A 144,179-nucleotide genomic window follows, 5' to 3' on the forward strand; every position below is an offset into this window, starting at 1 on the left:
TGTATCTGACAAAAGACTGATATCTTGCATATATAAAGAAATCCTACAACTCAATGACGATAGTATAGACAGCCCAATTATAAATTGGGCAAAAGATATGAAAAGACAGTTCTCTGAAGAGGAAATACAAATGGCCAAGAAACACATGAAAAAATGTTGAGCTTCACTAGCTATTAGACAGATGCAAATTAAGACCACAATGAGATACCATCTCACACCAATTAGAATGGCTGCCATTAAACAAACAGGAAACTACAAATGCTGGAGGGGATGTGGAGAAATTGGAACTCTTATTCATTGTTGGTGGGACTGTATAATGGTTCAGCCACTCTGGAAGTCAGTCTGGCAGTTCCTTAGAAAACTAGATATAGAGATATCCTTCGATCCAGCGATTGCACTTCTCAGTATATACCTGGAAGATTGGAAAGCAGTGACACGAACAGATATCTGCACGCCAATGTTCATAGCAGCATTATTCACAATTGCCAAGAGATGGAAACAACTGAAATGTCCTTCAACAGATGAGTGAATAAATAAAATGTGGTATATACACACAATGGAATACTACACAGTAAGAAGGAATGATGTTGTGAAACATATGACAACATGGATGAACCTTGAGGACATAATGCTGAGCGAAATAAGCCAGGCACAAAAAGAGAAATATTATATGCTTCCACTAATGTGAACTTTGAAAAATGTAAAACAAATGGTTTATAATGTAGAATGTAGAGGAACTAGCAATAGAGAGTAATTAAGGAAGGGGGAACAATAATCCAAGAAGAATAGATAAGTTATCATGGGTAAATTTAACGTTCTGGGAATGCCCAGGAATGACTATGATCTGTTAAATTTTGATGGGTGTAGTAGGAACAAGTTCACAGAAATGTTGCTATATTAGGTTACTTTCTTGTGGTAGAGTAGGAAAATGTTGGAAGTAAAGTAGTTATGTTAGGTTAGTTGTCTTTTTCTTACTCCATTGTTATGATCTGTTAGAAATGTTCTTTTATTCTATTTTTTCAAGTTTTTTATTTTTTATACAGTTGATTTAAAAAAAGAGAATTAAAGAAAAAACAAGGAAAATAAATGCAGAGCCCCCTTCAGGAGCTGGTAGAGAATGCAGGCATATTGACCTGCCCTACCTCGATGGTTGCTAACATGCCCACAGACATAGGGGACTTGTGGTTTAATGGATTGAGCCATCTACCATGGAATTTGCCCTTGGGAAGACTGTTGCTGCAAAGAAGAGGCTAGGCCTCCCTATAATTGTGCCTAAGAGCCTCCTCCTGAGTGCCTCTTTGTTGCTCAGATGTGGCCCTGTCTCTCTAGCTAAGCCAACTTGAAAGGTGAAATCACTGCCCTCCCCACTATGTGGGATCAGACACCCAGGGGAGTGAATCTCCCTGGCAACGTGGAATATGACTCCTGGGGAGTAATGTAGACCTGGCATCGTGGAATGGAGAATATCTTCTTGACCAAAAGGGGGATGTGAAAGGAAATGAAATAAGCTTCAGTGGCAGAGAGATTCCAAAAGGAGCCAAGAGGTCACTCTGATGGGCACTCTTATGCACAATATAGACAACCCTTTTTAGGTTCTAATGAATTGGGGTAGCTGGTGGTGGATACCTGAAACTATCAAACTACAACCCAGAACCCATGAATGTTGAAGACAATTGTGTAAAAATGTGGCTTATGAGGGGGGACAGTGGGATTGTGGGGCCATGGGGATCACACTACCCTTTGTCTAGTTTGTGGATGGATGAGTGGAAATGTGGGGAAGGAAACAACAAACAACAAGGGCACCCAGTGTTCTTTTTTAATTTAGTTCCTCTTTTTCACTTTAATTATTATTCTGGTTATTTTTGTGTGTGTGGTAATGAGGGTGTCAGGGATTGATTTTGGTGATGAATGTACAGCTATGTAATGGTACTGTGAACAATCAAATGTACGATTTGTTTTGTATGACTGCATGATATGTGAATATATCTCAATGAAATGAATATTAAAAAAAAAGGCTGTAACTGTGTAACCAAATAAACCCCCTTTATAAAAGCCTATCCATTTCTGTTGTTTTGCAAAAGGGCAGCATTAGCAACCTGGAACAGTGTGGTACATTTTTTACTGTTGAGGAAAACACATTTTTATAATTTATATGTGTATATATATATATATATATATATATATATATATATATTTATTTCAGTGCTGTTAATTATGTTCATAATGCTGTGCTACCTTCACCTCCATCCAACACCAAAATATTTCCATCTTTCAAAATAGGAGCTCTCTATATTTTAAGCCTTAACTTCCTATTCCTTATCCCCAACTTTTCCCCTGGTAACTTATTTTCTAGAATCTGAATCTATGAGTTTGATTATTCAAATTATTTCAAGCCATGAGACCATACAGTATTTTTCCTTTCCTGTCTGGCTTATTTCACTCAACAACATCTTCAAGGAATGTTCATCCGTGTTGTCACATGTATCAGGACTTCATTCCTTTTTTATGGCTGAATAATACTCCATTGTATGTATATACCATGTTTTGTTTATCCATTCATTGATTGATGGTTATTTAAGTTGCTTACATCTTTTGGGAATTGTGTATAATGCCACTATGAACATTGGTGTGCAAATATTTGTTTGAGTACCTGCTTTCATTTCTTTTGGGTATATACCTAGAAATGGGATTGCCAGGTCATACAGTATTTCTATAGCTAACTTTCTGAGGAATTGCAAAGCTGTATTTCCACAGGCAATCAATGGATGTTCTTATTTTTTTACATCTTTTCCTACACTTGTAATTTCAGTTTTTTTATAGTATCCATTCTAATGGCTGTGAAATTGTATCACATATGGTTTTGATTTGCATTTCCTTAATGATGTTGAGTGTCTTTTAATGCAATATCTGACCGTTTTATATTTTCTTTGGTGAGATCTCTATTCATGTCTTTTGACCATTTAAAAAATTGGTTTGTCTTTTTGTTGTTAAGTTGAAGGATTTCTTTATATATTCTGGATATTAAACCTTCATTGGATATATGTTTTCCAAATTTTTCCCCATTTTGTTGGTTGTTATTCTACTTTTAAGATAAAGTCCTTTAAGCTACAAGTGTTTTTAATATTGATGAGGTTCCATTTAGTTATTTTTTTCTTGTTGCTTGTGTTTGGGTGTAAAGTCTCAGAAACCATTGCCTAACACAAGGTCCTGAAAATTCTTCCCTACATTTTTTTCTAGGAGTTTGATTGTTCTGGCTTTGATATTTAGAACTATGATCCATTTTGAATTGACTTTTGTGTAAGGTGTGAAGTAGGTGTCTTTCTTTGGCAAATAGAGATCCATTTTTTTCCCAGCACCATCTGTTGAAGAACTTATTCTTTCCCAATTGTGTGGCCATTGTCCCTTGTTCAGAAAGCAGTAAGGAGGCTAATGTCATCAACATGATGTAAGAAACCCTAGGAAGGCGCCCAGACCTCCACTGGCAGCACAGGCAAAGGCCCCTAGGCTGCAGAAAAGGTGGTGGGGAGTAGCCAAGCCCAGGAGACCCAGCATGGGACCCTGGTCTGAGATGTGTTGCAGAGCTCCCTGGCACTGCTGTGGGAGAGCAGAGATTCCTGCCCACCAGCCCTGGATCTTGTGGAACTTGTAGAAAGGTTGTGCTGGTACCTGCAGGATGACCTGGTCAAGGTGGAGCCCTTGGTGGAGGCTCTGCTGGAGAGCTGAACCTGCCTGCACCTGGTGGACAGTGTGGACATTTTGCCAGTGTGCACATACATGCTGGCCTCGCAGGAGCAGCCCCAGGCTACTTGTAATCTCCTAGAGGCTCAGCTAGATTTGACTGTTGTTATTCCCATAAGTATGATACTGATGTGCATCAAAACACATAATAAGTATACTGGACTCTAGAAAATATATGTCTACAACTTTGGAATTTCTGACATGTAAAGAAGGGATTTCTAGTGGGAGAAGAAGCTCAGGAATCAGTGACCTTCAATGATGTAGCTATCAACTTTACCAAGGAAGAGTGGGCCATGCTGGACACAAACCAGAGAAAGATGTTCAGAGATGTTATGCTGAAGAATATCAATCATACAGTGTTCATGGGATATCAGGTCTGCATATCAGAAGTGCTTTCATAGTCAGATCAAGGAGAACTGTGGAGAGAAGGATTAAGGTTTCTCCAAGTACAGAGTCCAGGCAGGGAAAATGACCATAAAAAAGAAGAAATTATAACCATGCAACATACCTCTAAGAAGGGCACATCTACTAACCAGACAAAGATTCCTCACACTGAAGAGGATCCCCTTGAAAGTAATGATTTGGGAGAATATTTCACTCACTCCACAAAGACTGACATGGGAAAGAAACCCAATGTAAACAAACAATTTCAAAGAGTTCTCAATTATCATTCATTCATTGGTCAAAATAAGAAAATTCAAATTGGATGTAAGTCATATAACTGTCATCTATGTGGAAAAGTCTTCAGAAGTAGTTCTGGCCTTAGACAACTTGAGAAAATATACACTGGAGAAAAGCCATATGGCTACTATGTATGTGGGAAAGACTTCACTGGTAGTTCTACCCTCAGACAACATGAAAGAATTCACAATGTGGAGAAACTATATGCCTGCTACAGATGTGGGAAAGATTTCACAGATAGTAACCCCCTCAGACAATGTGAGAAAACTCATACTGAAGTAAAAGCATATGTCTGCCATGTATGTGGGAAAGACTTCACTGATCATTCTACACTCATACAGCATGAGAGAATTCACATGGGGGGGAACCATATGTCTGCAATTTGTGTGGGAAATCCTTCAGTCTTTGTGGTACTCTCAGGCAACATGAAAGAATTCACACTGGAGAGAAACCCAATATTTGCAGCATATGTGGGAAATCCTTCAGTCATTGTGATACCCTTAGGCGACATGAAAGAATTCACACTGGAGAGAAACCCAATATCTGCAGTGTATGTGGAAAATCCTTCATTCAATGTGGTACCCTTAGGCAACATGAAAGAATTCACAGTGGAGAGAAATCCAATATCTGCAGTATATGTGGGAAATCCTTCAGTCACTGTGGTACCCTTAGGTGACATGAAAGAATTCACACTGGAGAGAAACCCAATATCTGTAGTATATTTGGGAAATCCTTCAGTCATTGTGGTACCTTTAGGCAACATGAAAGAATTCACACTGGAGAGAAACCCAATATCTGCAGTATATGTGGGAAATCCTTCATTCAATGTGGTACCCTTAGGCAACATGAAAGAATTCACAGTGGAGAGAAATCCAATATCTGCAGTATATGTGGGAAATCCTTCAGTCATTGTGGTACCCTTAGGTGACATGAAAGAATTCACACTGGAGAGAAACCCAATATCTGCAGTATATGTGGGAAATCCTTCAGTCATTGTGGTACCCTTAGGTGACATGAAAGAATTCACACTGGAGAGAAACCCAATATCTGCAGTATATGTGGGAAATCCTTCAGTCAATGTGGTACCCTTAGGCGACATGAAAGAATTCACACTGGAAAGAAACCCAATGTCTGCAATATATGTGGGAAATCCTTCAGTCTTTGTGGCACCCTTAGGCAACATGAAAGAATTCATACTGGAGAGAAACCCAATATCTGCAGTATGTGGGAAATCCTTCAGTCATTGTGGTACCCTTAGGCAACATGAAAGAATTCACACTGGGGAGAAACCATATGTCTGCAATATATGTGGGAAATCCTTTAGTCTTTGTGGTACCCTTAGGCAACATGAAAGAATTCACACTGGAGAGAAACCCAGCATCTGCAATATATGTGGGAAATCCTTCAGTCATTGCAATAACCTTAGGCGACATGAGAGAAATCACACTGGGGAGAAACTATATGTCTGCTATCTCTGTGGGAAATCCTTCCATTTATGTGGTAAACTTAGGTTACATGAAAGAACTCACAGTGAGAAGAAACTGTACACCTGCCATGTATGTGGGAAATGCTTCACTGATAGTTTCAGATGACATAAAGTAATTTACACTGGGCAGAAAACATTTCTCCTGTCTAAATAGGAAAACTTTTAGATATTATTCTGCTATTCGGCATCAGAGAAGTCATTAAACATGCTTTGCTTATGGAGGAGTCTTCAGCCACAGCTCTAACATTTAAAATAAAAGAATTCACACAGGAGTTTAATAAATATCTCTCTATGTAATAAATGGGTAAATGCTTTTATTTACAGTCTATCTTTAAATAACATGATTTTACTATTTTAGGATGAGCTCAAAGTCTGTAATTACCTATAATAAATTTCAGCTTAGCTCCATTCTTTAGTATACAAGTATAGCTCAGAGTAGGAATAAGTCCTAAACCATAAAAATGGACAGAAATATCCTTAGTAGGAGGAGAATATTCTAGGAGAACAAGATATAATATTTGATGGAGTGGCTACTCAATGAAAAAATGTGAGAAATTCTTTACTTACAATGCAATGTGTAGAATACATGTGAAGTTTCACATTGTATAATACATTCTATGTATATATAAAATGAAGAAAAGTCTTCAGTGTTTTTAATTTACTCATCAATGTTAAATTTCTCATACTGAGGAAATGACAACACTAAAATCAAGATGAAAAAGTGTTCAGCTGGAATTCACACCAGCAATATCAGACTGGGAAAAATAACTATCAAGAATGATTTACAACACAATTTGGACATGAATTCAGAGTTTTCCTTTTGACATATTAATGAAAAATAAATTAAAATGTAGGATTGTGAGGTGATCTGGAAGCTGCTGAATGCAGACTTTTGTAATGAGTTGTAGGCAGGGAAATCAGAGTTCTTTTCAACAGATTAGCACATGCACATATTTATGAGGTAAAAACTGGCTGAAAATTCTAATTTTCAACTTCTATTTTTTCATACAACTCAAAACATAATTATGATGACTAGGTTAAATCAGAAAATATCTTTAAATGTTAACTGACAAATGTACAACCAAAGATGATCTGTCATAATTCTTATATATAGTTAACAATTATGTACAGAGCAATAATGAACAGAACATAAATAAACAGATAACTTGGGAGTCATTTCTGATGATACAGAAAAAAAAAGAAACCCTAGGAAATAGCTCCCTCAGGATCAACTAATAAAAGGCCAAACTCCTCTTGCTTGGGACTCTGGAGGACAAAAGAAACTGAAAAAGTCTCCACAAATGTTGAATCAAAAGAAAAGAAAAATAATCTCCATGAACAGGTAGAAGTTTTCATTCCCAGTACAACAAGTAAACCCCTCCCCCTCACTCTGTTCCATGCAAATTGGGAGTCACACAGAGGCAGCATGGCCCAGGTCACACATGCCACAAATAAAGTTTGTGGAGACATTCACAGAAGTACACAAGACCCCCATGTATATCCAGGCACAGGGACCCAATTTCACAGAGATCCAGGGAAGAAGGCAAGGGGCTGAGGAGTCCTGCATATAACAGGGCCCACAGGGAGAAAAAGGGAGTAAGACCATGGCAGAAATCTGGGCAAGAGGTGCACACAATCTAATCTTGGTCTGCTGGACCACCTAAATGTTAAATGGACCTTTGTGGATGGACCCCATTTTCAAGGTTAGCCCCATCTGGGTCCCTGGGGAAGGATACACTAATGGAGGAAACCAGGGGCAGAAAAGCCTCACAGAAAAAAGGGGGAAACTGAACTGCTCTAAGACAAGACAGGTCCTAGAACTGAAAAGTTTAAGAAAAGGGGGACACACATACACACATACACACACACACACACACACACACACACACACAGAGACAGAGATAGATAGATAGATAGATAGATAGAGAGAGAGAGAGAGAGAGAGAGAGAGAGAGAGAGAGAGAGAGAGAGAGAGAGAGAATTTAAACAGTTCATAGGAACTTCAGAGAAAATTTTTCACAAAAACAAGCAGAACAGATCAAGGTTCCCAGAGGAGGAACAGAAGAATGAAGTTTTCCTCTTGGAGGTGAAACAATAGCACAAAAAGTACTATCTTAAAAAGTGTATTGTATATCCAGGGCAAGAATCAAATGAAGAGCTGAGCAAATCTAAAAAGTTAGATATGGGCTGGACATCCATATGCAGAAGAATGAAAGAGAATTTTCTCACACCATATAAAAAATTACCTCACAATGGATCAATGACCTAAACATAAGAGCCAGGATTATAAAACTCCTAGAAAAAGATGTAGGGGAGCATCTTCAGGATCTTGTGTTAGGCAATGGTTTCTTAGACTTACACCCAAATCACAAGCAGCAAAAGTATGAATAGATAAATGGGATCTCATCAAAATTAAAAATTTTTGTGCAATAAAGGCTTTTATCATGAAAGTCTATGGTAAAATGTTTGGAAACTACATATACAGTAACTTATATATCCAGAATATATAAGGAAATCCTTCAACTCAGTAATAACAAGATAACCCAATTAAAATTTGGCAATAGAGTTGAATATACTTTTCTCCAATGAAGATATACAAATCCTTGTAAAGCACATGAAAAGATGATCAATATCACTAGCCATTAGGGAAATGCAAATAAAAACCAGAATGAGATACCATTTCACACCCACTACAGTGTCTACTATTTAAAAACAGAGATTCCCAAGTGTTAGAGGGGCTGTGGAGAAATAGGAAACATCACTCCTTGCTGTGGGAATATAAAATGGTGCAGTCACTGTTGAAGACTTTTTGGCAGTTCCTCAGAAATCTAAGTATAGTATTACCATATGATTCAACAATCCTTCTACTGGTATATACCTAAAAGAACTGAAACTTTAGACCCTATCTGATACCAACATTATTCACTTGCCCTTGATGGGTCTTTCCTTTGTAACTAAATTCATTTTCAAGCTTCCTGCTACAACAAATTTCCACTTTTTCCACTAGCTTATTGGCCTCTATATTGTTACCTGATTCCAAACTTCCTTAAGTGTAGGCCTGCTCCAGTTAGATCAGTAATGAGTATTTTATATTACCATATTGGATTGAATAAAAACTAAACATATTCATAGTGCTACCAGTAATTTACCATTCTTACCACTAACTCATCAAAGATATTGGGTGTTATTGATTTAAAAAATGCAATCAAACCAACAAAACTTTAAAAAATCAATTTTACATCTATAAAATAAAAGATGTATTTTTTAATGCAAAGCAAATTAGGGAGAAAGTGATTGTCTTTTTTGCATTCAGCCTTTGACTTGTTTTATGGCATTTTTTCTTATTTTTATGAATAATATCACTACATTATTTTAAACTTGTAATTTTGACCCCAATTTCTTCTAATAATAATTCAAGATGGCTTAAAATAAAATTACACAATATGAGTGCTATAATAAGTCTTAAAAGAAAGATTGCTAGTAATATAGAAAAAGGGATTAAGGATCATTAGAACTATTATGTTTCATGCTGAGCATCCTGCAGCCAAATGATAAAGAGAAACACATTGGATTATTATGCCATTTTTATTATTTGTAGTCTATTGTCAAACATATGTCTGTAACATATAGTCAAGAAAATTAGAGGTTCTGTTTTTTTTTTTGCTGTATGCTCAGCTGAAAATCCCCAAATGCACTACAGAAAATATTTTTATGCCTCTCCTGATCTATTTTCTCTTTATTTGCTTCTCAGGTTTTCCCCAATCTCAGAAAGTAATATGGATGCATACAACTGATTTGGAAATATTAGCAAATCATCATCCTCTTTTAATCACCAGTGGTATTTAGTAGAAAAAATGTGGGAACAGAAGGTTTATACTCAAGCAAAAATGTTCAGAAGCTAGTGAATAATCTTTTCTATTTTCTTTCTTAGTTATCCATGATGTATACATTCTACTTTTATAAGGTAGAAAATGAAGAATTTGTATGATGTTAAAATACAACTATTTTCACAATTTTTTTCCATTAGCCATTCCATGAAACATCATCTTAAAATTGCATTTTCTGTTATTTATAGCATTCTCTGTTTTTCAAAATGAAATTTCATCTGTTTTTCTATGAGTAAAGAAGCACTTTGCACTTTAAATTATGCAATGATAGTTGTCATTTGCTGAGTATTTACAATGCACCATTTCATTTAACACTCCAAGGCCATAATCTCCATGTATTTTAGAGTATGGAAGCTCATATTCTAAAAGATTTTCCCAAGGTCTCTAAGGTAAGAAGTTGCAGATCAGACATCTTAACACCACTCTTCCTGGATCCAAAGCACCTACTCTTTTTTTTTTTTTTTAATCATCATTTTATTGAGATATATTCACATACCACGCAGTCATACAAAACAAATCGTACTTTCGATTGTTTACAGTACCATTACATAGTTGTACATTCATCACCTAAATCAATCCCTGACACCTTCATTAGCACACACAGAAAAATAACAAGAATAATAATTAGAGTGAAAAAGAGCAATTGAAGTAAAAAAGAACACTGGGTACCTTTGTCTGTTTGTTTCCTTCCCCTATTTTTCTACTCATCCATCCATAAACTAGACAAAGTGGAGTGTGGTCCTTATGGCTTTCCCAATCCCATTGTCACCCCTCATAAGCTACATTTTTATACAACTGTCTTCGAGATTCATGGGTTCTGGGTTGTAGTTTGATAGTTTCAGGTATCCACCACCAGCTACCCCAATTCTTTAGAACCTAAAAAGGGTTGTCTAAAGTGTGCATAAGAGTGCCCACCAGAGTGACCTCTCGGCTCGTTTTGGAATCTCTCTGCCACTGAAGCTTATTTCATTTCCTTTCACATCCCCCTTTTGGTCAAGAAGATGTTCTCCGTCCCACGATGCCGGGTCTACATTCCTCCCTGGGAGTCATATTCTACGTTGCCAGGGAGATTCACTCCCCTGGGAAAAGCACCTACTCTTAACCACTGAGCTATGCCCACTCCTCTGGATATGGGGTGATGTTGGAGAGGGAAAATAGGAAACAATATCAATCTTTATGAGGGTGGAGGTGAAGATTGAAAAATGACATTTAAAATTATCATTTGTTTCATGGAAATTTTTGGCCAAAGTTCAAAATAAACTTTCAATCTCATTGTCAGGAAATATTAAATTAAATTAATGACTTCTCTTCATAGGATACCAAGTAAAACATTCAGAGCACTAAGAAAAAGCATTGGTCCTAAGGATTTTTGGCAACATCCATTAATTTCCTTTTCAAGATTACATAAAGTAATAATGAGAATGTTACTCACTCTGGCTTTTTAGACTTCCAATGATGAGGTCTCTCTTCTTGGCTGCTGATTTGTTTTGAGGGCCCCACTGAATCTTAGGAATGGTGAATGTACTGGTTTGAAAATGTTATATACCCCAGAAAGGGCTGTGTACATTTCTTTTGGCTTAAACAATGGGAATTTACTGGCTTGTGATTTTGAGGCTAGAACAATTCCAAAATCAAGGTGTTTGCAAGATAATGCTTTCTCCCCAAAGTCTGTAACATCCTGGTGTGGCTGCTGGCTGCTGGCTGGCTGGGGCTTCTTCGCTTGTGTCCTCACCCTGCATCACATAGTGATGTCCTCTCCTTTCTCTTCTGGGTTCCACTGACTACTGGCTTCTGGCTCATCCCTGTGGCTTTCTCTTACTATGTCTCCATGTCTTCTGTTCATAAAGGCCTCCAGTAATCCAGATTAAGACCCAGCCTCATTTCATTGGGCTACAACAGCTTAACTCAAAATAGTATCTTTAAGAGATCCTATTTGCAAGGGTTTCACACCTACAGGAATGTGGGTTAAGATTATGAGCATGTCTAAATTGGGGTACATAATTCAATCTACCATGAGGGCTTCAGTGGAATATGCAGAGTTCAGATTCCCAGTAAGAGATGCCCTTAGTGAACTTCTGGTGAATACTCTCCCTCACTGTGCCGGTTTGAGTGTATTGTGTCCCCCAAATGCCATTATCTTTGTGGTTTTGTGTGGGGCAGGCGTTTTGGTGATGGTTGGATTTGCTTGGAATGTGCCCCACCCAGCTGTGGGCAATGATTCTGATGAGATGTTCTCATGGAGGCGTGGCCCCGCCCATTCAGGGTGGGCCCTTATCCGTGGAGCTATATAAATGAGCTGACTCGGGGGGGAAGAAAGAGAGCACAGCTGGGAGTGATGTTTTGAAGAGAAGCAAGCTTGCTAGAAAGGAACTTCCTGGGAGAAAGCCGTTTTGAGGCCGGAGCTTTGGAGCAGACGCCAGCTGCCTTCCCAGCTAGCAGAGGTTTTCCGGACACCACTGGCCGTCCTCCGGTGAAGGTACCCGATTGCTGAGGTGTTACCTTGGATGCTTTGTGGCCTTAAGACTGTAACTGTGTAGTGAAATAAAACCCCGTTTTATAAAAGCCAGTCCATCTCTGGTGTTTTGCATTCTGCAGCATTAGCAAACTAGGATACTCACCTTCTTTGCATGGTTTCCCCTATAAAAAAGAATGCAACACCCAGCCCTCCAAGGGGAGGAGGACAAGACACATCATTGATAAGTGGCAAAGGAATCAAAGAAAATTTGCACAAACAATTTCTGAGCAAATAGATGTTCACAGAGCTTCTCACATTCAGCATTAGCAAGATGAAATAAAGTGGCAGGGCAAACATGCAACCATATTACAGCTAAACAAATAGGTATGTAGGTAGAGAGATAGAGAAGGAAGGTTGGTAGAAACAAAGGAACACAGGAAACTAACTAAATAAATAAAAGGCAACAGATCCCCAAATTCTGGGAATCTAAGAAGGAGCTTTGCCGAGGGCCGGCCTCAGCAATGGTCAGGGTCCTGATAGGGGGGCTGGAGTCGGCGAAGAAAGAAGACAGACACCTTGTCGTGTCTGGGTATGAAGATGAAATCTCCGACCAAGCAGAGCATCAGAGCTTTATTTTTATAATTTTCTACAACATACACACTAGCATTTAGGCATACAATACTAGAATAGTTTGGCTAAATTTCAGACATTATTTATTCTTACACAATGATCAATGGGCTAGCAGGGATAGACTCCCTGAAGCGTAGCAAGACACAGTGTTTTTGGCACAGGCATAACAGTTCCTGTTATTTGGTACCAAGCAATCTATAACTATTTTTTGTGTTCATGTTTTTGAATCTGTTAATCATTACCTTTTTGTTTCTTCTAGCTAACTCTTTCAAAGCTTGGGAAGGGGGATTACTGCCTAGTTGACAGGTGGCCAGTGGGAGTGAGCAGAAAGGGTGACCTATTGTCTTCTAAGAAAGGAGCAGGCATTTTCACTACGCTGACGCTAATGCAGGGTAAGCTGCTGGCTCATTAATGTAGCTAGGTGTGGGAGCATTTCACCACCACAGAGCCCAAAAGACACCAAATGGGAAAAAGAGGCAGTAAGAATATAAGAAACAGCAGCAAGAAGCAAATTCCTTTTAGGCAGGAGTCATAGGTGCCACTCGGTGCGCCGCTTTGCGGAACGGTCACCGCGACATGTACTGAAGGCCCAGGGACCGTGCCACTAGGCCGACTGCCAGGTGCTGAGTTGGCTGCCCACAGAGCTTCCTTATATGTACTATAAGTTATTAAAGACGTTAGTATGAACATAAATTTAATAAAACAAGAAATAATGGATGAGATGATAAAACAACAGAATGAGAGGGAAAGGGAGATTGAAGAGGTAAGAAATTTGTTTACCATTGCATTTTGATAAATCATAGACAGGAAAGAATGGAATACTTAGGGCTGAAAATAGGCCAGGAGAAATATCTGAGATAGTCTCAATAAATGCAGAAGGGAAAAGATGAACAGGATAGAAAATGATAGGCACAGAAGACAGACAAGATAAACCCACACACTAGACAATTGTGTCCCCAAGATGCAGAAAAATAGAGTTAGAATACAGGAAAATTTTCTTGAAATGAAGGTAAAAGGGAATATTATGATCAAAAGGGTATGCATTGTACCAGGAAAAAATAATAGAGAAACAATGATATCTAACATTGAGCTTTACATTTAATGAAATTTTTCAGTCATGCCGTTAAATAAAGCAAGCCATCTATGAAGTGGGCAGCAGGAGAGGAGTCAAGATTTTCCTCCACATTTTCCACAGCTACATCAGGGTTGCCAGATTTAGCAAATGAAAATACAGGATACCCAGTTGTATTAGTTAGGGTTCTCTAGGGAAACAGAATCTACAAGAGATATCTAAAAATACAAGATTTTATAAAAGGTCTCACCCAACTGTGGGTATGCATGAGTCCAAATTCTGTAGGCCAGGCAGCAAATTGGTAATCTGATGAAGGTGTTCAATGAACTCCTCAGGAAATGCTTTGTTGGCTAGCTGAAGAAGTGAGGGTCCTCTATCTTTCTCCCATGAAAGTCTTCAACTGATTGGATTAAATCCAGCTGATTGAATTCTCTCATTGTGTAAGACACACCCTTCATTGATGTAATCAGTCACAGTTGCAGCAAATTGACTGATGATTTAATAAACCAGCCCTCTGGTTTATTAACCAGCCACAAGTGTCCTTGCAGTAACAGTTAGGCCAGTGATTGCTTGACCAGACACCTGGACACCATCATCTGGCCAAGTTGACACATGAACCTGACCATCACACCAGTTGAATTTGAACTTCAGATGTGATATTTGGGACATATTTATAGTAAAAACTTAATAGTTGTTTAACTGAAATTCAATTGTAACTGGGCATCCTGCATTTTATCTGGCATCCCCAATACACATCTAAAGTCAGAAAGCAAGGCAACATATCTGCAAGGTTCTGAGAAAAAGAAAATGGGACTCAGGAGTATTATACATTTTCTAATGTCTAGTAGACATTAGAAAAAGGTAGACATTAAATAATCAGGGAATATCATTTCACATGGTGGCTTACAGCAGCTCCAGGCTTATACTCTACCAGCTTGGCAACCTCCCAAAGAAGGCACTCTTTCCTTAACAAAGTTAAGCAAAACCACCTGGTCCAATTATCATTTTTTTTTAATTAAATTCAGTTTTATTGAAATACATTCACACACCATACAATCATCCATGATACACAATCCACTGTCCAGAGTATGATAACATAGTTATGCGTTCATCACCACAGTCTATCTCTGAACATTTTCCTTACATCAGAAAGAACCAGAACAAGAATAAAAAATAAAAGTGAAAAAAACACCCAAATCATCCCCCCATCCCACCCCATTTGTCCTTTAGTTTTTATCCCCATTCCTCCACTCATCCATACACTAGATAAAGGGGGTGTGATCCACAAGGTCTTCACAATCACACTGTCACCCCTTGTAATCTACATTATTATATACTTGTCTTCAGGAGTCCAGACTGCTGGGTTGGAGTTTGGTAGTTTGAGGTATTTACTTCTAGCTATTCCAATGCATTAAAGCCTAAAAGGTGTTATCTATATAGTGCATAAAAATGTCCACCAGAGTGACCTCTCGACTCCATTTGGAATCTCTCAGCCACTGAAACTGTTTCGTCTCATTTTGCATCCCCCTTTTGGTCAAGAAGATACTCTCAGTCCCACGATGCCGGGTCCACATTCATCCCCAGGAGTCATACTCTGCGTTGCCAGGGAGATTTACACCCCTGGGAGTCGGGTCCCACGTAGGGGGGAGGGCAGCGAGTTCACCTGTCGAGATGGCTCAGTTAGAGAGAGAGAGGGCCACATCTGAGCAACAAAGAGGTACTCAGGGGGAGACTCTTAGGCATGGAGCAGGTCATTTTAAAAAGAATTGTCAGCACATTTTCCCAACTCTGTGTGGCCACAATATAAATTAAGTAAAGGCTGAGAGTGGCCAGAAGATGGGACCCCTGACCTTCAGGTAATTATGCAATTAAAAATGTATCATGAGAACAAAAGATTATGAAACTTAGTAAAATAACAGGTGAGCTGCTACTGCAGTCACCTGGCCATTATGTGCAGTACAGCTAGCTGTAGGAGATTCTCTCAAGGGAGACAGAGAAATCCGCAAGGTAAAGGTAAAATTATGATAAGAGAGATACGTGGATTTCCACCTGTGCTTCAGTGGCGGGCCTTCCAGAGAAATTAGATAAGAGAAATAATGACACACAGTGCTGGCCTGTCAGTTTTTAGAATTAGGAAGTCAGAAAAAAGGACCGGAACCAAAGTTAAAACTATCTTATCTTAGAAGGATTGGGATCCAGAAGCCTGAAATCCCCCAGAGGACATCAAGAAGTAACTAATATAATTTAAAAATTGACAAAAGTGCAAATTGTCTGATTGGCACAAAGTCCCTTTAACAACCTTGTTTGTTTGGCCAGTAAATAAAACTATGGTTATGAGAGAATACTCTGCCAGGTAATGAATTAAATTGGGAAAACTTCTCCTAGTAACCAAGAAGCAAAGGCTTTAGCCCATATCCTCCTACTATGTCCCCCACCTGCTGAGGAGGCTGCTTCATGAAGCTTAAAAAGGTGGGCAAAGAGGAGCAGCCATGGGGTTGCAAATGGTAAAAACATTAGGAATCCCCCTCAAATGCTCCAATTTAATAACTGTTTTACGAGATTTTGTGAGGCTTATCCCTGGCTTCACCCTCGTTGAGTGTCCTATAGCAGTGGACATACACACGAAGCCAATATGCCTCTAAAGAATTTAACAAAACTGTGAAGACAAAATACTTTCAGGAATTTCAAAATTCATTTAAAATTAAATCATTGTGGTTTTTTGGGGTGAACAATGCAATACCTGTATGTCCATTAATCCTTGTCAAAAGATTGTATGGTACTGTTTCAAAATGCATTGACTAAAGTGTTTTAAATATTTAGCATTATTCTGACAAGTTTGATTAATGGTAATTGTATGTAAGATGTATGCTTGAAAAGAGATTCCAGAATCATTTTGGTAACTTTTAAGATAAAATATTTTTTAAATGTGTTTTTCTTAAAAGGAAAAAGAAAGTAATTTGGTTCAGGAAAGTTTATATTTTTATTTTTATTTTTTTTAATCTTCATTTTATTGAGATATATTCACATACCACGCAGTCATACAAAACAAATCGTACTTTCGATTGTTTACAGTTCCATTACATAGTGGTACATTCATCACCCAAATCAATCCCTGACACCTTCATTAGCACACACACAAAAATAACAAGAATAATAATTAGAGTGAAAAAGAGCAATTGAAGTAAAAAAGAACACTGGGTACCTTTGTCTGTTTGTTTCCTTCCCCTATTTTTCTACTCATCCATCCATAAACTAGACAAAGTGGAGTGTGGTCCTTATGGCTTTCCCAATCCCATTGTCACCCCTCATAAGCTACATTTTTATACAACTGTCTTCGAGATTCATGGGTTCTGGGTTGTAGTTTGATAGTTTCAGGTATCCACCACCAGCTACCCCAATTCTTTAGAACCTAAAAAGGGTTGTCTAAAGTGTGCGTAAGAGTGCCCACGAGAGTGACCTCTCGGCTCGTTTTGGAATCTCTCTGCCACTGAAGCTTATTTCATTTCCTTTCACATCCCCCTTTTGGTCAAGAAGATGTACTCCGTCCCATGATGCCAGGTCTACATTCCTCCCCGGGAGTCGTATTCCACGTTGCCAGGGAGATTCACTCCCCTGGGTGTCTGATCCCACGTAGCGGGGAGGGCAGTGATTTCACCTTTCAAGTTGGCTTAGCTAGAGAGAGAGGGCCACATCTGAGCAACAAAGAGGCATTCAGGAGGAGGCTCTTAGGCACAACCATAGGGAGGCCTAGCCTCCCTTTGCAGCAACCATCTTCCCAAGGGTAAAACCTGTGGTAGAGGGCTCAACGCATCAAACCACCAGTCCCCTATGTCTGTGGTCATGTTAGCAACCATGGAGGTGGGGTAGGCGAATACCCCTGCACTCTCCACAGGCTCCTCAAGGGGGCACTACATCTTTTTTTTTTCCTTGTTTTTCTTTTTTTTTTCTTTTTTTTTTTTTGACATTCCCTTCTTTTTTAAATCAACTGTATGAAAAAAAAGTTAAAAAGAAAACAAACATACAATAAAAGAACATTTCAAAGAGACCATAACAAGGGAGTAAGAAAAAGACGACTAACCTAAGATAACTGCTTAACTTCCAACATGTTCCTACTTTACCCCAAGAAAGTTACCTAATATAGCAACATTTCCGTGAACTTGCTCCTACTATGTCCATCAGAAATTAACAGACCATAGTCATCCCTGGGCATACCCAGAACGTTAAATAGCTTATCTGTTCTTCTTGGATTATTGTTCCCCCTTCCTTAATTGCTCTCTATTGCTAGTTCCCCTACATTCTACATTATAAACCATTTGTTTTACATTTTTCAAAGTTCACATTAGTGGTAGCATATAATATTTCTCTTTTTGTGCCTGGCTTATTTCGCTCAGCATTATGTCTTCAAGGTTCATCCATGTTGTCATATGTTTCACGAGATCGTTCCTTCTTACTGCCGCGTAGTATTCCATCGTGTGTATATACCACATTTTATTTATCCACTCATCTGTTGAAGGACATTTGGGTTGTTTCCATCTCTTGGCAATTGTGAATAATGCTGCTATGAACACTGGCGTGCAGATATCTGTTCGTGTCACTGCTTTCCGATCTTCCGGGTATATACCGAGAAGTGCAATCGCTGGATCGAAGGATATCTCTATATCTAGTTTTCTAAGGAACTGCCAGACTGACTTCCAGAGTGGCTGAACCATTATACAGTCCCACCAACAATGAATAAGAGTTCCAATTTCTCCACATCCCCTCTAGCATTTGTAGTTTCCTGTTTGTTTAATGGCAGCCATTCTAACCGGTGTTAGATGGTATCTCATTGTGGTTTTAATTTGCATCTCTCTAATAGCTAGTGAAGCTGAACATTTTTTCATGTGTTTCTTGGACATCTGTATTTCCTCTTCAGAGAACTGTCTTTTCATATCTTTTGCCCATTTTATAATTGGGCTGTCTGTACTATTGTCATTGAGTTGTAGGATTTCTTTGTATATGCAAGATATCAGTCTTTTGTCAGATACATGGTTTCCAAAATTTTTTTCCCATTGAGTTGGCTGCCTCTTTACCTTTTTGAGAAATTCCTTTGAGGTGCAGAAACTTCTAAGCTTGAGGAGTTCCCATTTATCTATTTTCTCTTTTGTTGCTTGTGCTTTGGGTGTAAAGTCTAGGAAGTGGCCGCCTAATACAAGGTCTTGAAGATGTTTTCCTACATTATCTTCTAGGAGTTTTAAGGTACTTTCTTTTATATTGAGATCTTTGGTCCATTTTGAGTTAATTTTTGTGTAGGGGGTGAGGTAGGGGTCCTCTTTCATTCTTTTGGATATGGATATCCAACTCTCCCAGCCCCATTTGTTGAAAAGACCATTATGGTTCAGTTCAGTGACTTTGGGGGCCTTATCAAAGATCAGTCAGCCATAGATCTGAGGGTCTATCTCTGAATTCTCAATTCGATTCCATTGATCTATATGTCTATCTTTGTGCCAGTACCATGCTGTTTTGGCAACTGTGGCTTTATAATAAGCTTCAAAGTGAGGGAGTGTAAGTCCTCCCACTTCATTTTTCTTTTTTAGAGTGTCTTCAGCAATTCGAGGCATCTTCCCTTTCCAAATAAATTTGATAACTAGCTTTTCCAAGTCTGCAAAGTAGGTTGTTGGAATTTTGATTGGGATTGCATTGAATCTGTAGATGAGTTTGGGTAGAATTGACATCTTAATGACATTTAGCCTTCCTATCCATGAACATGGAATATTTTTCCATCTTTTAAGGTCCCCTTCTATTTCTTTTAGTAGAGTTATGTAGTTTTCTTTGTATAGGTCTTTTACATCTTTGGTTAAGTTTATTCCTAGGTACTTGATTTTTTTAGCTGCTATTGAAAATGGTATCTTTTTCTTGAGTGTCTCTTCAGTTTGTTCATTTCTAGCATATAGAAACATTACTGACTTATGTGCATTAATCTTGTATCCCGCTACTTTGCTAAATTTGTTTATTAGCTCTAGTAGCTGTATCGTCGATTTCTCAGGGTTTTCTAGATATAAGATCATATCATCTGCAAACAATGACAGTTTTACTTCTTTTCCAATGTGGATGCCTTTTATTTCTTTGTCTTGCCGGATTGCCCTGGCTAGCACTTGCAGCACAATGTTGAATAACATTGGTGACAGCGGGCATCCTTGTCTTGTTCCTGATCTTAGAGGGAAGGCTTTCAGTCTCTCACCATTGAGTACTATGCTGGCTGTGGGTTTTTCATATATGCTCTTTATCATGTTGAGGAAGTTTCCTTCAATTCCTACCTTTTGAAGTGTTTTTATCAAAAAGGGATGTTGGATTTTGTCAAATGCTTTTTCAGCATCTATTGAGATGATCAATTGATTTTTCCCTTTTGACTTGTTAATGTGTTGTAATACATTGATTGATTTTCTTATGTTGAACCATCCTTGCATGCCTGGAATCAACCCCACTTGGTCATGGTGTATGATTTTTTTAATGTGTCTTTGGATTCGATTTGCAAGTATTTTGTTGAGGATTTTTGCATCTATATTCATTAGGGAGATTGGCCGGTAGTTTTTCTTTTTTGCAGCATCTTTGCCTGGTTTTGGTATTAGATTGATGTTAGCTTCATAAAATGAGTTAGGTAGTGTTCCCTTTTTTTCAGTGTTTTGAAAGAGTTTGAGTAAGATTGGTGTCAGTTCTTTCTGGAAAGTTTGGTAGAATTCCCCTGTGAAGCCATCTGGCCCTGGGCATTTATTTGTGGGAAGATTTTTTTTTTTTTTTTTTTTAAATCATCATTTTATTGAGATATATTCACATACCACGCAGTCATACAAAACAAATTGTACTTTCGATTGTTTACAGTACCATTACATAGTTGTACATTCATCACCTAAATCAATCCCTGACACCTTCATTAGCACACACACAAAAATAACAAGAATAATAATTAGAGTGAAAAAGAGCAATTGAAGTAAAAAAAGAACACTGGGTACCTTTGTCTGTCTGTTTCCCTCCCCTACTTTTCTACACATCCATCCATAAACTAGACAAAGTGGTGTTTGGTCCTTATGGCTTTCCCAATCCCATTGTCACCCCTCATAAGCTACATTTTTTTACAACTGTCTTCGAGATTCATGGGTTCTGGGTTGTAGTTTGATAGTTTCAGGTATCCACCACCAGCTACCCCAATTCTTTAGAACCTAAAAAGGGTTGTCTAAAGTGTGCATAAGAGTGCCCACCAGAGTGACCTCTCGGCTCCTTTTGGAATCTCTCTGCCACTGAAGCTTATTTCATTTCCTTTCACATCCCCCTTTTGGTCAAGAAGATGTTCTCCGTCCCACGGTGCCAGGTCTACATTCCTCCCTGGGAGTCATATTCCACGTTGCCAGGGAGATTCACTTCCCTGGGTGTCTGATCTGTGGGAAGATTTTTGATGACTGATTGGATCTCTTTGCTTGTGATGGGTTGGTTGAGGTCTTCTATTTCTTCTCTGGTCAGTCTAGGTTGTTCATATGTTTCCAGGAAATTGTCCATTTCCTCTACATTATCCAGTTTGTTGCCATACAGTTGTTCATAGTATCCTCTTATAATTTTTTTTAATTTCTTCAGGATCTGCAGTTATGTCACCTTTTTCATTCATTATTTTGTTTATATGGGTCTTCTCTCTTTTTGATTTTGTCAGTCTAGCTAGGGGCTTGTCAATCTTGTTGATCTTCTCAAAGAACCAACTTTGGTGATATTTATCCTCTCTATTGTTTTTTTGTTCTCTATGTCATTTATTTCTGCTTTAATCCTTGTTATTTCTTTTCTTGTACTTGGTTTAGGATTGGTTTGCTGTTCGTTTTCTAGCTTCTTCAGTTGATCCATTAGTTCTTTGATTTTGGCTCTTTCTTCCTTTTTAATATATGCGTTTAGTGCTATAAATTTCCCCCTTAGCACTGCTTTTTTTTTAATCATTATTTTATTGAGATATATTCACATACCACGCAGTCATACAAAACAAATCGTACTTTCGATTGTTTACAGTACCATTACATAGTTGTACATTCATCACCTAAATCAATCCCTGACACCTTCATTAGCACATACACAAAAATAACAAGAATAATAATTAGAGTGAAAAAGAGCAATTGAAGTAAAAAAGAACACTGGGTACCTTTGTCTGTTTGTTTCCTTCCCCTATTTTTCTACTCATCTATCCATAAACTAGACAAAGTGGAGTGTGGTCCTTATGGCTTTCCCAATCCCATTGTCATCCCTCATAAGCTACATTTTCATACAACTGTCTTCGAGATTCATGGGTTCTGGGTTGTAGTTTGATAGTTTCAGGTATCCACCACCAGCTACCCCAATTCTTTAGAACGTAGAAAGGGTTGTATAAAGTGTGCATAAGAGTGCCCTCCAGAGTGACCTCTCGTCTCGTTTTGGAATCTCTCTGCCACTGAAACTTATTTCATTTCCTTTCACATCCCCCTTTTGGTCAAGAAGATGTTCTCCGTCCCACGATGCCGGGTCTACATTCCTACCCGGGAGTCATATTCTATGCTGCCAGGTAGAGTCACTCCCCTGGGTGTCTGATCCCACGTAGGGGGGAGGGCAGTGATTTCACCTTTCAAGTTGGCTTAGCCAGAGAGAGAGGGCCACATCTGAGCAACAAAGAGGCATTCAGGAGGAGACTCTTAGGCACAAATATAGGGAGGCCTAGCCTCTCCTTTGCAGCAACCGTCTTCCCAAGGGTAAAACTTATGGTAGAGGGCTCAACCCATCAAACCACCAGTCCCCTATGTCTGTGGTCATGTTAGCAACCATGGAGGTGGGTTAGGCGAATACCCCTGCACTCTCCACAGGCTCCTCAAGGGGGCACTACATCTTTTTTTTTTCCTTGTTTTTCTTTTTTTTTTCTTTTTTTTTTTTGACATTCCCTTCTTTTTTAAATCAACTGTATGAAAAAAAAGTTAAAAAGAAAACAAACATACAATAAAAGAACATTTCAAAGAGACCATAACAAGGGAGTAAGAAAAAGACAACTAACCTAAGATAACTGCTTAACTTCCAACATGTTCCTACTTTACCCCAAGAAAGTTACCTAATATAGCAACATTTCTGTGAACTTGTTCCTACTATATTCATCAGAATTTAACAGACCATAGTCATTTCTGGGCATCCCCAGAACGTTAAATAGCTTATCTGTTCTTCTTGGATTATTGTTCCCCCTTCCTTAATTGCTCTCTACTACTAGTTCCCCTACATTCTACATTATAAACCATTTGTTTTACATTTTTCAAAGTTCACATTAGTGGTAGCATATAATATTTCTCTTTTTGTGCCTGGCTTATTTCGCTCAGCATTATGTCTTCAAGGTTCATCCATGTTGTCATATGTTTCACGAGATCGTTCCTTCTTACTGCCGCGTAGTATTCCATCGTGTGTATATACCACATTTTATTTATCCACTCATCTGTTGAAGGACATTTGGGTTGTTTCCATCTCTTGGCAATTGCGAATAATGCTGCTATGAACATTGGCGTGCAGATATCTGTTCGTGTCACTGCTTTCCGATCTTCCGGGTATATACCGAGAAGTGCAATCGCTGGATCGAATGGTAGCTCTATATCTAGTTTTCTAAGGAACTGCCAGACTGACTTCCAGAGTGGCTGAACCATTATACAGTCCCACCAAAAATGAATAAGAGTTCCAATTTCTCCACATCCCCTCCAGCATTTGTAGTTTCCTGTTTGTTTAATGGCAGCCATTCTAACCGGTGTTAGATGGTATCTCATTGTGGTTTTAATTTGCATCTCTCTAATAGCTAGTGAAGCTGAACATTTTTTCATGTGTTTCTTGACCATTTGTATTTCCTCTTCAGAGAACTGTCTTTTCATATCTTTTGCCCATTTTATAATTGGGCTGTCTGTACTATTGTCATTGAGTTGTAGGATTTCTTTGTATATGCAAGATACCAGTCTTTTGTCAGATACATGGTTTCCAAAAATTTTTTCCCATTGAGTTGGCTGCCTCTTTACCTTTTTGAGAAATTCCTTTGAGGTGCAGAAACTTCTAAGCTTGAGGAGTTCCCATTTATCTATTTTCTCTTTTGTTGCTTGTGCTTTGGGTGTAAAGTCTAGGAAGTGGCCGCCTAATACAAGGTCTTGAAGATGTTTTCCTACATTATCTTCTAGGAGTTTTATGGTACTTTCTTTTATATTGAGATCTTTGGTCCATTTTGAGTTAATTTTTGTGTAGGGGGTGAGGTAGGGGTCCTCTTTCATTCTTTTGGATATGGATATCCAACTCTCCCAGCCCCATTTGTTGAAAAGACCATTATGGCTCAGTTCAGTGACTTTGGGGGCCTTATCAAAGATCAGTCAGCCATAGATCTGAGGGTCTATCTCTGAATTCTCAATTCGATTCCATTGATCTATATGTCTATCTTTGTGCCAGTACCATGCTGTTTTGGCAACTGTGGCTTTATAATAAGCTTCAAAGTCAGGGAGTGTAAGTCCTCCCACTTGGTTTTTCTTTTTTAGAGTGTCTTTAGCAATTCGAGGCATCTTCCCTTTCCAAATAAATTTGATAACTAGCTTTTCCAAGTCTGCAAAGTAGGTTGTTGGAATTTTGATTGGGATTGCATTGAATCTGTAGATGAGTTTGGGTAGAATTGACATCTTAATGACATTTAGCCTTCCTATCCATGAACATGGAATATTTTTCCATCTTTTAAGGTCCCCTTCTATTTCTTTTAGTAGAGTTATGTAGTTTTCTTTGTATAGGTCTTTTACATCTTTGGTTAAGTTTATTCCTAGGTACTTGATTTTTTTTAGTTGCTATTGAAAATGGTATCTTTTTCTTGAGTGTCTCTTCAGTTTGTTCATTTCTAGCATATAGAAACATTACTGACTTATGTGCATTAACCTTGTATCCCGCTACTTTGCTAAATTTGTTTATTAGCTCTAGTAGCTGTATCGTCGATTTCTCAGGGTTTTCTAGATATAAGATCATATCATCTGCAAACAATGACAGTTTTACTTCTTCTTTTCCAATTTGGATGCCTTTTATTTCTTTGTCTTGCCGGATTGCCCTGGCTAGCACTTGCAGCACAATGTTGAATAACAGTGGTGACAGCGGGCATCCTTGTCTTGTTCCTGATCTTAGAGGGAAGGCTTTCAGTCTCTCACCATTGAGTACTATGCTGGCTGTGGGTTTTTCATATATGCTCTTTATCATGTTGAGGAAGTTTCCTTCAATTCCTACCTTTTGAAGTGTTTTTATCAAAAAGGGATGTTGGATTTTGTCAAATGCTTTTTCAGCATCTATTGAGATGATCAATTGATTTTTCCCTTTTGACTTGTTAATGTGTTGTAATACATTGATTGATTTTCTTATGTTGAACCATCCTTGCATGCCTGGAATCAACCCCACTTGGTCATGGTGTATGATTTTTTTAATGTGTCTTTGGATTCGATTTGCAAGTATTTTGTTGAGGATTTTTCCATCTATATTCATTAGGGAGATTGGCCGGTAGTTTTCCTTTTTTGCAGCATCTTTGCCTGGTTTTGGTATTAGATTGATGTTAGCTTCATAAAATGAGTTAGGTAGTGTTCCCTTTTTTTCAATGTTTTGAAAGAGTTTGAGTAAGATTGGTGTCAGTTCTTTCTGGAAAGTTTGGTAGAATTCCCCTGTGAAGCCATCTGGCCCTGGGCATTTATTTGTGGGAAGATTTTTGATGACTGATTGGATCTCTTTGCTTGTGATGGGTTGGTTGAGGTCTTCTATTTCTTCTCTGGTCAGTCTAGGTTGTTCATATGTTTCCAGGAAATTGTCCATTTCCTCTACATTATCCAGTTTGTTGCCATACAGTTGTTCATAGTATCCTCTTATAATTTTTTTAATTTCTTCAGGATCTGCAGTTATGTCACCTTTTTCATTCATTATTTTGTTTATATGGGTCTTCTCTCTTTTTGATTTTGTCAGTCTAGCTAGGGGCTTGTCAATCTTGTTGATCTTCTCAAAGAACCAACTTTTGGTGATATTTATCCTCTCTATTGTTTTTTTGTTCTCTATGTCATTTATTTCTGCTTTAATCCTTGTTATTTCTTTTCTTGTACTTGGTTTAGGATTGGTTTTCTGTTCATTTTCTAGCTTCTTCAGTTGATCCATTAGTTCTTTGATTTTGGCTCTTTCTTTCTTTTTAATATATGCGTTTAGTGCTATAAATTTCCCCTTTAGCACTGCTTTTGCTGCATCCCATAGGTTTTGGTATGCTGTGTTCTCATTTCCATTCGTCTCTATATATTTAGCAATTTCTCTTGCTATTTCTTCTTTAACCCACTGATTGTTTAGGAGTGTGTTGTTTAACCTCCAGGTATTTGTGAATTTTCTAAGTCTCTGATGGTTATTGACTTCTAATTGTATTCCATTGTGGTCAGAGAATGTGCTTTGAATAATTTCAATCTTTTTAAATTTATTGAGGCTTGTTTTATGTCCCAGCATATGATCTATTCTGGAGAAAGTTCCATGAGCACTAGAAAAGTATGTGTATCCTGGTGATTTGGGATGTAATGTCCTGTATATGTCTGTTAAGTCTAATTCATTTATCAGATTGTTTAGGTTTTCAATTTCCTTATTGGTCTTCTGTCTGGTTGATCTATCTATAGGACAGAGTGATGTGTTGAAGTCTCCCACAATTATTGTGGAAACATCAATTGCTTCCTTTAGTTTTGCCAGTGTTTCTCTCATGTATTTTGTGGCACCTTGATTGGGTGCATAGACATTTACGATTGTTATTTCTTCTTGCTGAATTGCCCCTTTTATTAGTATGTAGTGGCCTTCTTTGTCTCTCAAAACATCCCTGCATTTGAAGTCTATTTTATCTGAGATTAATATTGCTACACCTGCTTTCTTTTGGCTGTAGCTTGCATGAAATATTTTTTTCCATCCTTTCAGTTTCAGTTTCTTTGTGTCCCTGAGTCTAAGATGAGTCTCTTGTATGCAACATATTGATGGTTCATTTTTTTTGATCCATTCTGCGAATCTATATCTTTTAATTGGGGAGTTTAATCCATTTACATTCAACGTTATAACCGTGAAAGCGTTTCTTGAATCAGCCATCTTATCCTTTGGTTTATGTTTGTCATATTTTTCCCCTCTGTCTATTAATATCCTTTATTGTACCAATACCGAATCTCTTTAGTACTGAACCTTTCTCCAAGTCTCTCTGTCCTGTCTTTGTTTCTCTGTCTGTAGGGCTCCCTTTAGTATCTCCAGTAGGGCAGGTCTCTTGTTAGCAAATTCTCTCAGCATTTGTTTGTCTGTGAAAAATTTAAGCTCTCCCTCAAATTTGAAGGAGAGCTTTGCTGGATAAAGTATTCTTGGCTGGAAATTTTTCTCACTCAGAATTTTAAATATATCGTGCCACTGCCTTCTTGCCTCCATGGTGGCTGCTGAGTAGTCACTACTTAGTCTTATGCTGTTTCCTTTGTATGTGGTGAATTGCTTTTCTCTTGCTGCTTTCAGAACTTGCTCCTACTCTTCTGTGTTTGACAGTGTGTTCAGTATATGTCTCGGAGTGGGTTTATTTGGATTAATTCTATTTGGGGTTCGCTGAGCATTTATGATTTGTGTATTTATGTTGTTTAGAAGATTTGGGAAGTTTTCCCCAACAATTTCTTTGAATACTCTTCCTAGACCTTTACCCTTTTCTTCCCCTTCTGGGACACCAATGAGTCTTATATTTGGACGTTTCATATTATCTATCATATCCCTGAGGTCCATTTCGATTTTTTCAATTTTTTCCCCATTCTTTCTTTTATGCTTTCATTTTCCATTCTGTCATCTTCGAGGTCTCTGATTCGTTGTTCAAGTTCCTCTAGTCTTGTACTATGAGTGTCCAGAATCTTTTTAATTTGGTCAACAGTTTCTTTAATTTCCATAAGATCATCCATTTTTTTATTTAGTCTTGCAATGTCTTCTTTATGCTCTTCTAGGGTCTTCTTGATTTCCTTTGTCTCCCGTACTATGGTCTCATTGTTCATCTTTAGTTCTTTGAGTAGCTGCTCTACGTGCTGTGTCTCTTCTGATCTTTTGATTTGGGTGCTTGGGCTTGGGTTATCCATATCGTCTGGTTTTTTCATATGCTTTATAATTTTCTGTTGTTTTTGGCCTCGTGGCATTTGCTGAACTTGATAGGGTTCTTTTAGGATTTGTAGACCAATTGATGTCCTTATCTCTAATTTATCAGATCTACAGCTTCGTGGAGTACACTTTCTCTAACTAACCAGCAGGTGGCGTCCACGAGCCACCTGTTCTCCACAAGCCAGTTCTCCCCTGCTTAGCCTTTTTGGTGAGTGGGGGAGTGAGTCTTGTGGGGTCCAATTGGTGTACCAAGCTTGCGTGTGTAGTTGGTGTTGCCTGCCCTGTATATTGGGCGTGTTTCTGGGCAGTCAGTGGGGGGGGGGTGGCTCTAACAATCAAATCTCCCTGGTGATCCTAGAGTTTTAAAGCTGCTGCAATAGTCTAATCCTTCAGTTCAGTCCTGCCACAGTTTGTCTCTGCCACTGACCTACAAGTCCTTGGTATTGGCGTATGGCACCTGAGACTTGCAAGTGTCCCCCTCTTCCAGGCCGTGCACCCTGGGTCCTCTGTTGAGGGATGACTGTGCTATGTCACAGGTGAGTGCCGTCCCCCCAGGGCAGTTCTGGGCTGCTGGGCTGTGTAGGGAGGCTCCCAGTCTGCTGAAATGTTGGCTGAATGGGGCTTTGTTAATTCACACTGCTCTACCTTCCCAACTCTAGGACAGTCAGCTGAGGTTGAAGGGAAGGCTAATGTCCATGCCCAGTTTTGTGGTGTGTGCCTGTTATTTGAAGCACTTCCGTCACACTGGGTTGTCTGGGGCAGCTCTGGGCTATGGGGCTGGCAATGGGCAGGAGTGTTTCCTGTCCACCAGGATGATGGCTGTGAGCGGACACCCCCCTTTTCTTGGGAAGTTGTGGTGTTTAGTGAATTTTCTCAGCCACTGGATTATTGCGTTTTGTCTCAGAGCTCTCTTAGTTTTGCTCTTTCCTTGACCCGCCCAAATTGCAAGTCTTTGAAGCTTTCTGTATTGGGCTTCTTAGAGTAATTGTTTTAGAAAAAGAAAAAAGGATTAAAAAAAAAAAAAAAAGGGCCCTCCTCGGAGATCTAATGGGTTATTGAAATGCTAAGAGACAAAGCAACCAGGGCCATTAAGGAAAGTCCACAGGGCAGAGAGATCAGCTTTTCTTCGGGATTTGCATATGCGCCTCAGGGCCTGAGCCTCTGCCCTTCCCCTTTCTATGTTCACCAGAACTCCAAAAATCCTCCGCTTTTATTTTGGAGTTTTTCGTGTTGTTTTTTTTCTATGCCTGTCTCCTCTCTGCTGGGCTGGCTGCTCTCAGATTCTCTGGTGTCTGGTCTCAGTCTATCTATGATTGGAGTTTGGATCAGTAGAATGAGTTTCCGATAAGGGCTGCCACTGCAGTTCTCCCTTCTCCTTCCCGGAGCTGACAGCCCCTCCTCCCACGGGACTGAGCCTGGCAGGGAGGGGCGTGGGTCCCCTGGCCGCAAAAACTCACAGATTTCACTGATCTCAGCAGTTCCAGGTTTCCATGAGTGTTGTATGAAGTATGCCCAAAGTCAGATTGCTCTGTGGTGTCCAGTCCACGCAGTTCCTGGCTTTCTACCTACTTTCCTGGAGGAGTAACTAAAACATACAGCTCACCAGTCTGCCATCTTGCCCCGCCCCCCTATCATTTGTTTTTATTGGTGTGGTTTGAGTCATGAGCATTTCCCTGGATCAGTTATTGTCACTAAGGGAATGGACTACTACTTCAATGTGCTAGGCTAGGTCACAGAGTCATGGGTAGGGTCAGCCCCACATAAATCACCAAGGAATGGTTTCCTCCAAAAAAATTCTGAGTGCTGTTACCAAAAGAAGGGGAATAGACTTTAGGCAGACCAAAATAGCAACAATCTTGTGTACTACATTGTAAACTTCTTGAGAACAACAACTCTGTGTTACCCTTCTTTTTTTAAAATATATATATATTTACATATTTATTGTGAAATATAACATATACAGAAAAGTGATAACATTCAAAGTATGATTTAACAAATAGCTAGAGAGCAAATTTCAATGAATATTATGGGTTACAGTGCCACAATTTCAGTTATTTCCTTATTGTGAATTATAACATATATACTGAAAGGTGAAAACTTTCAAAGTACAATTTAGCAAGAAGGTATAGAACAAATTTCAAAGAATGTTATGGGTTACAGTTGCACAATTTCAGTTATTTCCTTATTGTGAGATACAACATGTATACATTAATGTGATAACTTTCAAAGCACAATTTAACAAGTAGCTATATAGCAAATTTCAAAACATATTATATGTTACAGTTCCACCATGTCAGTTATTTCTTTCCAGCTATTCTAGTACCCTAGAGACTAAAAAATTACTTATATAAAGGTTCAGTATTCATAATCCTTTGTTAAATCCTATCTTGTCAATTGCTACCCCTCTCTCTTGTTTGATCACTTAATCTTAAGGGATATCTTGGAAGTGATCAACCTAATTGCTCATATTGAAAAGGGGTGTTGAGTTTAGGGGAAGGGGGATGCATCTGGTTGATGTTCTTGGAGAGGCTGTTGCCTCTGGGTTTTGGGACTTATCTGGCATAAGAACACTCTGGGGATTTTAAGTTTCTGAAAAGTTAACTTAGTGAGTGAAATTTTATAGAGTCTGTGCTGGTTTGAATCTGTTATGCCACCCACAAAAGCCATCTTCTTTAATGCAATTTTGTGGGGCAGACATATTAGTCCTTTGATTAGGGTTGGGTGTTTGATTAGGTTGTTTCCATGGAGATATGACCCACCTAACCATAAGTGAGACCTTTTGACTAAATCATTTCCATGGAGGTGTTATCACACCTATTGTGGGTGGTTCTTAATTAGATCACTGGAGTCCTTTAAGAGAAGCTGAGAGAGACATTTAGGAGAGAAGCTAAGATATGTAATCTAGAAATTGTGCCAGGGAGAAGCTGAGAGCTGACACAGACCCAGACACTTGGAGTTGCTGGGAGATGCAGACAGAAGGACATTTGGAGATGAAACCCAGAGTTTGCCCCAGAGAAGCTAAGAGAGGACCCCCAGGTGCTTAGAGAGAAGCACCCTGGGAGAACAAGCAAAGAGGCACAGAGGCTGAGAGAGAGAAGTTAAGAGAGACAGAAGCACAGAGAGATTTTGGAGTAAGCCATTTTGAAACCAGAATCTGGGAGCAATGGAGCAGCAGACACCAGACTTGTGCCTTCACAGCTCACAGAGTTATTCTGGATACCACTTGCCTTTATACAGTGAAGGTATCCTCTTGTTGATGCCTTAGTTTGGACATTTTCATGGCCTTAGAACTGTAAAACCTAATAAGTCCTCTTTATAAAAGCCTATCCATTTCTGGTATTTTGCAAAATGTCAGCTTTAGCAAATTGTAATAGAGTGTCAGATAGGATCCTAGGTATTCTTTAGCATTTCCAGGACTACTGTTGGTTAGGGCTTGTCATACTGTGGGCATTTGGAATATCTAGCTGGAACTTGCATAAGAGCAAACTCCAGGATAGACTCTCAACTCTATTTGAAATCTCTTAGTCACTGAAACCATATTTCTTTTTCCCTTTTGGGTCAAAAAGGCATCCTCAATCCCTCAATACCACAGACAGGTTCATCCCTGGGAGTCATGTCCCATATTGCCAGGGAGATTCACTCCCCTGGAAGTCATGTCCCACATAGGTTGGAGGGTAATGAATTTATTTGCAGAGTTGGGCTTAGAAAGAGAATGGCCACATCTGAGGAACAAAAGAGATTCTCTGGAGGTGATTCTTAGGCATAATTATAGGTATGCTTTGCCATAACAGCCATAAGTTTCAATGGAGCAAGCCTTAAGATTGAGGGCTTGACTTATTAAATAGTTGGCTCCTAATTTAACATAACATATATTGTGTCCAAGATAAACAGTATCTCATATTATCTTCACTTAGTTGTACAATCATCATCACTCTCAATTTTAAACAAATATCAGAACTGAAAACATCCCAAAGCTCTTATCAGCCCCCTAGTTATTTATCCCTAGTATTAGGTGGTGCTGGTAAGGTATTACTGTTAAATATAATCTATAATATCCATTCCATTGTTAACTCTTTGTACCAATGTCATACTTTAGAAGTAAAGCAAAGATACACACCTTTAAACAAGACTTTTCAGTCATATTCACCTTCCATGAGGCACCATCACTTATAATCCCATTAATGAAATATCATCACCTCTGTCCATTCCCATACCTTTAAGTTCACCCTCATTAACATGTCTGTAAATATTATGTAATATTCCCCATTCACTAGCATCTGACTATCTCTGTTTCCCCTATATTCAACATTATAAGACACTGATTGTACTTTCTCAGAGTTCATTAGTGACAGCATAATTAAATCACTGGAGCCATATAAATGAGCTGACAAACAAAAGGAACTCAGAGAAGCTGTGAGTTACATTTTGGAGAGCAGCTAAGAGTGACATTTTGGAGCTGCAGCTGTGGCAAAATTTGAAGATGGCCATTGATAGCAGACTTATGCTAGCCCAGAGTTTGCTCCAGAGAAGCCAAGAGAGGACAAAATGTCCCCAAGAGCAACATTTTGAAGAATGCACAGGAGCTGAGAGAGAAGCTGGAACATAACCTGGGATCAGCAGATGACAGCCACATGCCTTCCCAGCTAACAGATGTTTTCTGGAGACCATTGGCCATACTTCAGTGAAGGTATCCTATTGTTGATTCCTTACCCTGGACACTTTGCAGCCTTAAGACTGTAAGTTTGTATCCAAATATTCTAGTTTGCTAATGCTGCCAGAATGCAAATCACCAGAAATGGATTGGCTTTTATAAAATGGGGTTTATTTGGTTACACAGTTACAGTCTTAAGGCCATAAAGTCTCCAAGGTAATGCATTAACAATCAGGTACCTTCACTGGAGGATGGCCAATGGTGTCCAGAAAACCTCTGTCAGATGGGAAGGCATGTGGCTGCTGTCTGCTCTGGAGTTCTGCTTTCAAAACGGGTTTCTCCCAGGACATTCCTCTCTAGGTTTCAGCTTCTCTCCAAAAATGTCACTCTCAGTTGCACTTGGGGCGTTTGTCTTCTCTTAGCTTCTCTGGAGCAAAAATCTGCTTTCAAAGGCTGTCTTCAAAATGTCTCTGTAAACTGAAGTTCCTCTCTCAGCTCCTGTGCGTTCAAAGTGTCCCTCTTGGCTGCAGCAAGCTCATTCCTTCTGTCTGAGCTCATATAGTGCTCCAATGAACTAATCTAGGCCCACACTGAATGGGTGGGGCCACACCTCCATGGAAATTATTCAATCAGGGTTGACACCTACAGTTGGGTGGGTCACAATTCCATGGAAACACTCAAAGAATTACAATCTAATCAACACTAATACATCTACCCACACAAGATTGCATCAAAGGTAATGGCATTTTGGGGAACATAATACATCCAAACCAGCACATTCCACCCCTTGCACCCCAAAATGACATGATCTTTCCATATACAAAATACATTCATCTCATCACAATATCACAGAAACTTAAATCATTTCAGTAACAATAGTTAAGTATAAGATCTCATTAAATCAGTTACAGGCATGGTTTGTCCTAAGGCATAATTCCTCTCTAGCTGTCGACCTGTGAAATTTAGAACAAGTTATGTACTTCCAACATACAAAGGAGGGACAGTCACAGGGTAAACATTTCCATTGCCATAAGGAAAACTGAAAAGAAAACAGCATTAACAGGACCAAAACAGTTCCTAAAACTCACAGGGCAAACTCCATTAGATTTCAAAGTCTGAGAGTCATTTACAGAGCAAAGTTGCATTCTTGGGGCTTGAGAGAGCAGGAGTGTAACCGTTCCTAAGGGCCTTTGTGGTAGCCCTTTCTTCTCCAAATGCTGGGGTGAGTGCTCTAACCTATCCACACACTGGGGAGACTGCCTTCTCACCCCCACCATCTTCAAACATCAGGGTGCCTCCTGGAACCTGCCTCTCTAGGGCAAAGACTCTCCCTTCTCTGAAGAGTGGGGTGGGGGCCAGGCTCTCCCCAATACCCTGGGAATGTGCTCCAGCCTCTCTGAGGCCTGGAGTGGCAGCACTCTTCCTGAGCATCAAGGTGGAAGGCCCACCTGATGCCTCCGGGGCAAACTCACCCTTCCCATGTGCATAGGCTTCTTTGCTCTCCCTGCCAGAGACCTCCTGACTTCAGACCTCAATCTCTCTGGCTCTGTCCCTGAAGCAATTTTTCCTTCAATTTATTCCTTCTCTGTCCCCTCTAGTCCAGATCAGCAGTGGTTCTGTCTATACAGATCTTGCAAAAAGTTTTGTAAGCTTGGCATGTAGTTTATAGGGGTCAAAACCATCAGACAATAGTACTTTCCACAAATCCTTTCTGGTTAACTCCATCTCCAATCCTTGCTTGTACTGAAATGATGGTCGGGTTCTGTGATTATATCCTCACCTGGGGTCTCACTTTTTGGAAGCCTGGAATTTTCCAAATTATCAGTTTGTGGTTACTTTGTATCCAAGAGTTCATTTCTCAGCTTATCTCTGTCTTGTCACATGTTACTATAAGCTGCAAGAAGCCAGGCTGCATCCTCCATAAGTAGTCTAGAGATCTCCTCTGCTAAGTATCCCAGCTCATCACTTTCAAGTTCTGCCTTCCATCCAACAACAGGACACAATTTTGCCAAAATCTCTGCCACTTTAAAACAAGGATCACCTTCATTCCTTCACTGAAGGAAAGCCAATGATGTCTGGAAAACCTCTGTTAGCTGGGAAGATATGTGGCTGGTGTCTGCTGATCCCAGGTTGTGTTCCAGCTCCTCTCTCAGCTCCTGTGGATTCTTCAAAATTTTGCTTTTGGGGTGGCTTGTCCACTCTTAACTTCTCTGGAGCAAAGTGTCAGCAAAAGTCTGCTTTCAAAGGCTGTCTCCAAAATGTCTCTCTAAGCTGGAGCACTGAGCTCCTTCTGTCTGAGCTCTTATAAGTCTCCATTAAACTAATCAAGACTCATGCTGATTGGGTGGGGCCACACCTCCATGGAAATAATCTAATCAAAGGTATTTCCCACAGTTGGGTGGGTCACATATCCATGAAAACAACCTAATCCAAAGATTCCAACCTAATCAACACTAATATGTCTGCCTCCATATGATTGCGTTAAAGAATATGGCTTTTGGTGGGATATAATATATCCAAACTAGCATTGCACAAAAGTTGTGCAAAAAATATCTGAACCTCACCTGTGCAGTGGGTTTTGATAGTTTGCTTTCCCATCCTGAATCCTCTATATCAATATTGGGATATTTCTTCATAAAAAGTCCATGCCTTTTCCCCATTCTAAATCATCCAATCCTGAAGACTGAGAACTGGTATATATTTTTCCATAATGAGCAGTGGACTTCAAATTATCAGTACTAACATTTCATCATTGGCCAAGAGGGTCCAATATCTTGGCAATATGATGATCAAATACTGTAAGAATTTTAGTAGACTTTTTCCAATGTGGACATAGAGGACTATATTTCTGTACCCTCTTCTTGTAAATTAGCCAAAAAATAGTTTCCAACCAGGAGTGCAGGAGGATGATGCAGCTGGTGTACTTTCCTCTCTAAGTTCCTGTAGTAGATAAATTTTCTTCTCTAGACAAATTAGTATCATCTACATCTGAAAAAGGCAAATTAGAATCTATACCAAAAATTAACTTATAAAGTGTTTGTTGTGTCCACGAGGACAGTATATTATTGATGGAAAGCTGAACAAAAGGGATAAGTGGATATCACTTTCAAGGCCATCCATACAACAGTTTAGTTAAGACTCATTTTATTTCACCATTTTTCCTTTCCAACTTTCCACAACTTTTAGGGTGATAAGGAGTACTAAATTACAACTGTATACCTCTGTCCTTGGTCCACTGTAGCAAGGTGGCAGAAGTGAAGGCTGACCCTTGATCAGAATGCAGCACTTTAAGAATTGTAGTACATGATAAAAAGTTGATAGCTTTAACAGTTGCATTAGCACTTTGGGCCTTGGTTGGGAATAACCAATAATATCCCAATCCAGCATCAGCAACAAGAATTATTCATGACCATGAGATGAAGCTAAAGGACTGATACAATCTGTGTAAAACTTTATAAAAATTTATCAGGAATTTTTTGGAGGAGTAGTTGTTTGGGAGGAATAATTAGTTACCTGAAATTCCTCACAATTTGCTATGACAGATCTGACTCTTTTAATCATATTAGGCCACCAGTATTTATTTTTAGTTTAATTAAGGTGGCTTCCCATCCTCCATGAATTGTTCCAAATGTATTGAGGGTCTGCTGGGACAATTTTCCCTCTTTCCATAAATGAAGGAATAATCCTTTTCCCTTCATCTCATTCAGTAATAACATTACCAAATATATATGTGTGTGTGTATATATATATATATATATATATATATATATATATATATAATCTCAGGATACCCTTTAGGGTTAGGGCTCTTTGAGTCCAAGACTTGTTCCAGTCCCTTGTCCTTGTCCAGTCTTGGTAGTTTTGTAGACATTCCTACCATATGACTGCTTTGTACAGCCTACTAGTCTGCTAAAAGATTAACTTTAGTATAATAATTAACTTTAGTATACTAGTCTGCTAAAAGATTAACTTTAGTATAAATAGAAGTACCTTGTTTCTGGTGCCCTGACTTGTGTACCATGTAGATACTGGGCTTATTTTGCCTACAATTAGCAATAACTTTCCATTTACTTACATGTTGCAGTGTTTTTTTTTTTCTTAGTATCAACAAACCCATTGGATATCCAAATAGCCAATTCTTCATTAAAGCTTTTAACTAAATACATGTTCTCTGTAAGTGTTCTAGTTTGCTAATGCTGCCATTGAGCAAAATACCAGAAATGGATTGGCTTTTATAAAAGGGGGTTATTTGGTTACAAATTTAGTCTTAAGGCCATAAAGTGTCCAAGGTAAGTCAACAATCAGGTACCTTCACTGGAGGATGGCCAATGGTGTCCGGAAAACCTGTTAGCTGGGAAGGCATCTCTCCAAAGTTCTGGTTTAAAAATGACTCTCTCCCAGGACATTCCTCTCTAGGCTGCAGTTCCTCAAAAATGTCACTCTTAATTGCTCTTGGCATGTTTTTCCACTCTTAGCTTCTCTGGAGCAAAAGTCTGCTTTCAACGACCATCTTCACAGTATCTCTCATCTGCTGCTCCTCTCTCAGCTGCTGTGCATTCTTTGAAGTGTCCCTCTTGGCTGTAGCAAGCTCATTCCTTCTGTCTGAGCTTATATAGGGCTCTAGTAAACTAACCAAGGCCCATACTGAATGGGTGGGACCACACCTCCATGGAAATTATCCAATTAGAGTCATCACCCACAGTTGGGTGGGTCACAACTCCATGGAAACACTCAAAGAATTACAATCTAATCAAGTGATACATCTGCCCACACAATATTACATCAAAGATAATGGCATTTTGGGGGACACAATACATTCAAACCAGAACAATAACCATTAAAATTAGCCCTTTGCCCAGCATAGGTTCTTTGGCAGCAAATTCTAGGGCATTTGTTACAGCATATTGCCCAGTATGATCTCCTAAGGGAAATTTCAATTATTTAATAATGGAGAAATTAGGGTCAAATTTACCTTTCACTTTTCCTGTATCTTCTGAGGATTAGGATTTTTAATAGCCGATCCATCAATATACTATAGTGCTGTATATGATGTTAAATCATATTTTGGGAGTACCTGTATTTTACCATCTAGCACAGGCTGCACATGCAAGTTTCAGGGCCACAACAACACACAGACAAGTGGAGAACATCCGCACCTCCTGGGGCCTTTGGCAAGGAAAAATTCTCTAAGAGCACACTCACCCACTGGCTGTACTTCCCTCAGCCTTTTACTGACTCACTTCAGAGAATACAGGGTTAAAATGCAGCTTGCACTCTTTATTTGCTCACACATGCTGCACTTCTTTGAAAAGTCAGAGTTACTGTGTTCTCCTCTGGAGAAAAGTTTCCTTGGATCCTGCAGATGACCTTGCCTCTTGGGAACAGCAACTCTCCCAGTGGTGCTGGTTAGCTCAGACCCCTCAGTGTCCAGCCAGTGATTAGTCTAGGCCACTCTGACAATTGCTTCCTCCTCCACTACAAGGTGAAGGGGGGCCGTTCAGCAGCCACTGCTCGCACTTGCTCAAGTTCAACAAACAGTATGAGCAAAATTTAAAAAACCCAATATAGTTTGTAATTGCTTTGAGGTTTTGGGAGATAAGATATTTAGAAGTTTTTCTGTAAAATCTGAAGTTAAGCCATGACCTTCCATGGTGATATTGGAACCAAGAACTTTATCTCCTTCTTTTGCTATCTCTGACTTTTTTAAGGAAAGAATATACCCACTCTTCAATAAGATTTTAAGCACTTGTTTCTAGTGTAACTACATGTTCTTCTGATACATTGGAAAAATATATATCATCCACATAAACTTCTACACCTGGTATTTCTTTTAATATATCCACTACATTGGCAGTAAATAATGCTGGACTATTAATGAAAACTTGAGACAACCTTGTCCACACTAATTGTTTTCCTTCCCATGTAAATGCTGTTAATCAGTAACTTTCTTTTGCAATGGGATGTGACCAGACTCCATTTGATAAATCCAGTATAGTTTTATATCATTTTCTCTCCATTTGTGTTACTATCCCTATTGAGCATCCGTTTTGAACTGCTATTAAGGGAATAACTTTATGAACTTCTTTAAAAGAGGATAGATGGGGGTATTCAAAGAACTATTCTGATGGAGTAATACTCATTGTTTTATTAAATCATTTATCACAGTCTGTATTATAAGTTTTGCTTTGTAATTTGCGTGATATTGCTTCTGTGGCTGTGTTGCAACACTTCCTGTTGCAATATGATGAGGAGGAATTTTTCTATAACCAACCTGATTTCCCCACTTTTGCCATAAGGAATCATATTTATGTAAAAGTAACCTTGTTTATCCTTGCCTTGTTCAGAGAGGTTAGAACTCTTAATAAGATCATTTTTGTTTTCCTCAGGTGGTAATTTAATAGTAAATTCTACTTCATAATTTTTTAATTTAATCCAAGGCACAACCTTAGAAGCTATTAGAGCATAATCTAATTCTATGGGGATGACTTGCCCTACAACCTTATGTCCATCCACTTTAAAGGTTAAATAGTACACAGGCATTTTTTGTTTACCATGAATAGTTTGTATTTCCTCATAGTCTGCTGTATCATCAGTTAAAAATTCTTTTGGAAAACAAAAACCTCTGCCATTTAGTCATAACGTCCTTTAAATATTTTGCTGCTGTGTTGGACCTGCGTTCCATTGCGAGATGAAGTAGGAGAGGGAGGTGAATGTACTTGTTGCACTAAGTGCACAGTCCTATTATTTCCTCCTGAACTTTTGGTTTGTAGATTACTTTGGGCTCCTCTGTCTTTTGACTGGTCTCATTGTAGTTGTTGCTCTTAATGTTCTCATTGTTTATAGGGATTTGGAGATCTTCCCTGTGGTCTATCAAACCATCAAGGATGATTCATATTTGGTCTCAGATTATAGCATCTCAGTTGTCTGGGAGGATCTTCTCTATGATTCTGAAGTTGTAGTTGTTTCAGGCCTTGAAATACTTCTTGGTTCTCTTGTCCTCTATTACCTCCAAAGTCCCCTCTACTTCTAGAAATAGGGGGTACTCATGTGGAGATTGTGGAGGATGTTGGGACACATGAGAGGATATGAAATCTTCTCTATTCCAATTCCCTGTTGTTGTTGTCTTCCTCCATTGCCTCCCTGTTGATTAGAACATTGTTGAGACCCTGGTGGATGTTGCATTGGTTGTCCAAGAATGTTAAGTCCAAGGGTTTGATACACTTCAGTGACAATTCCAGCAAAAGCACTTGCTTTAGCATTATAATCTGGAAGTGTATCTAATTGGGCTTGAATTGCAACTACTGCTGCTTGCTCTGGAAGCAATGGTTGAACTATGCCATTAATTAACAAACAATATTTGCATAGGTACATTGTTAACAGGCATTACACCTTCTATAGCTTGTATGCTTCATCCAAGCCATAATGCTATGGCCAATGGGTCATTAGGTATAGCTCCTATGACAGCTCAAAGTTGATTCCTAGGCAAGGCTAATGCTCTGGGTTGAGGTTGTATAATAATAACCTGTGGCTGAAGGGGAGGATTATTGTGGCCAAAGTGCCCCCGTAGCATGCCACTGTTGAAATCTACATATTATTTCTCTCAAAAGTGCTACTTTGTGTTGTATCTGCTGGTTATATAATAGTGCTAATTCAGCCATTGTTGTTAGGAAATGATGTCTTAAATTATCCCCTAGCAAGCAATGACCAGTATATTATGGTCCATGTCTGTATACTCCAGTTAGAAATGATACATCCCTTCATTTAGCCATTAATTGTGCATAAGAAACATCCAGTAAGATATCTGTAGCTAAATCAATAGGTCCAGGTGTAAAGTTTGGTTGTGGTAATGGCAGTGTTCCTTTTTCTCCAGATTTTTGGAAGGACTTGAGTAGGAATGATGCCAGTTCTTTTTCAAAACTTTGGTAAAATTCCCCTGTGAAGCCATCTGGCCCTGGGCTTTTATTTGTAGGAAGCATTTTGATGACTGATTGGATCTCTTTACTTGTGATTGGTTTGTTGAGGTTTTCTAATTCTTTTTGGGTCAGTCTATGCTGCTCATGTGTTTCCAGGAAATTATTGATTTCAATAAATTGTCTAGTTTGTTGGTGTACCATTGCTCATAGTATCCTCTTATGATATTTTTAATTTCTTCATGATCTATAGTCATGTCCGCCCTCTTATTTCTATTTTGTTTATTTGAGTCTTCTCTCTTTTTGACTTTGTCAGTCTAGCTAGGGGTTTGCAAATATTGTTGATCTTCTCAAAGAACTAACTTTTGGTTTTATTTATTCTCCCTATTGTTTTTTTTTGTTCTCCATAGCACTTATTTCTGTTTAATTCTTTTTATTTCTTTTCTTCTACTTGCTTTAGGGTTAGTTTGCTGATTATTGTCTACCTTATTCAGTTGTTTAGTTAAGTCTGATTTTAGCTCTTTCTTCCTTTTTAATATATGCATTTAGAGCTGTAAATTTCCCTATCAGCACTGCCTTTGCTGCAACCCATAGGTTTTGATATATTGTGTTCTCATTTCCACTCATTTCTAGATATTTACCAATTTCTCTTTCAATTTCTTCTTTGACCCACTGATTATTTTGGAATGCAATGTTTAACATCCACATATTTGTGAATGCTCTTGTTCTTTGTTGGTTATTGATTTCTATGGTTAGAGAATGCACTTTGAATAATTTCAGTCTGTTTAAATTTATTGAGGCTTGTTTTGTGACCCAGCATATGATCAATCCTGAAGAATGTTCCATGAGCACTAAAGAAGAATGTATATCCTGGTAATTTGGGATGTGATGCTCTATATATGTCTGTTAAGTCTAATTAATTTATCACATTGTTTGGCTTCTGTTTCCTTATTGATCCTCTGTCTAGTTGTTCTAGCTAAAGAAGAGTGTGGCATATTAATGTCTCCCACCATTATTGGAGAAACATCTATTGCTCCCTTCTGTTTCTTCAGTGTTTGTCTTATGTACTTTGGAGAAACTTGATTGGGTGCAGAAATATTTATGTTTGTTATTTCTTTCTGGTGAATTGTCCCTTTTATTAATATATATTGCATTTCATTGTCTCTCATGACATCTTCACATTTTGTCTTTTTTGTCTGATATTAGTATTGCTACCCTGACTTTCATTATGCTGCAGCTTGCCTGAAATATATTTTCTATTTTATCACTTCCAATTTTTGTATTGCTGTGTCAAAGTTGAGTTTCTTATAAATAACATATTGATGGAACATACATTTAAATTCCTTCTGTCAGTATGTATCTTTTAATTGGGAGGTTTAATCCATTAACATTCAATGTTATTTCTGTGAAGGCAGTTCTTTTACCAACCATCTTATCCTTTGGTTTTTATTTGTTGAAATTCCCAACTCCCTTTCATTTTATCTTTTAAGTCACCCCTACTAAGACACTTCAGTTCTGTGCTCTTCTGTGGACTTCTCTTCTTTACTTTTTCACAGGTAGTAGAACTGCCTCTAATATTTCTGGCAGGGCATGTCTCTTGTTAAGAAATTCTTTAGTCATTTGTCTGTGGAAATTTTAATCTCTCCCAGAATTTTGAAGGAGAATTTTGCTGAATAAAGAATTCTCAGCTGGCAATTTTTCTCTTTCAGATAATTACATATGTCATAACACTGCTTTCTCACCTCCATGGCACATGTTATGTAGTCAGTACTTAATCTGATGTGGTTTCTCTTGTATGTGATGAATTTCTTCTCTCTTGCTGCTTTCAGGACTCTATCCTTCTCTTTAGCATTTGAAAATCTGATTAGTACATGTCTCAGAGTCAGTCTATTTGGATTTATTCTAACTAGGTTTATTTGGGCTTCTTTGATTTGCATATATATGTCATCTATAAGGGTTGGGGAATTTTCCCCAACTATTTCCTCAAATAATCATCCTAGTCTTTTACTTTTCTCTTCTCCTTTTTTGACACCCATCATTCTTATAATTCTGCATTTCATGTTATCCATCACTTCCTAGATCCATTTCAAATTTTTCTATTATTTTCACCATTTGTTCTTTCATGCAGTTGCATTCACTTGGTTGGTCCTCTAGTTCACTTATTCTTTCTTCTTCCTCTTCAAATTTGCTGTTTGTCTCTAGTACATTTTAAAATTCAGTTTTATTGAGATATAGTCACATATGATTCAATCATCCATGGTGTGTAATCAACTGTTCATGGTACCATCATATAGTTGTGCATTTAGAACCCCAATCTATTTTTGAACATTTTCCTTATACCAGAAAGAATCAGAATAACAATAAAAAATAAAAATAAAAAAGAACACCCAAATATTCCTCTTCATCCCACCCTTTTTTTAATTTAATTTTTGTCCCCATTTATCTACTCATTCATCCATACATTGGATAAAGGGAGTGTGATCCACAAGGTATTCACAATCACATTGTCACCCTTGTAATCTACATTGTTATACAATCATCTTCAAGAGTCAAGGCTACTGGGTTGGAATTTGGTAGTTTCAGGTATTTACTTCTAGCTATTCCAATACATTAAAACCTAAATATTGTAATCTATGTAACACATAAGAATTTCCAAAAGAGTGAACCCCCAACTCCATTTGAAATTTCTTAGCCAGTGAAGATTTATTTCATTTTGTATTGCATTCCACTTTTGGTCAAGATGTTCCAATCCCACAATGCCAGGTCCAGATTCATCCCTGGGAGTCATATCCTGTATTGCCAGGGAGATTCTCACTCCTGGGAGTCAGGTCCCATGTATGGGGCAGGACAGTGGGATCACCTGCCAAGGTGGCTTAGTTAGAGAGAGAGGGCCACAACAGAGCAACAAAGAGGCAATCAGGGGGAGACTCATAGGCACAATTATAAGCAGATTTAGCCTCTACTTTGCAGTAACAAGCTTTATAGGGGCAAGCACCAAGACAGAGGGTTCAGCATGTCAGGCATTCAGGTCCCAGTGATTGTGAGAACATCAGCAACAATCCAGGTGAGGAAGACCAACACCTCTGAATCCTCCTCCAGCTCCTTAGGAGGGGCCCAAATATATATTTTTATTGTCTGCCCAAATTATTTTGGTATGTGTTGCTATTTCAATCTAACCTATACAGACCTCCCATATCTCACTTCCTATTCAAAGTTCCACGTAATTGTGGTGTTTGAGCCAACTGACTGTAGAAGTTATACTGTTTAGAAAATATAGATCCTACACCAAATAAACATTTCTTCCCTTGGTCTCACATGGAAGTTGAAGTTTTAACCCACAGTCAGTTTCTGCCTTTACCCTTTGACCTGGTTTGCCCTAGCCTTAAACAGCTCTGCTTCATTCATATCTCTAATTGAAGTCTGGGATCTTTTTCAGCTTTCTTTTTTTAAACAGTTGCTGTATGCATTAATACTGATATTCATATCTGCCTAGCTCTAGCTCTGAGTTTCAGGTGTCACACAGATACCCAATGTTCCAGAGACCCATCAGGTAATACACCAAGGGATCAACATTTCAGAGTTTGGAGATAGTCATTACAATTCAGGAATAGATTTGACTAGCTTACAGTCTAGTGACCATTACAGTAATCATTTCCCTGTTAGGTTGTGCTCTAATTTCAATTCTGAGTTTACACATGTAGTTAGTCCATATTGGTGAGGCATTATAGTGTTTGCTTTTGTTTCTGGGGTACTTCACTCAAAATGCTGTCTACAGGATCCATTCACCTCCTTGTGTGTCTCACAAATTCACTCCTTTTTGAGTTGTTCAATAGTCCATTGCATGCCTACACCACAGTTCACCATTCCGTTCCTCAGTGTATCTCCACCCACTGCAAATCATGAATACTGCCTCCATATACACCCATGTGCAAATGTCCATTCATGCCTCTGCTCTGAGAGCTTCCATGTACATACCCCATGATGAGGTTGCAGGACCTTATGACCCCCACATACTTAGCTTCTTGTGGAACCACCACAGTGACCTCCAGAAAGGCTACACCATTCTGCCTCTTCACCAACAGTAAATAGGTACAATACTCTCTCCATGATTTCTCCAGCACTTTTACCCCATTTATATTTTTCCTAAAATTTCATAGAGATATTTTCACATAACATACAATTATCCACAGTGTACAATCAGTTGTTCACAACATTATCATATAGTTGTACATTTATCACCACAGTCAGAAGTTGAACATATTGATTACTATGAAAAAATTTTTTGGGTGAATAATAAAAAAGATAATAATAATAAGAAAAATGATGTGTCATACAGTACATTAGTAAGGACAGAAAACAATACCACTATGAAGAATTCCATATCCCTCCCTTATATCCCACTATCATACACATTTAAGTTTGGTATATTGCCTTTGTTACATTTAATGGAAGCATATTACAATGTTACTGTTGAGCATAGACTCCAGCTTGCTTTGATTTTTTTTTATGAAATACCATCCCATTTTTAACACTTTGCATGGTTGACATTCATTTGTTCCCCCACATGTGAGAACATTTTATATTTGTACATTTATTAACAGTCATTGGCCACTCCAGTTGCTGCCATGTTATACAGTCCCAGTCTTCATCATGTGTCTTTATCTCTGGTATCATATATTCCCCTATCCCACCTTTTTCAGCCTTACTCACAGACATCTTTGCTCAGTGTACTTACAATATTGTGCCACCATCACACAGTATTATGCTACCTATTTCTGGATCTATGCAATCAATCCTGCTGAACATTCTGTAGTCCTTTAGATTCAAATGCCTGATCTCTACCCCTTTTCTATCTCCTGGTAGCCTGTGTTATCAGCTTTTAACTCGCAAAGTTTGCTCACTAATGTTAGTTCATATTAATGAGACCATACAGTATTTGTCCTTTTGTTTCTGGCTAACATCACTCAACATAATGTCCTCAAGGTTCATCCATGTCATTACATGTTCCACATCTTTGTTCTGTCTTACAGCTGCATAATATTCCATCATGTGTATATATCACAGTTTTTTTTATCCACTAGTCCATTGATGGATATTTGGGTTGCTTCCATATCTTGGCAATAGTGAATAATGTCACAATAAACATTGGTTTAGAAATGTCCATTTGTGTCTTAACTTTTAGTTCTTTTGAGTATGTACCTACCACTGGAATAGCTGGGTCATATGGCAGATCTATAGTTAGCTTCTTGAGGAACCACTGTCTTCCAGAGTGGTTGCCCCATTCTACATTCCCACCAGCAATGAGAAAGTGTGCCTCTTTCTCCACATCTGCTCCAGCACTTGTAATTTTCTGTTTTTTGGTTAATGGTCATTCTGGTAGGTGTGAAATGATATCTCATTGTGGTTTGGTTTGCATTTCCCCAATAGCCAGTGAAGCTGAGCATTTTTTCATATGTTTTTGAGCCATTTGTATTTCCTCTTCAGAAAAGTGTGTGTCCATATCTTTTGCCCATTTTTCAGTTGGGTTGTTTGTCTTTCTGTTGTTGATTTGTAGGATTGCTTTCTATTTTCAGGGTATTAAACCCTTATCTGATATGTGGTTTCCAAAAATTGTCTCCCATTGTGTAGGCTGCCTTTTTAATTTTTTAGCAAACTCCTTTGATGTACAAACGTGTTTGATTTGGAGGAGATCCCATTTGTCTATTTGTTCTTTGGTTGCTTGTACTTTGGGTTTAAGGTCTAGGAAACCACCCCCTATCACAAGATCTTTAAGATACTGCCCTATGTTTTCTTTTAAGAGTCTCATTGTCTTAGTGCTTATGTTTAGGTCTTCGATTCATTTGGAGTTAATTTTTATGTCAGGTGTGAGGTAGTACTCCTCTTTCATTTTTCTGGAAATGGATATCCAGTTCTCCAAACACCATTCATTGAAGAGGCTGCTCTGTCCTGGTTGCTTTGGCTTGACTGCCTTATCAAAAATCAATTGTCCATAGATGCCAGAGTCTATTTCTGAACACTCCATTCAATTCCATTGTTTGGTATCTCAGTCCTTATGCCAGTACCATGCTGTTTTGAGAACTATAGCTTAGTAATATGCTACAAAGTCAGGTAGTGTGAGGTCTCCCACTTCATTCCTCTTTCTCTAGATATTTTTGGCTCTTAGGGGCACATTGCCTTTCCAAATAAATTTGATTAATTTGGTTATTGGTTTTTCTATTTCTGCAAAGTAAGTTGTTGGGATTTTAATTGATATTGCATTGAATTTATGAATCAGTTTAGATGGAGTTGGCATCTTATTTATATTTACTCTTCCAATCCATGAATACAGTATGTTATTCCATTTTTTAAATTTCCTATTTGATTTCTTTTAGCAGTTTCTTGTAGTTTACTTTGTATAGGTCTTTTGTGGCCTTGGTTAAGTTTATTCCTAAATACTGGATTCTTTTTGTTGTTATTGTAAATGGAATTTGTTTTATTTCTTCCTCTTGTTTGCACATTACTTGTGTATAAGAACACTACAGATTTTTGCATGTTGATCTTCTAGCCTGCCACTTTGCTGTGTTCATTGATTACCTCTAATAGCTTTGGTCTAGATTTTTCTGGATTTTCTACGTATAGAATCATGTCATCTGCAAATAGTGAAACTTTTAATTCTTCTGCTCCAATTTGGATGACTTTTGTTTCTTTTTCTTTCCTAATTGCTCTAGCTAGAACTTCCAGCACAATGTTGAATAACAATGGTGACAGTGGGCATCCCTGTCTTGTTCCTGATGTTATATGGAAAGCTTTCAATCTCTCTGCATTGAGTAAGATATTTGCTGTGGGTTTTTCATATATTGCCTTTATCATATTGAGAAAGTCCCCTTCTATTCCTCTCCTTTGAAGTATTTTCATCAAGAAAGGATGTTGGATTTTGTCAAATGCCTTTTCTGCATCTATCAAGATGATCATGTGGCTCTTTTACTTTGACTGATTGATGTGGTGCATTACATTAATTGATTTTCTTGTATTGAACCGGCCTTGCATACCTGGAATAAACTCCACTTGGTCATGCTGTATAATTCTTTTAATATGCTGCTAGACTCTATTTGCAATTATTTTGTTGAGGACTTTTGCATCTATATTCATTAAAGAGATTGGTCTATAATTTTCCTTTTTGTAGAATCTTGGTCTGATTTTGGTATTAGAGTGATGTTGGCTTCATAGAATGAGTTGGGTAGCTTTCCTTCCTCTTCAAATTTTTTGAAGAGTTTGAGCAGGATTGGTATTAATTCCTTTTTCAATGTTTAGTAGAATTCACATGTGAAGACATCTTGCCTGGGCTTTTCTTTTTTGGGAGACTTTTAATGACTGACTCAATCTCTTTGCTTGTGATTGGTTTGTTGGGGTCATCTTATTTCTTCTTGGGTCAATGTTGATTGTTTATGCTTTTCTAGAAGTTGTCCATTTCATGTAAGTTTTCCAGTTTATTAGCATATAGTTGCTCATAGTATCTTCTCATTATCTCTTTTATTTCTGCAGGGTCAGTAGTTATGTTTCCTTTCCCATTTCTGATTGCATTTATTTGTATCCACTCTCTTTTTTGTTGTTAGCCTAGCTAGGTGCCCGTCAATTTTGTTGATTTTTTTGAAGAACCAGCTTCTGGTTTTGTTGATTCTCTCTATTGTTTTCATGTTCTCAGTTTCACTTATTTCTGCTCTAATCCTTGTTATTTCTTTCCTTCTGTTTGCTTTGAGGTTTATTTGCTGTTCTTTCTCTAGTTCCTCCAGGTGGACAGATAATTCCTCAGTTTTTCCTCTCTCTACTCTTTTAATACAGGCATTTAGGGCAATAAATTTCCCTCTGAGCACTGCCTTTGCTGCATCCCATATGTTTTGATAAGTTGTGTTTTCATTGTCATTTGCCTCGAGGTATTTACTACTTTCTCTTGTAATTTCTTCCTTTATCACTGGTTTTCTAAGCGTGTGCTGTTTAGTCTTCATATATTTGTGAATTTTACCATCTTTTGCCTGTTATTTATTTCCAACTTCTTTCCATTATGATTAGAGCTATTGTTTTCTATAATATCAATATTTTTCAATTTGTTGAGACTTGCTTTGTGATCCAGCATTTGTTCTATCCTAGAGTATGTTCCATGAGTACTTGAGAAAAACATGTATCCTGCTGTTGTGGGATGTAGTGTTCTATAAGTGTATGTAAAGTCTAGTTCATGTATCATACAATTCAACATCTCTGTTTCCTTGTGTATCTTCTGTCTCGATGTTCTACCCATTGATGAGAGTGGTGTACTGAAGTCTCCAACTATTATGGTGGATTTATCTACTTCTCTTTCAGTTTTCTCAGTTTTTTTCTCATGAATTTTGGGGCAGTCTGGCTTGATGAATAAATATTTATGATATGTTTTCTTGATGATTAGACCCTTTAATTAATATAAAGTTTCCTTCTTTGTGTATTTTAATTGCTTTACTTTTTTAAATTCAATTTTTTTGAGATATATTCACATACAGTGCAGTCATACAAAGCATGCAATCAGTTGTTCATGGAACCATTATGTAGTTGTGCATTCATCACCAAATTTACTTTTTGAACCTTTTCATTACTACACACACAAAAGTAATAAGAAAAAAAATTAAAGTGAAAAAGAACAATTAAAGTAAAAAAGAATACTGGGTGCCTTTTTTTTGCCCCCGTTTTTCTATTCATCCATGCATACACTGGAAAAAGGGAATGTGATCCACATGGCTTTCCCAATCACACTGTCACCCCTCATAAAATACATTGTTATACATTGTAGTTTGATAGTTTCAGGTATTTACTGCTAGCTATTCTAATTCACTAGACCCTAAAAAGGGCTATCTATATTGTGCATAAGAGTGCCCACCCGAGTGACCTCTTGGCTCCTTTTGGAATTTCTCAGCCACTGAAAATTATTTCATTTCATTTCACATCACCCTTTTGGTAAAGATGTTCTCCTTCCTGTGATGCTCTGTTCAGATTCCTCTCTGAGTGTCATATTCCATGTTGCCAGGGATATTTACACCACTGGGTGTCAGATACCACATGGGGGGAGGGCAGTGCTTTCAACTGCCAAGTTGGCTTAGCTAGAGAGAGAGGGCCACATCTGAGCAACAAAGAGGCATTCAGGAGGAGACCCTTAGGCAGAATTATAAGCAGGCCTAGACTTTCCTTTGCAGTAACAACCTTCTCAAGGGCAATCCCAGTGATAGAGGGCTCAACCCATCAAACTGCTAGTCCCCAAAGTCTGTGAACACATTAGCAACCAGTGAAGTGGGGAAGCCCAACACCCCTGCATTCTCCACCAGCTCCTCAGGGGGCTCTGCATATTTTTTTCATTGTTTCTTTTTTAAATTAACTGTTAAATATAAAAAATTAAAAAAAAAACTTACAGTAAAAAAACATTTTGAACAAATCACAAGGGAGCAAGTAAAAGACTACTAACTTAATATAAATACTTTGCTTCCAACATGTTCCTATGTTATCCTAAGAAAGTAACCTAATATAGTAAAATTTTTGTAAGCAACTTCCTACCATACCCACCAGAAATTAACAAACTTTATTTATTCCTGGGCATTCTCAGAATGTTAAATTTACCCAAGTTATCTTATTTGTTCCTATTGCATTATTGTTCCCCCTTCACTAATTGCTCTCTATCTCTAGGTCCCTTACAATCTACATTATAAACCATTTATTTTACATTTTTCAATGTTCATATTAGTGGTAGCATATAATGTTTCTCTTTTTGTGCCTGGCTTATTTTGCTCAGCATTATGTCTTCAAGGTTCAACCATGTTGTCATATGTTTCACGACATCATTCCTTCTTACTGCCGTGTAGTATTCCATTGTGTGTATATACCACATTTTATTTATCCACTCATCTGTTGAAGGACATTTGGGTTGTTTCCATCTCTTGTGAATTGTGAATCATGCTGCTATGAACATTGGCATGCAGATATCTGTTCATGTCACTGCTTTCAGATCTTCCAGACATATACAGAGAAGTGCAATTGCTGGATTGAAGGGTAACTCTATATCTAGTTTTCTAAGGAACTGCCAGACTGACTTCCAGAGTGGCTGAACCATTATGCAGTCCCACCAACAATGAATAAGTGTTCCAATTTCTCCACATCCTCTCCAGCATTTGAAGTTTTCTGTTTGTTTAGTGAGAGCCATTCTAATTGTTGTGAGATGGTATCTCATTGTGGTCTTAATTTGTACCTCTCTAATGGCAAGTTAAGCTGAACATGTTTTCATGTATTACTTGGCCATTTGTATCTCCTCTTCAGAGAACTGTCTCTTCATATCTTTTGCCCATTTTATAATCAGACTGTCTGTACTATTGTCATCGAGTTGTAGGATTTCTTTATGTATGCAAGATATCAGTCTTTTGTCAGATACATGGTTTCCAAAAATTTTTCCCGTTGGGTTGGCTGCCTCTTCACCTTTTTGACAAATTTCTTTGATATGCAGATACTTCTAAGTTTGAGGAGTTCCCATTTATCTATTTTTTCCTTTGTTGCTTGTGCTTTGGGTGTAAGGTCTAGGGAGACACCTCCTAACACAAGGTATTGAATATATCTCCCTACATTATCTTCCAGGAATTTTATGGTACTATCTTTTATATTGAAGACTTTGATCCACTTTGAGTTAATTTTTGTGTAGGGTGTGAGGTAGGGGTCCTCTTTCATTCTTTTAGATATGGATATACAACACTCCAGCCCCATTGTTGAATAGCCTGTTATGTCCCTGTTCAGTGTCTTTGGGGGCCTTATCAAAGATCAGTCAGCCATAGATCTGGGGAATTATTTCTGAATTCTCAATTCAATTCCAGTGATCAATATACCCATCCTTGTCCCAGTACCATGCTGTTTTGACTAATGTGTCTTTATAATAAGATTCAACTTCAGGGAGTGTAAGTCCTCTCACTTAGTTTCTTTTCTTAGAGTGTTTTTAGCAATTTGAGGCATCTTCCCTTTACAAATAAATTTGATAAATAGCTTTTCCAAATCTGCAAATAGGTTGTTGGAATTTTGGTTGGAATAGCATTGAATCTGTAGATGAGTTTGGGTAGAACTGACATTTTAATGACATTTATCCTTCCTATCCATGAACATGGAATATTTTTCTATCTTTTAAGATCTCTTTCTATTTCTTTTAGTAGAGTTATGTAGTTTTCTTTGTATAGGTATTTTACATCTTTGGTTAAGTTTATTCCTAGGTATTTGATTTTTTTAGTTGCTATTGAAAATTGTATCTTTTGCTTGAGAGTCTCTTCACTTCATCCATTTCTGGCATATAGAAATATTTCTGACTTATGTACATTAACCTTGTATCCCACTACTTTGCTAAATTTGTTTATTAGCTCTAGTAGCTGTATGGTTGATTTCTCAGGGTTTTCCATATATAAGATCATATCATCTGCAAATAATGAGTTTTACTTCTTTCTTTCCAAATTGGATGCCTTTTATTTCTTTTTCTAGCTGGATTGCCCTGGCTAGCCCTTTTGGCACAATGTTGAATAACAGTGGTGACAGTGGGCACCATTTGTCTCATTCCTGATCTTAGAGGGAAGGCTTTCAGTCTCTCACCATTGAGTACTATGTGGGCTGTGGTTTTTCCACATATGCTCTTTATCATATTGAGGAGGTTTCTTTCAATTCCTAACTTTTGAAGTGTTTTTATCAAAAAGGGATGTTGACTTTTCTTGAATGCTTTTTCAGCATTTATTGTGATGATCATTTGATTTTTCTCTTTTGATTTGTTAATGTGTTGTAGTATATTGATTGATTTTCTTATGTTGAACCATCCTTGCATGCCTGTAATGAACCACACTTGGTCACGGTGTATTATTTTTTTAATGTGTCTTTGGATTCAATTTGCAAGTATTTTGTTGATAATTTTTGCATCTATATTCATTAGGGAGATTGGATTGTTTTTTTTCCTTTTTTGTAGCATCTTTGCCTGGTTTTGGTATTAGATTGATGTTAGCTTCATACCAAATGTTAGGTAGTGTTCCATTTTCTTCAATGTTTTGAAAGAGGTTAAGTAAGATTGGTGTTAGTTCTTTTTGGAAAGTTTGGTAGAATTCCCCTGTGAAGACATCTGGCCCTGGGCATTTATTAGTGGGAAGTTTCTGATGACTGATTGGATCTCTTTGCTTGTGATTGGTTGTTTGAGGTCTTATATTTCTTCTCTGGTCAGTCCAGGTTGTTCATATCTTTCCAGGAAATTGTCTATTTCCTCTACATTATCCAGTTTGTTGGTATACAGTTGTTCATAGTATCCTCTGATTTTTTTTAAATTTCTTTGGGATCTGCAGTAATGTCACATTTTGTTTATATGGGACTTCTTTTTATTTTGTCAGTCTAGGTAGGGGCTTGTCAATCTTGTTGATCTTCTCAAAGAACCAACTTTTGGTGTTATTTATTCTCTCTACTATTTTTTTTTTTTTGCTCTCTATTTCATTTATTTCTGCTTTAATCCTTGTTATTTCTTTTCTTCTACTTGGTTTAGGAATAGTTTGCTGTTCATTTTCTAGATCTTCTGTTTCCTCCATTGGTTCCTTGATTTTAGCTCTTTCTTCCTTTTTGATGCATGTATTTAGTGCTATAAATTTCCCCCTCAGTACCACTTTTGCTGCATCCCATAGGTTTTGATATGCTGGTGTTCTCATTTTCATTCATCTCTATATATTTAGCAATTTCTCTTGCTATGTCTTCTTTAAACCACTCATTGTTTAGGAGTGAGTTGTTTAACCTCCAGATATTTGTGAATTTTCTAAATCTCCGATCATTTTTTATTCTAAGTGTATTCTATTGTGGTCAGAGAATGTGCTTTGAATAATTTCAATATTTTTTAATTTATTGAGTCTTGTTTTATCTTCCAGCATATGATCTATCCTGGAGAAAGTTCCATGAGCACTAGAGAAGAATGTGTATCCTGGTGATTTGGGATGTAATGTTCTATATATGCCTGCTAAATCAAATTCATTTATCAGAATATTTAGGTTTTCAATTTCCTTACTGCTCTTCTGTCTTGTTCATCTATCTATAGGAGAGAATGATGTGTTTTATTCTCCCACAAGTATTCTGGAAACATCAATTGCTTCCTTTAGTTTTTCCAGTGTTTGTCTCATGTATATTGTGGCACCTTGATTGAGTGGAAAAACATTTATGATTGTTATTTCTTCTTGCTGAATTGCCCCTTTTAATAGTATGGAGTGGCCTTCTTTGTCTCTTATAACATCCTTTCATTTAAAGTCTCTTTTATCTGAGATTAATATTGCTACTCCTGCTTTCTTTTGGCTGTAGCTTACATGAATTTTTCTCCATCCTTTCACTTTCAAGTTCTTTGTGTCCCTTTGTCTAAGATGAGTTTCTTGTATGCAACATATTGATGGTTCATTTTTTTTTGATCCATTCTGCCAATCTGTATCTTTTAATTGGGGAGTTTATTCCATTTACATTCAACATTATTACTGTGAATGTATTTCTTGTATCAGCCATCCTATCATTTATTTTATGTTTTTCAGATATAACTTTCCCACGCTGACTTCAGGTTCTTTAACATACCTTTGCCAGTTTGAATGTATTATGTCCCCCCAAACACCATTGTCTTTGATGTAATCTTGTGTGTGCAGACCTATCAGCGTTGATTAGATTGTAATTCTTTGAGTGTTTCCATGGAGATGTGCCCCACCCAAATGTGGGTGATGACTCTGATTGGGTAATTTCCATGGAGGTGTTGGCCTGCCCATTCAGAGTAGGTCTGAATTAAATTACTGGAGCACTATATAAATCAGACAGAAGGAGGAAGCTGCTACATCCAAGAGGGACACTTTGAAGAAAGCACAGGAGCTGCAGATGAGAGTTTGAAGATGGCTGGCTGTTGAAAGCAGACTCTTGCTCCCAAGAAGCTGGGAGAGGACAAATACCCCAAGTGCAACTAAGAGTGACATTTTTGAGGATCTGCAGCCTAGAGAGGAACATCCTGGGAGAAAGCCATTTTGAAACCAAAACTTTGGAGCAGATGCCAGCCATGTGCCTTCCTAGCTAACAGAGGTTTTCTGGACACCATTGGCCATCTTTCAGTGAAGTTATCTGATTGCTGATGTGTTACCTTGGATGCTTTATAGCCTTAAGACTGTAACTGTGTCACCAAATAAACCCCATTTTATAAAAGCCAATCCGTCTCTGGTGTTTTGCATTCCAGAAGCATTAGCAAACTAGAACAGATTTTGGTATGAGAAAAGTGGGGTGCTGCTGTGTTTGCAAATACCAAACGTGTTGGAAGGGCTTTTTAAATGGATAAGGGGAAGATTCTGGAAGAATTATGAGGAGTTTGATAGAAAAGGCCTACACTGCTTTTATTTTTTTTTTTTTTATTTTATTTTTTTTTTTTTTAAATATTAAAAATTTTTATTAGAATTGTCACATGTGACTGTGGGGATAGGCAAGTTCAAATTCCACAGGGTAGGCTGCAAGCTGGCAATTCTGATGAAGGCTTTCAATGAATTCCCCAGGAGAAGTTGGCTTGCTGAAGTAGAGATGGAAATTCTCTCTTCTGACTGCCAAAATAATTGCTTCTCCTTTTAAAGACTTCAACTGATTGGATCAGACTTCTCTCATTGTTGAAGGCAATCTCTTCAGTTGATTGTAGATGTAATCAACCATAGATGTAATTAACTTACTGATGATTTAACTCCACAAAAGATCCTCACAGTAACAATCAGGCCAGTGCTTGCTTGACCAAATAACTGAACACCAAAACCTGGCCAAGTTGACACATGAACATAACCATCACAACTTCCTTAATCCCATAACCTCTTAACTGATCCTTTTTCTTCCATTCCTACAGTCCATTTTCCATTCAACAGCTACCATGATCTTTCAAAAACATAAATCAGGTCATATTAATTCCTACCTTTAATGGCCCACCTACACTGCTTTTAAGGTACTGTTTGTGGAAATATGCACTCTAAAGATACTTCTGATGAGGCCTTGAGCAGACATGATGAATGTGATGTTGCAAACTGGAAGAAAGGCGATCCTTGTTTTAAAGTGGCAGAGAATTTGGCAAAATTGAGTCCTGGTGTTGGATGGAAGGCAGAATTTGAAAGCGACAACCTGGAATATTTAGCTGATGAGATCTCCAAGCAAAATAAACAAGAAGTAGCCTGGCTTTTATTTGCAGCTTATAGTAAAATGCGAGAGGACAGACAAGGAAATTGAAGGAAAAATTTCTTCAAAGACAGAGCCATGACGGTTGAGGTGTGGAGTCAAGAGGACTTGGGCTGGGAGAGCAGAGTGACCCAGACACATGGAAAGGGTGAGTTTGCCCCAGAGGTCAAGGGTGGGTCTTCCACCTCGATGCTCCAGAAGAGTTTTGCTACCCCAGGACCCAAAGAGGGTGGAGCACATTCCCAGGGAATTGGGGAGAGCCTGGCTGCCACCCCACTGTTCTGAAGGGGTTGAGTGTGTGTCCTGGAGATGGAAGAGAATCCAGGTGCTGCCCCAATGTTTGAGGAGGTTGGAGCTGAGAAAGTGGTCTCCCCAGTGTGTGGATATGTTGGAGAACTCACCCCAGCATTTGGAGAGGAAAGGGCTGCTGCAAAGCCTCTTAGGAAGGGTTAGACTCCCACTCTCTCAAGCCCCAAGGATGCAATGTTGTTTTGTTAATGACTCTCAGATTTTGAAATCTAATGGAGTTTTCCTGCAGGTTTTAGGAACTGTTTTGGTCCCTCAAACCCTGTTTTCCTTCCAGTTTCTCCTTATGGCAATGGGAATGTTTATCCTACGAATGTCCCTTCTTTGTATATTAGAAGCACATAACTTGTTCTAAGTTCACAGATCCACAGCTAAGGGAGAATTATGCCTTAGGACTGACCATGCCTATAATTTATTTGATGGGATCTTGTAATTAACTGTTGTTACTGAAATGGTTTAAGTTTCTGTGATATTGCTGTGGGATGAATGTATTTTGTATATGGAAAGATAATGTCATTTTGGGGTCCAGGGGGTGGAATGTGCCTGTTTGAATGTATTGTCTCCCAAATGCCATTATCTTTGATGTAATCTTGTGTGGGCAGACCTAGAAGTGTTAATTAAATTGTAATTCTTTGAGTGTTTCCATGGAGATGTGTTCCACCCAACTGTGGGTGATGACTCTGATTGGTTAATTTCCTTGGAGGTGTTGGCCTGCCCATTCAGGGTGGGTCTAAATTAAATTACTGGAGCACTATATAAATCAGACAGAAGGAGAAAGCTGCTACATCCAAGAGGGACACTTTGAAGAAAGCACAGGAGCAGCTGATGAGAGAGAGTTTGAAGATGGCTGGCTGTTGAAAGCAGACTCTTGCTCCCAAGAAGCTGGGAGAGGACAAATACCCCAAGTGCAACTAAGAGTGACATTTTTGAGGATCTGTAGCCTAGAGTGGAATGTCCTGGGAGAAAGACATTTTGAAACCAAGACTTTGGAGCAGATGCCAGCCACGTGACTTCCCAGCTAACGGAGGTTTTCTGGACACCATTGGCCATCCTCCAGTGAAGGTACCCGATTACTGATGTGTTACCTTGGACATTTTATGGCCTTAAGACTGTAACTGTGTAACCAAATAAACCCCATTTTATAAAAGCCAATCCATCTCTGGTGTTTTGCATTCCAGCACCATTAGCAAACTGGAACAATACCCATACTGAATTTCTTTAGTACTGAACCTTTCTCCATATCTTTCTTTCCTTTCTTTGTTTCTCTGTCTGTAAGGCTCCCTTTAGTATCTCCAGTTGGGCAGGTCTCTTGTTAGCAAATTCTCTCAGCATATGTTTGTCTGTGAAAAATTTAAGCTCTCCCTCAAATTTGAAGGAGAGCTTTGCTGGATAAAGTATTCTTGGTTGGCAATGTTTCTCTCTCAGAGCTTGAAAATATATCATGTCACTGCCTTCTTGCCTCCACAGTGGCCACTGAGTAGTCATTACTTAGTCTTATGCTGTTCCATTGGTAAGTGGTGAATTGCTTTTCCCTTGCTGCTTTCAGAACTTGCTCCTTCTCTTCAGTATTTGAGAATCTGATCAGAATATGTCTCAGTAGGTTTATTTGGATTTATTTTATTTGGAGTTCACTGGGCATTTTTGATTTGTGTATTTATGTTGTTTAGAAGGTTTGGGAAGTTTTCCCCAACAATTTCTTGAAATACTCTTCCTAGACCTTTACCCTTCTCTTCTCCCTTGGAAAACAAAAGACTCTTATATTTGGGCATTTTATATTATCTGTCATGCCCCTGAGGTCCATTTCAATTTTTTCTATTTTTTCCCCATTTTTTCTTTTGTTATTTCATTTTCTGTTCTCTCATCCTTTAGGTCACTGATTCACTGTTCAGCTGCCTCTAATCTTGTACTATGAGTATCCAGGATCTTTTTAATTTGACAGCTTCTTTTTTTTCCATAAGATCATCCATTTTTTTATTTACTTTTGCAATTTATTCTCTAAGTTCTTCTAGGTTCTTCTTCATGTCCTTTATCTCCTGTGCCATGCTCTTGTTGTTTGCCTTTGTTCTTTGATTAATTGTTCCAGGTACTGTGTCTCCTCTGATCTTTTGATTTGTTTGTTTGGATTTGGGCTATCCATGTCATCTGGTTTTCACATATGCTTTACAATTTTCTGTTGTTTTTGGCCTCTTGGCATTTGCTTAACTTGATAGGGTTCTTTTAGGATATGTAGGATTATTCAAACACTGATCTCTAATTTTTCAGATTTACAGCTTGGTGGCATACAGTTTCTCTAACTAACCAGTATGGCATCTGTGAGCCACCTATTCCCCTCAAGCCAGTTCTCCCCAAATTTGTTTTTGTGGTGAGTGGGGGTCTGAAACTTTTGGGAGTCCCATTGGTGCACTAAGTTTGCATGTGTAGTTGGTTCTGCCCAACCTGAATGTGGGGCATGTGTCTGAGCTGTTAGGGAGGGTGGGCAGCTTTAATAAACAAACCTCCCATATGTTCCTAGAGATTTAAAGCTGTTGCAAGAGTCTAAACCTTCAGTTCAGTCTCACCACAGTTTGTCTTTTCCACTGACCCATAGGTCCTTAGTATTGGTGTATGGTCCCTGGGACTTCCAAGTTGGTCCCTATTTCAGGCCTTGCCCTCCAGGAACCTCTGCTGAGGAAAGGCAGCTATGTCACAATTTAGTGCCACACTCCAAGGGAATTTCTGTCCCACAGGGCCCTTTAGGGGTGTTCCCAGCCTGCTGAAAGAATGGCTGTATGGGGCATGTTAATTTCCTTCTTTTTGCACTTCTCTACCTTCCCAGCTCCAGGACAATTAGCTGTGGGTGCATGAAAAGCTATTGTACATTCCAGATATCAGAGCATGTGTGCATGTTGCTGGAAACTCTTCCTGTCACACTGGGTTTTTTTGGTGCAGTTTTACTTTTGAAGTCTATTTTGTCTGATATTAATATAGCTATTCCAGTTTTTTCTGGTTGCTGTTTGCATGAAATATCTTTTTCCAACCTTTTACTTTCAGCCTATTTTTGTCCTTGTGTCTAAGTTGAGTTTCTTATAGACAGCATGTAGATGGGTCCTGTTTTTTAATCCATTCTGCCAGTCTGTGTCTTTTTATTGGGGAGTTTATTCCATTAACATTTAGTGTTATCACTGTAAGGGCAGTACTTTCTTCTATCATTTTGTCTTTTGGATTTTATATGTCTTGTCTTATATTTTCCTCTCTCTCTTTTTACCCTTCCTGATAATCTTCATTAATACACTCTTCTCCAAACCTCTTTATCCTGTCTTTTCCTATCAGCCTGTAGCATTCCCATTACTATTTCTTGTAGCACCAGTCTCATTCATGAACTCTCACAGTGTCTATTTGTCTGGAAATATTTTAATCTCTCCCTCATTTTTGAAGGACTGTTTTGCCAGATATAGAATTCTTGGTTGGCATTTCTTCTTTTTCAGTATCTTAAATATATCATACCACTGTCTTCTCACCTCCATGGTTTCTGCAGAAAAATCTGTATATAATCTTTCAAACTTCCCTTGTATGTGATGGATTGCTTTTCTCTTGCTGCTTTCAGAATTCTCTCTTTGTCATTGATGTTGGATAATCTGATCAGTAAATGTCTTGGAGTGGGTCTACTGGGGTCTATTTTGTTTGGGGTGGACTGTACTTCTTGAATCTCTAATTTTCTGTCTTTTGTAAGAGGTGGTAAATTTTCAGTGATTATTTCTTCTATTATTCTTTCTGCCCCTTTTCCCCTCTCTTCTCCCTCTGGGACACCCATAACATGTATATTTGTGCATTTCATTCTGTCACTCAGCTACCTAAGACCCTGCTCATATTTTTCCATTCTTTTCACCATCTGTTCTTTTGTATGTGTGAATTCAGATGTCTGGTCTTCCAATTCACTGATCCTTTCTTTTGCCTGTTCAATTCTACTGTTGTATCCCTCCATTGTCTTTTTTTTTTTTTTTTATCATCATTTTATTGAGATATATTCACATACCACGCAGTCATACAAAACAAATTGTACTTTCGATTGTTTACAGTACCATTACATAGTTGTACATTCATCACCTAAATCAATCCCTGACACCTTCATTAGCACACACACAAAAATAACAAGAATAATAATTAGAGTGAAAAAGAGCAATTGAAGTAAAAAAGAACACTAGGTACCTTTGTCTGTTTGTTTGCTTCCCCTACTTTTCTACACATCCATCCATAAACTAGACAAAGTGGAGTTTGGTCCTTATGGCATTCCCAATCCCACTGTCACCCCTCATAAGCTACATTTTTATACAACTGTCTTCGAGATTCATGGGTTCTGGGTTGTAGTTTAATAGTTTCAGGTATCCACCACCAGCTACCCCAATTCTTTAGAACCTAAAAAAGGTTGTCTAAAGTGTGCGTAAGAGTGCCCACCAGAGTGATCTCTCGGCTCGTTTTGGAATCTCTCTGCCACTGAAGCTTATTTCATTTCCTTTCACATCCCCCTTTTGGTCAAGAAGATGTTCTCCATCCCACGATGCCGGGTCTACATTCCTCCCCGGGAGTCATATTCCACGTTGCCAGGGAGATTCACTTCCCTGGGTGTCTGATCCCACGTAGAGGGGAGGGCAGTGATTTCACCTTTCAAGTTGGCTTAGCCAGAGAGAGAGGGCCACATCTGAGCAACAAAGAGGCATTCAGGAGGAGACTCTTAGGCACAAATACAGGGAGGCCTAGCCTCTCCTTTGCAGCAACCGTCTTCCCAAGGGTAAAACTTATGGTAGAGGGCTCAACCCATCAAACCACCAGTCCCCTATGTCTGTGGTCATGTTAGCAACCATGGAGGTGGGGTAGGCGAATACCCCTGCATTCTCCACAGGCTCCTCAAGGGGGCACTACATCTTTTTTTTTTTTTTTTCCTTGTTTGTCTTTTTTTTTTTTTTAACTTTCCCTTCTTTTTTCAAATCAACTGTATGAAAAAAAAGTTAAAAAGAAAACAAACATACAATAAAAGAACATTTCAAAGAGACCATAGCAAGGGAGTAAGAAAAAGACAACTAACCTAAGATAACTGCTTAACTTCCAACATGTTCCTACTTTACCCCAAGAAAGTTACATAATATAGCAACATTTCAGTGAACTTGTTCCTACTACATCCATCAGAAATTAACAGACCATAGTCATTTCTGGGCATCCCCAGAACGTTAAATAGCTTATCTGTTCTTCTTGGATTATTGTTCCCCCTTCCTTAATTGCTCTCTACTACTAGTTCCCCTACATTCTACATTATAAACCATTTGTTTTACATTTTTCAAAGTTCACATTAGTGGTAGCATATAATATTTCTCTTTTTGTGCCTGGCTTATTTCGCTCAGCATTATGTCTTCAAGGTTCATCCATGTTGTCATATGTTTCACCAGATCGTTCCTTCTTACTGCCGCGTAGTATACCATCGTGTGTATATACCACATTTTATTTATCCACTCATCTGTTGAAGGACATTTGGGTTGTTTCCATCTCTTGGCAATTGTGAATAATGCTGCTATGAACATTGGCGTGCAGATATCTGTTCGTGTCACTGCTTTCCGATCTTCCGGGTATATACCGAGAAGTGCAATCGCTGGATCGAATGGTAGCTCTATATCTAGTTTTCTAAGGAACTGCCAGACTGACTTCCAGAGTGGCTGAACCATTATACAGTCCCACCAACAATGAATAAGAGTTCCAATTTCTCCACATCCCCTCCAGCATTTGTAGTTTCCTGTTTGTTTAAGGGCAGCCATTCTAACCGGTGTTAGATGGTATCTCATTGTGGTCTTAATTTGCATCTCTCTAATAGCTAGTGAAGCTGAACATTTTTTCATGTGTTTCTTGGCCATTTGTATTTCCTCTTCAGAGAACTGTCTTTCATATCTTTTGCCCATTTTATAATTGGGCTGTCTGTACTATTGTCATTGAGTTGTAGGATTTCTTTGTATATGCAAGATATCAGTCTTTTGTCAGATACATGGTTTCCAAAAATTTTTTCCCATTGAGTTGGCTGCCTCTTTACCTTTTTGAGAAATTCCTTTGAGGTGCAGAAACTTCTAAGCTTGAGGAGTTCCCATTTATCTATTTTCTCTTTTGTTGCTTGTGCTTTGGGTGTAAAGTCTAGGAAGTGGCCTCCTAATACAAGGTCTTGAAGATGTTTTCCTACATTATCTTCTAGGAGTTTTATGGTACTTTCTTTTATATTGAGATCTTTGGTCCATTTTGAGTTAATTTTTGTGTAGGGGGTGAGGTAGGGGTCCTCTTTCATTCTTTTGGATATGGATATCCAACTCTCCCAGCCCCATTTGTTGAAAAGACCATTATGGCTCAGTTCGGTGACTTTGGGGGCCTTATCAAAGATCAGTCGGCCATAGATCTGAGGGTCTATCTCTGAATTCTCAATTCGATTCCATTGATCTATATGTCTATCTTTGTGCCAGTACCATGCTGTTTTGGCAACTGTGGCTTTATAATAAGCTTCAAAGTCAGGGAGTGTAAGTCCTCCCACTTCGTTTTTCTTTTTTAGAGTGTCTTTAGCAATTCGAGGCATCTTCCCTTTCCAAATAAATTTGATAACTAGCTTTTCCAAGTCTGCAAAGTAGGTTGTTGGAATTTTGATTGGGATTGCATTGAATCTGTAGATGAGTTTGGGTAGAATTGACATCTTAATGACATTTAGCCTTCCTATCCATGAACATGGAATATTTTTCCATCTTTTAAGGTCCCCTTCTATTTCTTTTAGTAGAGTTATGTAGTTTTCTTTGTATAGGTCTTTTACATCTTTGGTTAAGTTTATTCCTAGGTACTTGATTTTTTTAGTTGCTATCGAAAATGGTATCTTTTTCTTGAGTGTCTCTTCAATTTGTTCATTTCTAGCATATAGAAACATTACTGACTTATGTGCATTAATCTTGTATCCCGCTACTTTGCTAAATTTGTTTATTAGCTCTAGTAGGTGTATCGTTGATTTCTCAGGGTTTTCTAGATATAAGATCATATCATCTGCAAACAATGACAGTTTTACTTCTTCTTTTCCAATTTGGATGCCTTTTATTTCTTTGTCTTGCCGGATTGCCCTGGCTAGCACTTCCAGCACAATGTTGAATAACAGTGGTGACAGCGGGCATCCTTGTCTTGTTCCTGATCTTAGAGGGAAGGCTTTCAGTCTCTCACCATTGAGTACTATGCTGGCTGTGGGTTTTTCATATATGCTCTTTATCATGTTGAGGAAGTTTCCTTCAATTCCTACCTTTTGAAGTGTTTTTATCAAAAAGGGATGTTGGATTTTGTCAAATGCTTTTTCAGCATCTATTGAGATGATCAATTGATTTTTCCCTTTCGAGTTTTTAATGTGTTGTAATACATTGATTGTTTTTCTTATGTTGAACCATCCTTGCATGCCTGGAATGAACCCCACTTGGTCATGGTGTATGATTTTTTTAATGTGTCTTTGGATTCGATTTGCAAGTATTTTGTTGAGGATTTTTGCATCTATATTCATTAGGGAGATTGGCCGGTAGTTTTCCTTTTTTGTAGCATCTTTGCCTGGTTTTGGTATTAGATTGATGTTAGCTTCATAAAATGAGTTAGGTAGTGTTCCCTTTTTTTCAATGTTTTGAAAGAGTTTGAGTAAGATTGGTGTCAGTTCTTTCTGGAAAGTTTGGTAGAATTCCCCTGTGAAGCCATCTGGCCCTGGGCATTTATTTGTGGGAAGATTTTTGATGACTGATTGGATCTCTTTGCTTGTGATGGGTTGGTTGAGGTCTTCTATTTCTTCTCTGGTCAGTCTAGGTTGTTCATATGTTTCCAGGAAATTGTCCATTTCTTCTACATTATCCAGTTTGTTGCCATACAGTTGTTCATAATATCCTCTTATAATTTTTTTAATTTCTTCAGGATCTGCAGTTATGTCACCTTTTTCATTCATTATTTTGTTTATATGGGTCTTCTCTCTTTTTGATTTTGTCAGTCTAGCTAGGGGCTTGTCAATCTTGTTGATCTTCTCAAAGAACCAACTTTTGGTGATATTTATCCTTTCTATTGTTTTTTTTGTTCTCTATGTCATTTATTTCTGCTTTAATCCTTGTTATTTCTTTTCTTGTACTTGGTTTAGGATTGGTTTGCTGTTCATTTTCTAGCTTCTTCAGTTGATCCATTAGTTCTTTGATTTTGGCTCTTTCTTCCTTTTTAATATATGCGTTTAGTGCTATAAATTTCCCCCTTAGCACTGCTTTTGCTGCATCCCATAGGTTTTGGTATGTTGTGTTCTCATTTTCATTCGTCTCTATATATTTAGCAATTTCTCTTGCTATTTCTTCTTTAACCCACTGATTGTTTAGGAGTGTGTTGTTTAACCTCCAGGTATTTGTGAATTTTCTAAGTCTCTGATGGTTATTGACTTCTAATTGTATTCCATTGTGGTCAGAGGATGTGCTTTGAATAATTTCAATCTTTTTAAATTTATTGAGGCTTGTTTTATGTCCCAGCATATGATCTATTCTGGAGAAAGTTCCGTGAGCACTAGAAAAGTATGTGTATCCTGGTGATTTGGGATGTAATGTCCTGTATATGTCTGTTAAATCTAATTCATTTATCAGATTGTTTAGGTTTTCAATTTCCTTATTGGTCTTCTGTCTGGTTGATCTATCTATAGGAGAGAGTGATGTGTTGAAGTCTCCCACAATTATTGTGGAAACATCAATTGCTTCCTTTAGTTTTGCCAATGTTTCTCTCATGTATTTTGTGGCACCTTGATTGGGTGCATAGACATTTACGATTGTTATTTCTTCTTGCTGAATTGCCCCTTTTATTAGTATGTAGTGGCCTTCTTTGTCTCTCAAAACATCCCTGCATTTGAAGTCTATTTTATCTGAGATTAATATTGCTACACCTGCTTTCTTTTGGCTGTAGCTTGCATGAAATATTTTTTTCCATCCTTTCACTTTCAGTTTCTTTGTGTCCCTGTGTCTAAGATGAGTCTCTTGTATGCAACATATTGATGGTTCATTTTTTTTGATCCATTCTGCGAATCTATATCTTTTAATTGGGGAGTTTAATCCATTTACATTCAACGTTAAAACCGTGAAGGCATTTCTTGAATCGGCCATCTTATCCTTTGGATTATGTTTGCCATATTTTTCCCTCTCTCTATTAATATCCTTTATTGTACCCATACCGAATCTCTTTAGTACTGAACCTTTCTCCAAGTCTCTCTGTCCTGTCTTTGTTTCTCTGTCTGTAGGGCTCCCTTTAGTATCTCCAGTAGGGCAGGTCTCTTGTTAGCAAATTCTCTCAGCATTTCTTTGTCTGTGAAAAATTTAAGCTCTCCCTCAAATTTGAAGGAGAGCTTTGCTGGATAAAGTATTCTTGGCTGGAAATTCCTCTCACTCAGAATTTTAAATATATCGTGCCACTGTTTTCTCGCCTCCATGGTGGCTGCTGAGTAGTCACTACTTAGTCTTATGCTGTTTCCTTTGTATGTGGTGAATTGCTTTTCTCTTGCTGCTTTCAGAACTTGCTCCTTCTCTTCTATGTTTGACAGTGTGATCAGTATATGTCTCGGAGTGGGTTTTTTTGGATTTATTCTATTTGGAGTTCGCTGAGCATTTATGATTTGTGTATTTATGTTGTTTAGAAGATTTGGGAAGTTTTCCCCAACAATTTCTTTGAATACTCTTCCTAGACCTTTACCCTTTTCTTCCCCTTCTGGGACACCAATGAGTCTTATATTCGGACGTTTCATATTATCTATCATATCCGTGAGGTCCATTTCGAGTTTTTCAATTTTTTTCCCCATTCTTTCTTTTATGCTTTCATTTTCCATTCTGTCATCTTCCAGGTCACTGATTCGTTGTTCAACTTCCTCTAGTCTTGTACTATGAGTGTCCAGAATCTTTTTAATTTGGTCAACAGTTTCTTTAATTTCCATAAGATCATCCATTTTTTTATTTAGTCTTGCAATGTCTTCTTTATGCTCTTCTAGGGTCTTCTTGATTTCCTTCATATCCCGTACTATGGTCTCATTGTTCATCTTTAGTTCTTTGAGTAGCTGCTCTAGGTGTGTCTCTTCTGGTCTTTTGATTTGGGTGCTTGGGCTTGGGTTATCCATATCGTCTGGTTTTTTCATATGCTTTATAATTTTCTGTTGTTTTTGGCCTCGTGGCATTTGCTGAACTTGATAGGGTTCTTTTAGGGTTTGTAGACCAGTTGAAGTCCTTATCTCTAATTTATCAGATCTACAGCTTCGTGGAGTACACTTTCTCTAACTAACCAGCAGGTGGCGTCCACGAGCCACCTGTTCTCCACAAGCCAGATCTCCCCTGCTTAGCCTTTTTGGTGAGTGGGGGAGTGAGTCTTGTGGGGCCCAATTGGTGTACCAAGCTTGCGTGTGTAGTTGGTGTTGCCTGCCCTGTATGTGGGGCGTGTTTCTGGGCAGTCGGGGAGGGGGGGTGGCCCTAACAATCAAATCTCCCTGGTGATCCTAGAGTTTTAAAGCTACTGCAATAGTCTAATCCTTCAGTTCAGTCCTGCCACAGTTTGTCTCTGCTACTGACCCACAAGTCTTTGGTATTGGCGTATGGCTCCTGAGACTTGCAAGTGGGCCCCTCTTCCAGGCTGTGCACCCCGGGTCCTCTGTTGAGGGATGACTGTGCTATGTCACAGGTGAGTGCCGTCCCCCCAGGGCAGTTCTGGGCTGCTGGGCTGTGTTGGGAGGCTCCCAGTCTGCTCAAATGATGGCTGAATGGGGCTCTGTTAATTCACACTGCTCCCCCTTCCCAGCTCTGGGACATTCAGCTGAGGTTGCAGGGAAGGCTAATGTCCACGCCCAGTTTTGTGGTGTGTGCCTGTTATTTGAAGCACTTCCGTCACACTGGGTTGTCTGGGGCAGCTCTGGGCTATGGGGCTGGCGATGGGCAGGAGTGTTTCCTGTCCACCAGGATGGTGGCTGTGAGCGGACACCCCCCTTTTCTTGGGAAGTTGTGTTGTTTAGTGAATTTTCTCAGCCACTGGATTATTGCCTTTTGTCTCAGAGCTCTCTTAGTTCTGCTCTTGACTTGACGTGCCCAAATTGCAATTCTTTGAAGCTTTCTGTATTGAGCTTCTTAGAGTAATTGTTTTAGAAAAAGCAAAAAGGATTTAAAAAAAAAAAAAAATGGCCCTCCTCAGAGATCTAATGGGTTATTGAAATGCTAATAGACAAAGCAACCAGGGCCATTAAGGAAAGGTGCACAGGGCAGAGAGATCAGCCTTGCTTCGGGATTTGCATATGCGCCTCAAGGCCTGATCTCCGCCCTTCCCCTTTCTGTGTTCACCAGAACTCCAAAAATCCTCTGCTTTTATTTTGGAGTTTTTCGTGTTGTTTTTTTTCTCTGCCTGTCTCCTCTCTGCTGGGCTGGCTGCTCTCAGAGTCTCTGGTGTCTGGTCTCAGTCTATCTATGGTTGGAGTTTGAATCAGTAGAATGAGTTTCCGTTAAGAGCAGCCACTGCAATTCTCCCTTCTCCTTCCTGGAGCTGACAGCCCCTCCTCCCCCGGGACTGAGCCTGGCAGGGAGGGGCGCGGGTCCCCTGGCCGCAAAAACTTACAGATTTTGCTGATCTCAGCAGTTCCACATTTTCATGAGTGTTGTATGAAGTATGCCCAAAGACAGATTGCTCTGTGGTGTCCAGTCCACGCAGTTCCTGGCTTTTTACCTACTTTCCTGGAGGAGTAACTAAAACATACAGCTCACCAGTCTGCCATCTTGCCCCGCCTCCCTCCATTGTCTTTTTCATCTCCTCCAATATTCCCTTCATTCCCATAAGTTCTGCCATTTGCTTTTTCAAGTTTATGAATTCTTCCTTATGGTCCTCCAGTGTCCTCCTTATATCCTTCATCTCTTTTGCTATGTCTTCCTGCAGCTCATTGACTTGATTTTTGAATTGATTTAGCTTTCTTTGAATATCTTCAATTAGTTCGCTCTTCAGTTCATTGATTTGATTTAGCAATAATTGCTTCAACTCCTGTGTCTCTGTTGAACTATCAGTTTTTTCCTTTGGCTGGTCCATATTTTCGTGTTTCCTAGTATGGCTCATTATCTTAAGCTGTCTAGGCATCTGACTTTCTTGATTAGTTTATTCTGGAGCTTGTTTTCACTCTTTTACCTAGGGTTTTCTTGTTGGTTGTCTTTGTTTTCTAGCCCTTGGTGTTCAGTTCTGCCTATTCTAGACCTTTAACTTAGATTCTGTTCTGTTGATCAGATTTTTTCGCCTCTTGTTTTTTGTTTCTTGCCCTGCCTCTATGTGAACTTCCTGTTTGATGGTCTCCTCAGATATGGTCAACCCCAGTCAGGTTTTCCTAGTCCAGAAGGGCCCAGGTCTCAGGAGGAGGGTATGGACTTTCCCTGAGGATGAAATCCTCCTGTGACACCTTTAGATTCAATGCTTCTCCTATGCTGTCCAGCAGGTGTTGTTTCCCATCCTACAGTTTCCCCACCAGTGTAAGGAAGTGTGGAGCCTTTAGTTCTCCTGGTGACCTTGACCCTGTCAGGAGTGTGGCTGACAGAAGCTGGTTTCTGAATTCCAACCCATGTTTTCTGAGTTCCCAGTAGGAGGGCTGCCACTGGAGCTTGGCCACTCCCCAAGTTTCTTGGGTAGCTATGATGTTTAGCAAACTTGCTCTACCACTAGACTTATTGCTTTGTCTCTCAGAGCTATCTTAGCTCTGCTCTTGCTTGGGCCCAAATTGCAAGTCTTTGAGGCTTTCTGTAATGGACTTCTTAGAATAATTGTTTTAGAAAAAGGGAAAAAGACAAAAAAAGAAGAAAAGAATAGCCCAGTATGAATGGTTTACAGTTCTTGCAGATCTAATGGGCTATTGAAATGCTAAGAGACATGGAGTTGAGGGCCGTTAAGGAACAATCAAGAAAGCAGAGAATCCTGCTCTTCAGACAAAGGTCTTCACCCTCTGGATTTGCATATGTGTCTGATTCTGTTTGAGCCCTGCACTTCTCCATATTATATTCACCCGGACTCCAAAAATCTCTATTTTTATTTTTGGGTTGTTTTTGCTGTTTTTGCTAGCCATATCTCCTCTCCACTGGGCTGACTGCTCCCAGATTCTCCAGTGTCTGGTCTCAGTCTATCTATGTTTGGAGTTTTTGATCAGCAGTCTGAGTTCTCAATCAGAGCTGCACCTGTAGTTCTCCCTCCTGGTTCCCAGCACTGATGGCCCCTCCTCCCATGGTACTGTGCCTGGCAGGGAGGGCCATGGGTCCCCTGGCTGGGAGAACTTGCAGATTTCACTGATCTCAGCTGTTCCATGCATTCATCAATGTTGTATGAAGTAGGCCCAAAGTCAAATTGCTCTGTGGTGTCTGGTCCACATAGTTCCTGACTTTCTACCAATTGCCCTGGAGGAGTAACTAAAACCCACACTTCACCTCTAGTACATTTTTAATTTGATCAATACCAACTTTTATTTCCATAAGATCTGCTATTTTTTGTTTACTCTTTCAAATTCTTCTTTATGTACTTCTAGGTTCTTGATGCCCTTTATGTCCTTAGCCAACTCATTGAAGTGGTTTTGAACATCTGTATGTACTTCTTTGATTAATTACTCCAAGTTCTGTGTCTCCTCTGGCTTTTTAATTTGATCATTTGGCTTGTCCATATCTTTTTGTTTCTTCATGTGCTTTATGATATTCTGTTGGCTTTGGGACATTTGCTTATCTTGATAAGGTTATTTTGGGAAATGCAGGGATATTTGAACATGTGTATAGCATTTTGCAGAGCCACAGCTTGCTGGAGTGCACATTCCCTGTCTTCCCAGAAGATGGTACTCTTGTACCCCCTCTCACCCTCAAGCCAGCTTTCCCCTGACTTAACATGTTTGTTGGGTGGGATCCAATTAGTGTGGAAATCCAACCAGTGCCATGGTTTGCCATGTGCACTGGGGACTTCCAGCCCTACTGTTGTGTTGCAGGCCCTGAACATTTTGGCAGGGAGTCTGCTTAAGTGCACCATGAGTCTGGTGTTTTCTGGGCCTCTGAGTGCATTACTCTTGAGCTGTAGGGCTGTGTGTCTCACCCTCCAACCCAGACATGCTCTGCTTCCACCTGACATGTGCCTGTTAGATTCTGGGATAAGGCAGTGTCCTCTGGTGCTTCCATGTTGCCCCTTCTCCTATCACCACCTCTCAACCATGCACACCAGAGCTTCTATGGAGGGAAAGTAAATGTGGTCAGCATTGGTCCACTGCCTCCCAGGTTCCCTCCCAGGAGCTCTTGGCTGCATGCCTGTGCAGGATTTTCTCCCCAGGTAATTGCTGAGATGGATGCACAGGAGTAGATAGCTCCTCACTCCCCTACTCCATGGCCATCTTGCCACTTCCAGGCCCTGATAGTTGTCCCAGATGAATAAACTCACCCCATCCTTTGACATGGAGTTTCTCCAGTTTTTCATCCATGTGCTCCCACATATTATAGAAGTCCTGAAAATGCTAACGTGGGCATTCTCTGGCCCTCCTCTAGTTACTGTCACAGTGGAGAAATTTACTTTACCTCACTTATTCTGCCACCTTCCCCACCATGTTGTTTTAATCCACTCCTGTGGGTAGAGACTTATTGTGGGTGGGACCATTTGATTAGGTTGTTTCAATTGAGATGTGACCAACCCAATTCAAGGTGGGTCTTAATCCTTTTAATGGAGATTTTATGAACATAAAGACAGAAAAAGCCCAGAGATCTCAGAAATAAAGCCCTGGAGAAGCTAAGAGAGGACTCACAGGAGACAAAGTGGAAGCCATTGAACCAGAAGCTGAAAACAATGAAATTCAGGAGTGATGGACCAGCAGACACCAGCTACGAATGTTTCCATGTGGCAGAGGTGTCTTAGATGCTGGCAGTCTTTCTTCAGAGTCCAGATATCATCTTGTTGATGCCTTGAGTTGGACATTTTCATAACCTAAGAACTGTAATTTGAAAACTAATGAAACACCATTGTAAAAGTCAATCCTTTTTTGGTGTACTGCATTCTGGTAGCTTTAGCAAGCAAAAAGAGTGGACAAAAACAATTTGTTCACAGTCAAGTGCTGGTTCTTTAATATGATCTGGCCAATACTTTTCTCTTTTGTGTTGATCTGCCTTCATTTAGTATACCCAACAATATTGAATAACAGTGAATTAAAGCTCTCTATATTGGAAGGAGAGTTGGGCCTTCTCTATTAACATATTTGGAAAGCATGTGTGAGAATTTTCATCTTGTAAAATGTGAAAACAAAGAGCTTCACACAATTCATTCTAGTCCCCCATTTGAACTTTTTTAAACTCAATTGTATTGAGACATATTCACATACCATACAATCATCCAGTGTACAATCAACTGTTCACAGTACCATCATACAGTTGTGCATTCATCACCCCAATCTATTTTTTGAACATTCTCCTTGTACCAGGAAAAGGAAAAATAAGAATAAAAAATACAAGTAAAGAGGAACACTCAAAACACACCCCCACCCTATTTTTCATTTAGTTTTCTCTCCCCATTTTTCTACTCATCCATTCATATATTGGATAAAGGGAGTGTGAGCCATAAGGCTTTCACAATCAGACTGTTACATCACAAGCTACATTGCTATACAATCATCTTCAAGATTCAAGTCTACTGGGTTGCAGTTTGATAGATTCAGGCATTTACATCTAAAAATTACAATGCATTAAAACCTAAAAAGGGCTATTCATATAGTGCATATGAATGCCCACCAGAGTGACCTATCAACTCCATTTGGAATCTCTCAGCCACTGAAAATTTATTTTGTTTCATTTTGCATTCCCTGTTTGGTCAAGAAGATGTCCTCAGTCCCACAAAGTCAGGTCCAGATTCGTCCCGGGGAGTCCTATCCCACGTTTCCAGGAAGATTTACAACCCTGGGAGTCAAATCCCACATAGTGGGGAAGGCAGTGAGTTGACCTGCTGAGTTGGCTTAGCTAGAGAGAGAGGGCCACATCTGACAAACAAATAGGTACTCAGGGGAGACAGATAAAATTTTAAGCAGGTTTATCCTTTCCTTTGCAGTGCTGAACTTCATAAGGGCAAGACCCATGATAGAGAGCTTGGCACACCCAACTGTGAGTCCTTGATATTTGCAAGAACATCAGCAACAACCCAGTGAGGAAACCCAATACCTCTGCATTTCCCCCAGCTCCTCATGGAGGCCCTGCATATATATTTTATTCTCTGCCCAAATTACTTTGGGATGTGTCACTATTTCACACTAAACTATGTAAACTTAACAGGTCTCACTTCCTATTTAAAGTTTCATGTAGTTATGTTATTTGAATGAACTGTGCAAGTTAAATTGTTTAGGAAATATAGATCTTGCACCAACTAAACACCTCTTCCCATGGCCTCACAAAGAATTTGAAGTTTTAAAACACAGTCAGTATTGTCCTTTACCCTTTGGCCTGATTTCCCTTAGTCCTAACCATATCTGCTTCATTCATGTCTCTAGTTAAAGTATGGATTCTTTTTCAGCTTTTTTTGACAGTTGCTATATGTGCAAACACCGATATTCATATCTGCCAAGTTCTAGCTCTGAGTTTCAGGTGTCACACAGACACCCAAAGTTCCAGGGATTGATCAAGTTATACACAAAGGGATCAGCATATCAGAATCTGGAGATAGTCATTACAATTCAGGAATAGATATGACTGCTGTAAGAGCTTACACTCTAGAGATCACTACAATAAGCATTTCCTTGATAAGGTGTGCTCTAAGGTTCAATTCTGAGTTTACACATTGTAGTTTTTCCATATTGGTGAGGCATTATATTGTTTGCCTTGTTTCTGGCATAGTTCACTGAAAATACTGTCTACAGTTTCCATTCACCTCACTGTGTGTCTCATAGCTTCACTCCTTCTTGAGTAGCTCAATATTTCCTTGTATGCACACACAGCAGTTCACCATAATGTTCCTCAGTCAATGTACCCAAAGGCCACTTCCACACTTTGCAAATCATGTATACTCCCTCCCAAAAGAGCAGTGTGCAAATGTCCACTCATGTCCTGGCTCTCAGATCCTCCAAGTAAGTATCCCCTAATGATGTTGCAGGAACTTATTGCCCCCACATACTTAGCTTCCTGTAGACCATCCCACTGTCCTCCAGAAAGGCTGTACCACTCTGCTCCTAACCAACAGTAAATATGGACATCCCTTTCTCTATGTTTTCTCCAAAACTTTTATTCCTGTTTTTATTTTTCCATACAATTGCATAGAGCTATATTCACATACCATATAATTATCCCTAGTATACAATCAGTTTTTCATGGTATCATACAGTTGTGCATTTATCACAATAATTAGCACTTGAACATATTGATTACTATGAATATTGATTATTATGAATAATAAAAAAGATAATAAAAAGAAAAATAATGTATCTTACAATAGAATATATTAGTAGGGTCAGAAAACAACACCACTATAAAGAATCCCATGTCCCTCCTTATATCCCCCCCATGCTCATTTAGCTTTGATATATTGCCTTTTTTAATTCAATGGAAGCATGACACAATGTTACTATTGACCATAGTCTCCAATGTGCTTTGATTATATAACTTCCCCACTGCCATCCCATTTCCAACACTCTTCCTGGTTGACATTCATTTGTTCTCCTACATGCAAGACCAGTTTTTTTTTATTTTGAAATAAATTCAAAGTTACATGAATAGTTGCAAAAACAATACTAGCCCCATACACAGAATTCCATCATACCCTGACCCCCTCCCCCGATAGCTCAATCCACCAACTTTAACATGCTGTCACATCACTATTTCTTTCCCTCCCTATCTATCATCCATCATATATTTCTCTGTCTTCTGAATATATGAGGGTTAGCTGCACACATCCTTGAACATACACTATAATTCACGTAGGTACTTCCCATGAACAAGAACATTCTTCTATGTAATTCCATTAAACACAGCTAAGAAGTATAAGAGATTCAACAATGATACAATGCTTACATTCTATATTTCCTTTTCCTTATGTCTCAACTGTGTCCCTTCGAGCCACCTGTCCTCCACCCTCCAATCCCATCCAAGTTCATCCTTAGCATTCAATTGTCATCTAGTTAGACTGACTTTTTTTTTTTCTTTTTCAATTGTGGAAACATATATACAGCCTAAATCTTCCCATTCCACCCCTTTCCTAGCCTTCCATTAGTGGGATTAATCACATTTAGAATGATGTTATGCTCTTTCCCACCATCCATTACTAGAAATTTCCCTTCACCTCAAACAGCAACCCTACACTCCTTTCTTAACTTCCCATTGCCCCTTCCCCCATTTCTCTTAACCCAAACTCTACTTTTCATCTCTATGGTTATATTCTCTGATAATTTCTTTGTGTTTACTGTGGGGCTTAAAATTAACCTCTTAAATCCCTATCAATCTTGCTTTTCTTTGATACCACCTTCACTTCAATAGGGCACATGAATTATGTTCCTATACTCCTTCATTCCCCCACCTTTATATAGTTGTCTAAAATTGCATATTTTACATTGAGTTCAAAACCATTGATTTGTCCTTAGAGTTTGTGTATTTTTTATCATATAGGAAGTAAATAGTGGAGTTATAGTTCAAAAATTATTGACTTCTATTTGTATTCCATTGTGTTTGGAGAATGTTCGTTGAGTATATTCAATTTTTTTTTTTTAATTTCTTGAGGCTTGTTTTATGTCCCAGTTTATGGTCCCTTCTGTGGAAAGATCTGTGATCACTAGAGAAAAAATGAGGGTCCTGGTGATTTGGGATGTAAGGTACTATATATGTCTGTTAAAATTCTCTATGTCTCTTTCTCTTTTCTTTGCCTCTCTGTTGGTAGGGCTTCCTTTAGAATCTGAAGTAGGGCAGGTCTTTTATTGGCAAAAACTCTCTGCATTTGTTTGTCTGTGAAAAATTTAAGCTCTCCCTCAAATTTGAAGGAGAGTTTTGCTGGATAAAGTATTCTTGGCTGGAAATTTTTCTCTCTCAGAATTTTAACTATGTCATGCCACTGCCTTCTCACCTCCATAGTGGCCACTGAGTAGTCACTACTTAGTCTTATATTGTTTCCTTTGTATGTGGTTAATTGCTTTTCTCTTGCTGCTTTCAGAACTTGCTCCTTCTCTTCAGTATTTGAGAGTCTGATCAGAATATGTCCTGGGCTGGGTTTATTTGGATTTATTCTATTTGGAGTTTGCTGGGCATTTATGCTTTGTGTGTTTATATTGTGTAGAAGGTTGGGGAAGTTTTCCCCAACAATTTCTTTGAATACTCTTTCTAGACCTTTACCCTTCTCTTCCCCTTCTGGGACACCAATGAGTCTTAAGTTTGGACGTTTTATTTTATCTATTATATCCCTCAGATCCATTGCGATTTTTTCAATTTTTTTCTCCATTTTTTCTTTTGTTCTTTCATTTTCTGTTCTGTGGATTTCTAGGACACTGAGATGTTGTTCAGCTTCCTCTAGTCTTGTATTGTGAATATCCAGAATCTTTTTAATTTGGCCAACAGTTTCTTTTATTTCCATAAGATCTTCTATTTTTTTATTTACTCTTGCAATGTCTTCTTTATGCTCTTCTATGGTCTTTTTTATGGTGCTTATATCCTGGGCCATGGTCCTCTTGATGTCCTTTAAATCCTTTGCCATGTTTTCGTTCTTTGATTGTAGTTCTTTAAATTTGTGAGGTATAACATTTCTTCCAAAATCTTGATTTGTGTGTTTGGAGCTGGATTCTCCATATTGTCTGGTTTTATAATATGCATTAAGATTTTCTGTTGTTTTTGGCCTCTTGGCATTTGTTTTGCTTGATAGGGTTCTTTCAAGTTGTATCAAAAAAAAAAGGGATATCGATCTAATTTTTCAAAGACACAGTTTGGTGACGTACACTTTCTCTAAGTAACCAGCAGATGGTGTCTGTGAGCCACCTATATCCCTCCAGTCAGTTCTCAACCTTTTTTCCCATGTAGTGAGGGGAAATGATTCTTGTGTGTTCAGTTGGAGAGCTCAGCCTGGGCGTGCCGCTGGAGTTGCCTGCCCTGAATGTGGGGCACACGCACGGGTGGCCAGTGAGGAAGGGCAGCTCTCTCTTGGTGTCCCATAAACCACTGGAATTGGCATAGCACCCCTGGGTTCTCTGAGCGGATCCCCCCTCCCAGCCGTGATCCTCCCTCAGCTGAGGGGGATGCCGTGCTATGTCATCAGTGTGCGCCGTCCCTCTAGGGAAGCCCTGGGCCGCTTGGCTGTGCCGCAGGGCTCTCAGCTTGTTTCAGAATGCAGAATGTGTGAGGCTGTGTTTATTGTAATGCCTTGTGGGCTGAGAGCAGCTGAGGTTTTCTCCACAGAGAGAGAGTGAGAAACAGAATATTTCCCCCAATTCTCCCAAGGTCAGTTGTCACCAAAAGCCTCTGTCTGCTTGTTGAGGATTCGCTGTCTGTATTGAGCAGTTATTATTAAAACCTCACTTGAAGCTGGGCTGAGAAAGTGCACAGCGTGACTTCCGTGAGGGAGGGGCTCCCAGCTCTAGGTTCTCAGCTCTCAGTGTGGGTCCACAATTTTACTTACAGATTTTATGCTGTGATCTCGGGCATTCCTCCCAATTCATGTCGGTGGATGTTGAGTGTACTGTCACGTTTGTCTCCCCGCTACCATTCCAGGTTATTTACTGGTTTTTTGTTCATTTATGAATTGTTCCGGGGGAGACTAAGTCTTCCACTTCTTTCTATGCTGCCATCTTCCCAGAATCCAAGACCAGTTTTATATTTGTACATTAACTCACAATCACTGAACACTCCAGTTTTTGCTAAATTAAACAGTCCCAGTCTTTATCTTCTATCTTTACCTCAGGTGTCATGCATGCTTCCAGCCTACCACTTTCAGCTTTACTCATGGACATCTTTGTTCAGTGTAGATACAATATTCTGCTACCATCACACAGTATTATGCTACTTATTTCTGGGTCTTTTCAACTAAGACTGCTGAACATTCTGTAGACCTTCAGCATCAAATGCCTGATTTCTACCCTCTTCTATCTCCCAGTTGTTTGTGTTACCAGCTTTTAGCTCTCAAAGTTTGCTTATTAACATTAGTTCATATTACTAGGACCATAGAGTATTTGTCCTTTTTTTTCTGGCTAACTTCACTAAACATAATGTACTCAAGTTTCATCCACGTTGTGATGCTTCATGTCTCTGTTTTGCCTTACAGCTGCATAATATTCTATCATGTGTATGTACCACAGTTTGTTTACCTTTCTTCCATTGATGGATATTTGGGCTGTTTCTATCTCTTGGCTATTGTGAATAATGCTGTGATAAACCTTGGTTTACAAATGTCTTAATTTCAGTTCCTCTGAGTATATATCTGGCAATGGAATAGCTAGGTCATATGGAAAATCTATACTTAGCCCCCTGAGGAACTGCCACACTGTCTTCCAGAGTGGTTGCACCATTCTACATTCCCACCAACAGTGAATGTGTGCCTCTTTCTCCACATCCTCTCCAGCACTTTTAATTTTATGTTCTTTGGATAATGGCCATTCTGGTAGGTGTGAGATGATATCTCATTGTGGTTTTGATTTGCATTTCCCTAATAGCCAATGAAGTTAGCATTTTTTTCATGTTTTTGAGCCATTTGTATTTCCTTTTAAGGAAAATGTCTGTCTATTTCTTTTGCCGATTTTTTGATTGGGTTGTTTGTCTTTCTGTTGCTGGATTGTAGGATGGCTTTATTTAAACCCTTATCTGATATGTGGGTGGTTTCCAAATATTGTCTCCCAGTATGTAGGCTGCTTTTTTTTTACTCTTCTGACAAAGACTTTTGATGTACAAAAGTGTTTAATTTTGAGGAGATCCCATTTTTCTATTTGTTCTTTGGTTGCTAACACTTTGGGTCCAAAGTCTAGGAAACCACCTCCTATAACAAGAACTTTAAGAAATTTTCCTACATTTTCTTCTAAGAGTCTTATGGTCTTAGCACTAATGTTTAGGTCTTTGATCCACTTTGAGTTTATTTTTCTATAAAGTGTGAGATAGGGGTACTCTTACATTCTTTTGGAAATGCATATCCAGTTCTCCAAAAACCATTTGTTGAAGAAGCTGCTCTGTCCCGTTTGCTTTGGCTTGACTGCCTTTTCAAAGAAAAAGTGTCCATAGATGCAAGAGTCTATTTCTGAACACTCAATTTGATTCCATTGGTTGGTATATCTATTTTTATGCCAGTACCATGCTGTTTCGAGTACTGTAGCTTTGTAATATGCTTCAAAGTCAGATAGTGTGGGACCTCCCAATTTGTTCCTTTTTGTCAAAATATTTTTGACTCTTCGGGGCACCCTGCCTTTCCAAATAAACTTGGTTATTGCTTTTCTATTTCTGCAAAAAAGTTGTCAGGATTTTAATTGGTATTGCATTGACCCTATAAATCACTTTAGGTAGAATTGACATTTTAATTATATTTAGTCTTCCAGTCCTTGAATTTGGTATGTTCTTCCTTTTTTTTACATCTTGTTTGATTTATTTTGGCAGTTTCCTGTAGTTTTATCTGTATAGGTCTTTTGTGGCCTCCATTAAGTTTATTCCTAAATACTTGAATTTTTTGGTTGCTATTGTAAATTTGTAAATGGATTTTTTAAAAATTTCTTCCTCTTGTTGATTTTCTCAAAAAACCAACTTCTGGTTTTCTTGATTCTCTCTATTGTCCTGTTCTCAGTTTCATTTATTACTGCTCTAATCTTCATTATTTCTTTCCTTCTGGTTAATTTGCTGTTCGTTCTGTAGTTCTTCCAGGTGGACAGTTAATTCCTCAATTTTTGCTCTCTTTTCTTTAAATATAGGCACTTAGGGCAATAAATTTCCCTCTCAGCACTGCCTTTGCTGCATCCCATATGTTTTCATATGTCATGTTTTCATTTTCATTTGCCTCAAGGTATTTATTTATTTCTCTTGTTATTCCTTCCTTTACCCACTGGTTTTCTAAGAATGTGTTGTTTAGTCTCCATATATTTGAGAATTTTACAACCTTCTGCATGTTATTTATTTCAAACTTCAGTTATGATCTGAGAAAATGTTTTTCATAATATCAATAATTTTAAATTTGTTGGGACTTGCTTTGTGACCCAACATGTGGTCTATCCTAGGGAATGTTCAATGAGCACTTGAGAAATATATGTACCCTGCTGTGGTGGGATGTAGTGTTCTATATACGTCTGTCAAGTCTAGTTCATTTGTTGTAGAATTCAACATCTCCATTTCTTGTTGATCTTCTGTCAAGATGTCCTACCCATTGATGAGAGCAGTGTATTGACATCTGCAATTATTATTGCAGAGTTATCTACTTCTCCTTTCAGTGTTCTCAGTGTCTGCCTCATGAATTTTGGGGCACTCTGGCTTGGTGCATAAATATTTATGATTACTATGTTTTCTTGGTAAATTGCTCCTTTTATTTATATACAGTGTCCTACTTTGATTCTTTTAATGGTTTTACTTGTGAAGTCTAATTTGTCTGATATTAATATATTTACTCCTGCTTTTTTTTTTGCTTGCTGCTTGCATGAAATATCTTTTTCCATCCTTTCACTTTCAGCCTATTTTTTCCCTTGTGTCTAAAGTGATTTTCTCATAGACAGCATATAGATGGGTCCTGTTTTTTAATCCATTCTGCCAGTTGGTGTCCTTTTATTGAGAGTTTAATCCACTAATATTTAGTGTCATTACTGTAAGGGCAGTACTTTCTTCTACCATTTTCTCTTTTCAATTTTCTATCATGTCTTATTTTTTTACCTCTCTCTCCTTTTACCTTTCCTGATATTCTTCATTTCTACACTCTGCTCCAAATCTGTCTCCTGTCTTTTCCTATCAGCCTGTAGCACACCCTTTAGTATTTCTTGTAGCACCAGTCTCTTATTTGCAAACTCTCCTAGCGTCTGTTTGTCTGAAAATGTTTTAATTTCTCCTACATTATTGAAGGAAAGTTTTCCTGGATATAGATTTCTTGGTTGACAGTTGTTCTTTTAGTATACTAAATGTATCATACCACTGTCTTCTCACCTCTATGGCTTCTGTGGTGAAATCTGTACATAGTCTTATCGAGCTTCCCTTTTACGTGATGGTTTGCTTTTCTCCTGCTGATTTCAGAATTCTTTGTCTGACATTGGACAATCGGATCAGTAAGTGTCTTTGAGTAAGTTTATTGGGATCTATTCTGTTTGGGATATGCTGTACTTCTCAAATCTGTAATTTCTGCTTTCATGAGAGTTTGGAATTTTTCAGTAAATATGTCTTCTATTATTCTTTCTGCCACTTTTCCCATTTTCTCCCTCTGGAACACCCATAACATGTATTTTCATGTGCTTCATGTTGTCACTCAACTCCCTAATATCCTGCTCATGTTTTTCCATTCTTTTCAACATCTGTTCTTTTATGTGTATAAATTCAAATGTCTGGTCTTCCAATTCAGTGATCCTTTCTTCTGCCTGTTCAAATCTACTGTTGTATCCCTCCATTGTCTTTTTCATCTCCTCCATTATGCCCTTTGTTCCCATAAGTTTTGCCATTTGTTTTTTCAAGTTTACAAATTCTTCTTTATTGTCATCCAGTGCCTTCCTTATATCCTTCATCTCTTTTGCTATATTTTCCCTCAGTTCATTGACTTGATTTTTGAATTGATTTAGGAGATCTTTTGAGTATCTTTAATTAGTTCTTTCTTCAGTTCATTGAATTGATTTATCATTAGCTGCCTCAACTACTGTATCTTGGTTGAACTATTAATTTGTTCTTTTGGCTGGTCCATATTTTCATGTTTCCTAGTATTGCTGGTTCTCTTGAGGTGTCTGGGAATCTGACTTTCTTGATTAGTTTATTCTGGAGCTCATTTTCACTCTTTTACCTAGGGATTTCTTGTTGGTTGGCTTTGTTCTCCAACCTTTGGTGTTCAGTTGAGCTTATTCTAGGCCTCTAACTTAGGTTCTATTTAGTTATTGGAGTTTTCCCCTCTTGTTTTCTGTTTATTGCCCTGCCTTTATGTATCCTTTCTGTGTGAGGGTCTCCTCAGATACTGTCAACCCCAGTCAGGTTTCACAATCCAGAGATGCCCAGGTCTCAGGAGGACTCTATGGAATTTCCTTGAGAATGAGAACCTCGTGTGAGGCATTTAGACTCTGTACTTTTCCTATGCTGTCCAGCAGGTGGTGCCTGCCAGCCTGCAGGTCCCCCACCAGTGGAAGTAGGTATGGAGCCATTTGTTCTCCAGGTGACCCTGACCCTTTTGGGGGCATGGCTGCCTGAAGCTGGTTTCTGAATTCCTGCCCCTGGGTCTGAGTTCCCCAAAGGAAGGCTGCCACTGGAGCTGGGCCATGCCCCCCTTTTATGGTCTTTAGTGAATTCCCTCTGCCCCTAGCCTTTTTGCTTTTTCTCTCAGAGTTATCTTAGCTCTACTCTTGCCTGAGCCCAAATTGCAAGTCTTTGAGCTTTCTGTAATGTGATATTTAGAACAGTTATTTAAAAAAAGAGAGAAAATATTAAAAAAAGAAAAAAGAAAAAAAAGGACCCAGTATAGACTTTTTAAAGACAAGCCCTTTAATTCAGTCCTTGCACTTCTGTTGGACTATTGAAATGCAAAAAGACCAGGAGTTGGAGAGCAATTGAAGAACATCAAGAAACTAGAAAAACTGGATTTTCAGAGAAGGGCCCTATCCCCCTGGGTTTGCATATGTGCCTGATTCTGTTTGAGCCCAGCCATTCTCCATATTATGTTCACCTCCAATTCCAAAAGTCTCTGTTTCAATTTTTTTTGCTCTTTTTGCTAGCCCTATCTCCTCTCTGCCAGGCTGACTGCTCCCAGATTCTCCAGTGTCTGGTCTCAGTTTTTCTATGGTTGAAGTTTTTGCTCAGCAGTCTGAGTTTGATAATCAGTTCTGCAACTGAAGTTCTCCCCCCTGGTTCCCAGCACTGATGGCCCCTCCTTCCTTGGCTTTGTGCCTGGCAGGGAGGGACATGGTCCCCCTGGCTGTAAGAACTCAAAGATTTCATTGATCTCAGCTGCTCCACATATTTATGTTGTGTGATGTGTGTCCAAACTCAGATTCCTCTGTGATGTCCATTCCACACAGCTGCCTCGAAGGAGTAACTATCTACCAGCTGCCCCAAAGGGGTAACTAAAACCCACACCTCACCACTCTGTCATCTTGGCCCTTGTTTTATCTTATACAGATTTTTATGACAGTAGAAATACTTGAACTTGCTTTTCCTTGTCTCCTAAGTGTCAGTTTTCCATATCCATATACTTATAAATGGAAGAAGTATTGCAACAAGGAAAGTTTCCCAAAAAATCCCCACTGTGCTTCTGTCAGATTCTCTAAATATCTTTGGTACACAACTCACTGATTGAATTTGGATTTAGAAGTGATATTATATTTATTTTGAAATTACTGGTGATAATAAACATGCAACTACTATGTTTTGCAAAATAGGCATGATTTAAGAAAAGATTGAGTAGTTTTTTATTTTTATCACAACTACACCTCTTATAACTCCCAAATATTTCCTCATTCTTACAGAGAAATACAATGAGAACTGAACTTGAATTTTGCTAAACTATGTAGGGAAAACAGTTCTTTGAAATGGACTTTGGTACTATACAAAGATGTGTATTTGAAGAATGGAAATGGTAAATATTATGTTCATCATATATGAAATTGAAATTCATAATTCTAGGCTTTAGTAAGCTACTTAGTGGTATAAATATTTTTATAAATTTTTTATATTTATAATTCTTACTGGATTGCAACTTAATTCCTTGATAAAAGATTACCTGACTTCATCTAACAGTAATGACTGCAATCTGTCATTTAAGCTATCATTTATTAGTGTCCATTACTGCCTTGAAACTGTGGTTTACATGCATTTCCTTTTTTATTCCTTACAACAATCTCATTATATGAGTATTGCTGTTATTGTTATTTTATAGATGGGGTAACTGTGGCTTCCAGAGGTTAGCTAACTTCTCCAAAATCATACAGCTAGTAAATAGCAGAATTAATATTTTAATATAAATATCTCTGCCTCTAAATGTTTTCCTCTTAAACACTATGCCAGAAAAAATACTTAACTTCTCAGGCTATACCATCTTTGGGGGAAAAGCCAGGGATAGTGATACTTATTCATCCTCCTATCCCAACTTATTGCTATAAAGAGCAAAATTCCTACCCAAGTCGCCTTCTACTGCTGTGGGCACAAGTGATTCCTAGCCTTACTCAATGGCAATTGGAGAGTTCCTGCTGCCCAGAATAAGGTTTCCATGAATAAGAATGGAAGTGAATTCAGCAACAAAATTATCAAAACATTTATGAAGCATCTACTATATGCCAGAAATGAGAATAATTGTTTATGATTATTGTAATAAAAGAGATGTAAACAAAGAGATTGACATTCTTTGAAAGGACTAGTTTCTTCTACCTGTAGAATTTAGGGTGAGGCTCCACAGAAGAGGTCATATTTGGGTGGAGCCTCAAATTTTGAAAAGGAGAAAAGAGAAGGCATGTGTTCTGGTTTGCTAAAGCTGTCAGAATGCAGTATACCAGAAATGGATTGACTTTTACAGTGGGGGCTTATTTGTACACAAATTTACAGTTCTAAAGCCATTAAAATGTTTGAGTTAAGGCACCAATATTATGATACCTTCTCTGAAGATAGGCCAATGACATCTTTTGTTCCTCTGTTACATGGGAAGGCATATGGCTGGAGTCTGCTGGGCCTCTCCTGGTGTTAGCTTCTGGTTTCCATCCCTTTCACCAAAATGTCTCTGGGTGTTTTCTTTCTAAGCATCTCTGGGTCTCTCTTCAAAATGCCTCTGCCTTTTATCCTTTCATAGAGGATGCCAGTAACCTAAGACACAACTTGAATTGGCAGGGTCATATCTCCATGGAAATAATCTAATTAAAAGATTCCATCCACAATTGGGTGGGTAAGATCTGCATGGAAACACCCTAATCAAAAGATCCCACCAACAATAAGTCTGTACCCACAAGATTGGATTAAAAGAATATGGCTTTTGTGGGGTACATAATAGATTCAAACCAGCACAGCATGCTTGTCAGAAGGACCAAGATGAGTAAATATGTGCAGGTAGGAAGTCAGATCATAACTTTGGAAAACGGTGAGTAGTTTGATATGGCTGGACTGTAAGGTTTATGTGTTGTGGAAGGGGAGTTGCAGAATATCAAAATATGGTAGCTTGTGGTCAGATAATGACAATTTTCTGTGCAATGGTAAGGCATTTGTTCAATGCCCTGGGAGCACCACAGAGTCTTTGGATATTTTGCAGAAAAGGAATGGATAGATCAGATTTGTATTTAAGAAGTGAAATTATTCTATGTTGGGGTATAAGATGGATTGGAGAAGGCAGAAATGTATGTAAAAACCATCTGTATCGAGTCCAAGAAAGAGCTGCTGAGAGCCTGAAACAAGATGGTAACAGTGGGGAGGAAGCAAAAGAAATACAGACATTTTGTAGGTGCATTCAACAAGATTTGATAACTTATTTGACATGGGTGGTAAAGGAGATGGGGAAATCAAAGGTGAGTTTAAGCATTATAACCCAAATGACTGAGAGGTACAGGGAGACTTGAATAAATCCTGAATTACAAGGCAAGGATTCACTTTTATTACAATCTTATGAACCTTCTGTCAAATATTCATAATATTGAAGGCAGGGAAAGATGGTGGCATACAGAGGTATGGGATTTAGTTTGTCCCCTAGGGCAGCTAGTAAATAGCCAGGAACTTTATGGAACTGTTTGGGGGACTTTTTTGACCAGAGGCACATGGTACACCAGCATGGAATGATGGGAAGGGCCAAGATTAATAAATCAGAACACAGAACTGTAAGTAAATTCCTCCATGCTGTGGAGGCTGGTGACCTATCTTCTCTGGCACAGCAGGCTGACACTGGTCTTTCCCCAGTGGTAAACAGAAGCTCTCTCTAATAGGAACAATGGAAAGAAAGTTCATCTGCACTCTTATTGCAGACTTGATTAACAAATTCTGGTGGCTGACTACTAGCTCTGAGCACAGATAAAGCTACAACTCAAATAAGAAACCCAGAAATCTATATTAGCCCATCTCCCAGTGTTGAGGGGACAGGGCTGACAAGAAAGAATAAAAAACAAAGAACCCTCACAAAAACAGAGGTTTCTGGAAGTTTCTGAGCTCAGAATACTGGAAAATGGCTGTACACCAAGAAAAGGGGCACATGGAGGTGGCTCTTGATAGGCAATCACAGGGGTGTTTGTTGGGTTTTGGCATTTGGAACAGATTTTCTTTCTTTTCTTTCTTTCTTTCTTTCTTTCTTTCTTTCTTTCTTTCTTTCTTTCTTTCTTTCTTTCTTTCTCTCTCTCTCTCTCTCTCTCTCTCTCTCTCTCTCTCTCTCTCTCTCTCTCTCTCCCCCATAAAAGAAAGCAGAAAGCAGCAGTCATTCTCAGTTTTCAGCCCTGCCCCAGGCAATTGTGGAGCTAAGGAATGAATGAGGGAAAAGTAATCCAGTGAAGGACACAGTCTTCTAAAGGGAATATCTTCCCCAAGATAAGGGGGTTAGGTCCTGACACAAGTGATGGCTCTCACTCAAAGAATTTAGAACAAGGGGGCTGGGATATCAGCAGCAGTTTCTACCAATGAAAAGTTGAGTCCTGCTTGTCTCAAATATGCTCCTCATAAGAGAGGAGGAGAGCTCACTGAGAGTCCTATAATATTTTTAGACTGCAGGGAATGGGGGCTGCATAGTGCCCCCCACACAAAAAATGAGGGGGGAAGAGCCAGCATAGACAGAAACTGTTATTTAGAGAATTCATGTCTCAGGAGCTAGAAATCAGAAACAGAAAAGCCCACTTTAAGACTTAGCCTCTGTTTCAATCACCCTCCTGACAGACACAGAATCTGCTGAGAATTAAAAGCAAGTATCATTTTATGCCTTTGGGGGGCAGCAGGCTGACAAGTGCCATCTGCTGGACAGGACAGGAAAAGCCCAGAATTAAGTCTTCACAGGAAAGACTGGAACACTGTAGGCATCTCATGCCCAGGGAACCTTTATACTAATTACACCCCCTTCATGAGTACAGGGCATGCCTTCTCTGAGAAAATCTGACTGGGGTCAATTCTACTTTGGGAGATCATCCACTAAAAGACACATCTCTGGGTAAATGGTTCTAGAGGTAATTAAAGAAATGTTAAAAACATAGAGGCAAAAAACCAAACCAAACCAAACCAAACAGCAGATCAACTGAGGAGGAATTTGGAAGCGAAAACTTTTTCTTGGGGGTGAAAAACCTGCAAACACAAAAGGGCAATCACAAAAAATTCTTATGGGTGAGCAAGAATCAGAAAAATAAGAGCAGAAAAATTCTGATCAGTTAAACAGAAGCTCTGCTAGAGGTCTACAATAACTTGAAACAAAGATCAAAGAACAGTTAGGGAACAATGACAAACAACAAGAAACTCCTAGGCAAAAGAGAGAAAACTGCCTTCAAAATAAACTAATCAAGAGAATCAGATACCTAGACCCTAGTACAAAATCATGAGTCATATCAGGATTCACAAAGATATGACCCAGTGAAAGGAACAAACTAACACTTCAAATGAACCACAGGTGTTGAAAACACTAATTAAAGATGTTCCATCAAATCTTCTAAATCAAATCAATGAGATGAAGGAAAATATGGCAAAGAGATGATGATATAAAGAAGACACTGGGAGAAAGTAAATAAGAATTCAAAGGCTTTTGAAAACAAATGGCAGAAGAGATGAAAAAGAAAATGGAGACTTACAACAGCAGATTTGAAGAGGCAGAAGAAATGATTAGTGAACTTGAGTACAGGACATCTGAAATCCTATACACAAAAGAGTTGATAGGAAAAAGAATGAAAAGAATTGAGCAGGGTCACAGGGAATTGAACAATAAAATGAAGCACATGAGCATACATGTCATGAGTGCTCCAGAAGGATAAGAGAAGGGAAAGAGGCAGAAAAAATAATAGAGGAAATAGTCACTGAAAATTTCCCAACACTATGAAAGACATAAAATTACATTTCCAAGAAACACAGAAAGCCCCAAACAGAATAGATCCAAACAGAACTACTTCAAGACACTTATAAATCAAATGTCAAATGCTAAAGACAAAGAGAGAATTCTGAAAGCAATGAGAGAAAAGTGATTCATTGCATACAAGGAAAGCTCTATAAGACTAAATGTCAATTTCTCAGCAGAAACCAAGGAGGCAACAGGGCAGTTATGACACATTTAAGATACAAAAGAGAAAAACTGGCAACCAAGAATACTAAAAGAACCATATCAAGTTAAGCAAATGTCAAGAGGTCAAAAACAACAGAAAATTTTAAAGCATATAAAAAACCAGATGATATGGATAACCCAAGCCCAAGCACCCAAATCAAAAGATCAGAGGAGACACAGTATTCAGAGCAATTAATCAAAGACTTAAAGATGAACAATGAGACCATGGTACAGGATATAAAGGACATGAAGAAGAGCATGGCACAGGATATAAAGGACATGAAGAAGACCCTAGAAGAGCATAAAGAAGAAATTGCAAGAGTAAATAAAAAAATAATAGATGATCTAATGGAAATTAAAGAAATTGTTGACCAAATTAAAAAGATTCTGGATACTCATAGTACAACACTGGAGGAAGTTGAACAATGAATCAGTGACCTGGAAGATGACAGAATGGACAATGAAAGAGCAAATAAAGAATGGGGAAAAAATTGAAAAAATCAAAATAGACCTCAGAGATATGATAGACAATATGAAGCATCCAAATATAAGAGTCATTGGTGTTTCAGAAGTGGAAGAGAAGGGTAAAGGTCTAGGAAGACTATTCAAAGAAATTGTTGGGGAAAACTTCACAAATCTCCCAAGCACCATAAATACACAAATCATAAATGCCCAGCAAACTCCAAATACAATAAATCCAAATAAACCCACTCAGAGACATATTCTGATCACACTGTCAAACACTGAAGAGAAGGAGCAAGTTCTGAAATCAGCAAGAGAAAAGCAATTCACCACATACAAAGGAAACAGCATAAGACTCAGTAGTGACTACTCAGCAGCCACCATGGAGGCAAGAAGGCAGTGGCATGACATATTTAAAATTCTGAGTGAGAAAAATTTCCAACCAAGAATTCTTTATCCAGAAAAGCTCTCCTTCAAATTTGAGGGAGAGCTTAAATTTTTCAAAAACAAATGTTGAGAGAATTTGCTAACAAGAGACCTGCCCTACTTCAGATACTAAAGGTAACCCTACTGACAGACAGACAAAGAAAGGAGAGAGAGATATGGAGAAAGGTTCAGTACTAAAGAGATTCAGTATGGGTATGTTAAAGGACATTAATAGAGAGAGGGAAAAATATATATGACAAACATAAATCAAAGCATAAGGTGGCTGATTCAAGAAATGCCTTCAAAATAATAATATTGAAATTAAATGGATTAAACTCCCAAATTAAAAGATATAGACTAGCAGAATGGATCAAAGAAATGAACCATCAATATGTTGCGTACAAGAGACTCATCTTAGACACAAGGACACAAAGAAATTGAAAGTGAAAGGATGGAAGAAATTTTTCATGCAAGCTACAGCCAAAAGAAAGCAGGAGTAGCAAAATTAATTTCAAATAAAATAGACTTTAAAAGCAAGGATGATAGGAGAGACAAAGAAGGTCACTACATGCTAATAAAAGGGGCAATTCAGCAAGAAGATATAACAATCATAAATGTTTATGCACCCAACCTAGGTGCTACAAAATGCATGAGAGAAACATCAGCAAAACTAAAGGAAGAAATTGATGTTTCCACAATAATTGTGGGAGGCTTCAACACATCACTGTCTCCTATAGTTAGATCAACAAGACCAATAAGGAAATTGAAAGCCTAAGCAATCTGATAAATGAATTGGATTTAACAGACATATATAGAACATTACATCCCAAATCACCAGGATACACATTCTTCTCTAGTGGTCATGGAACTTTTTCCAGAATAGATCATATGCTGAGACATAAAACAAGCCTCAATAAATTTTTAAAAAAAATTGAAATTATTGAAAGCACATTCTCTAATCACAATTCAATACAATTAGAAGTCAATAACCATCAGCAACTTTGGAAATTCACAAACACGTGGAGGTTAAACAACTCACTCCTAAACAATCAGTGGGTTAAAAAAGAAATAGCAAGAGAAATTGCTAAATATATAGAGATGAATGAAAATGAGAACACAACATACCAAAACCTATGGGATGCAGCAAAAGCGGTACTGAGGGGGAAATTTATAGCACTAAATGCATATATTAAAAAGGAAGAAAGAGCCAAAATCAAAGAACTAATGGATCAACTGAAAAAGCTAGAAAATGAACAGCAAACCAATCCTAAACCAAGTAGAAGAAAAGAAATAACAAGGATTAAAGCCAAAATAAATGACATAGAGAACAAAAAAACAATAGAGAGGATAAATAACACCAAAAGTTGGTTCTTTGAGAAGATCAACAAGATTGACAAGCCCCTAGCTAGACTGACAAAATCAAAAAGAGAGAAGACCCATATAAACAAAATAATGAATGAGAAAGGTGACATTACTGCAGATCCCAAAGAAATTAAAAAAATTATAAGAGGATACTATGAACAACTGTATGGCAACAAACTGGATAATGTAGAGGAAAAGGAAAATTTCTTGGATACATATGAACAACCTAGACCTGCCAGAGAATAAACAGAAGACTTCAAACAGCGAATCACAAGCAAAGAGATCCAGTCATCAAAAAGTTTCCCACACATAAATGCCCAGGGCCAGATGGCTTCACAGGGGAATTCTATCACACTTCCCAAAAAGAACAGACATCAATCTTACTTAAACTCTTTCAAAACATCGAAGAAAATGGAACACTACCTAACTCATTTTATGAAGCTAACATCAATCTAATACCAAAACCAGGCAAAGATGCTACAAAAAAGGAAAACTACAGGCCTATCTCTCTAATGAATATAGATGCAAAAATTCTCAACAAAATACTTGTAAATCGAATCCAGACACATTAAAAAAATCATACACCATGACAAAGTGAGATTTATTCCAGGCATGCAAGAATGGTTCAAAATAGGAAAATTAATCAATGTATTACAACACATTAACAAGTCAAAAGAGAAAAATCAAATGATCATCTCAAAAGATGCTGAAAAGCATTTGACAAAATCCAACATCCTTTTTTGATAATAACACTTCAACAGGCAGGAATTGAAGGAAACTTCCTCAATATGATAAAGATCATATATGAAAAACCCACAGTCAGCATAGTTCTGAATGGTGAGAGACTGAAAGCCTTCCCTCAAAGATCAGGAACAAGATAAGGATGCCCACTGTCACCACTGTATTCAACATTTGGCTTGAAGTGCTAGCTAGGGCTATTTGGGAAGACAAAGAAATACAAGGCATCCAAATTGGAAAGGAAGAAGTAAAATTGTCATTGTTTTCAGATTATGTGATCCTAAACTGAAGAACCCTGAGAAATCAATAATACAGCTACTAGAGCTAATAAATTTAGCAAACTAGTGGGACACAAGATTAATGCACATAAGTCAGTAATGTTTCTATATGCTAGAAATGAACAAAGTGAAGAGACACTCAAGAAAAAGATTCCATTTTCAATAGCAACTTTAAAAAACCAAGTACCTAGGAATAAACTTAACCAAAGATGCAAAAGACCTATAGAAAGAAAACTACATAACTCTACTAAAAGAAATAGAAGGGGACCTTAAAAGATGGAAAAATAGTCCATGTTCATGGATAGGAAGGCTAAATGTCATTAAGATGTCAATTCTACACAAACTCATCTACAGATTCAATGCAATCCCAATCAAAATTCCAACAACCTGCTTTGCAGACTTGGAAAAGTTAGTAGTCAAATTTATCTGGAAAGGGAAGATGCCTCAAATTGCTAAAGACACTCTAAAAAAGAAAAACAAAGTGGGCACACTTACACTCCCTGACGTTGAAGCCTATTATAAAGCCACAGTGGTCAAAACAGTATGGTACTGGCACAAAGATAGATATATTGATCAATGGAATTAAATTCAGAATTCATAGATAGACCCTCAGATCTATGGCTGACTGCTCTTTGATAAGGCCCCCAAAGCCACTGAACTGGGACATAACAGTCTTTTCAGCAAATGGGGCTGGGAGAGTTGGATATCCATAACCAAAAGAATGAAACAGGACTCCTACCTCACACCATACACAAAAATTATCTCAACGTGGATCAAAGATCTCAATATAAAGACAGTACCATAAAACTCCTAGAAGATAATGTAGGGAAACATCTTCAAGACATTGTATTAGGCGGCCACTTCCTAGACTTTACACCCAAAGCACAAGCAACAAAAGAAAAAATAGATAAATGAGACCTCCTCAAGCTTAGAAGTTTCTGTACCTCAAAGGAATTTGTCAAAAAGGTAAAGAGGCAGCTGTGTCAATGGGAAAAATATCTGGAAACCATGTATCTGACAAAAGACTGATATCTTGCATATATAAAGAAATCCTACAATTCAATGACAATGGTACCGACAGCCCAATTATGAAATGGGCAAATGATATGAAAAGACAGTTCTCTGAAGAAGAAATACAAATGGCCAAGAAACACATGAAAAAATGTTCATCTTCACTAGCTATTAGAGACATGCATATTAAGACCACAATGAGATACCATCTCACAAGAATTAGAATGGCTGCCATTAAACAAGCAGGAAACTACAAATCCTGGAGAGGATGTGGAGAAATTGGAACAGTTATTCATTGTTGGTGGGACTGTATAATGGTTCAGCCACTCTGGAATTCAGTCTGGCAGTTCCTTAGAAAACTAAATATAGAGTTACCCTTCAATTCAGCAATTGCACTGCTTAGTATATACCCAGATGTTCTGAAAGCAGTGACATGAACAGATATCTGCATGCCAATGTTCATAGCACCATTATTCACAATTGCCAAGAGATAGAAACAACCCAAATGTCCTTCAACAGATGAGTGGATAAATAAAATGTTGTATATACACACAATGGAATTCTACATGGCAGTAAGAAGGAATGATGTCATGAAACATATGACAACATGGATGAACCTTGAATACATAATGCTGAGTGAAATAAACCAGGCATAAAAACAGAAATATTATATCCTACCACTAATGTGAACATTGAAAAATGTAAAACAAATGGTTTATAATGTAAAATGTAGGAGAACTCGTGATAGGGAGCATTTAAGGAAGGGGGAATGATAACCCAAAAAGAACAGATAAGCTATTGTGTATAAATTTAACATTCTGGGAATGCCCAGGAATGACTAAGGTCTGTAATTTCTGTTGGGTATAGTAGGAACAAGTTCACAGAAATGTTGCTATATTAGGTTACTTGCTTGTGGTAGAGTGGGAACATGTTGGAAGTAAAGTAGTTATCTTAGGTTAGTTGTCTTTTTCTTACTCCCTTGTTATGGTCTCTCTGAAATGTTTTTTTTATTGTATTTTTAAAATTTTTATATAGCTGATTAAAAAAAGAGTTAATTAAAAAGAATGAAAAAATATGCAGAGCCCCCTTGAGCTGGTGGAGAATGCAGGGGTATTGGTCTTCCCCACCTCGATGTTTGCTGATGTGCTCAAAGACATAGGGGACTGGTTGTTTGATGGGTTGAGCTCTCTACCACAGGACTTGCCCTTGGGAAGTATGTTGCTGCAAAGGAGAGGCTAGGCCTCCATATAATTGTGCCTAAGAGCCTCCTCCTGAATATCTCTTTGTTGCTCATATGTGGCCCTCTCTCTCTAGCTAAGCAAACTTGGCAGGTGAAATCATTGCCCTCCCCGCTTTGTGGAATCAGACACCCAGGGGAGTGAATCTCCCTGGCAACATGGAATATGACTCCCAGAGAGGAATGTAGACCCATCATCATGGGCTGGAGAACATCTTCTTGACCAAAAGGGGGATGTGAAATAAATGAAATAAGCTACAGTGGCAGAGAGATTCAAAAAGGAGTCAAGAGGTCACTCTGGTAAGCCCTCTTATGCACAATATAGACAACCCTTTTTAGGTTCTAGTGAATTGGAGTATCTAGTAGTAAATACCTGAAACTATCAGACTGCAACCCAGAACCCATGAATCTTGAAGATGATTGTATAACAATGTAGCTTATGAGGGGTGAAAATGTGATTGGGAAAGCCATATGGACCACACTCCCCTTTGTCTAGTTTATGGATGAATGAGTAGAAAAATAGGGGAAGGAGAAAACAAACAAACAAACCCACCCAGTGTTCTTTTTTACTTTAATTGCTTTCTCACTTTAATTATTATTCTTGTTACTTTTGTGTGTGTGGTAATGAAGGTGTCAGGGATTGATTTTGGGGATGAATGCACAACTATGTAATGGTACTGTGAACAATCAAAGTATGCTTTGCTTTGTATGACTGCATGGTATGTGAATATATTTCAATAAAATGAATAAAGAAATTGATTGGGGTGATGAATGCACAAGTATATGATGGCATTGTGAAGTTGATTGTATGCTGTGGATGATTCTACAGAATGTGAATATATCTCAATAAAACTGAATTAAAAATACTTAGGACTGTACAACAGCACAGTGAATCCTATTGTAAATGATGGACTCTAGTTAATAGAAGAATTATAAAAATGTTCTTTCATGAATTGGACAAATGTACCAAACTCATGTGAGGTATTAATAATAGGGTGGTATATGAGTACTGTGTATTTTATGCATGATTTTTCTGTAAACCTAAAACTTCTTTAAATAAAAAAATGACTTCATACTGTATGATTCCATTTATGTGATATTCTGGAAAAGACAAAGTTATAGGAATTGAAGACACTTCAGTAGTTATCAGGATTTGATGGTGGGGGAGGGGCTGCTTACAGAGTCATGAGAGAATATTTGAGATGATAGAACTGTTCTGTATCTTGATTGTGGTCACTATTACTCAACTGCATACATTGTGAAAGCTCATAGAACTATAAACCAAAAAGTGATGCTCTTTTGTGTAAATTTTGAAAAAGTGAATAAAAAGTTAATTCTTAAAAAATGTGGATCCAAGGAGGAAGACCCCACACCTAAAGCCCGAGCTGCAAAGCCTAGTGGTGCTAGAGAGAAGCTCTCTCCCAGCAAGTGAATATAGCTCAGCTGAGCTCCAGCTGGGGTTTTAACTAACAAGCAAGGACTGCTCTGTATGAGCTATGAATCCCCAACAAGCAGAGGCTTTGGGTGACAACTGAACTTGGAGAGCCAGAGGGTGGATGAAGCCTGGCCCTGAAGGGGGCTTTCTGTCCCTGTTTCAGCTCAGTGGAGAAAGTCTCAGCCTTTTTCAGTTCCAAACACTCTGACACAGACAAGGGTGGAGATAGCAGAGGCAGAGTCTATTCAAATGTTAATGACCTCTCCCTAGGGGAGTTATCTTCCTTAAGAGGAAATGGGTGGGGCCCAGCTCTACTACCCATCTTCCATTCAGAACCAGAGCCTGGGGAAATCAGCCAGAGGCTACACCTCCTTACACCAGCCTGGATTTATAGGCTGACAGGCATCACCTGCTGGGCAGAAAAACACAGTGAGCTGAGACATCACAGGGTGTACCAATTTTCTAAGACACACCCTCAGGGAAACTGGATGCTGAATATTTCTTCCATCTGGGACTTGAGCCCATTCCGGGAAAACCTGATTTTGGTAACCAAGGATAGCATACCTAGAAAACAGAAAACTACAACCTACTCTAAGAAAAATGAACTTATGGCCCAGTCAAAGGAACAAACTTACACTTCAACTGAGACACAGGAATTGAAACAACTAATAAGTCAATTCAAAAAGTTTAGGGAAGATATGGCAAAAGAGATGAACCATATAATGAAAACACTGGGCACACATAAAGTAGAAATTGAAAGTTTGAAAAACCAACTAGCAGAATCTATGGAAATGAAAGGCACAACACAAGAGATGAAAGACACAATGGACACATACAACAGCAGATCTAAAGAGGCAGAAGAAAACTCTCAGAAACTGGAGAACAAGGCACCTGAAAGCCTATACAGAAAAGAACAGATAGAGAAAAGAATGGAAATATACAAGTAACATCTCTGGGAACTTAAGAACAAAATGAAAAGCAAGAGTGTACGTGTCATTGGTGTCACAGAAGGAGAGGAGAAAGGAAAAGGGGCGGAAGCAAAAATAGAGGAAATAATCAATGAAAATTTCCCATCTCTTATGAGAGACATAAAATTACAGATCTGAGAAGTGCAGCATACCCAAAAAAGAATAGATCTGAATAGGTCTACACCAAGACAGTTAACAATCAGATTATCAAACAACAAAGATAAAGAGAGAATCCTGAAAGGACCAAGAGAAAAGCAATCCATCACATACAAAGGAAGCTTGATAAGACTATGTGTGGATTTCTCAATAGAAACCATGGAGGCAAGAAGGAAATGGGGTGATATATTTAAGATACTGAGAGAGAAATACCCCAACCAAGAATCCTATAACTAGCAAAACTATCCTTCAAATATGAGGAAAAGCTTAAAATATTCTCTGACAAACAGACAATGACAGAGTTTGTGAACAAGATACCTGCTCTACAGGAAACACTAAAGGAAGCACTGCAGACAGAAAAGAAAAGACAGGAGTGAGAGGTTTGGAAAACAATTTTGGGAGTTAGCAGCACAGCAATGTAAGTACACTGAACTAACATGACTGTGAATATGGTCAAAAGAGGACAGTTAGGACCATGTGGGACACCAGAACAAAAGATGAACAATAAAGTCTGGGACTGTGTAACTCAGGGAAACCTAGGGTGCTCAATGATTGTAATAAAAGGTTCAAAATATGTTTTACATGATGTAGAACAAATGAATGTCCACATTGCAAGGTGTTAAAAATAGGGTGGGATTGGGGGGAAAATCCAATCAAGGCAAACTAGAGACTATAATTTATGGAAACATTATATTCTGGTTCCTTCAATACAACAAAGGCATTATACCAAAGCTAAATGCATATGGGGGTGGGGAATAGGGGAAGGGTATGGGACTCCTGGCATTGCTGATGTTGTCTGACTCTTTATTCTATTTTAGGTTAATGCTATCTTTCCTTTTGTTACTTTCTAGCTGTCAAGTTTGTTTTCTTTTTCTTTTTCTTTCTCTCTTTCTCTTTTCTTTTTCTTTTGTCTCTCTGCCTTCTTTGACTCTTCCTCCTTCTTTGTGGAAGAAATGGAAATGTCCTTATATAAATAGTGGTGATGGTGCTGAATACATAAATATGTGACTTTACAGGGAACCAATGATTGTTTACTTAAGACAGAATGTATGGCATGTGAACAAAACTATCTTAAAAGAAATGGGTTATGAAGAAAACTTGAGGGCATTATATTGAGTGAAATAAGACAGGAACATAAAGGAAAATATTGCAGGGTCTCACTGATGTGAACTAATTATAATATGTAAACTCATAGACATGAAATATAAGCTACCAGGATATAGAATGAGGCTAAAGAATGGGTAGTTGTTGCTTATTATGAGCAGAATGTTCAACTCAGGTGAACTTAAATGTTTGGAAATGGACAGGGGTGATGGTAGCATGTAATGAGAATAACTAACAGTGCTGAAAGGTGTGTGAAGGTGGTGGAAAGGATAAGCTCAGAATCATGTATGTCACCAGAAAGTAAGTTGGAGGTTAAAAGATGTATATGTATAAATCAGTGAATCTTGTGGTGGACCATGTCCATGATTAACTATACAAATGTTAGAAATCTCTCTCACAAACTAGAACAAATATATGACACTATAACTGAATGTTAATAATAGGCATATAGGAAAAAATATACACCTACTGCAAACTATATACTACAATTAGTAGTAATTTAACATTTTTTAATCAACAGTAACAAACATACTATACCAAAACTGTGACTGAATTATGGAAGGGGACATGGTTAGGGGTATGGGAGGATTTGAGTTTCCTTTTTTTGTCTTTATTTCTTTTCTGAAGTAATTAAAATATTCTAAAAATTGAAAAAGAAATTAATTGTGTTGATGCATAGCTGTATGATGGTACCATGGGCAATTGATTGTACACTTTGGATCTCTGGATAGTTGTATGGTATGTGAACAGCATCAATAATATATATATATATACATATATATATATATATATATATATATATATATATATAGCAGAAAACTACAAGTGCTGAAGAGGTTGTGGAGGAATAGTAAACTTATTCTCTGCTGGTGTCAATGTAGAATGGTGTAGCTGGTCTAGAAGGCAATTTTACATTTCCTCAGAAAGCTAAGCATAGAATCACCGTATGATCCAGCACTCCTGTTACTAGGTGCATGCCCAGAAAAACTGAAAGCAGGGACACTAACAGACATTTTTACACTGATGTTTATAGAGGCATTATTAATAATTTCCAATAAATGGAAATGATCCTTATGTTCATCAACTGATGAGTGTATAAACACACTGTATTGCATAAATATTATGGAATATTATGAAGTTTTAAGATGGAATAAAGTCAGGACACATGCAACAATGTGGGTGAACCCTTAGGACATTATTTTGAGCAACATAAAGCAGAAACAAAAGGACAAATAGTGTATGGTCTCACTAATATGAACTAAGTATAATGAGCACACTCTGAGAGTTAAAGTTGAGAACACAGTCTATAAGAAAATAGAAAGAGGGTAGAGATTGGACATTTGATGCTGAAGGAGTATAGAAGTTTTAACAAGATTGATTGTAAAGATTCAAAAATGATAGCACAATACTCTTTGATGGTAGTACAATATCATAAGTATAATGAACAAAGCTGAGTGTCAGTAGTATGGTTGAAAGAGAAATCCTGGGGCATGTATGACAGCAGAAGGAAAGATATAGGATATTAACTGGGATTGTATAACTTAGCCAAACCTATACTAAATGTACAAACATAAGGACATTTTTACATTAGGGAGAACAAATGAATGTCACCATTGCAAAGTATCAAAAATGGGATGGAATATGGAAAAAATACAATTAATCCAAACTAGGGTCTATAGTTAATGGTAACATTGTAATAATTTTTCATTAATTGTAACAAAAGCAATATATCAAAATTAAATGTCAATAAGAGGGGAATTTATGGGAGGGGTATGTAATTTTTGTTGCTGCTATTTCTCCTTTTATATTTCTCTTCTTTTTTCTTTGCAGAAGAAACAGAAATATTCATGTATGCATGGTGGTGGTAAATGCTTAGCTATGTGATTACTCCAGGAACCATTGATTGTATGCTTAGGATCAATTGTACAGTGTGTGAATAAAGCCGTTTAAAAAATAAACAGAAATGTACATATGCTGGAGAAGATGGGGAGAGAGAGATACAGCTATTCATTTTGAGTAGGGATGTGGAGTGGTGCAACCCCTCTGGAGAGCAGTGTGGTGGCTCCACAGGAAGCTAAGTATAGGGCTGTCATGTGATTCTGCAACTCTGTTATTAGGTATATTCTAGGAGGAACTGAAAGCAGGGACATGAATAGACATTTGCACACTGTTGTTTATGGCAGCATTATTCATGATTGCCAATGGATAGAGGCAGCCTAAGATTACATCGACTGAGGAACAGAAGGGCAAACTGTTGTGTATACATATGATGGTGCATTGTGTGGCTGTGGAAAGAGCTGAAGTCATGAGGCATGAAACTAGGTGAGTGAACCTTGAGGACACTATGTTGAGTAAAGTAAGCCATAAGCAAAAGGACAAATATTTTATGATCTCACTGATGTAAGCTAATTATAATGAGCAAACTCTGAGAATTGAATTTGAGGCATAGGTTATCAGGAGATGGAAAGTGCAGAGGAATTGGGCAATTGATCATTAAAGAGTACAGACTGTTCAATAAAGCTCATTGTAAAGGTCCCTAAATTGTATGCTCTTACAGCAGTCACATTTATTCCTGAATTTCAACTGTTATTTCTAATTTCTGAGATGCTGTGCTCTGGTAGTTCCCTGGAACCTTAGGTATTTGTACACCTGAGCCTCAGTGTTAGAGTTCTGCAGCTCTAAAAGTCAGCATTACTCCATAGAGCAACTGTTAAATAAGTTGAAATAGAGATCAGACTTCAATTGGTGATATGAATGAAACTGACTTGGTAAGGACTAAGGTACATCAGAATACAGGGTTAATGGATGATATTGACTGTAGATTAAAACTTCAACTTCTGTGTGAGACAAAAGGAGGAGATGTATATTTGTTACAAAATTTATATTTTCTGCAGTGCACTATCTAATTTAACCTCTCTGGTCAGTGTATTTAAACAACACAATTACATGGAACCAAGAATAGGGAATGAGACTTGCTATTCTGTACAGGCTAATGTAATACCCAGATATATTCCTGATTATTTTGGTCAAAAAATAAAAAAAAAGGTATTTGCAAATTCCCCTTGAGGGACTGGAGAAAAAAATATGGAACTATTAAACTTTCCCACCTTGGGAATTCCTCATCTTCTCTCAAGCATTAAGGATTCCCATTTTAATAAGCTGAACTGTCAATCTTGAGGCTTGCCCTTATGCAACATTTCTGCAATGGCAAGGCTAAGCCTACTTATAATTATGTCTCAGATTCACCCCCAGGGAACTTCTTTTGTTGCTCAGATGTTACCTCTCTCTCTCTAAGCCAACTCTGAAAATAAACTCACTACCTTCCCTCCTATGTGGGACATGACCTCCAGGGGTGTAAGTCTCCCTGGCAATGTGAGACATAACTCCCATGGATGATCCTGGCCCTGGCATTATGGGATTTAGAATGCCTTCTTGATGTAAAGGGGGAAAATAAATGAAACAAAATAATGCTTCAGTGGCTAAGAGATTTCAAGTAGAGTGAAGAGGTCATTCTGGATGCTACTCTTATGTAAGCTTCAGCAAGCTACTGTAAATTGACACAATATGTGAAGCCCCAACCAACAGTATTCTTTAAAACTCTAAAGAATAACCTGGGATCTATACAAGACTCTATAAATGTTTTACCTTGTAAGTTTAATTTTTCAGAAACTTTAGGCCTCCAGATAGTTCCTGTGCCAGATAAACCCTGAAACACAGAGGTAACTGTCTCTCCAAGAACAAAAACCACCTTCGTTCCTCTACCCCAAAAGGTTGACACCCCTTTCCAAACTGAAGATGCTAAATCAGTAATTGCCTATATATCCCTGAAGATTGAGAGAATGATCAAATGAGAGGGAGGAAGTATAACTGAGAAATTAAGATTTAACAAATGATTATGAATACTGACTCATTATATAGATATTTATTTTAATTACTAGTGTATCAGAATATCCAGAAGGAAACATCTGAAATTGTTGAGCTGTAATCTAGTAGCCTTGATCTTTGATAATTATTGTATAACTATGTAGCCTTTATCATATGACTATGTTATTGTAAAAATTGAGTGACTGACACTCCCTTTATCCAGTGTATGAGTAGATGAGTAATAAAATAACATGCATAAAATATAGGTCAGGAATATTTGGTAAAATACCCCTACATAAACTAAGGGCACTATTTATAGTATTTCTTTAATAATATTTCATCAATTGTCACAAATATAGCTACCGTTAAAAATAGTAGAATTACAAATAAAAGTTATCATCAATTGTAACAAATTTTCCACATCAATGAAAGTGTTGGTGGTGGGGTGGTGTATGGAAATTCTGTATATTATTCTGTAAGCCTACAACTTCTGTAATTTTTTTTTAAATCAGTCATATTGGAAGGTAAAAAGAATTACTGAACCCAAGTTAATCATATTTTACATATCTTCTCAGCAGGTATCACTATGGCAATTGGGAAGGGCTTCTACAGCCAAACTCCATCAACTAAAATGTTGTTTTGAAAGATAAGACTAGTTGAATATTTTTAAAAAGAGATACACTTAGTGGCATACAAGAGATACAATAACATTGCATAATCATCTAATACAATTTGTATACATAGACATGGGAGTCTATATTTAAGAAAACTCAACTTAAAATTGGATTTTCATTACTCTCAAAGTAGTAACTCAACTAATAAATAAATAAGGCATTTGTTTTGTATTGTCCTTTCAAAAATAAGTTTAAAAATAATGAAGCTTTCAAAATGAAAGATACAGTGGTGTCTATATAAAATTTAAGTTACTTAATTTCATAGGCAGTTTAGTAGGCATTTTGATAACTGATCTCCAAGATGTTCACCTTAGATTCCTTACCTCCCTGAACAGAAAGTGGAGTATACACTGCTCTTTGATTTGTTTATTTATTTTATGGTTAAATTTATTAGATATGTTGTGGGTTTACAGAAGAATCATGCATAAAATATAGAGCTCCCACATATCACCCTATTATTAACACCTTGCATTGGTGTGGGATATTTGCTACAGCTGATACATTTCTTTAATTGTACTATTTAATTGTACTACAGTTGATACATTTAATTGTACTATTAACTATAGTCTATGACTTACCTTAGGGTTCACTGTGAAGTGTAGTTCCATGGATTTTGTTTTAAATCTTCATTCTGTTGCTGTATATACAAACTAATACTTCAGATTTTGATCACATCCAGATGTGTATTTCTGTGCCATTAATTATTTTCACAGTGTTGTGCTATGATCACCATCATCCATTGCCAAAACATTTCCACCATTCCAAAAAGGAACCCTGCATATTGAAAGCCTTAACTTCCTATTTCCTATCCCCAACCCTTACCCAGGTATCCTATATTCTAGATTCTGACTCTATGAGTTTGTTTGTTCAAATTATTTCAAATCAGTGAGAATATACAATATTTGACCTTATATGTCTGGCTTATATCACTCAACAGGATATCTTCAAGTTTCAACAAGGTTTTACCCTATATTAGGACTTCATTCCTTTTTGTGGCTGAAAAATATTCCATTGTATGTAAATACCACATTTTATTTATCATTTCCTTTGTTGATGGACATTTGGGTTGCTTCCATATTTTAGCAACTGTGAATAATGTTTCTATGAACATTGATGTGCAAATATCTGTTTGAGTCCCTGCTTTCAATACTTTCGGGTATATAGCTAATAGTAGAATTGTCGTGTTTTATGGTAGTTCTATATTTAATTTTATGAAGAACTTCCAAACTATCTTCCACAATGGCTGCACCATTTTACATTGCCAACCAGCAGTGAATGAGTGTTCCTATTTCTCCACATCCTCTCCATCACTTATTTTCCATTTTTTAAATAGCAGCCTTTCTAATAGGTGTGGAAAGGTATCTCATTGTGGTTTTGATTTGCATTTCACTGATGACTAATGATGAGCATTTCTTCATGTGCTTTCTGGCAATTTGCATATCTTCTTTGGAGAGGTGTCTATTTGGGTCTTTTGCCCATTTTTAAAATTGGGTTGTTTGTTTTCCTGTTAAGTTGAAAATTTTCTTTATATATTCTGGATAGTAAATGTTTATCAGATATGTAGTTAACAATTATTTTTCTCATTTTATTCATTGTCCTCTTGTTTTTAGAATAAAGTCCTTCGAGGCATAATATAATACATTGGTTTCTAATTTGATGAGGTTCCATTTATCTATTTTTCTTTTGTTGCTATTACTTTGGGTCTAAAGTGTAAGAAACCATTGCCTAACACAAAGTCATGAAATTTCTTCCCTATATTTTCTTCTAGGAGTTTCCTAGTTCTGGCTTTCATATTTAGGTCTTTGATTGATTTTGAATTGATTTTTTTATAAGGTGTGCAGTAGGGGGACTTTTTTTTTGTAAATGGACAACTGGTTTTCCCAGTACTATTTGTTGAAGAATGTCTTCTTATGAAATTGTGTGTCCTATGTGCCCTTGTAAAGTCAGTGAGCCACAAATATGAGTGTTGAGCACTCATTTTGATTCCATTGGTCTGTATTTCTGTCCTTGTGCCATTACCATGCTCTTTTAATACCTGCACTTTGGAATAAGATTTAAGACTGGGAAATGTGTGCCCTTGAATTTCATTCTTCTTCTTTAAGATGGCTTTATCTATTTGAGGCCTTTTACTCTTCCATATAAATTTGATTGGCTTTTTCATTTCTGCAAAAAAGGGTGTTGGAAATTAGATTAGAATTGCATTGAATCTATACATTACTTTAGAAAGGATTGGCTTCTTAATGATATTTAGTTTTCAAATCCATGAACAAGAATATCTTTCCATTTATTTAGGTCTTGATTTCTTTTAGAAATGTGTTGTAGCTTTCTGGGTACAAGTGCTTTACAACTTTTAATTAGATTTATCTTTAGATATTTGATTCTTTTAGTTGGCATTGCAAATAGATTTTTTACTTGATATCTTCTTCTGATTCTTCGTTGCTTGTGTATACAAACACTACTGATTTTGAGTTGATTTTGGACCCCAATGCTTTGTTGAATTCATTTATTAGCTCTAGGAGCTTTTTGTAGGTTTTTCAGGATTTTTTTATTTAGGATCATTTCATCCGAAAATAGGGAAATTTTACATCTTACTTTCCAATTTGGATGCCTTTTATTTGTTTTCCTTATTAAATTGCTCTGGCAAGAACTTCCAGTACAATATTGAAAAAAAACAGTGTGGATGTCCTTGTATTGTTCCTGATCTTAGAGGGAAAGCTTTCAGTCTTTCACCATTAATTAGGATGTTAGGTGTGGGCTTTTCATATGTGCCTTTTAACATATTGATGAAGTTTTCTTCTATTCCTAGTGATCCAAGTGTTTTTATCAAGAAGAGGTTATAAATTTTGTCAAATGCCTTTTCTGCATGGTGCTGGATTGAATCTATTAGGTCCCCCACAAAAGTCATGTTCTTTAATGCAATCTTAGATGGGCAGACTTAGTCTTTTGATTAAGGTGGAACCTTTTGATTAGGTTGTTTCCATGGACATGTGATCCACCCAACTGTGGGTGAGATCTTGATTAAATTATTTCTGTGGAGATGTGACCCCACCCATTCTTTGTGGTTCTTAGCTAGATCACTGTTGTTCTTTAAGAAAGCTCATGGAGAGAAAGAGCTCAGAGAAGCTGAGAGAGACATTTTAGAGTGAAGCTAAAATATGTAATCCATAGTTTGCCCCCAGGATAAGCTAAGAGCCACCACAGACCCAGATGCTTGGAGATGCTGGGAGATGCAGACAGAAGGATGTTTGGAGATGCTAAGTTAAGAGATGAAGCCCAGAATTCATTCTGAATAAGCTCAAAGAGAACTCCCAGACAGAGAAATGCCCCAGGATAACCAAGCAGAGAGCTGAGAGATGCTAAAAGAGACAGAAGTCCAGAGACATGTTGGAGAAAGCCATTTTGAAACCATAATCTGGGAGCAAAGGACTAGCAGATGTCAGCCAACTGCTTTCCCAGCTGACAGAGTTGTTCTGTATGCCATCAGCATTTCTTTAGTGAAGGTATACTCTTGTTGATCCTTAGTTTGGATGTGTATATAGCCTTAGAACTGTAAATTTGTAACCTAATAAATTTCATTTATATAAGCCCATCCATTTCTGTCATTTTGCATAATGACAGCATTAGCAAACCAGAACATACATCAATTGAGATGATCTTGTTTTTTTTTCTTTCATTTTGTCAATGTGGGATATCACAATAATTATTTTTCTTATGTTGAACCAACCTTGGAAACAAGGGATAAATATCACATGATCTTGGTTTATAATTCTTTTAATGTGCTATTGGAGTTGTTTGCTATGATTTTGCAGAAAACTTTTGCATCTATGTTTGTAAGACATGTTGTTTTTTAGTTTTCTTTTCTTGTGGTATCTTTATCTGGCTTTGGTATGAGGGTGATGTTGGCCTCAGGGTGAAATAAGGAGAGTTACCTCTTCTATTTTATGGAAGACTTTGAGTAGAATTGGCATTGTCTTCTTGGAATGTTTGGTAGAATTCCTATGTGAAGACATCTGGCCCTTAACTTTTTATTGTTGGGTTTTTTTCATGACTGATTCAATCTGTTTACTAATAATTACTTGTTGAGATCTTCTACTTCTTCTTGAGTTAATGTACATAGATTGTGTGCTTCTAAGTATTTGTCTGTTTCATCTAGGTTGTCCAATTTATTGTTATACATTTGTTCACAGTATCCTCTTATAGTCCATTTTTACTTCAGTGGGGGTGGTAGTAATGTCTCCCTTTTAATTTCTAATTATTCTTATATGTATTCTCTTTCTTTTTTGTCAGCCTAGCTAAAAGTTTGTAAATTTTATTGATCCTTTCAATGATGAATTTTTGACTGTGCTGATTCTCCTAATGTATTTTTATTTTCTATTTCCTTTATCTCTGTTCTAATATGCTTTATTTCCTACTTTGTGCTTGCTTTTGTTTTAGTTTGCTCTTCTTTTTCTAGTTCTTCCAGTTTGGAAGTTCAATCACTAATTTGAAGTATTTCTTTTTATAATGTTAGCATTTGGAGATAAAAATTTCTCTCTCAGCACTGTTTTCACTGCCTCCCATAAATTTTGGAATGCTGTATTTTCAATTTTCATTCACCTAAAATATATACTAATTTCTTTTGTGATTCTCTCTTTAACCCATTGGTTGTTTAAGAGCATGTTGTTTAATTTCCACATGTTGTGAATTTTCCATTTCTCCCTTTGTTATTGATTTCTAGCTTTATTCTGTTATGGTCAGAGAACATACATTGTATGATTTCAACATCTTTGAATTTATTGAGACTTGTTTTGTGACCTAACATCTGGCCTATTCTGTAGAATGATCCATGTGCACTTGAGAAGAATGTGTATTCTGTTTTGTTTGGTTGAATTATTCTATATATGTCTTTTAGGCCTATTTTGTTTAGAATATAGTTCAAGTCTTTTATTTCCTTAATGATCTTCTAACTAGATGTTCTATCCATTATCAAAAGTGATGTGTTAAAGTCTGCTACTCTTAATGTACAGCTGTCCATTTCTCCCTTCAAATCTGTCCATATTTGCTTCATATATATTGGGTCTCTTCTGTTAGGTACATATATATTTATAATTGCTACTTCTTATTGATTTTCCCCCTTTATCAGTATTTAATGACCACATTTGTCTGCCTTAACTGTTTTTGACTTAAAGTCTATTTTATGTGATATTAGTATTGCTACCCAGCTCTCTGATTACTATTTCCATGGTATAAATTTTTTCCATGTGTTCACTTTCAACCTACTTATTTCTTTGAATTTAAGGTGAGTCGTTTGCAGGCAGCATATGGTTGGGTTATGATTTTTTATCCTTTTTTGCCAATCTCTGTCTTTTGGCTGGAGAGTTACTCTATTTTACATTTAAAGTCACTACTGATAATGCATGACTATCTTCTACCAATATGCTATTTAGCCTTTGTGTATCTTATAGTTCTTTTCCCCTTAATTGTCCTGTTAATGGCCACTTTTATATTTATTTGAGGTTTTGTGTTGTACAATATTGAGTACCTCCTCATTTCTATCTGGATATATTTTTTCATCTATTTTCCTTTTGGTTACCATGGGGTCAAACTTTAGCATCCTAAATATGTAACAGTTATACATGGGTTGATACAAACTTAACTTCAATACCTTACCCTTCTACTTTTCCTATACCTCTCTGTCTCTGCACTTTTTGTTTACTTCTTACCATTTTTATCTTTGTATATTGTATGTCCAAAACCATAGATTTATGATTACTTTTTATGCCTTTGCAGTTTAGTTCCTGTAGGAAGTAAGAAGTAGAATTAAATACCAAGCAATTTATTACAAAATCCTGGCAGTTATAATTACATAAATGGTTATATTTACCACAGGTCTTTATTTCCTTATGACACTTTGAACCACTATCTAGTGTCCTTTAATTTCAGTTTGAAGAACTCCCAGTAGCAGGGCTTGTAGGGTGGGTCTAGCAGCTTGTTTATCTGGGAATGTATTAATTTCTGCATCATTTTTGAAGGGAAGTGTCTCCAGATTTAAAATTGTTGTTTGGCAGTTATTTTCTTTCAGCACTTCAAGTATTTCAACCTACTGTCTTCTTGCCTTCATGGTTTCTGATGAGAAATTGACCCTCAGTGCAATTGGGATTCCCTTAACATATATATTTGAGATTGTTCACATAACATACAGCTATCCAAAGATCCAAAGTATACAATCAATTGCCCATGATACCATCATACAGCTGTGCATCTGTCACCACAATTAATTTTTTTCAATTTCTAGAACATTTTCAGTACTCCAGAAAAGAAATAAAGACAAAAAAAGGAAACTCAGATCCTCCCATACCCCTAACCACACCCCCCTCATTATTGATTCATATTATTGGTATGGTACATTTGTTACTGTTGATGAAAGAATGTTAAAATACTACTAACTGTAGTATATAGTTTGCAATAGGTATATATTTTTCCCTATATGTCTCTCTATTATTAACCTCTATTTATAGTGACATACATTTGTTCTAGTTCATGAGAGAGATTTCTAATATTTGTATAGTTAATCATGGACATGGTCCACCACAAGAGTCACTGATTTATACCTACACATCTTTTAACCTCCAACTTACCTTCTGGTGACATACATGATTCTGAGCTTATCCTTTCCACCACCTTCACACACCTTTCAGCACTGTTAGTTATTCTCATTACATCATCCCTGTCCATTTCCAAACATTTAAGTTCACCCTAGTTGAACATTCTGCTCGTAATAAGCAATCACTCCCCATTCTTTAGCCTCATTCTATATCCTGGTAACTTATATTTCATGGCGTGGTTAGGGGTATGGGAGGATGTGAGTTTCCTTTTTTTTGTCTTTGTTTCTTTTCTGAAGTAGTGAACATGTTCTAAAAATTGAAAAAAATAATTGTGTTGATGGATGCACAGCTGTATGGTGGTGCTGTGGGCAATTGGAGCAAAATAGCTTGGGCAGTGTTTGCTTGTGATTCCAGAATGCAATTAACCTTGAGCACAATTTAATTAATGGTAGTAGCATCAGATTCATAGTAGAGGTGTTTATAGTTATGATTGCTTAGATATGTGAGTTTAAATATTGCATGACTGGGTTTTTTTTTTTTTTGTTCATTAAGGTCACAGGCAAAGAGCTGGTCAGAGTTATTGAGGAAGGTTTCTGCTTAATCCAAAATTTAGTGCTAGTTTTTTGATTCCTAACAGGGTCTATCTCTACCTTGTCTCTAGAGATACCTAACAGTATGTCAGTTGTGAATCATCAGTGGATCATGCTGACTTTGAATGACTTATAATGGTGGCTGCTAAGCATATCCTGTACTGTAGGTATGTCAATTTGCAAATCCTCCTCAAAAACACTGTCTGCCTTTGAACTCTTCTTGTGGACCAGGCAGAACTCCCATGAACTCTGGCTTTCCAAGGTGTTCTCCAGGTTCACAGCAACATTGGGCTCACTCTACTTTCCCAGGTGGTATTGAGGGCCTGAAACTTTCTAGGATCCTTTCCTTTACTTCACTGCCTTTATCAAGATTTCCTTCATGGTGACCTTTGTGTTGCCCATCTGAATAAGGGAGAATCCATCAGCAGCATTTATTCTAACAAAGAATGACTCTTTGGATGTCAGACCAGGAGATGATTATTTTTCAGCTAGGGCCAAAGTACTGAAGCCTAATTTATGAATGGGCTTCTTGGAATCCAGTGGAGGGAAAGCTGTATCAACCATCCCATCATCCTCAGCAATATGCAGGCAGTAGTCATTGATGTTATCATTGAACTTTGGCTCCCATCCTTCACTTTTGTGCTGCCAACAGTTGAGCCCAATCATGTCCTGCACTCTGGCACTGGCATTGGAACCACAGTTGTTGGCAGCAATCTGTCCTGGCTGGAGCACATGGGAAGGTAGACACTGATCTTGGTTGCTGTTGCCCTTATATGAACATTGCCATCAAATTTGGAATGCTTGTTAAATGGATTATTCAGCTGCAGAAGGCACTGCTCCAGACAAACATATAATATTGACTACTTTCCAGAACGCAGTGATTTTTGTAGGGACTTTTTTTTTTCAAACTGTGACTTTAGTTCCTGGGCTGATTGTTTAGAAGTTTTTTCTTTCCACTGAATATTTTTGCATTTGACATGGTTTTTCTCTCTTTTCAGAGTTGTTCTAATCTTTGAGCTGTGTTTGAGTGTCTTCTAATACCAAAGTCCCAACTTGAGGTAATATTGACTGACTGGACATACACATAGCCCTGAGTCTCACCATTGCTTCCCTGAATTCCTGACCCACTGTCTCCAGGCACTGAAGGAGGCTGAATCTTCTAAAGACCAGCATCATAATCAATAAGAACCATCTCACATATTCCTGTGTCATCCCTGGTCACATGTGACTGTTGAATATGAGCTAGAATGATAGTTGGATTGTCCAAGAAGGCCATCCTTTCTGTGGGCCAATTTCCTTGAAAGGCTGTTTTCTCCTCTTCATCTTATTTCACAAGATGAAGTTGCTCCCACACAGTGGGCCAGGCCAGCCCCAGGACATGTTTCAGAGGAAAGAGCCCAGCTCCCCTGCACCTCCCAGCCCCTGCCCTAAACTCCACACTTGAGATCCTCAGAGGACTGGTTTTCTTCCTAGCCCACTCAGCTGCTTGCTTCTCAGGTTCACCCTCATGCCCCCACTGCCATATGCCACTGGCTGGCAGAGTAACAGCGCTGGTGCCCCAAGTTGCACCATGACATGGAATCCACATTCCTGCTGACACCTTGATTTGGACATTTTCATGGCCTCAGAACTGTAAGCTTTCAAGTTAATAAATCTCCTTTATAAAAGCCAGCCCATTTCTGTTTTATTAAAGTTTGTCAGCTTAGCAAACTAAAACTTTGAGATTAACAATGCAGTAGAAGCATACAACAGCAGATTTGAACAGGCATAAGAAAGAATCAGTGAGCCAACAGACAGAAAAATTGAAATCATACAGTCAGAAGAACAGATAGAGAAAGAATGGAAAAATTGAGCAGTGTCTAAAGGACCTGATTGACAGCATGATGCATATCAACACAGGCATCATGGGAGTCCCAGAAGGAGAAGAGAAGGGAAAAGACACAGAAATAATATTTGAAAAAATGATGGTCCAAAATTTCCCAACTCTTATGAAAGACATAAATATACATGCCTAAGAAGTTCAATGTACTCAAACAGGATAAATCCTAACAGATCTATTCCAAAATACACAATCAAAATGTCAAATGCCAAAGATAAGGGCACAATTATGAAAGCAGCAAGAGAAAAGCAATTGGTCACATACAAGGTTTCCTCAATAGGGCTTAGCTCTGATTTCTCATCAGAAATCATGGAGGCAAGAAGACAGTAGTATTATATATTTAAGGTACTGAAAAGCCAAAACACAGTTTTGGATGAAAATTGTCATCCAAAAAATTCTTTATCTGGCAAAACTGTCCTTAAAAAATGAGGGAGAGTTTAAAACATTCACAGATAAAGAAAAACTGAGCTTGTCACCAAAAGGCCTAAACTACAAGAGTTGCTAAGGTGAGTTCATCAAGTTGAAAGGAAAAGACAAGAAAGAGTGACTTGAAGCAGTACAAGAAAGTGAAGAGTTTCAGTAAAGATAACTAAATGGATGTTTTAGTTTCCTAGGATACTCAAAGTAAATACCATGAGAAATGTTGAGTTAAATAATGGGAATTTATTCACTCATGGTTTTGAGGTTTGAAAAATGTTCAAATCAAGGCATTATCATGGTGATGCTTTCTTCCTGAAGAATGGCATTCTGAGGCTAGATGCTAGTGATCCTGGCTCCTTGGTCACATATCAAGGCACATGATGGCATCTGCTGGTCTCTCCCTTCTCTTCAGAGTTTCACTGATTTCAGTTTCTTGCTTCCATGGCTTTCTTTCTCACTCTGTATTCTTTCCATTTATAAAGACTCCAGTAATAGGAGAAAGCCCTAACTTGAATGAGGTGGTTCCCACCTTAACTGAAGTAGCCTCATCAAAAATCTTACTTACAATGGGCTTATACCCACAGAAATGGATTAAATTTAAGAGCATGTTTTTCTGGGGAACATACAACTTCAAGCCACCAGAGTCCACCCTCTGAACCCCAAATAGACATTTTCTTTTTATAGGAAAAATACATTAATTTTATCACAATATCCCCAAAACCTTAAGTCCTTTAAGATTTACCACTTAGTACAAAGTCTGACCAAAATTGGTTATAGATGTGGTCTCTCCTGGGAAACAATTGCCCTCAGTCTGTGGACTTGTGAAAGCTAGAAAACAATTATCTGCTTATAATATACAAAGGAGGGACAAGCATAGGATAAACATTCCCATTCCCATACAGAGAAATTTGAAGGAAAATAGAGGTCACAGGTAAAGATGTTTTATCCCTAGGGCCTGATGTAATGGCAGCCCCACCCATTACAAGAACTTGTGCAGTGGCCTTGCTTTCTCCAAACACTGGGGTGAAGATGCCAACCTCTGAGAAAACTGTGGTGATGGCCAGACTCTCTGCAATCCCCAGGAATATTCTCCAACCTTTGAGAACTTTGGGGCATTAGCACTCTTCTTGAACTATAGAGTGGAAGGCTCACCATCTCCAAGCTCTGGGGCAGATAAAGAATTTTAACAAACATGGATGTGTGCTAATATGCAACAAAAGGATGGGAGAGGGATATGGAAGCAGAGAATACATACACTATTGAACTATGTCTTGTATTTTTTCAAACTAGTAGTTTATAGAGTTAGGTGGTTTAATATAAAGCCCAGGGTAACCACAAAGAAAGTATTTTAAAAATATACAGAAATACAAATGAGAAAGGGATAAAACAGTTATATCACAAAGATCAAATATTCAAAATGGAGGCTGTAAAAAAGGAAAAGAAAGAAAAAACATATGACATATAAAAACTAAGGATAAAATGGCTGAAGTAAGTCTTATTAAATCAGTAATAACACAGAATGTTAGTGAAATAAAATCCTAAATCAAAAGACACAGATATGCTGTATGAATAAAAACCTATCATCCAACTATGTGTTGTTTACCAGAGACTCACCTTAGACCCAAAGGCACAAAGTGGTTGAAAGTGAAAAGATGCAAAATGTTATTCCATAAAAATAGCAACCAAAACAGAGCAGGAGTAGCTGTACTAATAGTCAATAAAATATACTTTAAGGAAAAATCTGTTACAGGATCCAAAGAAGGACATTATATATTGTCACAGGTTCCTCTCTTTACATCTCAAACATATGATCTCTGTTAGAAAAGGCCTGAGCCTAATTTGGTCATGAGTCAGTCAATTTGGGTTTCATCAAGTAACCTCCCAGTCAATTAAGAGTATAGGGACAGGCAAGATGGTGGATTGGTGAGATGTATGTTTTAGTTACTCCTCCAGGGAAGTAGGTAGAAACCCAGGAACTGCGTGGACTGGACACTGCAGAGCAATCAGACTTTGGGCATACTTCATACAACACTCACGAAAACGTGGAACTGCTGAGATCAGCGAAATCTAAGCCCAATAAAGAAAGCCACAAAGGCTTGCAATTTGGGCAGGTAAAGACAAGAGCAGAACTAAGAGAGCTCTGAGACAAAAGGCAATAATCCAGTGGCTGAGAAAATTCACTAAACACCACAACTTCCCAAGAAAAGGGGGGCATCCTCTCACAGCCATCATCCTGGTGGACAGGAAACACTCCTGCCCATCACCGGCCCCATAGCCCAGAGCTGCCCCAGACAACTGAATGTGACAGAAGTGCTTACAATAACATGCATACACCACAACATTGGGAGTGGACATTAGCCTTCGCTGCACCCTCAGCTGGTTGTCCCAGAGTTGGGAAGGTGGAGCAGTGGGAATTAACAAGCCCCATTCAGCCATCATTTCAGCAGACTGGTAGCCTCCCGACACAGACCGGCAGCCCAGAACCACCCTGGGGGGATAGCACTCACCTGTGACATAGCACAGTCATCCCTCAACAGAGGACAAGGGACTGCAAGGCCTGGAAGAGGGACCCATTCACAAGTCTCAGGGGCCACATGCCAATACCAAGGACTTGTGGGTCAGTGGCAGAGACAAACTGTGGCAGGACTGAACTGAAGGATTAGACTATTGCAGCAGCATTAAAACTCCAGGAACACCAGGGAGATTTGGTTGTTAGAGCCGACCCCTCCCTGATCATCCAGACACATGCCCCTTACACAGGGCGGGCAACACCAACTACACACGCAAGCTTGGTACACCAACTGGACCCCACAAGACTTACTCTCCCACTCACCACAGAGGCAAAGTGGGGGAGAACTGGCTTGAGGGGAACAGGTGGCTCACGGACGCCACCTGCTGGTTAGTCACAGAAAGTGTACTCCATGAAGCTGTAGACCTGACAAATTAGAGATAAGGATTTCAATTGGTCTACAAATCCTAAAGGAACCCTATCAAGTTAAGCAAATGCCAAGAGGCCAAAAACAACAGAAAATTTTAAAGCATATGTAAAAACCAGATGATATGGATAACCCAAGTCCAAGCATCCAAATCAAAACATCAGAAGAAATACAGTACTTAGAGCAACTAATTAAAGAACTAAAGATGAACAATGAGACCATGGCATGGGATATAACGGACATCAAGAAGAGCATGGAACAGGATATAAAGGACATCAAGAAGACCCTAGAAGAGCATAAAAAAGACATTGCAAGACTAAATAAAAAAATAGATGATCTTATGGAAATTAAAGAAACTGTTGACCAAATTAAAAAGATTCTGGATACTCATAGTATAAGACTAGAGGAAGTTGAAAAATGAATCAGTGACCTGGAAGATGACAGAACGGAAAATTAAAGCACAAAAGAAAGAATGGGGAAAAAAATCAAAAAAATCAAAATGGACCTCAGGGATATGATAGATGATATAAAACGTCCAAATATAAGACTCATTGGTGTTCCAGAAGGAGAAGAAAGGGGTAAAGGTCTAGGAAGAGTATTGAAAGAAATTGTTGGGGAAAACTTCCCAAATCTTCTAAACACCATAAGTACACAAATCATAAATGCCCAGCGAACTCCAAATAGAATAAATCCAAATAAACCCATTCTGAGACATATTCTGATTACACTGTCAAATATGGAAGACAAGGAGCAAATTCAGAAAGCAGCAAGAGAAAAGCAATTCACCACATACAAAGGAAACAGCATAAGACTAAGTAGTGACTACTCAGCAGCCACCATGGAGGCGAGAAGGCAGTGGCATGACATATTTAAAATTCTGAGTGAGAAAAATTTCCAGCCAAGAATGCTTTATCCAGCAAAGCTCTCCTTCAAATTTGAGGGAGAGCTTAAATTTTTCACAAACAGACAAATGCTGAGAGAATTTGCTAACAAGAGACCTGCCCTACTGGAGATACTAAAGGGAGCCCTACAGACAGAGAAACAAAGAAAGGAGAGAGAGAAATGGAGAAACGTTCAGTACTAAAGAGATTCGGTATGGGTACACTACAGGATATTAATAGAGAGAGGGAAAAATATATACGACAAACATAAACCAAAGGATGAGATGGCTGATTCAAGAAATGCCGTCACAGTTATAACATTGAATGTAAATGGATTAAACTCCCCTATTAAAAGGTATAGATTTGTAGAATGGATAAAAAAAAATGAATCATCAATATGCTGCATACAAGAGACTCATCTTAGACACAGGGACACAAAGAAATTGAAAGTGAAAGGATGGAAAAAAATATTTCATGCCACCTACAGCCAAAAGAAAGCAGGTGTAGCAATATTAATCTCAGATAAAATAGACTTCAAATGCAGGGATGTTTTGAGAGACAAAGAAGGCCACTACATACTAATAAAAGGGGCAATTCAACAGGAAGAAATAACAATCATAAATGTTTATGCACCCAATCAAGGTGCCACAAAATACATGAGAGAAACACTGGCAAAACTAAAAGGAAGCAATTGATGTTTCCACAATAATTGTGGAAAACTTCAACACATCACTCTCCCCTATAAATAGATCAACCAGACAGAAGACCAATAAGGAAATTGAAAACCAAAACAATCTGATAAATGAATTGGATTTAACAGACATATATAGAACATTACATCCCAAATCACCAGGATACACATACTTCTCTAGCGCTCACAGGACTTTCTCCAGAATAGATCATATGCTGGGACATAAAACAAGCCTCAATAAATTTAAAAAGATTGAAATTATTCAAAGCACATTCTCTGACCACAATGGAATACAATTAGAAGTCAATAACCCTAAGAGACTTAGAAAATTCACAAATACCTGGAGGTCAAACAACACACTCCTAAACAATCAGTGGGTTAAAGAAGAAATAGCAAGTGAAATTGCTAAATATATAGAGACGAATGAAAATGAGAACACAACATACCAGAACCTATGGGATGCAGCAAAAGCGGTACTGAGGGGGAAATTTATAGCACTAAATGCATATATTATAAAGGAAGAAGGAGCCCAAATCAAAGAACTAATGGATCAACTGAAAAAGCTAGAAAATGAACAGCACACCAATACTAAACCAAGTAGAAGAAAAGAAATAACGAGGATTAAAGCCAAAATAAATGAGATACAGACCAAAAAAACAATAGAGAGGATAAATAAAACCAAAAGTTGGTTCTTTCAGAAGATCGACAAGATTGACAAGCCCCAAGCCAGAATGAGAAAATCAAAAAGAGAGAAGACCCATAGAAACAAAATAATGAATGAGAAAGGTGACATTACTGCAGATCCCGAGGAAATTAAAAAAAATTGTAAGAGGGTACTATGAACAACTGTATGCCAACAAAATGGATAATGTAGAGGAAATGGACAATTTCCTGGAAGCATAAGAACAACCTAGACTGACCAGAGAAGAAACAGAAGACCTCAACCAACCAATCACAATCAAAGAGATTCAATCAGTCATCAAAAAGCTTCCCACAAATAAATGCCCAGGGCCACATGGCTTCACAGGAGAATTCTACCAAACTTTCCAAAAAGAATTGACACCAATCTTACTCAAACTCTTTCAAAACATTGAAGAAAATGGAACACTACCTAACCACTTTATGAAGCTAACCTCAATCTAATATCAAAACCAGGCAAAGATGTTACAAAAAAGGAAAACTACCGGCCAATCCCCCTAATGAATATAGATGCAAAAATCCTCAACAAAATACCTGCAAATTGAATCGAAAGACACATTAAAAAAATCATACACCATGACCAAGTGGGTTCATTCCAGGCATGCAAGGATGGTTCAACATAAGAAAATCAATCAATGTATTACAACACATTCACAAATCAAAAGGGAAAAATCAAATGATCATTTCAATAGATGCTGAAAAAGCATTTGACAAAATCCAACATCCCTTTTTGATAAAAACACTTCAAAAGGTAGGAATTGAAGGAAACTGCCTCAACATGATAAAGAGCATATATGAAAAACCCACAGCCAGCATAGTACTCAATTGTGAGAGACTGAAAGCCTTACCCCTAAGATGAGGAACAAGACAAGGATGCCCGCTATCACCACTGTTATTCAACACTGTGCTAGAAGTGCTAGCCAGGGCAATCCGGCAAGACAAAGAAATAAAAGGCATCCAAATTGGAAAAGAAGAAGTAAAACTGTCATTGTTTGCAGATGATATGATCTTATATCTGGAAAACCCCGAGAAATCGACGACACAGCTACTAGAGCTAATAAACAAATTTAGCAAAGTAGCAGGATACAAGATTAACACACATAAGTCAGTAATGTTTCTATATGCTAGAAATGAACAAACTGAAGAGACACTCAAGAAAAAGATACCATTTTCAATAGCAACTAAAAAAATCAAGTACCTAGGAATAAACTTAACCAAAGATGTAAAAGACCTATACAATGAAAACTACATAACTCTATTAAAAGAAATAGAAGGGGACCTTAAAAGATGGAAAAATATTCCATGTTCATGGATAGGAAGGCTAAATGTCATTAAGATGTCAGTTCTACCCAAACTCATCTACAGATTCAATGCAACCCCAATCAAAATTCCATCAACCTACTTTGCAGACTTGGAAAAGCTAGTTATTAAATTTATTTGGAAAGGGAAGATGCCTCAAATTGCTAAAGACACTATATTTGATTTTGATGGGATCTTGTACTTAACTATTGTTACTGAAATGATTTAAGTTTCTGTGGTATTGTGGGATGAATGTATTTTGTATTTGGAAAGAATATGTTTTTCTGGTGTTCAGGGGGTGGAATGTGCCAGTTTGAATGTATTATGTCCCCCAGAAAAAGCCATATTCTTTGATGCGGTCTTGTGGGGCAGACAGAATAGTGGGGATTAAGTTGGAATGTTTGGATTAGGTTGTTTGCATGGAGATGTGCCCCACCCAGATGTGGGAGGTGACTCTGGTGGGATACTCCCATGGAGGTGTGGCCCCAGCCATTCGGGGTGGGCCTTGATCAGTGGAGCCATATAAATGAGCTGGCTCAAGGAGAGGAAACGGAGTGCAGCTGTGAGTGACCTTTTGAAGAGGAGCAAGCTTGCTAGAGAGGAATGTCCTGGGAGAAAGCCATTTTGAAACCAGAACTTTGGAGCAGATGCCAGCCACGTGCCTTCCCAGCTAACAGAGGTTTTCCGGACGCCATTTGCCATCCTCCAGTGAAGGTACCTGATTACTGATGTGTTACCTTGGACACTTTATGGCCTTAAGACTGTAACTGTGTAGCCAAATAAACCCCCTTTTTATAAAAGCCAATCCATCTCTGGTGTTTTGCATTCCGCAGCATTAGCAAACTAGAACACCATGTATCTGACAAAAGACTGATATCTTGCATATATAAAGAAATCCTACAACTCAATGACGATAGTACAGACAGCCCAATTATAAAATGGGCAAAAGATATGAAAAGACAGTTCTCTGAAGAGGAAATACAAATGGCCAAGAAACACATGAAAAAATGTTCAGCTTCACTAGCTATTAGACAGATGCAAATTAAGACCACAATGATATACCATCTCACACCAATTAGAATGGCTGCCGTTAAACAAACAGGAAACTACAAATGCTGGAGGGGATGTGGAGAAATTGGAACTCTTATTCACTGTTGGTGGGACTGTATAATGGTTCAGCCACTCTGGAAGCCAGTCTGGCAGTTCCTTAGAAAACTAGATATAGAGAAACCCTTCGATCCAGCGATTGCACTTCTCGGTATATACCTGGAAGATCGGAGAGCAGTGACACGAACAGATATCTGCAAGCCAATGTTCATAGCAGCATTATTCACAATTGCCAAGAGATGGAAGCAACCCAAATGTCCTTCAACAGATGAGTGGATAAATAAAATGTGGTATATACACACGATGGAATACTACACGGCAGTAAGAAGGAACGATGTTGTGAAACATATGACAACATGGATGAACCTTGAAGACATAATGCTGAGCGAAATAAGCCAGGCACAAAAAGGAAATATTATATGCTACCACTAATGTGAACTTTGAAAAATGTATAACAAATGGTTTATAATGTAGAATGTAGGGGAACTAGTGATAGAGAGCAATTAAGGAAGGGGGAACAATAATCCAAGAAGAACAGATAAGCTATCATGGGTAAATTTAATGTTCTGGGAATGCCCAGGAATGACTATGGTCTGTTAATTTCTGATGGGTGTAGTAGGAACAAGTTCACAGAAATGTTGCTATATTAGGTTACTTTCTTTGGGTAGAGTAAGAAAACGTTGGAAGTAAAGTAATTATCTTAGGTTAGTTGTCCTTTTCTTACTCACTTGTTATGGTCTCTTTGAAATGTTCTTTTATTGTATGTTTTTTTTAATTAAAAAAAAATTTTTTTTTATTTTTCATACAGTTAATTTAGAAAAAAAAGTTTAAAAAAAGAACAAGGAAAAAAACATGCAGAGCCCCTTTGAGGAGCTGGTGGAGAATGCAGGGGTATTGGCCTGCCCTACCTCGATGGTTGTTAACATGCCCACAGACATAGGGGACTGGTGGTTTGATAGATTGAGCCCTCTACCATGGAATTTGCCCTTGGGAAGACTGTTGCTGCAAAGGAGAGGCTAGGCCTCCCTATAATTGTGCCTAAGAGCCTCCTCCCGAATGCCTCTTTGTTGCTCAGATTGGCTGTCTCTCTCTAGCTAAGCCAACTTGAAAGGTGAAATCACTGCCCTCCCCACTATGTGGGATCAGACACCCAGGGGAGTGAATCTCCCTGGCAATGTGGAATATGACTCCCGGGGAGGAATGTAGACCCAGCATTGTGGGATGGAGAACATCTTCTTGACCAAAAGGGGGATGTGAAAGGAAATGAAATAAGCTTCAGTGGCAGAGAGATTCCAAAAGGAGCTGAGAGGTCACTCTGGTGGGCACTCTTATGCACAATATAGACAACCCTTTTTAGGTTCTAATGAATTGGGGTAGCTGGTGGTGGATACCTGAAACTATCAAACTACAACCCAGAACCCATGAATCTTGAAGACAATTGTATAAAAATGTGGCTTATGAGGGGGGACAGTGGGATTGGGGGGGCCATAGGGATCACACTCCTGTTTGTCTAGTTTGTGGATTAATGAGTGGACAGGTGATGGAAGGAAACAAACAAACAAACAGACAAGGGTGCCCAGTGTTCTTTTTTACTTTAGTTGCTCCTTTTCACTTTAATTATTATTCTGGTTATTTTTGTGTGTGTGGTAATGAGGGTGTCGGGGATTGATTTTGCTAATGAATGTACAACTATGTAATGGTACTGTGAACAATCAAATGTACCATTTGTTTTGTATGACTGCATGGTATGTGAATATATCTCAATAAAATGAATAATTAAAAAAAAGTACATTGGGTCCCTTATATAGAGGACAGGCAGTCTTCACTTTGCACTGTACTGATGTGCACAGATTTCCTTTACCACAATTTAATTAAATAATATCAGTCCCCTAACAACATGATTTGAATTTCAGTCACCAGGGTATATTATCCCTGAGTAATTGCATGGAATTCAAACTTTGGTGCTAACTCTTCAATCTGCAGCTCACTATGTACATCACAGTATCCAAGCACATCACTTCTTTCAAAGTGTGGGTTGTCACTGCTCATCAGTTATTCAGTCTATGCACAAACAGTAAAGCATGTAGTGGTGTCACCTCTTTGGCTCCCAGTGAAAAACTCAGCTGACATTTTAAAAAAGTGGGTTGACAAAAAAGTGAATTCACAAACAATTATAAAAATGCAGCAAAGAAACTAAAAGTGTTCATGCTGAAAGTGAAATTCAAATAGAAAGTAAATGGAGTTAAAGAAGAAACAGTGGCGGGTTGGAATGTTGTCACTGCTGCCATTTGATAGACCCTAGGTATGCAGCCAGAGGAACTTAGTGAAGTTGAGCTAATCAACAGAAATTAAGAAAGTGGTTGTGATAAAAAGGACGGAGATGCCCCAGAGGAAGTGGGGCATCCAAGTTCACCTTGAAGGAACTCTCAGCGAAATTTCACAGCAGTGAAAGCACAAAAGATAAAATATTGTAAGCCGATGCAAACTTCCAAAAGGAGTATGACAAATCTTCGAGTTATAGAAAAGATGCTCACTGCATATCATAAGTTATATAAGAAGAAGGCAAGTACTGTTTAAACTAGGCTTGATAAGTGTTTTTACAAAGAAATTGAACTCTAATTCTCAGTGTTTCTGATGTTTTAAGTTACCGTGTACTAAACAAATATTAGTTTTACTATTTTTTTCATTCCCCTACATGTTTATTATGGAATGGACAGTAAGAGAGTTTTTAATGTTTTGGCCCCAAATTCTAAAGGTCATAGAAATATTGTAATTTTCCCCAATGATTATTAAAAGATTACTTTGTCCCTCCCCTCCCCCCCAAAAAAAGAGTATAGGGACAGACAATAGTTTAAAAGTAAAGAGCACTCAGGGCAAGAATTCATCTTTAACACATTTTTACAGAAGAAGCACTTAAGGTAAAAGGAACAAGTTTACAATGTAAAAATTAACTGATACATTATGAAGCCTGGGAGCCCCCACTCCTCCAGACACAGATGGACATGATATCAGAGAGCTCCCTCTTGTTTGAGTTACAGAAAATGTATAGCTTTTGATTTAGAGTAAATTTAATTAAGTCATATTCAATTTTGCATTAAATGATGCTTCATGAACATGAATGTTTTACAATGCAAATCATCTCAATCCATGAGTGGTTCAAAATCAAAGGAAGGTATCCACATTATTAGAGACTTAGCCTTGAATACCTGTAAAACTCTACTGATGATATTTTTACTAATAAAGCTATGATTTTGTAATAGCAATATAACATACTTTTACTTGTACAAAAATTAGAAAAGAAATTACTATTTGTCTCTAACTTGTTAATATAGGTTTTTCATTTTATTCTATTGATTAGTTTAGCTGTTGCATTATATTGTTAAACATACATTTGATTAGGACTGTATTCAAGCTTGCTACATTGTTTACCACTTCATGATCAAAGTAACAGCTGCAGCCCTTCCTGTTTTCATAGAAGACTAGGTGATTACATGTTATCTATATTTAAGAAGGTTGAGAGGGCCTTTCTTCTTTCTTGGAAATATTCAGTTTTTGTAACTGTTTAGCTTCTCCTTCAGTATATTTTTCTAATATGGGACTTGAAGGGTATGAAATATCTGTCCCAGTTATTATAGTAAGGTCTTTCCACTTTTTATCATTTGGAAATTGTACTTGAGTGTTTTAGGTAAAAGTTCTGTTAAACATGCTTCTCTCTTAGAAGGAATAACTAGTTCTTTACTATTAGAAGAGAAAATTTGAGAGCAGCATAGTGAGAAGGAGTCAGCATCATCATTATTAGATCCTTCAGTACAGATATTATCATGTGACAGTATTAATTTAAGGGTCAATCCATCAAGAAGGAATAACAATTATAAATATTTATGCACCTAACCAGGGTAACCCAAAATACAAGAGGCAAACACTAGGAAAACTGAAGGGAGAAATAGACACCTCTACAATAATAGAGACTTCAACACACTACTTTCATCAATAGATATAACATCTAGACAGATTTTTAATGAAACAGAAAAATTGAGAAATACAAGATATGAATGAGACCTAAGAGATATGTACAGAATATTGCACCCCCAAAACAGCAAGATATGCATTCTTCTCAAATGCACATGGATCTTTTTCCAGGATAGACCACATGTTAGTTCACAAAAATCTTAGTAAATGAAGAAATATTGAAATTATGCAAATCTTCTCTGAATGTAATGCAATGAAGGTGGAAATTAAAAACAGACAAATAACTGGAAATCCAAAAATACATGTAAGTTAACACACTATTAAAGAATCAATGTGTCAATGAAGAAATCACATGTGAAATCAGGAAATATCTTGACATAAATGAAAATGAGAACACTACATATCAAAATTTATGAGATGCAGCAAAGGCAGTGCTCAGAGGGAAATTTATAGCCCTAAACATTTACATTAAAAATGAAGAGCTCAAATTAGAAACCTAACTGTACATAAAGAGAAACTAGAAAAATAAGAGCAAAATAAGCACACAACAATCAGAAGGAAGGAAATCATGAAAATTAGAGCAGAAACAAACAAAAATAGAGAATAAGAAAACAATTTTGCTATTTACAGTCCTCTGATCATTGAGCCAAGCCATTTATCACTGCAAGAAATCCATGAACATCCATACCTCAAGCCACTTCTCCTTCCACAGCATATCAGTTAGCTAATGTTACATGATAAACCATCTGTCCTAGTTTGCTAATGCTGCAGAATGCAAAACACCAGAGATGGATAAGCTTTTATAAAACGGGGGTTTATTTCACTACACAATTACAGTCTTAAGGCCACAAAGCGTCCAAGGTAACACATCAGCAATCGGGTACCCTCACCGGAGGATGGCCAATGGCCTCCGGAAAACCTCTGTTAGCTAGGAAGGCAGCTGGCATCTGCTCCAAAGCTCTGGCCTCAAAACGGCTTTCTCCCAGGACGTTCCTCTCTAGCAAGCTTGCTCCTCTTCAAAACATCACTCCCAGCTGCACTCTCTTTCCTCTTTGAGTCAGCTCATTTATATAGCTCCACTGATCAAGGCCCACCCCAAATGGGTGGGGCCACGCCTCCATGGGAACATCTCATCAAAATTATCACCGACAGCTGGGTGGGGCACACTCCAAGCAAATCCAACCAGCACCCAAGGGTCTGCCCCACACAAGACCACAAAGATAATGGCATTTGGGGGACACAATACATTCAAACCGGCACACCATCCCAAAGCTCAGTGGCTGAAAACAATTAATGTGCATTATTCTTCATGAGCTTTTGGGTCAGCTGGGTCATTGTATTCATCCAGGCCTGGTTTGGTTGAGCTCATCTGGGCTTGCTCAAGAAACTTCAGTCAACTGGTGGGTTAGCTGAAGGATGTCTGGTCTAGGAGGACCTCACTCACATGATTGGTAGTTTGTTGACTGTTGGCTAGGGCAATTGGGAGGACTGGGTTACATGTCTTCCATCATCCAGCAGACTCGCTTAGTCTTGTTCCCATGGAAAAACATCTTGTGTACTAGGCCAAGAAGTGGTACAGTGTCACTTTTGCTGCATCCAATGACCCAAACAAGTCACAAGCTAGCCTATTTTCTAGGTGTGGGGAAATAGACTCTACCTCCTAAGGGGAGGCTTGAAAAGCCAGAAAGACTAGAGTAAAGAATTGAAGCCATTTTGCAGTCAATTTATAGTACACACTAAGCTCTGCCCACTAGGAAGATTTCCTACTATTGTCCTTGAGGGACCCCCCATGAATGGTGCTGGTAGATGCAATACCAGGCTATTTTTGGTTCACATCAATATATTAAGCCTACTCAACTGTGAACCAGGCCCTGGATTTTTTCCCCTTTTCTGACAGATGGTCATAGGAAAATCCATATGAGGGAGCAACAGGGGTAGGTGATATGTGCTTCTGGGTCACTTGTTTTGCAACTTACATAGGACATATGTACCAGTCCGTTATATGATGGATTGTTGTTGGCTTGGTGGATCTGATAATAACCAGTTAATTCTCTTCAGCTATAGTAGAACAGTCACGTGATATGCTCTGGTCAGGCAATCAGTCTCTACTGGGGAACATCTGAGTCTGCTTTTCAAATTTCAAGTGGTTCTCTGCTAGAGAAGGTGTGGCCTTGCTCCATAATCCCTGGGGTCTGTGCTATGACTCTGTAATTGGGCCTAGCCAGAGAATCAGCATAGCCTCCTCATATACTACAGATACTTTTACCACCATCATATCTGTAACATCATACAGCTTGAGAAACAGGGCAGCTATCACCTGGATCTTTTGCAGAACACTCTCTTACTACTCCGAGCCCCACTCAAAACTTTTAGACTGTTGATAAATAAGTCAAAACATTATTTCCAAGTATGGTATAGTATGGCCTCCAAAAAGGCCCATCATTTGCTATATTGCTTTCTTATTGGAAGGGGAACCAATGTGAAGTTTCTGCCAGATGTTGAGTATTTCAACTCAACTATTTCTTGGGGACTTGGAAAATAACCAAAGGGTAGACCCATGGGCCCTTTGGATATGCTGTCAAATATACTTGGACTAGAACTCCATGTATCATCTTGGCCTCCATAAGCCCCAATCATATTCAGAGCACTGTGATGGCATTTTGTGTCCCCTGAGTTCTAAATGGAGTGAAAATGAGTAAATTGGCATGAATACAACTCACACATTGCTATGACAATATTTCTGTGCTTCCTCAGCAAATGCAAAAACTGCCTCCTTATTGTTATGGCTGGTTGAAGGGTGTAAGGCCGCATGGACTAATGAAGGGGATTTACCACACAGTAACCCCCATTGGCAAATTATTTAGGAGCTACAAGATGTTTTAAGGGGGCTGGGAATGAAACATGCCATTTAAGCCACAGCTTTCATAGGCCCTGACTCTGAAGCTTTTACCACAGGAATGTTTTCACTGTTTTAAATGAATTTATATAAATAGAAAGGGGAAAAGAGATACCTTTTATACTTATTACCCTAATTCCAAGTAAATGTGGAAAAAATTAGGTAGGCATTTTAAATTAATAAACTGAATTCTGCCCCCAACCATTACTATGAGCTTCTCATGTCTATCCTAAGTCCACTATTAGGACAGCCTTTTTCCATTGCAATTCAGGCTATAGGCAACCTTGGAGAGTCAGAAAGGCTGTGAAAAAGGGGTCAGGAGTAAGGACAATGGGAAAGGCTCCCCATGAGCATGATGGCCCTAATAAGGTATCCCATAAACAGATACTGGCAGATCTCATTGCTACGGGCACAGAAATAAAAGCTATAGATAAGCAACCTAATGCAATCTTACTAAAGTTAAGAAATAAATTGTCTAAGGGCCAAAGATTTACTAAATTTAGCTCCTGAGCCTCCAAGAAAGAAAGGAATTCAGGAAAGAAACCTTTCAGAGCCCAAGACCACGAGCCTTCCACTGCACCAGAAGAGGTATGGCAAGCCCCTTTCTCTCTTCCATAGGATCAAGGTCAAGATTCCTGAATGCAAACAATAGTTGGTGACACCCTAGATTGGAGGCCACATGTAGAATTAACCATTTGCTATTCTCCTACTAACCAGCAGCAAGTGACAGTAGTAGATGTGAGAGCTGAATTTACCTTAATCTATGAGAATGTAGCCCAATTCCATAGGCAGTACTGGCTACAGACAGCTGTGGAGGGAAATGATCTAGGCAAAGCAGCAGAGTCTAACTTTACATAGTGGGAGATTGCCCCCACAAGTGTATACAGTATAGATTTACCCTATACAAGAATACATTTTAGGAATTGATCTTCTGCAGAATGCCACATTGCAGACCACTATAGAGGAGATCTGCCCATCAGTGTAGAGTGATCAAAATGATTTCAAACAAGAAGGCAAAATGGTCCCCTGTAAAGGTACCTCTACCTCAAAGGATCATGGCTACAAAACAATATAAACTTTTGGGAGGGCACCAAGAAATTTCAGTCATTATCAAAGAGTTGGAATGGGTGGGGATTATAATACCCACCCATAGCCCTTTCAGTAGTCCTGTATGGCCAGTAAAAAAATCCTGATGGAACATTGTGCATGACAGTAGATTATTGGGAGTTAAACGAAGTAACCTCACCATTGTTTGCTGTAGTCCCAAACATCACTGGTTTGTTATAAGAAGTTAGTACCCAATTGTGCCAATATCATTTTGCACTGGACCTTGCTAATGCTTTCTTTGGTAGCTCTCTAGAAAAATTAAGCCAGCCTGCATTCACCTTCCCCTAGGGAGGGCAAAAATGGATTTTAACTGTGCTTCTGCAAGGTGATGTACATAGCCCAAGCATCTGATGTGGTTTCATGGCAAAGGATTTGTCTAAGTGGAAAAGTCCCTCATCATGATGATGTCATGTTAATTAATAACTCTCTTTCAGAATTATAAGAAACCTCAGGCTCATTGCTATCTCACCTTGAAAGTCAGGGATTGGCAGTCAATGGCAACAAACTGCAAGGCCCTGGCTGCTTTGTTAAATTCTTGGATGTTGTATGTTCGAGTGAGACAAAACCTATACCTTTTGCTGTGGTTAATGAGTAATGTTTCCCTGCACCACAAATGCCAACACAACTAACAGCTTTCTAAAGGTTGTTAGGGTATTGGAGGCCTTTTGTTCCTCACTTAACCTGAATGTTAAAACCATTGTGTGTTTTGATTAGGTAAGGACAAATCTGGGAATGGTACACCTCCAAACAGGCTTCCTTTGGAAAGGCAAAAAGGGAAATAGCACAGGCACAAGCACTGGGGATTGTAGAGCCAGACCTGCCCTGTGAGTTGGAAGTAACAGGCACTGATATTGGCTTTGGGTGGGGTCTGTGGCAGAGGCAACATTCTAAATGAATGCTCCTTGGCTTTTGGTCACAGTTATGGAAAGAGGCAGAATTGAAACACAGCCCCCTGGGAAAGCAGTTGAGTACTGCATATAAGGCCTTATTGTAGAAGCAATTGGAGAAGATAGCAGATTAGGAAAGACAGAGCAAAATTATCCTCCTTGAAAAACACTAGATAAAGGACAGAGGGTGCTCCAGAACAGTAGCTCCAGGGTTCCACCACCTGAGCAGAGACTTCTACACCCATAGTGACTGTGTACTTGGAGACACCAAGAGACTATGCTCAAGACTGGTGAGTGTTTGGCCCAGAATACCACAAGGGGGGTGGCTGGAATTGGAGCCACTTGATGGCACAGAGGGAAGTAGCCTTCCACACCCCAGTCATCCTCCAGAGTGCTGGGCTTCCTGGCCCATGGATACCTGTGTCCAATAACCCCCATGCCAGGGACTGGTGGTTGGAGCAGGAAGAACATCATGGAGGGGGTAGCTTTCCAAGCCCCATGCAGCCATCTTTGCAGTTGTCTGAGTGACAGCCTTTCATGGCCCCAGGCCTGGGACTTTGCAGTTAGCTGGGAGACAACTTTTCACAGCCCCACAGCCAGGAGATTCCTTGGAGGAATTTGGGATTTGGCAGGCTTGTGATGGTGTGCACACTTCCTTTGTGGAGGCCTATGGTGTGCACAGCCTAGCAGCAGTGTTGCTGCATGCAAGTGCCAGGATCCCTCCCCTAATCCTAGGGATTCATGAACACACAGCAGGGAGCAACAGTGAGGCATTTGAGCTGGAGAGAGAGACAAATATCTCCGAGGACCTGGAGTGCTCCACATGCATCCATAGGGGTGGCTGTGGCAGCTGGGTCCTGGGGCAGACTCCCTGCCAAATTGCACAGGTCATGACCCCCAAAACAACAATGACAAACCAGGTCAATGGAAAATTGGTGCACTGATTGGACCTCCACATAGTTTGCAACCTCACTAAGTAAATAAACAAATTTGAGGAGAACTGGTTTAAGGGTAAAAGGTGGCTCAGGAGCACCATCTGATGTTAGGTCAGGAAAGTGCATCCCACAATGTTGTAGCCCTGTCAAATTATAGATAAATGTTCAAATAATCCCACGTATTCTAAAGGAACCCTATGAAGATAAGCAAATGTCAAGAGACTAAAAACAATAGAAAATTACAAAGTATATGAAGAAATTAGAAGATATGGATGAACCAAATGACAAAACAAAAAAGCCAGAGAAGACAGAGAACCTGGAGCAATTAATCAAAGAAGTACTCAAAACATCAATATTATACATCAGGATATAAAGGACATGAAGAATACCCAAGAAGAGCATAAAAAATAATTTTCAAGAGTAAATAAAAATTAGCAGATCTTATGGAAATAAAAGATACTGTTGATCAAATTGAAAAATATTCTTGAAACACAAAACCAGATTTGAAGAAGTAGAGGAACAAATTACTAAACTCAAAGACTGGGTGATGGAAAGTGAAAGCCCAAAAGAATGAATGGTGATAAAAATAAAAAAACATGAAGCTGATCTCAGGGAAATGATGGAAAATATGAATCACACAAATATAAGAATCATTGGTGTCCCAGAAATGGAAGAGAAGAGTAAAGGGCTAGGAAGAATATTCAAAGATATTGTTGGACAAAATTTCCCCAACCCTTCTAAATGCCATAAACCTGCAAGTGAAAGCTGTCCAATGAACTCCAAATAGAATAAATCCAAATAAATCCACTCCAAGATATATTCTGATCAGATTGTCAAGTGCTGAAGAAGAGAAAGTTCTGAAAGCAGCAAGAGAGAAGCAATTCATGACATACAAGGGAAACAACATAAGACTGAGTAATGACTATTCAGTGGGCACCATGGTGGCAAGAAGGCAGTGGTATGGCATATTTAAAATTCTGAAAGAGAAAAATTGCCAGCCAAGAATTCTTTATCCAGTGAAGTGCTCCTTGAAAATTGAAGGAGAGCTTGACATTTTCACAGTCAAACAAATGCTGAGAGAATTTGGTAACAAAAGACCTGTCTTACAAGAAATACTAAGGGGACCCCTACTGGTTAAGCAATAAAGAAAGGAGAGAGAGGTCTGGAGAAGGGTACAGAACTGAAGAGTCTTTATAAGGGTACCTTAAAGGAAATAGAGAGAGGGAAAAATAGATCTGACAAATAAAAACCAAAGGATAAGATGGCTGATTCAAGAACTGCCTTCACAGTAATAATATTGAGTGTGAATGCATTAAACTCCCCATTTAAAAGCTATAGATTGGTAGAATGGATTAAACAATATGAATCATCAATCTGTTGTTTACAAGAGACTCATTTTAGATCTAGCAACACAAAGAAACTAAATCTGAAAGGATGGGAAAAAAATATTCCATGCAAGCCACAGCCAAAAGAAAGTGGGGGTGGCAATAATAATTTCAGATAAAATAGACTTTAAATCCAAGGATGTTATAAGAGACAAAGAAGGTCACTCACTATATACTAATAAGAGGGACAATTCACCAAAAAGAAATAGCAACCATAAAGACTTATGCACCTAATCAATGTGCTCCAAATTAGATGAGACAAACACTGGGAAAACTGAAGGAAGAAATAGATGTTTCCACAATAACTGTAGAAGACTTCAATATGACACTCTCTCCTATAGATAGATCATTGAGACAAATGACCAATAAGAAAACTGAGAACATAAACAATGTGATAAATGAATTAGACTTACCAGATATATTTAGAACATAACATCCCAAACTACCAGGATATATATTCTTCTCTAGTGTTCATGGAACTTTGCCAGGATAGATCATATGCTGGGATATAAAACAAGCTTCAATAAATTAAAAAAAGATTGAAATTATTCAAAACACATTCTCTGACCACAATGGAATGAAACTAGATGTTAACAACTATCAAAGACCAAGAGGACTCACAAATATCTGGAAGTTAAACAACACACTCCTAAACAATCAGTCAAAGAAGAAATTGCTAAATATCTAGAGATGAATGAAAATGAGAACACAACATAGCAAAACTTAGGGGATACAGCAAAGACAGTATTGATGGGGGGATTTATAGCTCTAAATGCATACATTAAAAAAGAAGAAAGAACTAAACTCAAAGAACTAATGAAAAAACTGAAGAAGCTAGAAAATAATCAGCAAAATAATACTAAAGCAAATAGAAGAAAAGAAATAAAAAGGATTAAAGCAGAAATAAATGATATGCAAAAGAGAAAACAATAGACAGAATGAAGAAAACCAAAAGTTGGTTCTTTGAGATCTACGAAATCAACAAACCCTTAGCTAGACTGAGAAGTCAAAAAGAGAGACCCAATTAAATAAAATGATAAATGAGAGGTTGAATATTACTACAGAACCTGAAGAAATTTTTAAAAAAACAAAAGAGGAAATTATGAACAACTCGATGCCAATAAGCCAGAAAATTTAGAGGAAATGGAAAGTTTCTTGCAAATACACAAAAAGAGTAGACTGAATAGAGAAGAAATAGAAGATGTCAACAAAACAATCAGAAGTAAATAGATCCAATTAGTTATTAAAATGCTTCCTGCAAATAAAACCCCAGGGGCAGATGGCTTTACAGGGGAATTCTACCAAACTTTCCAGAAAGAACTGACACCATTCCTACTTAAAGTCTTTCAAAATGTTGAAGAAAATGGAACACTACCTAACTCATTTTATGGAGCCAATATCACTCTAATACCAAAACTAGATAAGGATGCTACTAGAAAGGAAACTATAGGCCAATCTCTCTAATGAATATAGATGCAAAAATTCTTAACAAAATACATGCAAATTGAATTCAAAGACACATTAAAAAATTATACACTCTGACCAAGTGGGGTTCATCCCAGGCATGCAAGGGTGGTTTGACATAAGAAAATCAATCAATATAATATATACATTAACAAATCAGAAGGGAAAAATCAAATAATCATCTCAATAGATGCTGAAAAATCATTCAACAAAATTTTGCATCCTTTTTTTTGATGAAAATGCTTCAAAAGCTAAGAATTGAAGGAAACTTCCTCAATATGATAAAGGGTATGTATGAAAAATCCACAGCTAGTACAGTACTCAATGATGAGAGACTGTAAGCCTTCCATCTATGATCAGGAATGAGACAAGGATGCCCACTGTCACCACTATTATTCAACATTGTGTTAGAAGATCTAGCCAGATTGATTTGGCAAGACAAAGAAATAAAACTCATCCAAATTGAAAATGAAGAAGCAAAAGTCTCATTATTTGCAGATGATATTATCTTACACTTTGAAAACCCTGAGAAACTGATGACACACCTACTTGAGCTAATAAACAAATTCAGCAAAGTGGCAGGATATAAGATTAATGCACATAGGTCAGTAATGTCCCTATACAGTAGAAAGGACATAACTGAAGAGACACTCAAGAAAAAGATTCCATTCTTAGTAGCAAAAAATTAACTACCTAGTAATAAACTTAATCAAGGATATAAAAGACCTCTACACATAAAATTACATTACTCTGATAAAAGAAATAAAAGGGGACATAAAGAGAGGGAGAGATTTTCTGTGTTAATTGATATGATTGTTAAGATGTCAATCCTACCCAAACTGATCAACAGATTTAATACAATTCCCATTGTATTAAATTCCCAAGAGATGGAACTTCAAATTTATTTGGAAGAGAAAGATGCCTCAAATTGCTAAAAACATTCTTAAAAAGAAAAACAAAGTGGGAGGACTTACACTGCCTGACTTTGAGACTATTACAAAGTGACAGTAGAGAAAATTTCATGGTATTAGCACAAAGATAGACATATTGATCAATGGAATCAAATTGAGAATTCAGAAATAGACCTCCAGATCTATGGTCAACTGATTTCTGATAAGGCCCCCAAATCCGCTGAACTGGGACATAACAGCCTCTTCAACCTATTGGACTGGAGAACTGGATATCAGTTTCCAAAAGAATGAAAAATGACCCCTACTTTATACCCTACACATAAATTAACTCAACATGAATCAAATATCTCAATATAAGAGACAGTACCATAAAACTCCTAGAAGATAATGTAGGGAAACATCTTCAAGACCTAGTATTAGGAGGTCACTTCTTAGACCTTGCACCTAAAGCACAAGCAATGAAAGAAAAAAAAGTTAAATAAGAATTTCTCAGAATTAAAAGCTTCTCTACATCAAGCAAATTTGTTAAAAGGGTAAAGAGGCAGCCAACTGAATGGAAGAAATTATTTGGAAACCATATATCTTAAAAGAGACTGATATTTTGTATATATAAAGAAATCTTACAATTCAATGATAGTAGTAAAACAGCCTAATTATAAAATGTGCAAAAGATATGAAAAGACAGTTCTCTGAAGAGGAAATACAAATGGCTAAAAAATACATGAAAAATGTTCATCTTTGCTAGCTATTGAAGAAATGCAAATCAAGACCACAATGAGGTATCATCTCACACCAATAAGAATGGCTGCCATTAAACAAAAAGGAAATTAAAAATTCTGGAGAAAATGTGGAGAAATTGGAGCACATATTCCTTGCTGGTGGGACTGTATAATGGTTAAGCCACTCTTGAAGATAGTTTGGTGGTTCCTCAGAAAACTAGATATTGAGTTACCTTACGATCCAAAAATTTCACTTTTCAGTAATTACCCAGATGATCTGAAAGCAGTGACATGAACAGATATTTGCACACCAATGTTCATAGTGGCATTATTCACAATTGCCAAGAGATGGAAACAACCTAAATGTCCTTCATCAGAGGAGGGGATAAATAAAATGTGGTATATACACATGATGGAATACTATGCAGCAGTAAGAAGGAATGAGGTCATGAAACATATGACAACATGGATGAATCTTGACATAATCCTAAGTGAAATAATCCAGACACAAAAGACAGGTATTGTATGTTACCACTAATTTGAAGTCTGTGAAAAAATGTAAAATAAGTGTCATATACTGTAGCATATAGGGGACTTAGTGACAGACAGCATTTAAGTAAGTGGGAATGAAAATCTAATAAGAACAGACAAGATATTGAGAGTGGTCTTAATGATATGGAAATGCTCAGTTGTGACTATGGTACGCTAATTTGCTTTTGGTATGGTAGGGGTATATTGGAAAGAATGAAATTATTTCAGGACATTTGTTTTTCCCATTGCTTTGCTTTGTTTTGTTTGGAAATTTTTTTTTATTTGATGAAAAAAGTAATTCTAAAATAAAAATTGTCTGTTGTAAGTGGAAGGACTAATGCAAAAATGTTCAGTCACCTTGAAAATGGCCATCCCTATCCAGGGGTGGATAACTGACATGGCTTCTAAGCCATGCTCTGGCAGTTCCCAACTAAGCACAGTGACCAAATGGAAAAGCTACCTGCAGCAGCACATCATTTTGAATACCAATCCTCTGAGTGCAGAAATGCATGAGATTCAATATCCAGTGCCCTGTATAGAAGATTCAACAGCTAAAGTTGCTGCACTTGAAATAGTTGTTGAAATTCTCACTAAAGAAAGCACAGGTATCATTCCCAAGTCTGCTTGGTACACTTATGGGTTTGCTAGCAGGCAGTCTCCCACATGGACACCTCTGAGAATGCCACCCATTATAGACACTATATGGTGGGAGACTGGCACTATGCAAAGCAGTCAATGGGCTGAGTTAAGAGCAATGTGGATGGTAATAGTGCATGAAACAGGAGACCTCCTAACCATCTGTACTGACAGCCGGGACTTTTACAAAGACCTCATGGCCTGGATCACAACCTGAAATAGGAAAAATAGACAATCATAGGTCACCCCCTCTGAGGACAAAAATTGTGGAAAGACATCTAGGACACATGCCAATGATGAAAGGTAAATGTTTATCTTGTCCCTGTCCACATTCCCAACACATTACCCAGGAATGTGGAAGAAGATGCACTCTCATGGATTTGGAGCAGCATAGTTGAAACCAGGTCTTCCAGATTGCTAAAGCTGCCATTATGCAAAATACCAGAAATGGATCCACTTTTATAAAGGGTGTTTATTTGGTTACAAATTTATAGTCTTAAGGCCATAAATGTGTCCAAACTAAGGCATCAACAAGAGGATGCATTCACTAAAGAAAGGCTGATGGCATCTGGAACACCTCTGTCAGCTTGGAAGGCATGTGGTGGGTGTCTGCTTGTCCTTCACCCTTGGGTTATGTTTCAAAATGGCTTTCTCCAAAAATGTCTCTTGGCTTTGCCTTAGCTCCTGTCTCTCAGCTCCTCTGCATCCTTGCTTCTTTCTCCCAGGACATTTCTCTCTAAGCATCTGGGGTTCCTCTATTAGCTTCTCCAGGGCAAACTCTGTGTTTCATTTCTTAGCTTAGCATCTCCAAACCCCTTTCTTTCCACATCTCCAAGCATCTCTAAGTGTCAGCTTCTGGGTTGGCTCTTCAGCTCTCTTAAATACCCCAGTGAACTTATCAAGACCGACCTGGAATGGGCAGAGTCCACACTTCCATTGAAATAATTTAATCAAAATCTCATGAACAGTTGAGTGAGTCACATCTCCATGGAAACAGGCTATCCAAAGTTTCTACCCTAATTAAAAGTCTAATAAGTCTTCCCCAAAAAGATTGCATTAAAGAACATTGCTTTTGTGGGGAACACAATAGATTCAAACCAGCAAACCAAGGAAGTGGCAGAGTGGCTTCATCAAAAAGTGGGATCAGAGAAAACATGGCAGCATAGAGAGAAGTGGAAAACTGTTAGTCCCCCTGAGAACAATTCATAAATGACCAAAAAACTAGTAAAAAGCCAGGAATAACTGCGGGGAGACAAACATGATTGCCCACTCATCATCCACCAACCTGAATTGGGAGGAATGCCCGAGATCGGAGCATAAAATCTGTAAGTAAAACTGCAGACCCATGCTGAGAGCTGAGAGCCGAGAGCCCCTCCCTCACAGAAGCCAGGCTAAATCAATTCAAAAACTTTAGAGAATATTTCACAAAAGAGATAGAGGCTGTAAAGAAAACACTGAGCATATATATGGCAGAAATTGAAAGTTCGAAAAAACAACTAGTAGAATCTAAGGAAATGAAAGACACAACACAAGAGATGAAAGACACAATGGAAACATACAACAGCAGACATCAAGAGGCAGAAGAAAACACTCAAGAACTGGAGAACAAAACACCTGAAAGCCTACACACAAAGGAGCAGATGGAGAAAAGAATGAAAAAATATGAGCAGCATCTCTGGGAACTTAAAGATGAAACAAACTACAAGAATCTACGTATCATTGGTATCCCAGAAGGAGAAGAGAAGGGAAAAGGGGTAGAGGCAATAATAGAGGAACTAATCAATGAAAATTTCCCATCTCTTATGAAAGACATAAAATTACAGATCCAAGAAGTTCAGCGTACCCCAAACAGAATAGATCTGAATAGGCCTATGCCAAGACACTTAATAATCAGATTATCAAATGTCAAAGACAAAAAAAAAGCAGCAAGAGAAAAGCAATCCATCACATACAAAGGAAGCTTAATAAGACTATGTGCGGATCTCTCAGCAGAAACCATGGAGGCAAGAAGGAAGTGGTGTGATATATTTAAGATACTGAAAGAGAAAAACCTCCAGCCAAGAATCCTATATCCAGCAAAGCTGTCTTTCAAATATGAGGAAGAGCTCAAAATATTTTCTGATGGACAATGAGAGACTTTGTGAACAAGACACCTGCCCTACAGGAATTACCAAAGGGAGCAATGCAGAGTGATAGGAGAAGACGGGAGTGTGTGGTTCAGAATACAATTTTGGGAGATGGTAGCACAGCAATGTAAGTACACTGAACAAAGATAGCTATGTATACGGTTGAGAGAGGAAGGTTGGGAGCATGTGAGACACCAGAAGAAAGGAGGAAAGATAAAGAATGGGACTGTGTAACTTGGTGAAATCTAGAGTGTTCAACAATTGTGATAAAATGTACAAATATGTTCTTTTACGAGGGCAACAAGAAAATGTCAACCTTGCAAGGTGTTAAAAATGGGGAGGCATTGGGGGAGGGATGCAATCAATGTAAACTAGAGACTGTAACTAACAGAATCATTGTATTATGCTTCCTTTAATGTAACAAAGGTGATATACCAAGGTAAATGCAGATAAGAAGGGGGGATAGGGGAGGCATGATAGACACTTGACATTGGTGGTGTTGTCTGACTCTTTACCCTACTTTGATTTAAGATTACTTTTCCTTTTGCTACTTCCTAGCTGTCATTTTTTTCCTCTTTCTTTTCCCTCTCTACCTTCTTTGATGCTCCCTCCTGCCTTGTGGAAGAAATGTAGATGTCCTTATATAGATAGTGGTGAAGGTGGTGAACACATAAATATGGGACCATACAGAGAACCATCAATTGTTTACTTAGGATGGAATGTATGGGGTGTGAACAAAACCATCTTAAAAAAAATGGGTTGATGTCAAAACCTCAAGGGCAATATACTGAGTGAAATAAGCCAGACACATATGGACAAATATTGCAGGGTCTCACTGATAAGAACTAATTATAATATGTAAACTCATAGACATGAAATATAAGGTACCAAGATACAGGACGAGGCTTAAGAATGGGGAGTGGTTGCTTAGTATGAGCAGAATGTTCAACTAGGATGAACTTAAATGTTTGTAAAAAGTGGGCACACAGGGTATCAAACCTCATGATATCAGGCTCAACAGTTCCTGTTGCCAACCATGTGACAGCATCTAGTGGACATCACTAGAGAGTGCCCTTCATGCTCCCTACATTTACCATGTAGTCTACCAAACCAGATGGAACACATAGGCTAGTCACAAATCCCAGTGACCCAGTGGCAAGTGGGCTACTTTGGACTTCTGCTCTTGGAAGGGGTGAGGTATGCTTTTACTGGCATAAGCAAATCTACAGGACTTTAGTTACCTTTCCCAGTGGGGAAGGTGAACCAGCAGGTCCCCATAGGCTGCTTGGAAATAATGGGCATTCTGTATGGCATACCTACACATATAGAGAGTGATTGGGGATACCTTTCACTGAACAAATGACGCAATCATGGTCTGTGGACTATGATACAGTGTGGACTTTCCATCTACCTTATTGAAAGAATGAGTGGTTTGTTAAAGGAACAGCTAAAGGATGATAAGAGTTCCTTGCAGCTGTGGACTAAAAGGCTTTATCAGACCCTAGTCCACCAAAACTCCACACCAGGAGCTGCAGCCATAGCTCCTATTGAAATGCTAACAGTGGAGCACTGCAGGTGCTGAGAATACAAATTAAAGGGCTAGCCATTTTACAGCCTAAAAGGGAGAATGAAAATACTTTGTTATTGCCTGTGCCTCAGACCATAAAAAATGGGGAAAAAGAGGTAAGTTGTCCTTGGTGCTGGTCTATGCAGCAGTGTTGGTTAGAAATCCTAGGTCCCTAGGGAATAGAAATTATCAGAAATACTTTAATAAGACCTCAGTTTATTCAGAAAATGCCTGTTAAGTTCTTTATCATCATTCCAGGGCCTCCTATTCCCACAGGAACTTTATGCATGATTATGTGCAGTGTTCTTATGCCCAGATTAATAATTGATGTAATGGTAGAAGTCTCTCAAGAGTTGCAGTGGAAGAATATCTTGTATTTGTAACCTCCCCATAATATTCCTCTGCCTTGTAACTTGTTATCAACTAATGGAACTCGAGTATATATATTGTTACATCAGCAGGAATTTCCACTTATTGTTCCCCACAAACATGTTTCTTTTCACCCATAGTACCCTTGTGAAAACATTCTTGTGGAGGGATTCAGCAGTAACTCATGACCACAATTGAACCCAATGTTGGGGTTTTGCAGACTTGCCATCTTCAGGCACTGCTGACCTTCCTTGGGCTATAACTCCTGTGAGTTGGACTGCATGAAATACCCTGATGGCCTGGCAGAATTCAACACATTGGAAAATCTGGAAAAGAATCTTCTCATTTAAGACCAAAATCCAACTACCATCATATAACAAGACTGAGGCTTACATCCCCTCCCTTTTATAGGAACAGTTGAACAAGCCCCAACCTGTATTGGGGTATGCTGTATATGATGGTTTAGGGTGGCTGACAGCAGAAGCTGAAACAGTATACACTATTGCATCAGTCTGTATTGAGTGACTTGACAGACCTCATTATGTGGCAAGGCTAACCCCAGAATTATGTAATTTTACTGTTAAACTACAAAGCAATAGTCTTTTCCAATGGCAAAATTTCTCCAACCAACATGGGGCATATCCTTCCACTAAAGTATGGCTATGGAACTGTGGGCAAGATGGTTGGCTCTATTTACCCTACAACTGATTAGGGCATTGTACATGGGGAAAGCCCTATGTCCCTGCTACCTTATATGACTGTTTACCCCATGCTCTTAATAATTGTGAAATGGGTAAAGCTAGATATAGAATAAAATACACTCCTTGGAGGTATTATCCTTTAGCCATATTTGCACCAGGAGGAGTTGCAATTGTTACTGAAAAACCTGTGGCAGCATTAGCCAATCACACTGCCCAAGCACTTAATGATTCCAAAAGAACTCTATCCTTGCTAAGCAAAGAAACCACACAGCTTAGAAAGGTAGTTACAAAATGAAATGGCGTTAGATATCCTCACTGCAGCACAGGGCAGCACCTGTGCCCTAATGAATGTACAGTGCTGCATATGTATTCCTGATCATTTGCACAATGTTTCACAAGTTTTAAATCATATGCAACAACACAGACATAATATTGATCAATTATAAGTAGACCCCTTGTCTAAATGGTTAATTCCCTTTATTGGTGATGGCAGTATCTTTTTGTGGAGTTGTTATCTCTTTGTGGGGGCTTCTAGTGTTCTGTTGCCTCATATTTTTGTTGTAGAATTCACATGCAATGTCTGTCCAATGGTCAGTGTAGTCTGCTGTGTGAGGGTGGATTTTGGGGACCCAGGGTCAGGGATCCCTCCCCTCCATAGGGAAAGTGAGTTATTTCACATAGCCACCTACTTGACTGGGACAGATATTAAAAGCCATCAGACCACCACCCCAGTAGGGGGAAGAATGTACAAATGATATCATAAACAAAGCATTAAAACTCCCCTCCCCAGAGGCTATCACTGTTGATAACAAATCACACTGGATGTCACAAGACCCTGGCAAAACTGTTTTCACACCCTATGGAATATCTTTGTCCTAACCCTTATAAATCACCTCATGGTACTCCCTGCTCTGTGCAGAGTGCTAATTTCCATCTTTCCCAGTCATCCACTGCCATGGAACCATCTCTCCTGTCTGTAAGTCCCAGTAAACTCATGTCTAACTCCTCTGTGCCTGGCATATTCTTTGGTCTTGGGGCTGCACTGGGTTGGAACATAGCTAAAAAAGTGAAAGATCTCATGCAATCTCCCCATGAAATTTTCTCTTCCCTATAAATACTTTGTATTTTTAGCTTTGCTTTAGTTTCAGGAAGTGCTCAACCAAATACCATGAAATTGGTTGGTTTAAAAAATGGGAATTTATTAGCTTATGTTTTTGAGGCTAAAAGTAATTCCAAATCTAGATCTCATCAAAACTGTGCTTTATACCCAAAGACTGTGGCATTTGTGGGCTAGCTGCAGGTTTTCCTTTGTCCTTCATTTGCCACATGGCAAGGCACATGCCAACATGCTGGTCTCTCTCTTCTCTTCTGGGTTCCACTGATTTCAGCTTCTGGCTGCTTTCTCTGTGCCTTTGTCTGTCTGAATTTAACTACACTTAATTGGATTAAGTTTTATTCTGATTGAGGTGGGCCAAACCTTCTTAATTGAATTAACCTCTTCAAAAGGTCCTATTTACAATGGGTTCACACCTACAGGAATGGATTAAACTTAATGTGCTTTTCTGGGATACTTACAGCTTCAAAACACCACACTCTACCATCTGGACCCCAAAACAACATGTTTTTCTACATGCAAAAATACATTCATTCCACCACAATATCCCAAAAGCCTTAAGTCCTTTCAGAAAAAATACGTAGTGCAAAGCCTCATCAAAATAGGTTATGGATATGATCTGTCCTGGGATAAAATTCCCCTCTGCCTGTTGACCTGTGAAATCTAGAGAACAAGTTAACTGTCTCCAATATACAATGGAGGGACAGGCATAGATTAAAGATCCCATTCCCATAGGGAGAAATTGGAAGGAAAACAAGAGTCATGGGTCCCAAAGAATTCTGAAACACTGAAGGGCATACTCCATTAGATTTCAATGTATGAAAGTCATCTATGGAATGATGTGTCCTCTGGCCTTAATGGAGCTGCAGCTCCACCCCCTCTGTTCTGGTTTGCTAATGCTGCCACTATGAAAAATATGAGAAGTGGATTGGCTTTTATAAACAGGGTTTATTTGGCTACAAATTTATAGTACTATGGCCATAAGAGTGCCCAAACTAAGACATCAACAAGAGGATACCTTCACTGAAGAATGGCTGATGGTGTCTGGAAAACCACTGTCAGCTGGGAAGGCTTGTGTCTGACATCTGCTGGACCTTTTCTCCAAGGTTGTTTCAAAATGGCTTTTCCAAAATGTCTCTGGGCTTATGTCTTCACTCCTCTCTCTCAGCTCCTCTGCATCCTTGCTTCTTTCTCACGGGGCATTTCTCTCTAAGCAACTGGGGGTCCTCTCTTAGCTCCTCCAAATGCAAACACTGTACTTCATCTCTCAGCTTAGCATCTTCAAACATGCTTCTGTCCACATCTCCATGCATCAGCAAGCATCTCTCCAAAAGTCTCTCCAAAATGTCCCTCTCAGCTGTTCAGAGATCCTTCTGTTTGTGAGCTCTATTATAGGACTCCAATGATTAAATCAAGGCCCACCCTGAATGGGCAGGACCCATATTTCCATAGAAATAATTTAATCCAATATTTCACCCACAGTTGATTGATTCACAGCCCCATGGAAACAATCAAAAGATCCCAACCTATTCAATACCAATATGTCTGCCCCTACAAGATTGAATTAAAGAATATGGCATTTGGGGGCACATAATACATCCAAACTGGAACACCTTCCAAGTGCTTGCCTAGCAACCATGCTCTCTATGAACTCTGGAGGCTCCACCCCCTACAAACATCAGGATCGTGGTCAGGCTTTCTGCCAAAATCAGGGTACAGGGTTGACCATCTCAGAGCACTGGGGTGGCAGAACTCTTCCTGAACAATGGAGTGGAAAGCCCACCCTCTCCATTTTCCAGGGCAGACTCACCCATTCCTTGCACAGGGGTGGACCTGCTCTCATGGCTTGAGGTGGTATCTTTAGCCCAGGCCTCAGCATCGATATTTCCGCCCTTGAAGCAATTCTTCCTTCAATTGTCCATTCTCTGTTCTTTTAAGACAAGGCTGGCAGTGGTCTCATTAATACAAATAATGCATGCTTTTTGTCAGTTTTGCATGCACTTCACAGAGGTCCAAACCTTCAGACAATAGGACATTCCATAAACCCTTTCTGGGTCAGTAGAATATAATAAGCAAAGTTCATTCAACAAAAAATATATAATTGACAGTTATCTGTTGAATGTCTACATTATATTCCCTGCTAGCACCAGTCCAAAATCTGTTCCAGTTTGCTAATGCTGTCTCATGCAAAATACCAGACATGGATTGGCTTTTATAAAGGGGGTTTATTTGGTTATAAATTTACAGTCTTAAGGCCATAAAATGTCCAAGATAAGGCATCATCAAAGTGATTATCATCACTGGAGAAAGGCCATTGGCATCTGGAAAACCTCTGTTAGCTGAGAAGACACGTGGCTGGCATCTGCTTGCTCCCAGTTGTGTTTCAAAATGTTCTCCAAAATGTCAGTCTCAGCTTCCAATGGCCAACTTCAAAATGTGTCTCTCAGCTTCAGCAGTGAGCTCCATATGTCTGAGCTTATATAATGCTCTAGTAAACTAATCAAGGCTCATGCTGAATGGGTGTGGCCACACCTCCATGGAAATTATCTAATCAGAGTTATCACTTATAGTTGGTGGGTCACATCCCCATGGAAACACTGAACCAATAGGTTCCAACCTAATCCACACTAATACATCTGCTCCCACAAGATTGCATTAAAGAATTTGGCTTTTTCTGGGGAACATAATATATACAAACCAGCACAGAGACTGATAATTTATTTCTAGCTACTATATTTGCTAATTATTTTTCAAGTTTCCATTAGATAAAATTATAGAGTAATCATATTATCTGTGGAATATTCAATATTTGTGTACCTCATTATCTAGGTCTAGCCTTTTATATAGAAGGCATGTAATGTGATTTCAGGATCCATGGAATGTCATCTCATGACCAGAAGAGTACCTCTCTAGCCTTTTCTCTTTGATTTTAGGTATAATTTACATTTATTATAATGTGCAATGCTTAAGAGTTCAGTTTGATGATTCTTAGCAATTGACAAACACCCATGGGACTACCACACAAAAGAAGATATAGAACCTTTCTCTCATGCTTCTTTTTAGCCAATCCCTCCCCTAACCTCCAGGAAACTATTGCTATGTTTTTCTCCATCATAGATGAGCTTTTGCCTGTTCTTGAACTTCATATAAATGGACCCATATTGTATGTACTCTTTTTGTGTCTGGCATTTTTCAATCAGCATACACTCTGTAGTAATTATCCATGTTGTTGTACTTATCAGTAGCTCATTCCTTTTAATTGCCAGGTAATATTCCATTATACAAATATAACACAATTTGTTTATCCATTCTCATGTTGATGGACATTTTGGTTGTTACTAATCTGTTGCTTTTATGAAGAAGGCTGCTTAAACATGATTTTATAGCTCTTTGTGTGGATATATGCTTTCATTTCTCTTGGATAATTACCTATGAATGTAATTACTCAGCCATTCCATTCTTTTCATAAAAAAACCCAGGGGAATGTATAAAATTCTAAAGCCCACTGTTATTTAAGGCTTATAATGTAAATCTGTTAATAACATGATATGATCTTAAATTCATGGTAAGGGATAAATTATCAAGGTCAGAGGGACTCAGTAAACAATGAAAAGCAATGGACTATATGACTCAGAAGACCAGGGACTAGTTCCACCATTAGATCCTATTTCTTTGACTTTGGATAGTTACTTAATCTATATTACCTTCTACTTTATCATCTTCAAAAACGATGACCAGTGTGAAAAAAATTGCAACAGACAAAGTGAAACAGGGGTTTTTATCAAAAGCTCAAGAGATTAGAATTCAATGCTGTTAAAACAAAGGACAATAAGCCTTTTAAGCATTGAAGAAGGTTAGTGGAAAAGCACTGGAATATAGGAAGGGGGATTGATCACTGGGATAAGTGAGTGATTTACTGAGGTGGCAATTAAGACCACTTTGTACAGAATGCTTTCCTTTGCAGTAATTAGGTCACCTGGAGTATATTTTTTTTTTAATCTTCATTTTATTGAGATATATTCATATACCACGCAGTCATACAAAACAAATCGTACTTTTGATTGTTCACAGTACCATTACATATTTGTACATTCATCACCCAAATCAATCCCTGACACCTTCATTAGCACACACACAAGAATAACAAGAATAATAATTAGAGTGAAAAAGAGCAATTGAAGTAAAGAAGAACACTGGGTACCTTTGTCTGTTTGTTTCCTTCCCCTATTTTTCTACTCATCCATCCATAAACTAGACGAAGTGGAGTGTGGTCCTTATGGCTTTCCCAATCCCATTGTCACCCCTCATAAGCTACATTTTTATACAACTGTCTTCGAGATTCATGGGTTCTGGGTTGTAGTTTGATAGTTTCAGGTATCCACCACCAGCTACCCCAATTCTTTAGAACCTAAAAAGGGTTGTCTAAAGTGTGCGTAAGAGTGCCCACCAGAGTGACCTCTCAGCTCCTTTTGGATTCTCTCTGCCACTGAAGCTTATTTCATTTCTTTCACATCCCCCTTTTGGTCAAGAAGATGTTCTCCGTCCCACGATGCCAGGTCTACATTCCTCCCCGGGAGTCATATTCCACGTTGCCAGGGAGATTCAC

At 38.3% G+C, this 144,179-nt stretch overlaps 1 pseudogene; it reads right to left on the reverse strand.

Moving 5' to 3' along the window:
- Window positions 1-3,435: 3,435 nt before the first annotated feature.
- LOC119522250 lies at window positions 3,436-109,958 on the reverse strand (annotated as a pseudogene).
- Between the last annotated feature and the right edge of the window lie 34,221 nt (window positions 109,959-144,179).

This window comes from Choloepus didactylus, chromosome X (assembly GCF_015220235.1).
Source record: "Choloepus didactylus isolate mChoDid1 chromosome X, mChoDid1.pri, whole genome shotgun sequence".
Taxonomy (NCBI): domain Eukaryota; kingdom Metazoa; phylum Chordata; class Mammalia; order Pilosa; family Megalonychidae; genus Choloepus; species Choloepus didactylus.